At 42.1% G+C, this 144179-nt stretch overlaps 1 protein-coding gene and 1 pseudogene across 5 annotated transcripts; both read left to right on the top strand.

Moving 5' to 3' along the window:
- The first annotated feature begins 40772 nt into the window (after positions 1-40772).
- On the top strand, positions 40773-142055 carry ENPP6 (ectonucleotide pyrophosphatase/phosphodiesterase 6). 4 transcript variants are annotated; one of them, XR_013993226.1, is made up of 10 exons: positions 40777-41081; positions 86569-86748; positions 108380-108491; positions 115751-115892; positions 116584-116763; positions 120053-120190; positions 133394-133517; positions 133837-133884; positions 135289-135440; positions 138194-138555. XR_013993226.1 is itself a non-coding variant. In XM_081046485.1 (9 exons), the coding sequence occupies exons 1-8, from the start codon at positions 40841-40843 to the stop codon at positions 133842-133844; spliced, it is 1125 nt and encodes a 374-aa protein (XP_080902611.1). In that variant the 5' UTR covers positions 40777-40840; the 3' UTR covers positions 133845-133884; positions 138194-141725. The 4 variants fall into 4 exon arrangements, 3 of the variants coding, with proteins under 3 accessions (XP_080902609.1, XP_080902611.1, XP_080902610.1); XM_081046485.1 differs by lacking the exon at positions 135289-135440 and having other exon boundaries at positions 138194-141725; XM_081046483.1 differs by lacking the exons at positions 133837-133884; positions 135289-135440 and having other exon boundaries at positions 40773-41081; positions 138194-142055.
- On the top strand, positions 87668-88573 carry LOC308496580 (large ribosomal subunit protein uL6-like; annotated as a pseudogene). The gene is made up of 2 exons: positions 87668-87815; positions 87911-88573. The product of its transcript is annotated as a large ribosomal subunit protein uL6-like (transcript).
- Positions 142056-144179: the final 2124 nt, after the last annotated feature.

Genomic DNA, 144179 nt, shown 5'->3' with positions numbered 1-144179 from the left:
GAAAAAAGACCAGGGAGGTTTCCACATTCACAAAAGACAAGGCTGTTATTTTAAACTGCCTGCCTCTAGCAGCACTGGAACTTAAGTGAATCTGAGCCCTTTCACTTGGTGGAGGGTAGGAAGAGGAACAAGATGAGGGGGCAGGATGAAGAGCCCAATTTGAAAACCCAGGTGGAAAACAATCGGGGTCCTAAGCACTTTGCAACTGCAATTATAACAATTAAAATAAGCGACCAAACAAACAAATCCAAATCTATACTTGAGTTTGGGGATTGAAAAGAGGGAAAATAAAAGGGGGAGAGACAAGGAAGACACATTTCTGATGTGGTAGGTGAGTGTCTGGAGGCTGGATGGACTCCAGGAAAAGTGAACCTGGGAGTTCAATTCTTTTCTTTCATTGTTCATTTTTCTTCTACTGTGTTTAACCCCAGATCCCCACCCCCGCTCCTGCTTTTATACCCAAATAAAGTAGTTACTCTTAGGGGACCAAACAATTCAAAGTCTCTTGTTTGTTTAATAAAAAGTAGTCCCTTTTTGGAAAGGAAGCTCCTAGCGTGGCAGATACGGTTCGAAAGTAGCCGTTTCCCCACTTTCTTAACAGAACTGCAGGCTTGCCCAGGTCTGGTCCATGCCAGCTTCAGAGGTCTGAATAACAATTTGCTTTGTTTGTGCTGTCAAGCTTGCAAACATACTTAAAAGCTCTTCTAGGTGATTTGTCAATGGATTTACTTAAACTATTTTCATCCTGATTCTGAGAATAGGTTTGCGATTTTGAGCAATACTGACACCCAGTGTTTGCATTTTTAGGACTAAAAGGAAACTAAGAACTGCAGGGAGGAGAAAGACATCCTAAATATAGCAGCTCTCATTTATCGAGGACGTAATTATAGCACCAGTTGGGGTCCAGAAAGGTGAAGTGATGATGAATCAGTCGGTCTTCTTGCTCTACAACAGGTTTGCTCAACTCAAAAGTGAATGTGGGTGTCAGTGTGAATTTGAGGGGAATCCATTTTTTTTTAGAAATGATTGTGTGTTACATACCTTTGAGTTGGCTCTGACTCTTGGCAACCCTATAAATGAGTGATGTCCTGTCCTCAGCAGCCCAGCTCAGCTCGTATAGATGCATGCTAAGGGCTTCTTTTATGGAGTCAGTCCATCTCACATTTGGTCTTCCTTTTTCCCTGCTGCCTTCTATTTTTCCCAGCAATTGTGTTCTCCAAAGAACCCTGCCCTCTCATGATGTTCCTCTCATGATGACAGCTTCAGTTTTGCCATTTTTGTCTCTAGTTATGTTTCAGGCTTAATTTGCTCTAGGACCCACTTGTTCATCTTTCTGGTGAACCAGGGTATCTGTCGAGCTCTCCACCAACACCATATTTCCCATCAGCCTCTTCACTGCCTAACTTTCACATCTGTATGTAGTAATTGGAAACATGAGGGTATGGGTGATGCTAGCCTTGATCTCTAATGACAGATCTTTGATCATGGGGATCTTTCCTAGTCTTCCATTGCTGCCCTCCAAGTTTCAGCTTTCTCCCGATTTCTTGGCTACAGTCTCCATTCCAATTGATGACTGAACCAATTTTATTCAGGGACTATTTGGTTTTAAAACTTAATATTCAACTAACTGAAGTTACATAATTTTAAAAACAAGCTAGTTCTTCCTTAAATTTTTAAGTTCAACTTCCAAATTTTTAAGTTCAACTTCCAAATCTATAAGGATTCCCCCCAAATTCACACCAACATCCACATTCACTTTTGAGTTGAGCAAGAAATAAAGTATATTCTTAACAACCATATTTACTATTTGGGAAAGTCTGTCAAACAGCAAGGAAATATTACAAAGAAATCTGAATATATAAAAAAGAAAAATGCACGTAAAATATATTTAAAGGGGCTAATTAAATTTATCACGGGATCCACTCAAACATAGTCATTTCATTTATAAATTTGTTATATTTAGATATCTTTTAGAGCATGTCTAATGAAAAAGCCTCCCCAAATACTTTAGATAACTTTTTAAAATCAGATAAGTGTACAAATAAGGCAGTTTAAATTGCTAGTGACTCAATATTGTTTTCAAACTTAAAAAAAAATCTCATTCCTTTCCATTTAAAATTATAAGTGTAAATAACTCAAAACACAGTTTAAATTAGAATCACTAGGTTCATTATTTAGATCGTTCAATAGGGCAAATTATCTTTATTACTACAAGTACATTAAATTCCAAGTTAACAGATTATCCTGAAATACAATACAATCGTATTACTAATGGCTTTGATGCACATATTAATCGAAAACTTTCTGATGTTAAAAACAAAAACAAAAGCAAAAAACACTTATCCTGTAAAGAAACCTAATGTCAGCCCAGCCTAAGTCCATCCTGGTTCCTATATTGGTGCTCCAAGGTTAGTTGTCAGCCCGCTGGGGCCATAGTACCAATCCTTGCCAATGACATTGTCGGGACACAGGAGACTAATTTACAGCCACCATTCCAATAAGTCCACGCTCTCCAAATGGTCTGGTCTTATGGTCCACACCTCTGGGTTTGAGATATTTGGGTTTTTTTCCTCCTCAATTCTTATTAAGATGGTAGCTGACTTCCTTTTCTGCTTCAGTTGCATTTCCTTGACTCCCCTGTTGCAGGACTGCCAACTAAATGATAATCCTATGATTACTTATCACTTAGGATTTTTATTTTAAATCTACTGAAAGTTCTCTTTTGCACTTAATTATATTTTTAATATTACTCACCTTTTGCAGAACCTAAAACACAAAGTAAATGTAAAATAAACTGGTGAAGGCATTTCTAAAACTTCTTCACAGCCTGAGTGTAACTCTTCTTAATCACGTTTCCACATAGCTGTTGATGGGTAAGCTTCTCAAAAAGTTATAAAAACAAGACTCTCATGCACATATAGAATGAGCAATGTCAAAACTTGACACAGGAACCAGTGGGATGGTAAACCTGCTTCAGAAAAGGGAATAAGAGTGGAATGAGCCTTGAAAAAATATGTAGGAATAAGAGTGTATGTTAGAAACAAAACTGGTTTATAACTGGTTTCTATCCTATAGAGCAATAAAACATACCTTTGTAGTTATATTTTCTGTTAGACAGAGATCATTTGCATCTCTGCCAGATAAAAACCTATAAGCTAACATGTAACTTCACAAAATGTGAACGTTCACCCAGAAGTAGAGAGCACATCAAACAAAAGTACATTCCATTACACCATTACATGACCTACACCGCGTTGAAAGGATATGCTACTCTCCCTTTGTCTTATTTTAGAGCTTCAGATAATGGTTTTTAATATTACTATAAAAAACATTGGTGATGCAGCATTTCTGAAAATAATCCCCTGAAGAACCAAAACCTTGGTCTGGCTCTTAAGCTGGCTTTACCATTGTGTGGCATCAGCTGACTTTTATCTGCTCCAGGAAGGTCACTGAATACATCTGCTTCACTTCTACCCCCACCTGCTCCTCACAATCATTTCATTCCTATGGTGAAAAGTGTGTTATACTTTCATTTGTAGGACTTTCCTTCAAGTGTCTCTAAATTTTGCGGCTGACACTTTTATGTTCTAGTGTTTTTAGGCAATGATAACTGCATCATGACAGCTATTTGGCAAACGATGATTGTAAAAGGCTGTTGATTTTAAGGTGTTCTCAATTTCAGAGATGTCAAAGTATGGGGGAAAAAACATGTGCCTTAGAATTGACGATGTATGCAAATCACAGGGTAGCCAAAAGATTAAATTGAGAGACTAGTATAGTGTGTAGCACATATAGAGCATACTGTATATTTCTGGTTCTCCATAACTCCATAAATGTTAGTTTTCCTTTCCTTCTCTAGTACTAAAATCTAAGTGACTTATCAGAAATACTTAGAAATACTTTCTCCTCCTGCAATGAGGAATGCAGAGCACCCAAGAAGAATTGGTTCTTGTAGGGGTTTGCCAATTGCCAACTTCTACAGACTCTGACTCTCCCTTTGTTATTAGCTTTGATGGCAGGAGGTATGTTCTGAAGTCTACCTGCTGCCATGAAATCATGAAAATGTCCCTGAGAGTCTATAGGTAGGGCGACTTTTATCACAATGTTCTTAGATTCTGGGGCAAGGATGCTTCTATTGCCAACTTAACATTTCACAAGGTCTCATTCTCTGTGACACAGTGCTCGGGAGTGCTCCCCAATCTTTGTCGTGTCATGGCACATGTAGCAAATGCTAATGGGTCAATGGCAAGGCTCCTCCAGACCAGGAGTGACAGCCCCGGGGGTTGCAGCTGCCCAGCTCTGCCTGACCTCCCAAGGCCGAGGAGACTGTGGCCATACCCTGTGACCTATGTGCAGCACTGTGACGTGCTGCTGCCACTCTCTCAGTTAGAATCTGGCACTGGTGATAGGCCTGAGTGTGGACCAAGAGAGGAGCCCTAAGATGAGAAATAAAGTAGGTCACGTTCTCACAAAAGTATAATTTCTGTCTATTAGAAGAAATAAGTAAACAATCTTTCAAAATGAACAGTCAGAATTCAGCTTTAGCGTGGTCACAAAACTACTCACCTTACACTCAGATAGGCAGAGAAAATGTGCACTCCTTCTGGCTCATCTGATTTTCCTCATGAGTCCATACCCACTGGGTAATAGGAAAAACAAACTAAACTATGTTTAGAATGATCTGGGGAACTCAGTCTGTTTGCAATAATATAAACTGTCCCCGTTTAAGAAAAATGCTCAGTCCTTTTAGCAGAAATGCTCAGGCTCTCAGTTTCTATCGCTTTGTTCTGGAGAGAGTGACCAATATAATTCATCTTCCAAATGGGACATTTTTTTTTCATTTTTAAAAACATGCCTTGTACAACAAGCCATGCATATAAATATAGCACAACACTTTCCACGTCTGCACCCAGTCCTCAGGTAATCGCTGTCAGCAGGGTCCTTCCAAACATGTTTCGGCAGATGTGCAAACACAAAGAAACCTCAGACATATAGGTGATCTTTTCTAATTAATAAATGAAATCACAACATGCACCTTATTCTATCATGTTTATTTTATAACCACTCCTGTCAGATCAACTCGGGACATGTTTGAGAGAGAAAGGGAGCACTAATAGTAGTTCTGCCAGGACAACAGGCACGTGTTCACCTGGTTATGGAGGAGAGTTGTGGCTCGTGCAACCTCCTGGCAGAGGAGACAATTAGCTCCATTTTGTGTCCACTATTTATACATCAGTCTGTGCAACAAAGTGGCTGGGTTGGGCTACTTCCTGCTCTGGTCCCTCTCAGGGTCTGCTGGCTTCATTTGGCCTTTTGGGGTTATGTGCTGCAGCTTCCGCTGGAATTTGAGAACCTGGCAATTTTTCTCTGATCGTCATGTCTGGATTCAGCAAGGCTCTTCTGAAGCCATCCAAGATCCCTGCTGGCTGATGGTATTCTCAGCATGGCTGTGTTCCCTTGTGGCACCTGGGACGGCTGGGACTCCAGTATGCCACATACTGGCCCAGGGCATCGAGAAGCTTTGCTTTAGGTTTATCTGTCACCCATTGCCATTACCTTGTGCCATTTTAGATGTGATGCTAAGTGGAAGGCTGGCATTCTCTGAGGACCTACAACTTCCCCTTCCTTTACATAGAGAAGTGACAACCAATCCTGTGGTTCCAGGCTCTCTTCACTGATCTGTTTCTAAAGTTTCTCTCTTCCTACCCAAGGGTTGGTCCTGAGAGAGGGGTAATCCAAAGCCCCAGAGTTTTTCCTCCTTAATCCATCTCTTTCCCAAATTCCTGTTACTCCTCCCTTCCAGAAGAGACAGGCCCTAGGCTTTCCATTTCCTTCATGTCACAACATCCTTCTGTCTAAGGATGACAGCCTAACCAACTTAGCTGTTATTGAAGGAGGGGTGTGTGTGTGGGGAGTGCGTGTGAGTTTTGAGGGGGGAGTGGGAGGTGGATCTTCTCAATCTAAGTGGAAAAATGATCTGGGTCTATAATCTGGGTGATCTCCTTTTCTTTTTTACCTACTAAAAAAATTGAGAAAAATATCTATCCCAGTAGAAATCTGCTTTCAAGTTGACTACCTTACTGCAAACCCAAACAAAACCCCAATTTGATGGTCAGTATTAAGCAAGGATTTAATTATGGTAGATATCTGTCTTTCCCCTGGGGCACGCAACCCATGTTATGAAAGGGCAGGAAGCCTTCTGTGTAGTAACTAACTACACAGAAATGGTAGCATGGCCCAGGTATTTCCCAGACCTGTCACACTCTTGGGTTGTGGGTGACTTATTACCCGTGGAGTCAGTACAGGAAAGAAGGAAAGAAAAGTGAGAAAGGGGGCTCCCACCACCCACATAACCACTATCGTTCCAGCTCATCAAAACAAGAGTCTAAAACAGTTGCTGGAAAGTACCTTGAATGATCCCCTCATAGAAACACGAGCAGAGAGGAATAACAATACGATGACTCTCCCACTGATGGTCGTGCTTTGTTCTCCCTATAGCTTGTTTCTCCCACTAGCCAAGCTTTAGGCCCACTTCCCTTGGATTCTCTTCCTTCTCCCAGTATTTAAAAAAAATCAAGTCCTGTTCCCAGATCCTCTGGACAATGCTCCTGGCACACTCAGGGAGGGAACAGCAGGGTGATGGACAAGGCAGAGGGTGGGAAAACAGAAGATTTAAGAGAAGGCAGACCAAGGTCTGAATCCCAGCTCAGCAGATGTATGATCTATGGCACTTTACTCAATCTGAGACTCCGTTTCCCCATCTGTAAATGGGAATAATATCTACTTACTGGGTTGTTGTGGGAATGAAATGTGCTCATGGAACTCATGTAACCAGTTCTCTGTTGGAGAGACATGCTGTGTGAATAATCTAAGTATGCCTCAAACTGTGCAGCTGCCCACAAGTGCCACAGCTGGGCTCTGGGGGACATGGCAATGACCCTTTTTGCTGATATTTTCCTAGTCATGATATAGTTTTAAAAGCAGCGTTTAAATTAATTCCTGGGGACCATTTTTTTAACATGTAATTTCATGTATTGGAGTTAATGAATGTGAGAAACAACATGTTCAACGGCAAAGAGCTCAGGATCATGAGTTCAACAGCCAGCTAAAAGTTTCAAACTAATATTAAGACCTTGAGAAAGTCACCCAACTTTCTGGATGTTAGTTGCTTTATCTGCGAATGGAGGGTTAGGACCAGATGATCTCAAGTGCGTTCAGTTATGACATGCTTTGATTTCTAATATCATTTAAGAAGGCTGCTGGCCAGTGGTTCTCTCTTTCTAATGTTCTCTGGCCAACTCCAATCACCGACTCTTGGGTCTTGTTCTTTAGGGAACGTCAGACTCCTAGTCCCCAGCCCTCAGCCCTCAGGTCCCATAGTGTTTTCCATAGGCCAGATCTTCCCGCTTCCCTTTTCAATTTGCAGCTACAAGAGAAGATATGCTAAGGCGAGCTGGGCAGATTCTGAGGGAAGATTAGCCCAGTGGCTCCTTATCACTTCAGGACTCTTGCCTTTTCTACGGAAAAAAGTCATTCACACTGCCCCTGCCTCCTGCTACAACGACATTTGAGAACTTTCCTAAATAGAGGCTCCTTGACTCTTCCCATAAACCCATTCAAGATGTTCTTTTCAGTAGGTGAATCCTTGATTCATTAAAGCCCCATATGGAAATGTCCCAACTACTATCTCCCTGTCAACATGTCTCCCCACGTGGCGCTGTCTCCAATAGACTATCCATTGGCCAGAGAACCCCAACTCTGGCTTCAAAGATGAGAGGAGGTGAAATTACAGGCCAACCAGATCCTTTGGTTTGCCTGATTGTCAAATGAGAAATGCAACAATGAAAATAATTTTAATAACTGCACTGCAGCATTTCTAGGGGCATTACCGAAAAAAATGAGGTACTCTAAATCCTGCCACTCAAAGTGAGGCCTAAAGATCAGCAGTGAGGATCAAAGTGAGGTCTAAGTCTTGGCCATCATCTGGGAACTTATTAAAAATGCAGAATCCCAGGCCCTCCCCAGAACTACGGAGTCAGAATCTGCATTTTTAAATGGAATTACAGAAGATTTCCAATGCACACTAATGTTTGAAAAGCACTGATCTAAAATGCCTTGAGAAATTAGAGGAACTCTGTGTTAGAAGGTCAAGGATTTATATTGTTAGCTCTTTAAGTTAAATAGTATCTCCTGGGACGATATCGTTAGGTGTGTGTTTAGATTCATACATGACAGAAACAAGAATAGGAAGAAAGACCTTCTCCTCTTCCTCTTCCCTTTTACCGTGTTTCCCCCAAGATAAGACCTAACCAGAAAATAAGCCCTAATGTGATTTTTCAGCATGACATCCCCTGAACAAAAGCCCTAATGTACCTTTTGAAGCAAAAATTAATATAAGACCCGGTCTTATTTTCAGGGAAACATGGTAGTGACAATGTGTAGAGCTGAAGAAATGACAAGCTAAGTAAGGGCAAAGAGATGGACAGAGAGTCAAAGGCTCACAAACTTGGAAGCGGGGAAGGGAGAGAGAAAGATGAGAAATTTCGATAAAGCACCTTCTGGGATTAGTGGAATTTAATGAAGTTTTGCTGAGATGGGTGATGACTTTGCTCTCACTGCTTTTGGAGTAGAACTTATATTTCTTTTGGATGTGGTACTGCATGGAGATAGGTCATAAAGTCGGAGGAAGAGTCCCAGAATGCTCCAGGACTCATATGCAATCTCCCCATAATTCAACTTCTTAAGCTACCACTGATAGCCCAGCGTAGTGCTAGGAAAAGATAAAAATGTGAAATGTTCAAATATTATTTTCGAGTTTAAGGATACTTCAGATGTCACAACTCAAATAATCTCACAGAAGAACATCCTTTAGTCTAAGACCAAAAGTGCTTGCCCAGATTCACAAGAAAGAGCCTGGCTCAGATCCTGGGCTATGCCCTCAATACTTCTCACATACTAATGCTGTCACAACACTTCAGATACCCGACTCTTTTTCTGAACACTTGAAAGCAGTAGATGTATCAGGACTTGTACACAGGTCAGGAGGAAACATTGAGCTATCTGGAAATTACCCAACTCCTATGGAAACTCCCAGTTGACACCCCATCTGTAGATACATGAAGTGGTTTTGAAGAACAGGCAGTTAAGACTGAAGCCTACCCTGAAGAATTTCTCCCCCACAAGGAGGCCAAGAGCCCAGGAGCCCTCCCCAGTGGAGGACCTGGGGGTGGGGCAATGGGGGCAGCAGCAAGGATGGGGGCAGTGGAGTATTAAGAGTGACAGTAACTGGTGGGGGCAGCTCCATCTGCCCCAGCTGACTGGTGTCAAAGATACTGCTGGACACTAGTTAAAGTGGTAAGGATGATTTTAATCAGTTAACAACTACTGGACTTGGTAAAAGAGTCCAGCGTGAACTGAACTCAGCTTTGAATTGTACAGAAGTAACTGAGTGTTTTAAAAGGAGAATGAGAGACTAGGGAGAGGGGTGAGTGGGGGCTCAGTAGAGTCAGAGAAGTGAAAAATTACAAAAAGTGAGAAGGCGTGGGAGTGGGGGTGGGTCCACGTAAAACCCATCTGAGTTTTTTAACTAGCACTTATCAAAGTTAGACTCCAGCCCTCTCACAGAGGCTGAAGCACAGGGACCCTATCTTCAAGCGTTGACTGGAATTAAACAGCCAATTCTTTTGGCAGCCTTGAGTTTTCTCAGGCAGGCACTTTAAGGGAGGTTTACCGTTATCCTAGGGATGTGGTCTTGAGCTGTTAGAAATTATGTTAATATCTCATTCAAGTCTTTTAGGCCAAGGTGGAGGCTTAGCTGAGAAGAGGGTTCAGAGGAGCCTGGCTAGAGTTCAGTTAAGTTGAGAATCTTCGTCACGGGCCGGAGCCAATCCTGTTCATGTTGAGTATTGTCAACAGTGGTTTTTCCAGCAGCATTCCCTTTGATCGTGTGGGCAGCCTCACTAAACACCTAACAGCTGATACTCAGGGTTGTGCTGTGCTGGGCCCCCTGGCCACATGATTGCTCCTCTCTTGGGGAGCGTTTGGGAGGGGGATGGCCCACTTTCAGCCCTGCTCCAGGACGCTCAGTGTGGGGACATGGCCAGCTATCTCAGAGGAGCCAATCAGGCTTTGGTGCTGGAATGTGGTCCAAGTCCCCATTCTGCCACTCATTGTGCCTAAGTTTCCATTTCCTCACCTATGAAATGAGGGAACGGATTCTCCTCCTGGGCTAGTGGATTAGATATAATCATTCTACAATGTGGGTAGCATATAATGAACATTCAGAAAGTGTTCATTTCTTTCCTCCTCTTTCAGAAGAAAAGTTCTGAAAGTGCCTGATTTAATAAACAGGTTAAAGACCAAAGCTCCCCTTGTTTTCAGATGGTTGTTTGTAACTTAGAAACTAAATATATTTTGTCACGCAGGGTGGCCTGCGGGGCCTCTGCTACTACTCCCCACATAAGAACGCAGGACATGGTGAGGCCAAAAAGGAACACCCACGGAGCCAAAAGTAGGGGAGTCATACCACCACAGTCTCACTGGAGGCTGGATTCACACAATGTGTGACCTGCTGTCTGCTTTTCTGCCAACTGACAGACGACTCTCCTCGACCCCTCAACACCCCTTGACTCGACTCCCCAGCGCAGCCACGGCAGTTATATTAGTGGCCAATGGCTCAAGGGTTATAGCTGACGGCCAACTACTACCCAAGCCAGCAGCCTTCCATGTGAGGCCGAGAGCCTGGAAACTGCTCTCTGGGGCTCTGTCCCCACACTCTACCCCTACAGGGTCTCGCTTCACAATCTACGTGACAAGTGTCTTCCATGAGGGTCCCTGTGCCATATTAGCCTATCGGCACCTGACCAAACAACACCCAAAAACTTGACAGATAAGCCAGGGCCTTGGATCTTTTCCTTGTTCACCGCCCAGCCGTGTGACTTCAGGTGGCGGAGAAGAGAGGGAGCTGCTTGCTCTAAATCAGAAAGAGAACCCGATATTAATAAAATATCATCGACATAATGAAACAAGGGCATGAGGATGGACGATCCCACTGTGCCAAATCCTGGGCCACGAGCCCGTGGCAGATAGTGGGGCTGTGCAAGTATCCTTGCGGAAGGACTTGAAAAGTGCACTGCCGCCCGTCCCAAGTAAAAGCAAACTGCTCTTGACACTTGTGCAATGTCAATGGAGACAAAAGCATTGGCCAAGTCCACTACATAGTGATATGTCCCCAGGTGGACAGTCAGAAGATCCATCAAATCGTGAATTGAAGGCACTGCAGTGTGCAAAGGTGGCGTCACCTTATTTAACTCCCTATAGTCCACAGTCATTCTCCAGGTCCCATCTGGCTTCTTGACAGACCATACTGGGGAGTTAAAGGGACTGTGTGTCGGCCTCACAATATGTGGCTTCTCCAATTCCAATATTGTACGACCAATCTTCTCCTGCCCTCCTGGCAGGCGGTGCTGTCACACTGTAACCATGCACCAGAGCTGTGGCAACACTTGAGGAGGGTGGTGAGCATGCCCACGTGTCACCACTTTCACCACCCGGATCCGGAGACGGAACTCTCCTACCGACGTCTGTAAGCTGAGGCCATGTAGCACGTCCACCCCTAGAATATACTCCGGAACGGGGAAGACATAAACTTTGTAAGTACGAGGGGGAAGCCTTCCTATACCCAGTGGTAAGGAAACGGCTTTCACAATCACAGTCTTTCCCCCGTAGACATCAATGCAGATTGCTGGTCTGGGGAACAGTTCTGGGTTCCCATAAAGGAGACTGCAGTCTGCGCCAGTGTCAACTAGGGCCAAAACCCTCTGCACATTAGAAGGGGACCAATGTATGGACAGTTCCACGTGGGGCCTCCGGTCCCTGCTCGTCCCCTCTGACCGGGTACCTTAGCCCCACCCCTAATCAAGCTGAAAGAAGTTGGCCTCAAGGGGCTGCATGAAGTCCTGGAGGGACACGGGTCGTGCTTTCCCAGACTTCTCCTTTAGGCTTCTCTGGAATTGCTGTTCCGGACGCAACTGTTTCCAAAGTTCCAGCAGGAGTGCATTGGGTTGTCGGTCTATTTTCTCCCAATCGACCCCTGCTGCTACGAGATCACACCACATCTGTGCGCGTGTTACTCTCTGAGGCCCACGACCTCACCCCTTTACCTTTGGTTTGGACTTCCAGGTCTCAACTGTGCGGACCTCCTCTCTTAACTTCCTTCACCTCTGGCTTTCAACATCCCCTAGGGTGGCTATGGCAGTTGTAACTTCATGGATCCATCACCCCACATAGGGTGTAAGAATGGCAACCAAGGATTCAAAAGCACTCGCAGGTGCAGTATCCAAAACCAGATCTCTCATGCTGGCTGTAAAAAGCTTGTCATCAGCCCCTGCATATTAGGGTTGAAAACAGCATGTCTCATACCCATTTCACGGATGATTTGAGTAAGTTCCGTATATGACTGCCATTTACTCACAGTGTCTGGCAGCTCGCCAGCCTGTCCCCATACTGTGCGTACCGCAGCAGTGAGCCACTCCATTAGAGAATGGTTGCTCTGGTCATGGGCCAACCTATGGCAGTTCTGTAACCTTTGTTGCAGGGACGGATGCTCTGTCACGAAGGCTAGCTTTTCCATCTCGCCTGGGGAGCAGAGAATGTTGTCTGCTCCCTCATCCCATAAATGTAATAGCCAAGCCGAGACTGGCTCTCCAGGGCTCTGTCTGTACCGCCTCCCCAGCTCCTGCAACTCAGTGGGAGTGTAAGGGGTGTAGATTGTGAACTCAGTCACAGCTGGGTTGCTGGCAGCAATGCCCCCGGGTCCCAAAGGTTGCTCACATTTTACTCTTTGCTTCAAGATTGGCAGGGCTTTGAAGTTGGGAGCTACATTGTCTCCACTAGCTTCCTCTGCCTCTGCCTCAGAGTCTCCACTGTGGGGCCCCTCTTCTAACAGGCGGACCTGGCCTTCCAGCGCTTCCAACCTGGACACCTGGTCCAGCACCTGGGCCATTTCATTAAGTGTATTTTCTGTGTTGAGACTCAAGGCCGTGAGGAACATCCAGCCCACGTGGCCGGCTGTAGTCTTCTCCTCCTCCAGCAACCGCTCAGCCAGAGCCTGCAGGGCCCTCTCCACGCTGGCCGGAGAGCTGTCCATGTCCTCCCACCCCTCCTTGGTGGTCCAACTCCTGAGAACAATGGCCACCGGACACCACACACTGTGTGGGGGGGTCACACGTCCTCCTGCCCAGAGTCAGACTCCATTCCTATCTGGTTGGAATCTTGCTCGCCGTGCCAGGTGTCTGAGTGGGTGGAGGCCTCCGTGTAAAATATCCACAACCCTTGGAGCCTAAGGCCACAGCAGATAACCAAAATGGCAACGCTGTCCATGGCCAGGAGGGTGGTGTGCCAGCTGGAGGCTTCAGTCTCCCAAGCAGACCGCGCCTCCCGTTCCCGGTGTCGCTCCTCATGGGCCTTCCGAAGCTGGGCTCTCACACGCACAAACTGCTCCACCATACTTCAGTAGGTTTTGGCCAGCATCATACCCTGCTTACGAAACTGAGCTTTTATACGTATAAACTGCTCCAGTACATTAGAGAGTTTCGGCCGACATCACAACCTGCTCGCTGCGCCATTTGTCACGCGGGCGGCCTGCAGGGTCTCTGTTTCCACTCCCCACATAAGAACGCACGATGTGGCTAGGCCAAAAAGGAACACCCACGGAGCCATAAGTAGGGGAGTCATACCACCACAGTCTCACTGGAGGCTGAGTTCACACGAGGTGCGACCTGCTGTCCGCTTTTCTGCCAACTGACCGACGACTCTCCTCGACTCCCCTCAACTCCCCTTGACTCGACTCCCCAGTGCAGCCACGGCAGTTATATTAGTGGCCAATGGCTCAAGGGTTACAGCTGATGGCCATCTACTACCTGAGCCAGCACCCTTCCACATGAGGCCGAGAGACTGGAAACTGCTCTCTGGGGCTCTGTCCCCACAATTTACAGTCCCAAGACTACTTACAGACACTCATTTATGCTAAATATAGATGGTTCCTACATGCTTATAACAGAAGCAGAAAACATTTCTTTTCCAGCACTTTCAATGTGCAAGATGTTTACAGGCCTCTGTTCTCTGAAGGGCACCAACTGTGAAGACTTTCTGATAGGGTAAAGCCCAAGCACCTGTGCTTAGCTCTCATCACCCTTACTGGAATTTTCTGTCAAAGTTAAGAGAACACACTTCAATGCCAGGCATGAATTCACGACCTGACTACTCTACTTTGTAATTCTGTGGTGTGGGGCAACTCATTTAACCTATGTAAGCCTCAGTTCCCTCATCTGTGAAATGGGCTAATAAGAGTCTCAGAGGGTTCTTATAAGGATCCAAAGAGAACAACGCATGGAATGTGCTTGTCATGCAGGGACTTATGCGGGGTCTCTGGTCCCGCTCCCCACATAAGAACGCAGGACACGGTGAGGCCAAAAGAGAACACCCACGGAGCCATAGGTAGGGGAGTCATACCACTATAGTCTCATTGGCAGCTGTGTTGGAGACACAGGAAGCAGGAGCCACACTATCTGCAACCTGCGTCCACTTCTCTCTGCCAACCAACACCACTTGCTAGCTGCACTCCGCCGTGCTAACTGCAATCTGCGCTTGCTAGCTCAGTCACCATCTTCTTGCTAACCCCCATTTGCTACTAGCGTAGCCATAGCAGTTATATTAGTGTTCAATGGCTCACTGGTTACAGCTGACGGCCAACTAGCCACAGCTGATGGTCATCCAATCATAACTGATGGCCATTGACTACCTGAGCCAGCACCTTTCTATGTGAGGCCGAGAGCCTGCAAACTGCACTCCTCGCTCTGTCCCCACAGTGCTTGATGGAGCATGTGGCCAGGTACTGTTACTAGCCCAAGAGCTTCCCCCTCAGGATGTTCATCTTGTGCTGCAGGAGCTTGTACACAGCCACCATGAAGGAAATGTTTGGAGAACTGATCTAAAGTTTGAGGGACAGAAGAGGGAATCACCTGCTTTTAAAACAGCGCTTTACGACAGCCACACTTTACGACGATAGCCACAGATAGGTGCAGAACGTGGGATCTCTGCTGAGCTTTTTACAGCCTGGATTCATGTGGACCTAAAGGATGCAGAAATATAGGAAACATACTGGTCCTCCTAGACACATGTGCAGATTCTCATTGGAAATCCATGCAGGAAACTGTATGACCTCGAGATCTAAGCTCTGAAGTGTCCCAAGAGCCAACGCTCTGGTCTTGGCTAGCAGCCACTGAGAAGTGGATGGAACCTGATAATACAGATTTACCAGGACATTTTTATTTGATATCAATGAATACTTATTGTTGGAAGAGGGCTAAGATTATCTAGAAAACTATTACCCGTTGTTAAAGCCGTGAGGCATCAACAAAGCAGTAGGCTTGGGCCTGTAACCCTGGTGGGCATTAGAAATGTGATGGTGACAGGTCACCAGGCTGTTAGCTTTCTCATTCATTCATTCATTCACCAAACAGTACTTGCACTGTGTGCTTGGTACCATTCTAGGTACTGCAGGCAGAGCAGGGAGCAAAGCAGAGAAACCCCTACCTGTTTGGCATGCACCTGTCTTCCAGAAATAATTCCGGACTATGAGGGGCAGGAAAGAATTCAGAAAAAGGAGGGGAAAGGAATAGAAACACAGGAGGGGAAGAGCAAGAGATGAAGAAGCCCATGTCAGAGCCAGGAGGAATCCACTGCACTTCTTCAGGGTGCCTCTGCTGTTGCCATGGTTACTGGTCCCTGATGGCCACCCCTGAGGTTGAAAGTGCATTTCTGTTATTTTTGTGACATTCATATGTGATAGTCACAAAGCCGTTGTGTGGGTTGACTAAAACCCACTAGTGAACATCTAATACTGAGGAAATGACCCAGAAATTCTCAGCATTTGATTTTCTCCTCAAGACTAGGCCTAACTACAAAAAATGCAAATATCTTACACACAGGGGAGTAGGGACTTCATCTGACCCTGAAGCGATTTTATCAGGATATGCTTGCAAATCAGGAAAGCAGGCCTGCATACATAGAAAATAGGGAACCCAAGGTGGAGGGAGGGCTGTGGGTCAAGGAAAATCTGAAACACGTGCATTGCTAGGGCAGGACTAAGTGGGGTGCCACGATAAGTTGTCGTTGGGTCTGTGAATGTTGGATGCCCAAAGTTTCTGGGCAGGGCATGGCTACAGGTGACAATGGTTAGCTTGCCTACTTTGCTGTTTTCCCAGGGGCCAGCTCTACACACCTGACTTCCCTCCCAGAGGGCTCTCGTGCCATGTGGAGGGCACCAGTGGACTCCTACCTCATCTTTCCTAACATGTAAACTGACTCCAGGAATTCTGGTGGGGGATGGAAAGACGCTCTCCTTTCTAGCATGGGAGAGCAGTGCCAGTGGGAAGGAACTCAGCCCAAGCTGCTGCCCTTCCCTTCTCCCTCCCATATCCCTTTTACCTTTGCACCCCACTCCCCACCTGGGTGTGCCCCATGTTCTCCTAGTTCCGCAGTCAGCAGGCTTGGTCTCATTGAGTGCTTGCATCATCTGAACTATCCCAACACAAATGTTGGAAGAGTATCCTTTTCCACTGATTTCAGCCAAGACAATCAAGATTTTTAAAATAAAGATTGTTTGATAGAACAAGAAGGAAAAGGACAACAAAATTCAAAGCTTAGAAGTGAGTGAGCATAAGCCTCTTTGACAAGCATCTAAAAGTGCTCTTCTCAGGCTGACTTGGGCTCAGGGCACGTGCCCCAGGCTATTGGAAACTAGACAAACTCTTTGCCTTTTCAAATAAATTTAGCTGGCACCAGTTGGACATCTTGTCTTTTCAGAACCTGCTGGAAAAGTTGGAAGAATGGTGGTGGGGAGGTCTTGGGTTACACTATAGTTTTGATTTACCTCTGCCCTGGTTCTGCCCATGACTTTACCTGACCAGCTTTTCCTCCTCAGAGCGGGGTCTTCTGCCATGTCTCCCCTGACAACCCTCCCCCGAATGGCTGATGATAGATAGATAGATAGATAGATAGATAGATAGATAAACAGGAGAAATAGCAGCTGTTTGAATACTCGCAGTAATGATTCAGTAGAGACCCCGGAGACAGGGGGAATTGCTTGGAATGCTGTCCTTAAGTAGGTAAGAGGTCATGGGATCCAGCACACCAGTGAGGCTTTAGCCTGAGGTAGGAGCCCGGACAGGGATGGAGGGAAGGCCAAGAAAGGTCGGCATGTGCTGGCAGAACTTTTAGCAGCTTCTAATTTTACAGTGAATGGTAAACCTGTCATGGGCTTGTGATGGTGGTGGAGGCGGTGCTGGTGGTTTATGGAGAGAGAAGGTGTGACATCAGAGTGGGAGAGTTACTGGATTAGGGAAATAGCACAGAAAGTACTCGCTTGAGATTTATGGTCATGAATTAAAATGGGGCCAGCCAGCATGGCTTTGAGATTTTCTCCCGGCCCATTCAGCTACACAGTATGTGGAGAGTTGGATTTAACTAGGGTGGCAGTTTTGCCAAGTGAGTGACAAAGCAAAAGAAAGGCAAGGGAATAAAAAGTTTATGCAAAGGAGGGATTTTGATGATTTCCCGTGGGATTAAGGGCCGTGGAGGGAGGACAGAAGGACATCAGATGGGTGGACGGTGTAGAGATGGCATGCTCAGTGGCAGAACTGAGCCAGAATTCAGTGGGTTGAAGGACCTGATGGGGTCAAAGGATTACGTGAGTTGGGGTTCTAGAGGGAGTAAATGGGAAAGATAAAAATAGTGGTCCGTGAGTGGGGCAGATGAATGAGGTTATGGAGGGGTGGCAGGTATTAGTAACGGTGTGATCATGGCTCAGGATGTGATATGGAAAGTGGCTTAGGTAGGGCAGGACGTGTGATCATTAGAGAAATAAGTTCCACGGACTGAGAGGACTGGTTTGGAAGAATCATCTAAATCAGTGGTTGGCCAACTATGGCCCGTGGGCAAAGTCAACCTGCTACCTAATTTTAAAATAAAGTTTTATCGGAACACAGACATACCCATTTATTTGTCTATGGCTGCTATTGTGTTTCAGTGGTAACATTCAAAGCCAAAAATATTTACTATCTGTCCCTTTACAGAAAAAGTTTGCCAACCCTTGATCTAAGTGAATATTGAACTCATCATTGTTTACAATTTTAAGTAAACAAGCAATGTTCTACACAAAAAGTTTTAAACCAATGTAGTTTCTTATAGTAAATATTCATGGTGTAATAGTTATAAGCCAATTGTTCTTGAAACTAGGAAAACAATCTTCTCAACATTACAGAAAATCTCTTAGCCCTTCTTTATAAACACACATTCTGTACAGCTTTATGATGATAAGATACAGAATGAGTACCGATTTAACTTGAATGATATGCTAAAATTTTGTAAATACCAGCTAAATGTCACCCTGTTTCAATTATAAGATGAAAGATAAACTGCTGCTCTATCTTCTTAAACTTTCTATATATCAGCTAAGGTTGAATTAAGGAACAAAGTGCTTTTAATTTCCATTTCTGTATTGGTTATGGTTCCAGTTATGTCATATCGAATTGGGTCAATTCTGGACCTCATTACATAAAATGGGATCAACATATAAATATTCTGTCCTTTCAGAGCACCTCCACTCCATCTCAGATAGAGTCAGGAAACCGTAGTTCTTTAGAGAGATCTTCCCCGGTAATTTCATTTAAGTGGGTCCCCCTGCTATTCTCTAAACCATCTTGCTATTCATCTTCCTATTTCAAGTATAATGTACATTTCATTTGCTTTCTACTTTGAAAGTATTTTTAACACAACTTTTTAGACTTAGTCTATGATTAAATTTAAAATATTCCTACTCACTCTTGTATCAAACATTACATAGTGTATTGTCTTAGCTCTTGTAGATGTAATATCTTTTTGTTATTTTCTCACATGAGTAACGATATTGGCTTGCGGCAGAATCTTGAGTCATACTTGTTATGTGTCAAACCTCTAGATATAGTTCCATTGCCTTCTGGTAATTACTGTAATGGAGCAAAAGTCTAAGGCCACATCGATTTTGCATTTTTCTCTACAGATGACTTTTTTTTTAAATTAAAGTTTATTGGGGTGACAATAGTTAGTAAAATTACATAGGCTTCAGGTGTACAATTCTGTAATTCATCATCTATATAGCACATTGTGTGTTCAGCACCCAGAGTCAGTTCTCCTTCCATCACCATATATTTGATTCTTTTTACCCTCATTTACCACACCCCAACCCCCTTACCCTCTGGTAACCGCTATTGTCTAAGTCTATGAGTTTTTGTTTCTTTGTTTGTCTTGTTCCTTTGTTGCTTTCAGTTTTTATGTCCCACATATCAGTGAAATCGTATGGTTCTCGACTTTTTCTGTCTGACTTATTTCACTTAGCATAATAATCTCAGGATCTATCCATGTCGTTGCAAATGGTACTCTTTCATCTTTTCTTATGACAGAATAGTATTTCATTGTGTGCATAAACCACATCTTTTTCTATCCAGTCATCTATTGAAGAACACTTTGGTTGTTTCCATGTCTTGACCACCATAAATAAAGTTGTAATAAACACTGTAGCACATATATCTTTGTGACAAATGTTTTCAGATTTTGGGGGAAGATACCCAGGAGAGGGATTGCTGGGTCTTATGGTAATTCTTTTCTTAATTTTTTGAGGAACCTCCACACTGCCTTCCATTTATTTTGTAAATGCATTTCTCAAGGAAATATTCAGATGTTGGACTCTAATTTTCCTTGATAAAGGATTAGTTTTTACATTTCTAGATTTAGGTATTGTTTGTTTCAGAAAACTGTTCTTTTATCTCTGACTATTGCTTTTTTAAAAAAAATTTTTATTGGGGAATGTTGGGGAACAGTGTGTTTTTCCAGGGCCCATGTACTCCAAGTCAAGTCGCTGAACTTCAATCTAGCTGTGGAGGGTGCGGCTTAGTTTTAAGTCCAGTCGCCGTTTTCAATCTTTAGTTGCAGGGCGCGCATCCCACCATCCCATGCGGGAATCGAACCGGCAACCTTGTTGTTAAGAGATCGTGCTCTAACCAACTGAGCCATCTGGCCACCCTGGCTATTGCTTTTAATTCAATTGCTCTGGTTTCTGTTTTAGAAATATCAATTCTCCCAAAAATAGTTGTGTATTCTCTGTCATCTTTCCATTTCTTTAATCTCCGCTCCCTTTTCATCTGTATACTGAGAGAGTCTTTCGAGTTTTCCCTCCACATTGTACCTTCTATTTTCTGCCACTCCTGTTTTCTGTGCTTCACTGTGTGGTTTTGGTACTGCTACTGTGTTTTCAGTCTTACTGCCCTTTTGTATCCATCTACCATGTTGTCAAGCCAGAAGCCTGAATCATGCTTAAAACCTTGCTGTCCCTTATGTCTTCCACTAGTCTATCAACAGTTACAGTTTCTACCTCCAAAATATTTCTTTAAGCTGTCAAATTATATTCATCTGTACTGCCATTCTTCAGTTCTAGCCACCATCATCCTATCCTTGAACTAATAGTACCTGTCTTTTTCTTCCTTTATTGTTTCTTCTGGTCCATTCTCTAGACAGTAGTAATTGATGCATGTGCATATATTTAAATATATGTATATATGTGTGTATGTGTATAAGTATATATGTATACAAATAGATACATGTACATACATACACAGACATGTATGTTCACAACTCAGTAACTTCCTTTTGTACTTACAATCCAAAGTGCTTTTCCTGGCTGTAAAGGTCCTACATGGGCTGACATGCCTGTATTTCCAAATTCGTCTGTACCATTCACCAGGCACACTGGTCTTTTTCCAGTACCTCAAGCTGCGGAACCTCTTTTTTCACCCCAAGACATGCACTGCTTTCTCTACCAATGATGCTCTTTACTTGCTCCTTTCAGCGCTGGCTCAGATGAGATACCCCCCTTTACAGAAGCTTTCCTGACGACTTTATTTAATAGGCACCATCCCCACCCCCACCGTTAGTCCCTAAGTCAGCATCCTCTTCATTTTCTTAATAGCAACGATCACATTTTAAGTATGTTGTTAATATTTTTATTGTCCATGAGCCAACCAAAGTATAAGCTATATCAAAAGTGGCATTATATCTTTTTCTCTCACCTCTGTGTTCTCTACTATAGTGCTTGGTTCATAATGGGTTTTGAACAAGTATTTGTTGAAAGCGTTAGTTTATCTCATATTACTGAATTTTCATTTCCACTTATTCCTTCTTTACTTTTTTTTGCTTTCACTTAATAGAGGCTATATATTTTTATATCCTATTAGGGTGTTATAAGGTGATTGTTTGTTGAAACTTCTGGTTCTACTACAGATTATTTTTAGAGATATGATTCTTCTGAATTGTCAAGATGAAATCCCTTTCCTATTTTCTGTAGCATTTTATAATTATTTCCCTCCAACCCCCACAAAGGGCTTTCCCACCTTATTAACTCACCCTTAAAGGAAGTGACATCTATATAGAGCTAGTATTTGTTAAGAGCTAGGGCGAGCTGATTGTCTGTGATCATGTCCACTTATTCTCAGAACAATAGGGAGGGAAGGTGGACAATACAAATTCCTGTTCCTAATTTCTGGCAGAAATTCACCTACAGAAGCTCTATTTTACCAAACTGCCAAGTTCTCCTACTGTATCTAATTGGTTCTCGATATTGTGTTCTGAGTCCAAGAAGTACATGAAAAACTTAGATTTGTAATATGCTGCTAAACAAATTTCTTTCCTATTCTTGACTTACTTAGAGAACTTTTTTGCGAGCACTGTTTTTCCTAAAATATCATAACCTATTCCCAGTTCCTTCTACTTTCTCTACAGGTATTTTTGTTTTTGTTTTTGTCTTTTAAAGTTCCTGTTTCTGAATGAATACAGATTAAAAAGGGGAATGGGATGGGGAGTAGATGTCCCAAAGAAAAGAGAAACTGGATATCACAAAGAGGAACTCCTGTGTGATTTTCTGGAGTTCAGATTTTCAGAGTTCAGATCCTGGGTTCTGGAATGACGGGTAGACTTCAGGAATGTATGAAATATCCTCCAAGCTTTTGTAGTTGGTCTCAGTTTCCTGAAATGAAGACTGGATATGCTTGAGAAGGAGCATGTTGGTGGTAGCTTTCCTTCCACCTAGTTCTATCTGCTATGTCATTAAATGGAGTATGTGTGTGTTTTCTATCAGGTTATCCGTTAAGCCTAGTTTTGGCGATGGTGTGAATTTTTATTTATATTTTTGTTTTTCTCTGGGAGGTTGAGAAAGGGTTTTAGGGTTGCTGATCAGATCCCATGAAAAACCAAAAAATTATTATTTTTTCTGTCAGACACTGATACAATTTTCCCCAAAGCAGCATAAATATTAACTATTCAGTATGTGTTTTTTTTCTCAATCAGCTGTATGTTAATAACTAGTACTAAAGGAAATTAGAAGAGGACTTCTATATTTTCATATTTGATTGAGACTATTTAAAGCCTTTTAAAAATCTTAGCTATAACAGACTCTCTTAATTTCTTCTGTGCTTTCTGTCATAATTAAGTGAGAAACCACAGCAAATGCCTATTTCTCTTTAAATTTAATTCCTCCTCCATTTGTTTTCTATTTTCTACTATATGTAAACAGATATGGGCTAGAGAAACATAGAATTAAATACCTGGAATAGGTTAATAAAGAGCCTATTCTATTTTTTTCAGGGTTTTTGGTGATTGTTATGGGGAAAGCAAGAAGAGTTAGAAAGCATGTGTTTATTACTCAGCAAGAGAGAGAATTTTAAACATATATTTAAAAATATTTTATGTTATATATAATATATATTTAATATATTACATATAAATATACCATAGAACACATAAAATAGGCATTTTATATATAATTGGAGTTACAAAGCATGTATTTTCACTCAGCAGCAGAAATAATTATAAATATATAATATATACAATATACATAAAATACAATAAATGTATATTTTATGTTAAAATATATTTAAAAATATTTAAGTATATACTATATACAATTATACATAAGTATATATTAAGTATATTTTACATTTTATAATATGCACTAAATATATATTTTAAATATGTATATGTTTTAAACTCTGTAACTTTGTAAGTTTTGTAACTTCTCCGGCTTTGTTTTCAATACACACACACATTTACACGAATGCACACACACGTTGTGTTTACTTTTAACGTAATAATCCAGGGACCAAAATGGAAAGGTTTAGCTCATGGGGGAACTACAGACTGTAGACTGTAGATTGGCATAAAATCTGGATGGGAGCCAGTGGATTTGCTGAGCAGATCCTTGCAATAAATCTTTGATATTTTCAAGACAAGGCCATTTGAGCTGAAAACCAGTTCAGAGCTAAAGGAGTAAGATTTTATTTTAAAATATTGCTCCGCCTAGTGGTCATTTATATGCTGACTTCTAAGGTTGGGTTAGAAGAACTCGCCAGTTTCCGAGGAGGATGTCTCCCAATTTGGTTTCTTTCTGCTTTTATTTTCTACTCCTATACTTGAGCTGGATTTCAGCTTCCATGCGACCCCTGGGTCAGGACCCCTTGAGTGTTGTTCTAACGTCTGGGTGGTGATGACAGACCCTTCCTAGCCTGTGCTCAGACAGAAGGATGCAGGGTCAGGACGCACTCAGGCTGCTGTTGGATTATTTTCAGAAGCAGCTGGAGGCTGGCGGTGGGCAGCACTCTGGGCTAAGACTCTCAGGACTCCCAGGTCTGGGTCCTGGCTGTACCATTCACTGGCCCACTTGTTTCCTGCTCCCATGCCCCGTCCTGCCTCATGGGGTGCTGATTGTAGTGAGAGATAACTGGTGGTTACTCTGCTCATTTCCCGAGGGGACCTGATGGTGAGCGGTGGGCCTCAGCGAGTAGCTCTGGCTATTCAGCTCCCCAGGCCTGTCCCTTCCCTGGGCTGAGTGAGCCAAGTATGGGCACCATACTCAAGTTAGGCCAATCGGACCTCTTTAGCCTTGGTCCCGGTGGTCAGCCCTCAGAACCTCCTTCTGCAAGCGAGGGCCCTGAGAAGTGCTCCCCTGACTTGCCTGACTAGAATGACCGAAAGGAGTCAGCCCCTCTGGGAGCTGGAGGCTCAGGAGCAGACAGAGACAGGCTAGTTACCTAGAAGAGTCACCGGGAGAGTCTAAAGCCAATGAGAGAGCAAGTTAGACTAAGAGATGGTGGCAGAGTCCTGCTCAGTTGCACCCTGCCCCTCTTTTGAGGTACATTGACGTATCACCATACCTCTTGACGATAGTCTCATATTTCACCTAAACTAATTCAAGCCAGTTTTTCTTAACTTGCAGCAGCAACAACAAAATTCCTAATTAATACTCTTGGAATTTCCAGTTCTAGGAAGGGGAAGTTGGATTCTCTCCACGGAGAATAGGCCCTCATTGAAGGACAGAGCTAACTCTTACTGGTTTTTATCAGGTGCTCAAGACAGGCACATAGCTTGCCCCAGATAAAAGGAATGGGGCACCAGTGCCCATGCCCCAAGGAACCTGAGTATAGAGCCTGTTGTGCTCTAGGGGAATCAGAAGTGACTCTTGTGACCTTCATGTTTGACCCCTGGATCTGAGCTCCTAGAAGGCCATGTGAATAACAGACTAAATATGCTGCTTTGCTCTGAAGTGAACACACAGTGTTCAATTCGGGGAGAACGCATCGCTCTGTGGCCTCTGTCAAGTCTCACAGGCTTTGCCAATCAATCACAGCACTCCAATCAAGCTTGAGTGCAGTCTCAGAAGCCTTCTCTTTACAGGTGTACTCGACCTTCTTGGAGGATTCACCAAGTTTGTCTTCACTATTGAGTGGGCTTTTGTATTTGAAGACCACATCATATAAAATGGCCATTTTGGATTTGTGAACTCTTTGCATATGATATTCTGCATTCGACAAAGCTACTTCAGCCTCTAAAAGTCAAAGGTTAAGACCCAGGGCAGGTGAAAATCTACTTTAAAGTTGCTAGTGTTAGTTAGACTGGGCGGTAGGAATACAGAATCGGGCTTATGGAGCAGGCTGGGTTTCCATAGAAAAAAGATGCTGTCAGATCAAAGTCATGAATAAACTTTTCTGTACTGGTTTTAAGCCTGGAATGAAGTTAGAAAGGGGCATTTACAGACCATGAGGCAGAGTGAAAATTTAGACAGCAGAGCTCTCCAAAGATTCAGCCAAAGCCAATGGAGTGGCTCCCCACAAAAATCACGTTGGAACCCCAGATACGGCCTCATGTGCCACAAAGATGGCATGGATGCAAAGCAGTCCAGCTTGGGAATAAAAGTTCTTATAACTCATTCTGGAAATATACCACCTTAAGAAACCCTTAATTAGCTCAGTGGTAGTGATTTGGGGGTTTAACGAAATAACAGAACCATACTTAGCAGGCCTAAAGCCTCCAATTTATTGGAGACTTACTTAAGAAAGCCAAAGATGTGATACTGCTCCAGTGGGAAGGTTCAGTTTGCAGCCTTCCGTGAGCGGAACCCACGCAGCTGCAGCCCCTGAATCAGAGCCTTTGTTCTCCAGCGGCCTGTCAGTGGGGCAGGACACTTCTGCTCCCACTTTCCCCCGGGCACACGTGTAAACTAGTGAACCTGTGGTGGCTGCCTTCCAGCTGGAGCAGAAGAAGCTGAAAGGTAGTGTGGCCTTGTAGGGGCGTTGGGGGTAGTTTGGAAGAAGACTCATTGTATTTTCACTTTTTCCTCGTCGTGGCAGTAAGAGCTGGACTCTTATCCAGCTAAATGGCTGGAAACAGCTAAATGGCTTCTGCCAGAAGCCCTGGGTCTTGCTTTGATGGAACCTATCATGAAACAGATAGATCTGCAGAAGCAAAAGTATCATTGTTACTTTATCAACTGCTTGAATCGCCAAGAACTCATAGATTTATAGAAATTGTAGAGCTGGAGGGGACTAATGAGGTTTTTATTCAGCCCTTTCATTCTGTAAGAGAAGAAAGATATTTGGCACTCTAATGTGCTTATTGCCTGGCCAGGCCTAGGGAGAATGGCATGACCATTCCCTCTCAATGTGGGAAGGAGCATTGAATAACTACCTCGTGGGGACCCGTGGTCTTAAATCTGAATCTCGGTCAGATTTGAGTCTTCTGAGCCCGTGGTATGAGGCTTACTGGCGGGTTATTTCTGGTAGTAAGTAAATTCAAGGTCTGGCAGTATTTCACAGTTCCTCCAGGTCAGCAATTAGGGTGTGTATTAGTTTCCTATTGCTGTAACAAATTACTACCAAGTTAGGGCCTTAAACCAATGCAAATTTATTATCTTACAGTTCCGGATGTCAGAAATCTGAAATGGGTCTTGTGGGGCTGGAACCAAGGTGCTGGCAGGGCTGTGTTTATTTCTGGAGATGTTCTGGAAGAATCTGTTTGCTTGACCTTTCCAGTTTCTAAAGATTGCCCACATTCCTTGGCTCTTGGCACTCGTCTTCCCTCTTCAAAGCCAGTAGTATTTGTTAAAGTTCTTCTAGTTCTCACAACACATCACTCTGACTTCCTCTTCTACTTCCTTCTTCTCCATTTAAGGACTCTTGTGACTTCAATGGATGTACCCCCACAATCCAGGATAATCTCCCTAGCAACTTTAATTCCATCTGCTGCGTTTATTTCCCTTTGCCATGTAACTTACCTTATACACAGGGTCTAGGAAATAGGATGAAGGCATCTTTGGGGGTTCCCTTATTTTGCTTACCACAGGGCACCCCAGAGACAGTCCCGACAGCATACTTTTGACATCCACGGTCTTGACCTTTGAAGATTTGAAGGTTCTTGGTTTCAACTATTTGAGAGTGATAATCCATGACATACAATTGTTTGCCATTTTACTTCTATGCTACTGTGCCAAAGCTAGTACCTTCCCAGTGAGTGAGCCTAGCCTGCCTCCCAGCTGCAACATCACAACACTCCTTCATTGATCTCATTTAATGATGCTTAGATGAGGTCTCACAAAAACCCTTTGAAATTGATATTATCATTCCCAGATTGATGGTGAGGAAATTATATCAAATTATATGTCATAATGATACTTCTGAATTCAAGAGTTATTTTCATATTCCCCACAAAAATGTACAGGTTTCATTTTCTTAGTGGACCCATACTCTCGTGTGCTTGAGTCTTTAAGAAATCCTTGGCCACTAGAGGGAGACAACTCTTTGAAGAACTGAGGCCACTTCTCATGTCTGTGGGTATAGAGAGATTAAAAAAATGCTGTTAAAAATGATGTTTAAAAATGGTATCCAGGGCTGACCTAACAAGTGGACAAGGCAGACCTCAATGAACAACTTTCACCATCACCCCACGGCTCCCTCTTGCCTAGTCACCCATGCCATTCAAAGCAAAAGTCCGTTTAACCTAACCATTGGCAGCTTAACATTACAAAACAAAAACAAAACAAAACAAAAACCTTCTCTGTCTTTTATCTTTCAAGGGAAACTTTGTGGAAAGAAAGCCCAATAAATTGTCAGAACTGTTACTATATAAAAACATAGAATCCCAAAGATTTCAAGTCTGTAAGTCAGTGCTGTGGGTAGAGGGTAAAACAGCGGCCATTGCTTACCCAGAAAAGCCCTGCTGTGACCACGTGTAGCCTGATAATATTATTCTGAAACGGGAACCAGGGTGCATTTTTTCTGTTAGAGAGTTCTGGGTTCCGTGACACAGATTTGCTCCTGACATCTCATAGCTTAAAAAATACAACTTCAATTGTAAATAGGTTGCTTTTTGTTAGGTACAGTGTCTAATATGGTAATCATGTACAGCCCATGGAAGCAGTATGGAGAAATCTCAGCCACAAGAGCCAAATAGCCAAGTCAGGAAGACAGTGAGTGCAGACAGGGCCCAGTAGGAGTGACTCAGAGTGACAGATATTAGCCTAATGCTTTCTGTGACATATATCAGACAGGGAGGGGTTTATTACATAGTAATACGCGCCCTCTTCTCCTCCCTCCCTTACATTTAGGCAGAGATTCTGGTTCATCTCTGGAAGCATCACCGCAAAACCCACTGTAACTGATGGGGATGTGCTTGCTGTATTGCTTATGTGTTCTAAGGAGGTAAAGGGTACAGTCTAACTATGACAGTAAATTTATATCATACTTTGGAGAAACTCGTCCTATTATTTTAAAACCATGTTGTAGAAATAGAAAACAGAATAGATAAATGTAAAGCTATGTGGAGATCAAAGCCATCACAAATAAAATATATATTATTTAAAAATATAAATGGATATATGGAAACAGTACCTAAGGACTAGGCACATCTCCTTGCCATAATAAAGGGACCCCAAAATAGAGTGGCCTTCATGAAATGAAAACTTTATTTTTCTTTTTCTCGTGTGAAGTTTCTAAAAGAAAGGGGGTGGTTTGGGGATGGTAGGCTGGCCTGCTCCACAAGATCATTCAGGAGCCCAGGCTGGTAGGACTCTGCTCTAGAGCTCCTATCTCTGAACCCAATGTGGCTGTCCCTGTCACCCCCTTTTCTCATTCCATGGGAAGGGGGAAGAAGTGCAGAGTGAATGGTTTTGACTTTAAGTAGATGTAATTTCCCTTCATATCCCAAATCTAGTCACATGGCCTTTTTTGCCTACAAGGAGACAGGGAAGTGGGATCTCTAGCTAGGATGCACTATGCCCAGCTAAAACTCAGAAGAAGAGGAAACTAGAGGCGAGGGAACAGTTTAGAATTCCTGTCACAGTCAACATTTTGGGCCACAAACTTACTCAGGCACACACCCTTCTTTACATGGAGAATAAATACACCTGTCCCCAAAGGAAACAAGCCAGAGTCCTATCTGGTTCATAGTCCAGGAACTCTGGGCAATGGAGAGTCCTTTAAACAGTTCCAACTAGGGCTCCTTGTGGTCCCACAACCCATAAACCAAAAGACGAGTTGTCCCCCTCCACCTCCTTCCATTACACCGAGGTGGAGTAGGAACAAGATCACTACCATACAAATTCCCATTCACCCAGCAGCCACAGTCTGTGGCAGTCCTCAGGCCCTGCAGAGAGGGCTTCAACAGAGTAATGTCCCTGCGTGGTGTGCAGTGCGTTCTGTGAGCAGCCCACCTGGCATCTCCAGCTATTCTCTGGCAAGAACTCCCTTGTCCATCATCCTCTCTGGCCCCTGATTCTACCTCTGGAAAGTTGTTTCTTGTCCAGTTTCCTCTTTGACCACATTGGAAGTGGTGTGATGTCTGCCGTTTGTCAGGCTACGTGGTGCTCACCACCACTTCCTACCCAGGCAGTTTCAAGAGCCTGGGAAATGATTTATGTATTTGAACTGTTAACAGGCTTTTGCAGGCCAAATTTGCAGTTTCTTTGGCAATATGATTCTCTTAAAAACATAAAACAACGTCAATCTATTTTATTCTGTCAATTTCATGAGCAAGTAACTACAGCCAAGGATCTGGACTGATATGTAATTATTTTACCTGCAGATTCTGGTCTTCTAATTATTGACCTCAGAGCTCAACCCATTTATCCCTCTGGCTACCAAATGGCACTTACCTTGAAACCAAAACTAATGAGCTTGAGTGGGGAGACAACCCCCTTCACTGTCTCTCTCACAGCAAACTCATTGCTACTAAGATGACATTGCTTCTAAACCTTTTTGGTGAACAAAGGTGTCAGTTTAAAAAATAATAATATATAAGGATTTTGTTGACATTTTCTTTTCTATTTTTATGTAGCATGAATTTTTACTTAGCATCATTGCTATTATAGTGTCACTTTTCTATCTGACCTCTATTATTTATTTTCTAGTACTACGAGTATTAGAACTTAATGTTCTTGAGCTAATATTCTTTAGTAGGTTATGGATTTCTAGAAATTTGACAATTGTCTGTTTTCCTCTATTGACATTAACTTATTCAGGATATCTTAGTTAATTTTTGATCACTACAAGATCTGTACTTATGTCTCCTTTTTCATTTAGATTATTGTTTGTGTACACACTGTCTTTCCTTCTCTCTTTCATTTTGAAATTGCCAACCTTTGGTTTTTGTCGATTGTTTATGTTTTATGTGCATTTTCTATTTCTTTAATTTTGGTTCTTATTTTTATTGATTTACTTTTCTTTTTATTGAGTTTATTCTGTTGTTCTAGGACTGATTTCTCTAGTTGGATACTTAGCTCATTAATGTTCAGCTTTCTTGTTTTATAATGTATATATTTAAAATTACATATTTCCCTCTAAATACAATTTTAGCTGCATCCCATAGGTTTTATCATATAGTATTACTATTACCAGTTTTACTCTAAATGTTTTCTAGTTCTCATTATGATTTCTTTTTTGTCCATAAATTATTCAGTGTTTTCTTAATTGCCAAATATGATCCAGAAAATTATTATTGAAAAAATATAAAAAGTTATCTTTTTACTGTTGTTTTGAAATTTAAATAGATTGTGACCAGAGAATGTGGGCTGTATGGTAGCAAATATTGAAATTTGTTTAGTGCTTTATGATCTTTTTTACACAGATATTTCATGTGTGCTTGTACTACCTGAGAGTGTAAACCGATGCACAAACTCACCTGAGGGTGGTCTTTTTTTTTTTTTTAAGTGATAATCTTTCATCAATTATTAAGGGTTCTATCTTTATGATTATATTAGACTCCTCACTCCTCATTTCTATCTGGCCTAGGATTTGTCTTATTCCCTGCTGGGAGTGAAACTTTAAAAAGCAAACTTTGAGATCACCAGTTTGGTAAATGTGCTCATGGTGAGAACTGACTTTAGTGCTATGATCAATTTGGCTTCTTCTCCTTTCAGGCTCCAGTCATTCTTTTCTTCTTGACAAATTATTAATGCATTTTACAAATATTTTAAGGACATCACTTAGCATTTTACTTGTTTACAGCAAGCAGGTAAGTCTTGGTAATTTAGTTCATCGTATTCGTAAAAATGACATCTCCATCAGGCTCCTTAAAGGTTTTGTTTATTACACTTCTATAACTAAATTTAAAATAAAACCTCAGTTGCAAACAGCCTACGCTGACTGGAATACATATTCTCTTTGATATGTATATGTAGCTCTTTTATAACATAAGATCAGAAAGTGCCGCATAAATTTTGCATAATGACATCATTGGATGTTCAAAAATAGTTACTGTTAATAAAAGAATCACCGCTCCCCCCCCAAAAGTCACTGTTTTCAATAAGCTAAACTATCCCTGTGATTCATATTTTCAAATTGCTTCAATCCATGGATCTCTGCATAGAATGAGCTCCCAATAACTGGATGTTTGGGTCAGCACCTTGCATTTAGGGGAGAGCTTGGGTCAAACCAAGACCGAAGTCTGCTGACTGGATAAACTAGGTCTAGAGACTGTATTTGTAGGTGATCTGGAACACTCGGTCTCCCCCTGAACCAGTGCCAGCAGACACATAATTAACATTCTTTACAATTTCTCAAGGAAGGAAATTGGAGATTGCTTTCTGACAACCTGTAGTGAGACCCTGGGCAGGAAAGTGGTACGTGGTGTGCCTTAGTGGTGTTGGTGCAAAGGTCAGAGCCTCACTCAGACCCCCATATGAAAAAGGGCGTTCATCAAAAGGATACTGCGATTTAGAAATGGAGCTGGCCAGAATCCAAGGCAGAAGTAGGACTGGCTACGCCCTCTTTATCACTTCTATGGACACAAAATCTCCCCCCACATGTATCTCTGCTTCTCTCTACCCATTTGTTCCTCTCTACCACCTTGATTCCTCTGCTTACTTATGGGTTCTGTTTCACTATGGCTTCAGCGTATGTATGTCTCTCACACTAATGCAAGTGCCATTTCTCAGAAGAGGGAAGCTGATGGTCTTGCTCATGGTGTCCTATGAAGCCTGTCACAGGCTGTTGTTTCAGCTGCCCCTTGGGTCCACCAGCTGTGGGTAGGCCATACAACAGAATCAACTGATGCAAGAATGGCTAACATAAAGGCTGCTGTTCAGCAGGGGCGCGGGCAAGGCTACATAGAAGTGTATTAGAAGGGCATGGCCTGTCCCAGGAGCAGACAAATGCCTATTGCTGAGATTTAAACTACTATATCCTGCAGAACAAAGGTAGTTACTTAGTAATTATATCCTAATTGATAATCATGTACATTTTCATTGTTTTCCAAATGAACAGTTCATTCCTCTCTCATGCTTGTGTCTAGGCACGCTTACCTTCTACAGCTTCCCATTGCGTTGGGCATTTCATTAGGATGTAGGGACGGCCTGTCCTTTCTAACTTTCTAACAATGCTCTACACAGACAAGGCCTCATCAAGCCCTCTGGAGTAAGAGTGAGGTATACATCTTTAATACACTTAGAGTTTTCTCCCAAACGTAAAATTTATGCCCCATCCACAATTCTGGAATTCAAAAAGCTCTGAAAACTTCAAGATTTTGATAAATTACTTGGGGAAAATCCTGGTTCTACCTGAGTGGCATACACTCACCTTGATCTAATGTGAGGCTACTTACGGTCTTTATTTATCCCGCTTCCTGTGAAGGTTTATTCAATTTTCTCTAGAAATAGTAACAGTCTTATTGGGTCACGCCTATCGCAAGTGTTTAAGTAATAAACTCTATACATACCATGTTACCATTTCAAATGAAAAAAAAACACCTCAATTCTAAGACACAGCTGGCCCCAAGAGTTTCAAATAAGAGACTGTGTACCTGAATCATTAAAAGCAAGTAATAAATATATTACAGGCAAATAAACAATAAAAATGGGTGGAGTGGGAGGAGATGCAGAATAAATAAAGTTGAAATCTAAAAAAGCATCAATGTGGAAGATGATACCTACTCTAGAACCTGGCGTCACCTTACCTTTGTGTTCTCTCAGGCAAATTCCTGTCCTTATTTGACACTCAGCTTTCTCTTCTCCAAAATAAAGAGATTATGATTGCGTTCTTTCTACAATCTCTTCCATGTTTACAACTCTATAATTCTGTGATTCTAGTTTCTTTTTTCAAAGCAGTTCTTCCCATCTGGCAGCAACCAAGGTGTGACAGTTCTTTGTCAAAGCATTTTCGGTTTACGTGCTACTGCATTTCCCCTTCATATTTCACATGGTTAATGTAGCTCAAACATATTCCTTTGACTAACCACTTTTCAGTTTTCTTTAAAAAATGGGGTAGTTTCTCTTGGTTTTAAGTGAGTTTCTACATTCAACTTTTGTATAATTATTAAATAATCCATTTTATTATGTTGGTGCAAAAGTAATTGCGGTTTAAAATGTTAGGAATAATTGCAAAAACAGCAATTTCTTTTGCACCAATGTAACACTTCCCTCTACATACATGATGATTTTTAGTTATTCAGCAAAGACATAAAGAGAGAACATTAGGTCATTTGTACAAGCATACTTGAGCCAGGACTCAGAATTGCTCATTCTTGACAGATGTGCTGAGATCACTTCCCCAGTTCTATTTTGAAGATAAAGTTCCTTTGTTACCTTGGATCATGGTTTGAATTAGGTTAACTTCCCTCTTTTTTTTTTTTTCTGATTTATATGATGAGGTGATTGCTTAAAGATGGCAATTGTCCTACAGTAAGGATCTTGACAAATGGTACTACTCTGTCATCTAAGGCAGAACCTTGGGAGTCATGCAAGACCCTTCCCTCTCCCTTACCACCCACACGTTCGATTAATCACCAAGGCCTGCTGAGTTTTTAAAAGTTATAATATGTTTTTGATCTATGGAAAATCTGAGCGCATAATATAAACAACACCCATGTAGCAACCCTCAGGTTTGTGAAATCGTAGCATTTTGTCATATATATACACTTCGGGTTTTTGTTTTGTTTCTTTAAAAAATAAAACATTACAGACAAAGTTAAAAGCCCCAGCTGCCTCTTTCTGATTCCATGCTTCTCTTTCCTCCCCAGAGGAAACCTCAATCCTGATTTTGGTGTTTATAATTCCCATGGTATTTGTACTATTATTATATAGAGTATTGTGCGGCACGCTTTTATGTTAATATTTTATACTGCATGTATCCACCTGTAACTTGTTTTTCTCACGCAATGTGGTGCTTAAGATCTATTCAAGAAGTAGACATTTAAGCTTAGTTTATTGTTTTGAACAGCTGTACAGTGTACCTGTAAATGAATATTGGTGTCACTTACTCATACTCTTGTTGATGGACATTTAGATTGTTTCTAATTTTTTTTTCATCATTACAAACATTGCTGCAATAAATCTCTGTATACCTATCTCCTTGTACAAGCAAATATATGAGAGCTTATGGAGGGAACCGTGGACTGTACATTAGTGTCCACCCACTAATGTAGCATAATTTTGTCCTTTAAATGGGTACAAGTGTTTCAAGATTTTCATCTCCTGTACTGGTGGAGCAGGGCGATGGGAGCTGAGCCATCAGGGCTCTGAGCTTCAGGGGCCCTCCTTCACTTAGCCAATGAGCAGCATCTATGATTTGTACAGTATCTGCTAGATGTCAGGCACCCTACATGAAGGGGCTTGCTGTACGCAAATTTAATCATTCAATATCCATGATAACCCTGTGGTTTCGTGAGCATTTCCCTACTTTCTGGTTCTCCCATTAATTTTCGCATTCATCAGTGGATGCTGCCTGCAACAGTTATTTCTATAGAGTTCTAATGGTGATTTCCTCTTTCCCCCTCTCAGTTCAATCAAGACAGACGAAAGATATTTAGGGTTTATAATATTTTATTTTGCACAGGCTTTCTTTCCCCTAATTTCAAAATGGAATGAATTCTCCCAGAAGACAAGTCTATAAAAGAGACCTGGGCTTGAATTTCAATTTGACACTTCAGGCTATTTGATGTCAAGCCTCTCTGCAACTTGATTTCCTTTGTATCACAGGTGTATAAATACCTACCTTACAAAATTATTGGAAGCTCTAAATGAATGATTGCATGTGACGTTCTTAATGCTACATCAGTGAAGATGCAGATAATCACTGTTGCTTCCACTGGCACTGTTATTGCCCCCACACACCTCCCACAGCCTGCTCTCTAAAATGCAAATCTGGTGATGACGTGACCTTGCTCGGGCTTGTCCGTTGCTGCCTGTCATTGTCAGCAGTGGTTCTCAAGCCTGGCTTTTGATCAGAATTATATGAGGAACCTGAAAAGAAAAGTAGTAACCCAGCCTCACAGATTGGAATTTTGGTGGTGGGTTCAGCCCTTATCTGTACTCTAGAGAGGCGAGACCAGGGGTCCACCACAGGAGACGTGAGTCTGGGACTCCCTCTGAAGGCTGATAGTGGGTTCTCACTCAGTGATTGCTGACAGTAATGAAGAGAGGATACCTGCTCCCCACCAGGAAACAGCAAGCTGGTGCCGAAGCAGGAGATTTGGAATCAGACTAACCGTTTCTAGATATCCCACTTAGTATCTGTGTGATTCTGGTTAGTCAGCTGCCTTTTATATAGGGAGTATGTTCTTGGAGACCTTTTTAATTTAAAATGTGCACAGATAATAACTACTTTCCTAGTAGGAGCAAATAGAATGATGTATGCATTTTCTTTAATATGGACTTTTCATCTTTAATTCTGATACTTTGTAGAGTGCTCTCTCTTTTTTTGGTTTGATATATTATATATATATTATGTATATATTATGATATATATATGTATATATAGTGAAATGATTACTACAGTAAGATTAGTTAACACCTCCAATACCTCAAATAATTACCATTTTTTTTGTGTGTGTGGTGATAATACTAAGGTCTACTCTTGGATATTCCAGTCAAGATGGTGGAGTAGGTAAATGTGCTTTCATCCTCTCACGACCACATCAAAATTACAACTAAACTACAGAACAACCATTATTGAGAATTGCCTGATCTAGCTGAACAGAAGCTCTGTAACTAAGGACACCCAGAAGAAGCCACCACAAAACTGGTAGGAGGGGCAGAGGTTCAGAACTGGCTGTGGTGGTCAAAAATCGGGAGGGATATCTCAGCTGCCTTTTCATTTTGTTTATTGTTTCTTTTGCTATACAGAAGCTTTTGAGTTTGATGCAGGCCACATTTTTATTTTTGTTTTTGTTGTTGGGGCTTTTGTTGTTATATATATATATATATATATATATATATATATTTATATATATATATTTATATATATTATATATATATATATATTATATATATATATATATATATATATATATATAAAACAATCATCACCAAGACCAATGTCAAGGAATTTTTCTCTATGTTTTCTTCTTGGAGTTTCACGGTTTTAGGTTTTAAATTTTAAGTCTTTGATTCATTTCTACTCAGTTTTTGTGAGTGGTGTAGGATAGTGGTGAGTTTCATTCTTTTGCCTATAAAGATACAGTTTTCCCATCACCATTAATTGACGACTATCCTTTCTCCATTGACTATTTTTGACTCCCTTGTCAAATATTAGTTAATCGTATATGCGTGAGTTTATTTCTGGGCTCCTATTTTGTTCCATTTGTCTATGTGTCTGTACCAATACCACACTGTTTATAGATTACTATAGCTTTGAAACAAAGATTCAAATCAGGAAGTGTGATGCCTCCAGGTTTGTTCTTTCTCAGGATTGTTTTGGCTATTCAGTCTTTTATAGCTTTATATGAATTTTAAGTTTTATAAATTTCTGTGAAAAATGTCATTGGAATGTTGATATGGATTGCACTGAATCTATAGATGACTTTGGGTAGTATGGACATTTTAACAATATTAATTCTTCCAATCCACGAAGATGGAATATCTTTCCATTTATTTGTATCTTCTTCAATTTCTTTCATCAATGTCTTATAATTTTCAGTCTGCAGATCTTTTGCCTCCTTAGTTAAATTTATTCCTAAATATTTTATTATTTTTGATGGTATTATTAAATAGGATTTTTAAAATTTCTTTTCCAGGTAATTTATTGTTAGTGTATATAAATGCACCTAGTTTTTGCAAGTTAATTTTTTATTGTGCAACTTTACTAAATTCATTTATTAATTCTAATATCTTTTTAAGCTTTCTTTTTTGGAGTCTTTAGCATTTTATATATATATATATAGGATCATATCATTTGTATACAGAGAAAATTTTACTTTCCCTTTCTGATTTGGATGCTTTTTTTTTTCTTGCCTTATTGCTCTGAGTAGGAATTTCAGTACTATGTTGAATAGGAGTGGTCACCCTTGTCTTGATCTTAATGGGAAAGCTTTTAACTTTTCTTTTCTTTTCTTTTGTTAGCTTTTAACTTTTCATCATTATAATTCTAGCTGTGGCTTTTATCATGTTGATATAGTTTACTTTTCTATTGGCTTTTTAGCTATGCCTCTTTGTGTTACTTTTTAGTGATTGCTCTTGGCCTTACAACATGTATCCTTATTACAATCTACTTAGAATTAACATTTCATCACTTTACATTTTATTCTTTATATCTGACTTTTCCCACTTCATAAATAAAAAAATGTCACAACAGTTTAATTCCATGTAAACATCTTACCCCTGTATTTTAAGTTACTGGTTTTATATCTTTTAATTCTCCATAAGTTATAAATTATAAATCCTGTCATAATATTATTTTTTTTTAATTTAAGCTGTTGGTGTTTTAAGGACATTAAGAAAAATATGTAATCTTCTACATTTACCCACATACTTACCATTTCTGATACTGTTTAACCTCTTCCTGTAGATCTTAATTTTCATCTTGTATTATTTCCCTTCAACTTGAAGGACATTCTTTAGTATTTCTTGTAGTACAAGTATATTGGTGACTAATTCACTTAGCTTTCATTTATGCGAAAATGTCTTTACTTCATCTTAATTTTAGAAGAATGTTTTCCCAGATTTAGAATATATTCTGTAGAGTTCCAATCCTTTGAAATGCATTAAAATTCAAATTCCAAGGCCTGACCAGAGAGAAGGCAGATGGAACACTTGCCATGGGCAGGAATTGGGGCAAGAACATTGAGGAGCTAAGACTACTGATTTCTAGAAAAGGTAATGGTTGACATCGGCCAACAAGGGCCAACATGGGCTGACCAAACTGGGATGGATTAACAAGATCATCAAGGGTTGATGTTGACCAATATGGGCTGACTTGTGTCACAACTTTTGAGTTTCATTGATTCTATAGCTGGAAAGGACCTTAAAGCTTCCATCACTTTTCAGAGGAGAAAACTGAAGCATGGAAGGTCAATTTTCTCAGAATCACACAATTGTATCATACCCGAATCCAGGCTCTGGAATTGTGTCTTCTTTCTCCCAGGACTCTTTCCTTCCATCTCACATGCCTCTCCATGGAGGCGAAGCACCAGAGTAAAGACAGATCTGGGCAGCACATTCTTGAGAACTCACGCGTATCCTGAGCAAGACCTGAAGCAGCTTTCAGGGCAAAGGTGGTTCCAAGTTCTAAAGGGAATTTTTTATTTTTCTGTGTTATCTAGGTTAAATTCCTGTGGGCAATGACCTTATAGCATTGCCAATCTTTGAAAAATAAGTGACAAGAAGCACTCTTACGTATTAGGTGCTGATAACCACCCCCAACTGAGGACGTCCAGATAACAGACAGACAAGGTCTTGGACCACAAGACTTTGGACACTTAATATTAACCACATTTTCTGATCTAGTGTCTTGCCTTGTTGCCTTTTAGCTTTTATGTCCAACCTTTTCTAGATCACAAGATACAAGACCAGGAGTCTGACTATAAGCAATGCTGAGATTTCCTTGGTTTGAATTCCATCCCATATGTTTCTTTCATATGTTAGTATGTATATTAAAGATGCTTATTTACAATAATTTTGACCCAAAACTTTAGAGAAACTGCCTAAACATTATCACAAAATGATATGATTTTCATAAAATAATATAAGACACATCAGCAGTGCGCCGACCCAGACATATCACAGTACTACTTGTGGAGCCTTGGGAACCTCTGGGGACCTGTGGACACTCTAATTTAGAGGGAGTTAGTTAAGGGCTGCCTTCCTCAGCAGATGGATAGGGCACTCAGGGAACCAGCAGCAGAGGAAAGTAGATGCCCCTTGTATATTTATCTTTGAAATCTGGAGTGCTTAGCGTCTCCCCAAGTGAGCTCAGGGGCCACCCTCAAGGCAAATCATGTGAACTTGCACTGTTATGCCAGCTTCCTGGTCCAAAAGTCTTGGAACCTCTCAGGAACTGACAGCACATCTACCTTTATCTGCTGCCTCCTTAGACCCTCACTCACTGCAGAAGGAAATTCTTCTTTCAGTGTGTGTGATCACTGCTAGGGTAGCCTGTAAGCTCCTCAGCATGTTTCACCTTTCTTCCCACCTCTTCCCTCCCTCCCTCCTTCTTTCCCTCCTTTCTTCCTTCCCTCTTCCATCTTCTCTTTAGAATAAAAGTAACATCCCACAACTCGAAGAAATATGAATAACATTGTGTGTTCAAACTAACAAATGTTAAGAATAACCTTCCCTCTTTTTCTTAATTTTTTTAATAGTGAAAAGCATTGCCTTTATTGGAAAAATAGTCTCATCCCTGTCTAAGTCAGCTGAGATGGGAATGGTAACTTGGCCATTTGGCTGATACGTTTTCTCTGTGTAGCACAACTTAGAAAGTGACTGGTGGTCTCATGTAAGGGTTTGACTGTAAATACAATAGAAGAAAAGAAGAAGAGAAGGCACAGGCAGAGGGCAGAGGTGGGAGAAATAGTTTAGAACTGATCAAGATCAGAATGTTTGGTGTCCAACTGCCTTCAGTCCGGGTAAAGCTTTGTCCTGAGCCGTGCATGTTTCACCAGGATCCAAGCGACATTATAATGTTAATAATAGCTAGCATTGTTAAGCACTTGCCATGGGTCATGCACATTTTATAAGCCTTTATATTTAACTTGCTGCCACATGAAAAACCCACTCTTAGTGCTCAGTCTTGTCACCCACCTGCGCCTGCTGTACTTCCATGACTTCCTGATCAGGCTCCGATTTCCTCCTCTGTGTAGTTCTTCTTGTCATGAAGCCTGCATGGTTATTTCCAGGTCTGCTTTCTCCATCGCAAACTATACAGATCTCTATCTCATTGCCCTTCTGGGGCAATGCTGCCTCAGACCAATCTGTCAGCAATGACCTCTGCTGTACATCTCTGGGACTTGCTCTCGGGCTGTACAGCTCTGCTCAGAACTACCTCCTCTACAGATGAGTTTGGACACCAGCAACATGAAAAGGAAAACAATAAACACTGTATACAGATGCATATGAACAACGAAGTGGCTGAGACACACAAAGTATTTGTTTGTAAATTCTATGGTGATAGAGATACTGTTGAAAAGTTCACAAGTATGCCCACTAAATTTCACTGTCTCTTGTCAGCATACTGAGTTAAGAGGCTTGCGTTCCTAAATTGTCAGTGAAAAAGTCAGTGAAAGAGTTTAAATCGAGCAAAGACGTGGGATAACGGCAAATTAAAAGATTGCCCTTTCCTTGGCTCCTCCCTTTGGTGAGCCCAACTGCAACGTTAGTGTTGACTTCTGTCATCTTCTAAAATGCCACCTCTCTGTGGGTGATTGTATTTCTGGAACATTCACCCAAAATAATAAGGTTGCACTCTCTCCCCTGGTGTTAATTCTGGGTTGTTTAGAAAACCAGCTTCTCCAAAGGAGTCAGTCCCTTGACTTTCTAGTAAAGGGTGAGCATAGATGTTTTTAAAAGGGGGTGCTGTACCTTTAAATTCTGAAAGTGAACTTGGCTCAGGAAGGCCAGCAGTCAAGGTCCAGCCCCTAGAAGAGAGAATAGCTACAGATTCTCCATCCTCAGTCTTTGCAAGGGGACGGCTGTGCCAGCCAGGCCAGGCAGGCTCCTGGCAGCATGGCAGTGAAGCTCGGCGCCCTCCTGCTGGTCCTTGCACTCAGCCTGGCGCAGCCAGCCTCGGCCCGCCGGAAGCTCCTGGTGTTTCTGCTGGATGGTTTTCGCTCAGACTACATCAGTGATGAGGCCCTGGAGTCCTTGCCTGGTTTCAAAGAAATCGTGAGCAGGGGAGTAAAAGTGGATTACTTGACCCCAGACTTCCCCAGTCTCTCTTATCCCAATTACTACACCCTAATGACTGGTGAGTACCTTGTCCTCTTCTGGGTGGGGAAGGTGGGCTGGAGTCCAACAGGGGACAGTTAGCACCTGGCATTGAAGTCGTATTTAAATATTCAGGTTTCCCTAGTCCTTTGGGACACCAAAGACAGACAAGACGTCTGTGTTTTTGGCCGAGATTTGTTTTTTCATGGTTGTGTTGTTTTCCAAAAGTTATCCCAAGGACCTGCTTTGGATTCTTAGTGTGGAGAACAGAGAGCTACACGAATAGATGATTTCCAGAGGAGTTACTTCTTTTAGAAATAAAATTTCTAGCTAATTCTGTATTTTCTAAGTTCAAGTTTAAAAAGTCAACAGGTCTTCATGTGTCTTTACTAAATTCCTTCTGTCTCTTTCCTCTGCAGTTATCTGTCATACTGCAGCTATTTTGGCTTGTTTATCAATGTGCTATGCAAAAGTTACACGAGGGATTTCCGGATTACGTGGAGGGAGTTTTTCGGTCGTATCCTGAAGTATTACTTAGCAATGCTACTTGCCCCTTCTTTTGCCTTTTGGGGTCAGGTTAAATAATTATAACATGGAGGAGAAAAATAAATTGTTATGTAGTTCAGATTCCCATTTTTAACTTCTAGCATCTTTTAACACAAAACAAAATATTAAAGCCAGCTAACCCAGACTATACTAGGTTTGGGAAAGCTGGATTTTGCCTAAAGGTAGCCCTCATCTGGGATTGCCGGAATGCCAATGTGATTCCATGAACTTGCTCCTCTATTTGTAATAGAACGGACTCACTTTCTGCTCACACAGTCAGATTCCCGGCTTCCAGTTGGTTTTTCAGCTAACCTTTGTCAGGGCCAGCAAGGCACTCTCAGAAAGAATTTAGCAAGCTGTCCAGGGAAGCTGTTAAGAATGCACTGTTATTGCTGCTTATGTTGGGCTTAGCCATGTGCTCTGAGCACAGGGAAAACTGTATAAATTATGTTAACAGGAAGGGGATGAGAACTCTTGTATCTCATTATGGATCTCTACAGAATGGCAAAGCCATAGGAGTCTGGAAAGATAATTGATATCTCTGACTTCATGCATGTGTACATAAAAATGCCGTAAAACTAAAGGGGAAAGATACTTTGGAGAATTAGAAATGAAGGCATATAGAGAACACAAAATCCAGACTGAGCACAATCCAAGAATGTATTTGCTTTTTTTTTTTTATTTCCCCCAACAGACAAACAAGCAGCGTCTCTAAGATAAAGAGGATGAACAAAAGTCCTCTGGTTCTCACTTGGCACGCTTCTCCCTTTGCAGGGAAGCAGTTTGCAGGCTGCTGGGTCACACATAGATGTTATTGTGTGTCACAGCCTGACTTCAGTTCTGTCCAGGGAGTTTCACACACACAGACCACCCCCACTCCAGTTGTCTTCCAGAGCCTTGCTGGGAGACCCAATTCATAAACTGCCACGTGCAGTTTTCCCGATCTCAGTGGAAAATGAACAAAATCCATTTTAGAAAGTCAGACTCCAGTGAGTAAAAAAGGACCATTACAATCTCCACAGAGAAACCAAGCCAGTGACAAGGTCTTTTGTTGGTCAGACCCACATTCCTGATATTGGCACAAGGAATAACATTCACCAAGCCTCAGTCGTGCAAAGACATGCCTTCTGTTCAGAAATGGGTGTTTTCATTTGTCCTTTCCATGGTGGGACAGTATACTCCCATGAGTGTTGTCAAAACTCTCACCTTTACTTTCAAACTGAGTATATCCTGAGGAAGCCGTGAGAGCACCATGAGGAAGCCATAGACATGTTATGCCTATATTTTATTTATTTATTAGATTTTTATTAAAAATATATCATACAACATTATATCAGTTTCAGGTGTTCACCGTAGTTGTTCAACGTTTATATACCCAAAGAAGTGATCACATGACTCTAGCACACCATCTGACACTGTATTGTGCTTTCATAATATTATTGAATATATTCCCTTTCTGTGCATCACATCCCCGTGACTTACTTGTTTTATACCTGGAAATTTGGGCTTCTTATTCCCCCTTCAACTTTTCCCTCCTTTTAAAAATTTTAAATTACAGTTAACATTCAATATTACTTTGTATTAATTTCAGGTGTACAGCATAGTGGTTAGACATTTGTATAATTTAAGAAGCGCAACCCCTGTCTAGCCTAGTACTCACCTGACACCATGCATCGTTATTACCATATTATTGACTACATTCCCTGTGCTTTACTTTACATCCCCATGACTACCAATTTGTACTTCTTAATCCCTTTACCTTTTTCACCCTGCCCCCAACCCCCCTCCCATCTAACACCCCAATAAATCTAGTACCCATCTGACACCATGCATAGTTACTACAATATTATTGACTATATTCCTTGTGCTATACCCTACATCCCCGTGACTACTGTGTAAAAACCTATTTGTACTTCTTAATCCCGTCCCCTTTTTATCCACCTCCTCAGACCTCCTCCCATCTGGCAAACATCAAAATGTTCTTTGTATTTATGAGTGTGTTTCTGTTTTGTTTGTTTGTTTATTTTGTTCTTTAGATTCCACATATAAGTGAAATCACATTGCATCTGTCTTTCTCTGTCTGACATACTCCACTCAGCACAATACCTTCCAGGTCCATCCATACCACGCAGATGGTGAGAACCTATTCCCTTTTATGGCCAAACAATATTCCTTTGTATATATGTACCACCTCTTCTTTATCCATTCATCCGTTGATGGACACCCAGGCTGCCTCCACATCTTGACCATTGTAAACAATGTTGCAATGGACATATGGATGCACTCGTCCCCTCAAAGTAGTGTTTGGGTTTCTTCAGATAAATACCCAGAAGTGGGATTACTGGGTCCTTCATTGTCTTTTGTTATAGCCTTTGTTTTAAAGTCTATTTTGTCTTGTATAGTATTGCTATCCCAGCCTTTTCTATTTTTTTCCATCTCCATTTTCATGAAATATCTTTTTCCATTCCTTTACTTTCAGTCTGTGTGTCTTTCCATCTGAAGTGAGTCTCTTGTAGGCAGCATATGAAGGGTATTCATTCTTTTCTTATTCATTCAGCCACCTTTGTTTTTAATCCGAGCATTTAATTCATTTACATTGAAAGTAATTGTTGATAGATATGTATTTACTGCCATTTTATTATTCATGGTTTTGAACTTTTTTTTCATCTTAAAGTAATTCTTCTAACATTCCTTGTCATACTGATTTGGTGGTGATGAACTCCTTTAGCTTTTTCTTGTCTGCTCTTTATTTGTCCTTTGATTTTAAATGATAACCTTGCTGGGTAGAGCAGTTGGGTTGTAGGCCCTTGGTTTTCATCACTTTGAATATTTCCTGCTAATCCCTTCTGACCTGCAAAGTTTCTGTTGAGAAATCAGCTGACATTCTTACGGGAGTTCCCTTATACTCTAGTTGCCTTTCTCTTGCTGCTTTCAGGGTTCTCTCTTTGTCTTTAAATTTTGCCAGTTTAATTATAGTGTGTCTTGGTGTGGGCCTGTTTGGGTTCATCTTGTTTGGGACTCTCTGAATTTTCTGAATTTCCTGGGCTTGTATGTATATTTCCTTCACCAGGTGAGGAAAGTTTTCAGCCATTATTTCTTTCAATAGGCTCTCAATCCCTTGCTTTCTCCCTTCTCCTTCTGGTACCCTTATAATGCGAATGTTGTTATACTTGATTTTGTCCCAGAAGTTTTTAAAATTACCCTCACTTTTTTTGTTTTTTTAAGGAGAGCACAGCTCACTCTGACCCATGTGGGGATGGAACCAGCAACCTTGGTGTTATTAGCACCATGCTCTAACCAACTGAGCCAACAGGTCACCCCTCTTACCCTCACTTTTTGATTCCTTTTTCCTTTGGCTGTTCCAATTGGGTGTTTTCTGCTAATTTGCCTTCCAAATTGATGATTTGATCCTCTGCTTCATCTAGTCTTCTGGGGATTCATTCTAGTGCATTTTTCATTTCAGTTATTGTATTCTTCACTTCTGATTGGTTCTTTTTTATGGTTTCTTCATCATTTTTTTATGCTTGCTATCTCATTGTTGAAATTTTCACCAAGTTCCTTGAGCATCCTTGTAACCATTGTTTTGAACTCTGTATCTGGTGGTTTGCCTGCCTCCATGTCGTTTAGTTATTTTTCTAGATTTTTCTCCTGTTCTTCATTTGGGATGTATTTATTTGTTTCCTCATTTTGGCTGTCTTCTGTGTTTGTTTCTATGTAATAGGTAGAACTGCTACATCTCCCAGTTTTGCCAGGTGGCCTCATGTAGTAGGTGTCTTGTGGAGCCCAATAGCATAGTCTCCCTGGTGACCTGCACTGGGTGCTCAAGGAATGTCCCTTATGTGGGTTGTGTGTGTCCCCCTGTTATTTTTGAGCCTTGATTGTCAGTGGGTGGGACTGATCCTCAAGCTGACTGGCTGTAGGGTTTGGCCACATCCACAGCTTATGGGCTGCTGTGCCTGAGACTTAGCCCACTGAGTGGGATTCACCCCAATGGGCTCTGGTGCCCGTTGAGACCACCCTTTGAGTGTACCACTTGTGGGGCTAATTGGGTGGTGCTCTGATGTGGTCTGAAGCCAACCTCCAAGTATGTTGGTTCTGGGGCCTCTTGGGAGAGACTCTGCTGCAAACCCAGATAAGCTACTTCCTATGACCAGGTGGGGGCTACCTGGTAGAAGCTACAAAGTAATCAATGGTTGGTCACTGCCTGTGCTGGACATGGAGGTATGTGGAAGAGACCACACTGTGAACCAAGAACAGCTGTCACCTGTACCAGTTCTGGGGTAGCTCCGCCAAAAACCATGATACTCTGAGATCTGCTGCCATCTGTTGGCTCCCATAAGGTTCAGCCACTGATAAAGCCTCCTGCAGTATGGAGTTGGGTGTGGTGGGGTCTCAGTGAGTCACCAGGGTACCCTGTTTCCCCGAAAATAAGATCTAGCCAGACAATCAGCTCTAATGTGTATTTTGGAGCAAAAATTAACATAAGACCTGGTATTATATTATATTATACCTAGTGTTTATTGTATTATATCATATTGCATTATATTATATTATATTATATTATATTATATTATATTATATTATATTACCCAGTCTTATATTATAGTAAAATAAGACTAGTTTCTTATATTAATTTTTGCTCCAAACAATGCATTAGAGTTGATTGTCCAGCTAAGTCTTATTTTCGGGGAAACACGGTAGATTGAGTGGAGCTCACCAGACCAATTCAGATTCAGATTTGACTTGTGGGGGAAAGGCTCAACACAGGAAAGATGGTGCCTGCCTGCTGGCTGCACAGAAGGAGGACCCCACACAGGGAAAATGAAGCCACACACCTCAGTCTGCCCCCCATATGTCACCAACACCTTCCGAGACACTGTCCCTCTGCTGGAGCCCAGGGTGTATGCCAAAGAGTGTGAGAGTCTGTGCAGGGGGCCCTTTAAGAGGACATCTGGGTTTCCTGCAGACTGCTTTATATCCTTAGTTATTAAACTTCTGTTCAGCTAGACCTCAGGTGGTTATTGAGGTTGAGTGTTCTATAATTTAGTTGTAATTTTGATGTGTTCACAGGATGAGGCAAGCACAACGTTTATCTACTCCAACTTGGATCCTCCCCATGCCTGTATATTTTTAGAGGGTAAAATGTATAATCCAACTTGAATGTCTTAAGTTGACTTTTCCCCTTTTACAGAAGCAATATTGTGCACAATATTACGCACAATATTGCAATATGTCAAGCAAGGCTCATGTTTATGTGCACGTGTCTTTGGGTATGATTTGTCTTGTACCTACTGAGTGAATGTGAAAGCTTGGAGCAAGATTGCAGGCTGGGAGACGCCAGGCCATGAAGCTGGTATCACCTTCACTGTTTTGAAACTTATTCAGGGCTAAGTTGAGACTATTTCTCCCAATATCCATGTTAATTTTTCTACCTGATCTTGAAAAATTCCTCTTTTTTTAAAAAAAGGAAGAATATAACCATTGAAAATTGTACTTAAACATATGGTTTGAACATCTGAGCATTTTACAAGCCAACAAAAGAATAATACTAGATCCTTTTGGTACTAAAAAAATACGATGTTTTAGGGTTTCTCAGAAGTCATAAGTGAGACTATGATCTCACTTCATTACATGAATATTTGCCCAAAAGACATAAAGCCTGAGGTTTTCTTCTCTTTAAGTAAGGAGGAAGGATAAGTTATTGGAAAGAACCCTAGCTGTGGAGCTGGAAGACCTTGGTTGAGTCCTTGCAGGGTCAGGATGACACTGGAAGACTTAGGGCAAGTTTTTGCACTGCCCTATACTCCAGTTTTCTTAGGTTCTGGGTCCTAGGAAACCAGGATCTCATGTGCTGCCAGATGCAGACCATGAAAATAAACAATGCACAGTTAATTAGAAAGAGTTAGGACCTGAGCCACGTAAGACGCCTACATATAAGAAATTAAGAAAATGACAAACTCCTAGGGAGGAGAATTTATATATAAGAAATTAAGAAAATGACAAACTCCTAGGGAGGAAAGCCACATGGATGGTGATAGAAAATGAACAATCACAGGATTTGTAAGGAACCTTGAAAATCATCTAGCTCAGACCCTGACATGAAGCCACAGTGGCTGGTTTTATTTTTTCCTTCGAAATATATTTGCATCAGGACAAATGTGAACAAAAGTTCCAATCATCAAGAAGATCCATCAAACTATCGATTGCTGAGGACAATAGAATCTTAAAACAGGGTCTTTCACCCAGGAAGACTACATTCAAGTTAAGGATGACACATCAGATACCTACTAATACTCTATAATGAATGACAAGGGCTGAATTTTGTCCCTACAAAAATCTGTGTGTTGAAGTCCCAACCCCAAGTACCTCAAAAATTAACCTTATTTAAAGACATGGCCTTTAAAGAGGTAATTAAGTTGAAATGAGGTGGTTAGAAAGGGGCCCTCATCCAATATGACTGATGTTCTTTTAAGAAAAGGAGGAGACACCAGGAATGAGCATGCACAGAGAAAAGGCCATAGGAGGACACAGTGAGAAGGACACTGAAGGACACTGCCATCTACAAGCCAAGGAGAGGTGTCACCAGATACCAAACCTGCCAACACTTTGATCTTAGACTTCTGGCTTCAAGAACTGTGAAAGATAAATTTCTGTTGTTTGCCATGCAGTCTGGGGGACTTTTTTATGGCAGCCCTAGCAAACTAATACACAAAGGACCAATGGGTAATTTCCTAATATGCTACAGAAGGTCAGAGAATAGGAGAATGTTTTTCCAGTTTGAGTAGTATGTGAAAACATTTTGAAGGGGTGGGCTCTGATTTGGGATAAAAAGCCACAAGAGTGGCATATATGCTAACATCTTACTTTATGCATAAATTGTCTTTCTGAGGACCTGCATATAGATCAACTTATTTTGATTAAAACACAACCACAGTGTAACTGCTACTGGGATGCTTTCTGTTTTAGTCTCTTACTGTAGATCTTTTTGTAAGGTTTTTTTTGTCTTTGAGTTAAACCCATATTTGATTTAAGTAAAGTTTAACATAAAATCCATGGAAGAAAGGCAGTGATTTTTGTCCAGCTCATAGGTAACAGAAAACACTGGGTAAGTTTTGAAGCAACATCTCAGTATCATTTTGCCAAGGCCAATGACAATTTTTGTTTATAATTCTTGGACACTTCTTTATTACAAAAGTATAGTTGACATACAATATTATATTAGTTTCAGATGTACAATATAGTGATTCCACATTTGTATACCTTATTATGTGATCACCATAATAAGTTTATTAACCGTCTATCACCATGCAAAGTTATTGTGATATAATTGACGGTATTCCCTGTGCTGTACACTATACCCCGTGACTTATTTATGTTTTAACTAGAAGTTTGTGCCTCTTATTTCCCTTCACCTTTCTCACCCATCTCTCCACTCCCACCCCCCAGAACCATTAGCTTGTTCTCTGTATCTATGAGTCTCTCTCTGTTGTTTTGTTTGTTCATTTGTTGTTGTTTTTTTATATTCCACATATAAGTGAAATCATATGATATTTGTCTTTTTCTGTCTGACTTACATAATTTAGCATAATACCCTTTAAGTCCACCCATGTTGTCACAAATGGTAAGATTTCATCCTTTTTTATAGCTATATGAGTAATATTCCATTGTGTATATCTACATCTTCTTTAGCCATTCATCTACTGATGGACAGTCTGATTAAGCATTTGGGGAAAGTGGCCCAGAAATGTCCTGAGTACAGGGAAACCAGTCTAATCTTCACTGAACATAATCCACCAACAAACACCTGGTGACCTATGCAGTGTGTTGTCATCATTTCAACATCTAGAAACTAGTAAGTACAGTGCAGGGAGGTTGGATGCTTTGCTCCAGATACTGAAGAATGTCAGTAGCAGGCCTGAGGTTGGAGCGTAGGCATCAAAGGCGCAGTTCTCACACAGCAGGGCCCTGGCCCAAGTTCTGGAGTGCCCAGGAAGTTGTGCACGTGGCCTCAGACCTAGGGACAGAGACAGTCCCCAAGACAGTCCAGGAGGCAGCGAGAACCTGAATAAAGGTGCTTTATTAATCCTCTACTGGAATCGAAGAAAAACCAAGAATACTAACTGATTAGGACTAATATTTATGCCAACATATTTCCTATTGCAGTCCTAGAAATTACATGTGAAACAAATTCTTCCTAGATATCAAGGACCCAACATTCTGGAGTAAGAGATTACAGGGTAAGGTATGCTTTCCCCTACTTTTTAGAAAATAGCTGATTTAAATTAAAACCAGCTGTCACTTGAACCAAAGGAAATCAATGCAAAAAGTACTGAGAAATTATGTTTTGAAAAAAGTCCACATCCTCAGCCTTCAGGAGAATTCAGGTTTCACTTGGGGGGATGCCTGTGGACCTCTACACACCCACAGTACAAGCAGCATAGACATGGCCTCCAGGGCTCCCTCTCCTCTCCTTGCCCCAACGTCAGCCTTTGCACAGGTATGTTTGCCCCCGCATGTTAGCTTCCTGACATTTAGATACTTCCTTTGGTACATTATAACCTTTTGTACGTTATATCTGGTGTGCCCTCTATGTCTCCTCCCATTCTCTCTTGTGCAAAATCCAATCATGCTTTTGTTTTCACCAGTGACCTCCTAGTGGTCAAGGGTCAGTCCTCAGGTTTTGATTTCCGTGCCCAGGAATCGCATTTGGCACAGCCCATGATACTCCTTCCTGACAGCTTACTTGGGTTTCAGGACGGTCCTTTCTTGGTTTCATCTTATTTCACTGACTACTCCTTGGTCCCTTCTATTGGTTTCTCCGCATCTTTCTTACCTTTATTTCTTTGAATTGGCTGTACTTTCAGGATGGATCTTGAAGCTTCTACTTCTCCTACCTTCACCCCCAGCACGCTGACCGGAGCCAGCACCCACTATTGCCCAGAGTTTCCTAACAACTCCTGCTCCCCTCCCTGCCTTACAGTTTATTTCCATATACGAGGTCTGACAATTATGTTTGAGAACTCACCCTAGAAAAAGTGCTACATACCTCACTGCTGAATATCACTATAGTCACCTTTGAAGCACTCCCCTTGGGAAGCTCTGCACTGATGCCAGTGCCTAGTCCACCCTTCAAAGCAATTTTGGAACTCTTTCTGGAATGACCATCAGAGCTGTCATTGTTGCATTACCCTTGATGTCCTGAATGTCATCAAAACGTCTTCCTTTCAATAGTTCCTTTATCTTCAGGTAAAGAAAGAAGTCATTGGGGGCCAGATCAGGTGGGTAGGGAGGGTGTTCCAATACAGTGATTTGTTTACTGGCTAAAAACTCCCTCACAAACAGTGCCGTGTGAGCTGGTGCATTGTCGTGATACAAGAGCTCCTTCAGGACCATTTATGCACACACCTTTATCATGCCAAGATTTTCAGTTAAGATTTTCCTAACTGTTTCTCTATCGATGTGTACTTGGTCTGCTACGCTTCTCACAGTGACGTTGACACACAATTTGATGAATTTTTGCCATGTTTTTGTCAGTGTGAGCACATGGTGGCAAGTTTGTGAACTTACTTGTCACACCACATATGAAGCAGAGTAGTCCTTTAAAACACGTCTGATCACGTTGTTCCTCTGTTCAAACTCTCCAGCAGATTGTGCTTTGACTCTAGGTAAAATCTAAAGTCCTCACAGAACTTCTCCTACATGGTCACCTTTCTCCTTCTGACCTCATTCCCGATCACTATTCCCCCTGTTTCCTTTCCTGTTCCAGGCATATGGCTGCCTCAGGATATTTGAACTTACTTTTCCTTCTGGCTGGGATGCTTTTCCCTAGAAAGACCCGAGGTTTGCTCCCCTGTTTGTCTCAGATCTCTTTCCCATTGTCACTGTAGTGGATATGCCTTACCTGGCTACCCTAGAAGCCCACCCCACTCTATCATTCTCTGTTCTCTCACTCTCCTTATTTTTCATCATAGAATTGATTTCATTATTCTGTCTTCTTTAAACAAAATGTATTATAAAGAGGAAGCATTATAATAATGATTAAAACCTTCAGAGTTTCAAGGAACTTGATTATTATTTTGATTTTAGATACTCCTAAACTAAAAAGGAGGAGAAAAAGCTGAAATTATGCTTTGTTTTATTTAAGCAAGTAACAGCCATGTAGATGAACGGGTCACCTTTTATGTCTAGTAATCTTCTATATCTCAAAACGTGTCTATCAATTTTGTTTTCAGTTTTGACTATAAAATTGGAGGAAGCAAGAGGGTTGAAAGGAGAGTCCCCGATGAGGAGGGGCTGTGCCAAGTAAGGGATCAAAGGCCTAGAGTGTTGGAAGTGTAAGTAGGACACTAGTTGTCAGCATAGCCTGAGAGAAAGCTTAATTCTAGCCAAGATTGCTGAAGCCAAGAAAGCTGAGTGGACAGCAAAGCACGAACAAGGCAAATGGTTCTCACAAACAACTGTGAGAGGACAGTGAAGGCCAACTTTTGTGTGGTCCTGACTGTCGGACCCAGGGATGGGTCTGGCAACCTGAAGGGCTGGCAGGGGTATACTGTGTTTTTAGCCTCCATCCCAGATTGCTTAAGTGGCCAGGCTGGCAACACAGGCAGCCTTAGATATTTGAAAACATGGCATGGTCTTATGAGCTGAATTGTGCTCCCCTCCTCCAAATCTATAAGTTGAAGTTCTAACCCCCATTCTCTAAGAATGAGACTATATTTAGAGATAGGGGTCTTTTAAAATGTAATTAAATTGAAATGAGGTCATTTGGGTGGGCCTGGGCCCTAATTCAATATGACTGATGTCCTTATAAGAAGGAAGGTGAGATTAGGACATAAATGGGCACAGAGGGAAGACTATGTGAAGACAGAGGGAGAAGACAGCAATCTACAAGCCAAAGAGAGAGGCTTTAGAAAAGACCAACCCTGTTAGCACTTTGATTTCAAACTTCTAGCCTCCAAAATGGTGAAAAATTTCTGTTGTTTTAACTACCTGGTCTGTGGTACTTGGTTATGACAGCTTTTGGAAACTAATACAGAAAGGATGGTGACATTAGGCTGCCAGTCAAAGAATGAAGGTTTTTTTTTGTTTGTTTGTTTGTTTGTTTTTGTTTTTTAGAGTTCACTTCCACTCCCAAAACTAATTGCTGAGGATTTCTGGTGGTTTCTGCCGTGTAATGGAGGTGGTCATGGTGTATTGGTGGCCTAAGGCTGCTGTAAAAAATTGCCACAAACTGAAAGGCTTAACACAATAGAAATTATTCCTTTGCAGTTCTGGAAGCTAGTAATCTGAATCGAGGTGTGGAAAGGGCCATGCTCTCTAGAAGAGAGCCTGTGTCATGCCTTTCTCCTAGCTTTTTTGGTATCTTAGTCTTTGGTCTACAGATATCTGGTTGTATCACTCCAGTCTATGCCTCTTTTGTCACATGGCATTCTTCCTGTGTGTCTCTTCTCTTGTTATAAGGACACTAGTCCTATTAGATTAGAGCCCATCCTAATGACCTCATCTTAATTTGATTACATCTGCGAAGACCTTGTTTCCAAATAGGATCACACTCACAGATACCGAGGGGTAGAACTTTAAGCTATCTTTTTGGGGAACACAATTCAATCCATAATATGTGGTACAGTGGAGAGAGCTATGGATTTGCTATGGAAGACCTAATTTCATCTATTCTGTTACTTTTTAACTTGCAGAATTGGAACAAGTTCTTTTCAGTTTTAATATTATTTATCAGTAGAATGGAGAAAATAAAGTTACCCAATAGGTTTGTTGTGAGGCCAGACTTTGTGTAAACTTTGTGTAAAGCCAACATTATAAAAACTGTACATGTTACACATTTTATTAGTAAGAGTAAGCTAAATTATGTTGCAGTAACAAGCTATATCAGAGGCTCACAACAACTAAGATTTCTTTCTCACTCATACATATGGACTTTAAAGATTAACTCTGCCCATTTCCTCTTCATTCTGAGACGCAGGCTGAAAATCAACTTGTAAATGAGACATGTTCCTCATGTGGCAAAGGGAAAATAGTAGAACAATGTGATAATGCTTAAAACTTCTGCTCAGAGGAGTCACAAGTCACATCTACTTACATTTCATTGGCCAAAGCAAATCCTATTGCCAAGCTTGATGCCAATTAATCCAGGATGTATAATCCTCCCAAAACTGGGTGCAGAAATTATCTTTAACATTAATGCAATGTGTCACAGACACTCAATGAGTACCAGTTGCATTTTATAAGAACATTTTGGGTCTTAATGACAATGAATGGCTTAGAGACAAGTGTCTACAACTCAGGGGAGGGATCTATTATTGGGAGTTACAGTGGTCTTGAACATTTCCATGAGAAGATGGATCTGGAACTGAACATTGAAAGATGAGTAGGACGTCATGAAAATGGCGGCATGAGGTGAGCCTTTTGAAATCTCTCCTGGAATTTACAACAAATTGAACAACTATAACTCCACAAAGGACTCCCTGCACAGCAGACAGACAAGACTAAGAGGCCCACTACTGAAATCACCTAAAGGTAGGCAAATTGTGCGAGCATAGGGAGGAGGGAAGGGAGAAGTGCAGAGATGGGGCCGGGCAGGCACAGGCCACAGACCTAGCTTGGTGATCCGAGCTCCCTGCATCCCGGAACTACCGCAGCTGTGGGAGAGGGAAGAACTTGGATTTCTAGGGCTCCATTTATGGCCCACAGGGCTGAGGGGACAGCATATAACACAGCTGAACCCAACGCTCATGGAAGAGACATCAGAGCAAAGACTGAGGGAAGAAGGCTGAAAATGGTGGTTTAAGCCCTCACTGCCAAGCAGAGAACGGAAGCCTTAGGCACTGAGACTAGCCGCCACCTGCTGACTCTCCCAGAGCTTGCTTTACCCCCACCTGTCCAGTGCTAGAAGAGGAACAGTAGCAGTGTCAGATCAAAAGAACAGAATATTTGCAATTCTGAGAACTGTGGTCCACAGACACGGACCTGCAGCCCAAATAGTTCCAGTAAATGGAGCCGGACTTTCTGTGGTGGTGGTCGCCGCCATTGCTCTGGGTCACCTCTCATAATCCATTCTGCCCTGTCCCCACCTATCTGGGTGGATCCCTGCAGGAGTAAACAGAGCTGCTAAAACACACAGGCTCTGAATCTGGAGCAGGAAGAGCTTTGGAACTTCAGAAGCTCTCCACATCCCCCCACAGAGGAAGTGTCGTATAACCCAGGTGGATTGTTCACAGATGAGAAGCCTCCCACCTTCCAGGGAATCCCCCCATTGTATAAGAAACCGGAATAGTGCAGAGAACATATAACACAGTATGAGAGAGAATAAAAGGCTGCAGTTGGAGAGAAAATAAAACATTCTACCAATACCTACTGGAAAACAAAAGAAAAACCTCTTTCTATCAACCTGTTGCAGAACCCATTCCTATAGATGTCTAGGAAAAGAAATAATAAATCATTAATAGCCATGAATAACCAAGGTAACAAGACAGCTCAGAAAGAAAATGAAAAGTCTCCAGAAAATGAACTTAAAGACATGGAAAAATATGTGACTTAAATGACAGAGAATTCAAGATTGCAGTTCTTAAAAAACTCAATGAGATGCAAGAAAACACAGACAGGTGGTTTAATGAACTCAGAAACACAATCAAAGAACAAAATGGACATTTTACCAAGGAGATTGAAATTTTAAAAAAGAACCAAATAAAATTTCTGGAGATTAAGAACTCAATAAAAGAAATGAAGAATGAAATAGCCAGCTTAGGTAGTAGAGTTGACCAGATGGAGGAAAGAATCAGTGACATTGAAGACAGAAATCTGGAAATGACATGGATGGAAGAAGAGACTTGAGACTTAAAAGAAATGAAAGAACTCTATAAGAACTTTCTGACTCCATCAGAAAAAGCAATATAAGAATAATAGGCATACCAGAAGGAGAAGAGAGAACGAAACAGAGAGTATATTCAAACAAATAGTTGATGAGAACTTCCCAAACATGTGAAAAGAACTGGATCCTCGAATCCAAGGAGCAAATAAAACACCTAATTACTTCAACCCCCCAACAGGCCTTCTCCAAAGCACATTGTATTAAAGCTGTCAAAAATTACAATAAAGAAAGAATCCTCAAGGCAGCCAGGGAAAAGAAGAAGGTAATTTACAAAGGAAAGTACATTAGATTATCATCAGATTTTTCAGCAGAAACTCTACAAGCCAGGAGGGAGTGGAATCAACTATTCAAACCATTGAAAGAGAAATTATGAGCTAAGAATAATAATATATCCAGCAAAGACATCCTTTAGATATGAGGAAGAATAAAGATCTTTCCAGACATACAGAATCAGGGAATTTTCTAACAAGCAACCTGCACTTCAAGAAATACTGAAGGAGGCTATTTGACCAGCATAAATAGGGATGATTTGTGACAACCAAAACATAAAAGCAGGGGAGAGTAAAGGCCTGAACCGGAATATGGGAATAGAGAAATTAAGCTTGCTGCAGAAAATGGAATACTCTAAATATGAAACTTTCTTTTACATAAACTTAACGGTAACCACTCAAAAAAAAATCCAGAACTGAAATATATAACATAATAAAAGAAGAAACAGAGGGAAAAATCATAGAATACCAAAACACAGAAATAATAGACAACAACAAAAAGGCAAAGAAACAATGGAGACACAGTTTTACCAGAAAACCAAAGAGAGAATGATAGGAAATCCTCACATATCTATAATCACCCTAAATGTAAATGGACTCAACTCACCAATGAAACAGCACAGAGTAGCAGATTGGATAAAAAATCTAAACCCAACCATATGCTGCCTCCAACAGACATCTCTCAGCTACAGGGACAAACATAGACTCAAAGTGAAAGGGTGGAAATCGACACTCCAAGTAAATGATATCCAGAGAAAATCAGGTGTAGCCATACTGATATCAGATGAAGCAGACTTCAGGATAAAATAGATAACAAAAGACAAAGATGGACATTTCATAATGGTAAAGGGGACTATACAACAAGAAGACATAACAGTCATCAATATTTATGCCCCCAATCAGGGAGCACCGAATATACCAAGCAACTACTAACAGAACTAAAGGGAGAAATTGACCAAAACACAATTATACTAAGGAACTTAAATACATCATTGACAGCTATGGATAGATCATCCAAACAGAAAATAAATAATGAAATAGCAGCACTAAATGACACATTAGATGAAATGGAAATAATTGACATTTATAGAGCACTTCATCCTAGAACATCAGACTATACATTTTTTTCTAATGTACATGGAACATTCTAAAGGATAGACCATATATTGGGACATAAAACTAGCCTCAGCAAATTTAAGAGGATTGAAATCATACTAAGCATATTCTCTGATCACAAAGCTTTGAAATTGGATATCAGCTGCAAAAAGAAAGCAGGAAAAACACCAATATGTGGAGATTAAACAACATACTTTTAAAGAACAACTGGGTCAAAGAAGAAATAAGAGGAGAGATCAAAAGATACATAGAAACAAATGAGAATGAAAATACATCCTACCAAAACTTTTGGGATGCCGCGAAAGCAGTTTTAAGAGGGAAATTTATATCATTACAGGCCTATCGCAAGAAACAAGAAAAATCCCAGACATAACCTCATGTTACACCTTAAAGAACTAGAAAAAGAAGAGCAAAGGAAACCCAAGGTCAGCAGAAAAGGAAATAATAAAAATCAGAGCAGAACTAAATGAAATAGAGAACAAAAAGACAATAGAAAAAAATTAATGTGACAAAGAGCTGGTTCTTTGAGAAGATTAATAAAATTGACAAACCCTTGACTAGACTCACTAACATAAAAAGAGAAAAGACACTAATAAAATCAGAAGTGAAAGAGAGGAAGTTATCACAGATGCCACAGAAATACAAAGGATCATCCAAGAATACTAGGAAGGACTATATGCCACCAAATTCAATAACCTAGAAGAAATGGACAAGTTCTTAGAAACATATAGCCTTCCTAGGCTGAATCAGGAAGAATTGGAAAATCTAAATAGATCACCAGTAAGGAAACTGAGTTAGTCATCCGAAACCTTCTCATAAGCAAAAGTCCGGGACCAGATGGCTTCACTAGTGAATTTTACCAAACCTTCAAAGAGGATCTAATACCTATCCATCTCAAACTCTTCCAAAAAATTGAAAAAGAAACAATACTCCCTAACTCATTTTATGAGGCCAACATTACCCTGATACCAAAACCTGGAAAGGATAACATAAAAAGAGAAAACTACACACCAATATCTCTGATGAATACAGATACAAAAATCATAAACAAAATTCTAACAAATCAAATGCAACAATGCATTAAAAAGATTATTCATCACGACCAAGTGGGGTTCATCCCAGAGGCACAACATATGCAAATCCATCAATGTGATACATCACAAACAAAATAAAGGACAAAAATCATATGATTGTATCAATTGATGCAGGAAAAGTGTTTGACAACATACAACATGCATTTGTGATTAAAACACTTAATAAAATAGGTATAGAAGGAAAATACCTTAACCTAATAAAGGCCATATATGACAAACCCTCAGCTAATATCATAATTAATGGTGAAAAACTGAAGCCCTTTGCTCTACATTCAGGAGCACGACAGGGCTGTCCCCTGTCACCTTTGCTTTTCAATATAGTGTTGGAAGTCCTCGCCAGAGCCATCAGGCAAGAGAAAGAAATAAAAGGCATCCAAATTAGGAATGAAGTTAAATTGTCAGTCTTTGCAGATGACATGATGCTATATATAGAAAACCCTAACGACTCCACCAAAAAGCTATTAGAAACAATAAACGAGTACAGTAAAGTTGCCGGCTACAAAATCAATGTACAAAAGTCCATTGCATTCCTATATACTAACAATGAAATCTCAGAAAAAGAAATTAAAACAACAACAATTCCTTTAGCAATTGCAACAAAAAGAATAAAATACCTAGGACTAAACTTAACCAAGGATGTGAAAGACCTATATGCTGAAATCTATAAGACATTTTAAAAAAAAATTGAAGAAGACACAAAGAAATGGAAAGACGTTCCGTGTTCATGCATTGGAATAATCAACATAGTTAAAATTGCCATGTTACCCAAAGCAATATACAGATTTAATGCAATCCCCATCAAAATCCCAATGGCATTTTTTATAGAGATAGAACAAAAAATCATCAGATTAGTGTGGAACTACAAAAGACCCCAAATAGCCAAAGCAATCCTAAGACAAAAGAACAATGCTGGAAGTATCACACTCCCTGACTATAGCTTGTACTACAGGGCAACAATAATCAAAACAGCATGGTATTGGCAGAAAAACAGACACACAGACCAATGGAATAGAATTGAGAATCCAGAAATAAACCCACATAAATATGGACAGATAATTTTTGACAAAGAAGCCAAAAACATACAATGGAGGAAAGACAGCCTCTTCAATAAATGGTGCTGGGAGAATTGGATAGCCACGTGCAAAAGAATGCAACTGGACTGCTATCTGTCACCATGTACCAAAATTAATTCAAAGTGGATCAAAGACCTAAGCATAAGACCTGAAACAATAAAGTGCTTAGAAAACATAAGTACTAAACCTATGGACCTTGGGTTCAAAGAGCATTTTATGAATTTGGCTCCAAAGGCAATGGAAGTAAAAGCTAAAATAAATGAATGGGACTATATCAAACTTAAAGGGTTCTGTACAGCAAAAGAAAGTATCAAGATAAAGAGGCAACCAACTGAATGGGAGAAGATTATTGCAAACAGCGCCTCTGATAAAGGGCTAATATCCAAAATATACAAGGAACTCATACAACTGAACAACAAAAAACCAAATAATCCAATTGAAAAATGGACAGGGGACCTGGAGATATATTTCTCCAAAGAGGACATATAAATGGCAAATAAACATACGAAAAAATGCTCAACATCATTAATCATCAGAGAAATGCAAATAAAAACCACAGTGAGATATCACCTCACCCCAGTCAGAATGGCTATCATCAACAAGACAAATAGGAACAAGTATTGGAGAGGCTGTGGAGAAAAAGGAACCCTCATACACTGTTGGTGGGAAGGCAGACTGGTGCAGCCGCTATGGAAGGCAGTGTGGAGGTTCCTCAAAAAATTACAAATAGAATTACCATATGACCCAGCAATCCTTCTCCTGGGTATCTACCCAAAAAATCTGAAAACATTTATCCATAAAGACATCTGTGCTCCAATGTTCATTGCAGCTTTATTTACAGTGGCCAAGACATGGAAACAACTAAAATGTCCTTCGATAGATGAATGGATAAAGAAGTTGTGGTATATATACACAATGGAATACTATTTGGTGGTAAGAAAAGATGGAATAGGACCATTTGTGACAAATGGATGGATCTTGAGATTATAACGCTAAGCGAAATAAGTCAGACAGAAAATGTAGAGAATCATATGAAACTGAAAACAACAAAAGAACAAGACAAACAAATGAAGAAACAAAAACTCATAGACATAGACAATAGTTTAGAGGTTACCAGAGGGTCAGGGGGTAAGGGGAGCTCTAGAAGAGGGTAAATGGGGTCTAATATACGGTGATGGAAAGAGAACTGACTCTGGATGGTGAACACACATGAGATATAGATAATGCATTACAGAATTGTACACCTGATATCTATGTAACTTTACTAATAATTGTCACCCCAATAAACTTTAATTTTTTTTTTAAAAGAAAGATGACTGGAAAGATTTTTAGTAAGAGATGAATTTTGATCCAGTTCTTAAGAAAAAAACCTCTATAAAGACTGGTGATAGCACAAGCAAAGTCAGAGAAGCATTCACAAGAAAGGGGAAGGTGCACTAAACCCCTTGGGTGTGGGTTGGAGAGTTAGAGAGTTGTATTTGGGTTTTTTTTTTTTTAAAGACATTCAGTTGATAGAAGGTTTGAAAGCTAAATGAAGATAATCCAACAAGCTCCTCCTTTCCTCTTTTCCACAAACATTTGAGCATCTACGCTTTATGACTGGCTGTAAATGAGGAGTTGAATTGGAAGAGCAGCACCCTTGAGGCAGAATTTACTGATTGGGTAATGAGTGAATATGGAAAAACTGAAAGGAAGGGAGCCTAAATCAAAGCTACAAGACATTCAGAAGTCTGGGTCTCCAGTGAGAACACATGGGAAAGTTTGGAGGGCTGTTTATTTCGGGAAGCAAATTTTCACCAAAATAGATTTCAAGTTGGAGTAGGTTATATACCTGGTTGGCCCTTTTGGGGATCAAAAACAATAGCTTAAAGGAGTGTTCTAGAAATTTTTAGACGAGCAATGGGGGTAAAAGAGAGAATGGATACATGAACCAACGGACCCAGTACATGAACCTTGTTTCACGGATCCACTGCCGTCTTATCTCTTTGCTTGTCACACAACGGGTAGAGCATATTTCTCACAGATGCACAATTCAGTCTGTCTTCTCATCTGCATGAACTTCTGTGTAAATTTTGTCACTTACTTCCCAGGGACACCTAACAACATCTTTCCATTGTTTCCAGTTAAAACGAAGGTCGGTGTAATGAGTCCTGATTAAGTTGCCTAAAGAAGCAGGCTGGGTAGGTGACGTGTCGGGCAACAGAAGTCGGGAAGGGCACTAACCGGCTCATGCCCTGAGAAAAAGTTGTGTTCCAAGAATTTGCAAAAATAATCTCTCCTGGCACATCATTATTTAAGCTCCCATCAACAAACCTCTCTACACTGAAGTGCCACTTTTTCAAAAGCATGTTTCTCTTTGCTTCCATGGTGATGAGAGGGAGTTCTTGTTATATGGCATTCAGCTGCTGGAATCCCATTCCCTGAAGAAGGGAATGGTTAGGGTAGTGGGTAATGCTTAAAAATGTGGTGAAAGCTTTTGATTATAACAACAGCAAGCCCTTTTTAAAGAAGGTTCACCCACACAGAGCCACTGCAGTCTCCAAACCATGGCTGATTTCTCCTGCCTCACTCCCCTCCTTCCCCACACCGGGCCCCATCGTTGATTGATAGGACCATATGCCTCCTGCCAAGGCTTCTGGGAGTTGGTTGAACCATTCTGCTCTCAGTACCTGCTTTATCATGAATCCTATGCCAAAAATGGGTTAAAGGACATTTAAAATTAATTCAGAGGGAGCCTGAGTCAGCATGTTAACATTTATTTCAGAGAGACTTTAAACAACACCTACTCATGTTTCACAGTCCCCTTCCGTGAATAGGGCCATTGTGTCTGGGTCTGCCAGGCAGGGACCTGCGGCAGGTTTGGGGCTCCTCTGGGTCCTGTGTGCAGCATTTGGCTCTTGTTGGATATTGTGCTTGATCATAACCTACTCCTATCTTCATCCCTTTTCACAGCAAGGAGAAAGTCTACGACAGAGAGGTTACCAAACCATACGTGGGCAGACACATTTGGACAAAGGGATGCCAGGCTGAAATCATAAGCAGACTTTGTTTGGTCAGGGATACTGCAGATTCTTTACCCCTTTATGAAGTAATTCCTCCTTGGGTGCCTGTCTATGAGAGTGAGGACTTCTGTGGTTGCCAGTTCCAGGCAGGAAAGGTGGGGTCACCGTGAGAATGCACATAAACTTCTGCAGCAGAGCATGCCAACTTGTGTGCTGTGAGCCACGAGTGGGTTACAGATGGGCCAGGAGGCCAGGTCCCCTGCTCAGTCACCTGAGGTATGAGTAGCCTTGTCTGTTCACCCCAAGTTGCCCAACCAAAATGTCTGATGTGCAGTAGGTTGGAAAGCACTGGTGGACCTGATCGAGCATGGGGAAGGAGTCAGGGGGCCGGGTTTTCTTCTCTGACGCCAAGATCCTCTGGGAGTTTGGATAAGTCACATCATCGTCCTGCTTCTGAGTACTCACTGCTTTAAAATGAGAGGCCTGGGCAGATGGAGCCCTGCGGTCAGCTGTGCACTTAGTGACCGCAGGATGTGTGTTAGGAATGTTCTAGGTGCTCTGTTCTAGGGGCTGGGAATGCAGTACTGATGTTCCAAGGAGAGTCTTAGGGGCAGAAAAAAGGGGTGACTGGAACAGGCTCTCGATGGCAACCTGCATCCCTTCCCTTGTTATGGTCACAACTCCATTTTGGCCTCTTTTATACATTTGAAGAAAGTGGTCTGTAGTTAATGCCACTGGATTCTGATGGCCCCTGACAAAGACTCTGGCCTGAAGGTAGGGTAGGAGGCAGCCGGCCGAGGTCCCCATGTATGCGGATATAGTGGGCGAGACACCCACAGAGTTTACCTAAGGGGACCACGGGCCTTGGGCTCGTCTTCCAGATTCTTTACACAAATCAAATAAATTAGCTCATCAGCTGTATTGCATGTTTACTTTCCCCTAAAAGTTATCTGTATGTACTAGGGTTTGGCTTTTTCAGGTGGACTTGAGAAACATTCTGCTTTAAAGGCTAAAGGCAAATACCTTCAACAAACATAGATGTTTGGGAGAAAACCTCAAATATTGGGCTTCCAGTCACTCACTAGTAGAACATGCTTTCCACCCCTTATACCCCCTACCCTGCAGCCCAGACTAATGAAACCCGATGGAAGGGTCACGGCATCATATCCGTCCCTCACCAGCCGCGTAAATTCCCTTTCTGGGCTTCAGTGTTCTCATTTGTAAAGAAGGTGGACCCTCTCTAGAATACACCCCTGGCCTACAAGGAATCACACCAAGAGTCCACCAAAGAGGAAAGACGTGAGGCAAGGCCATGTCAGGACATGAGAACATCTCAGAAAAGTTACCAGAGTCTTCTCTGTGGCTCCAGCAGCCCCTGTAAAATGCTGCCAAGTCACTTAGGCTGAAGTCAGGCTATGTACGTGAGTAAGTGGTCAGTATTTTATAATTTTTTTCACACATGTTCCCCCAGTTTCTGGTCATAAATGCTCTGTGGTGTGGAGATAGCCTCTCTCCCACTCTTTGTCCAGCCATGCTCCACAGGAAGGCAGGAGACAGAGAACAGCCTGGAGACACCACCATTCAGGGTCATCAGGGCCCAGCCAAGGATTTTTGCCAAAAAAATGGAGGGAAAACATATCTTTAGAGATACATGAGAAACGATGAACTGTGGTTTCCCATTGGAGTAGCACCTGGACAGATGAGAGACAAAAATGTGAGAGAGCTGCCTTGTTGTCTCTCTTTTCAAATAATATGATTTATCTATTCAAAATATTAAGTTAAAAGATGCATCCATATCCAGTGGAATAAGCAGACACTTTAACATTGATTAAGCCCTCCGTTTTTAGTGCAGGCTGCTACAACAAAATACCATAGATTGGGCTGCTTTTAAACAACAGAAATTTATTTCTGACAGTTCTGGAGTGATCAAGGCGCCAGCATAGTCGAGTTCTGGTGAAGGCTGTCTTCCAATTTGCAGAGACCATCTTCTCATTCGGTCTTCACATGGCAGAAAGAGGGTGAGACCTCGCTGGGGTCCTTGTTACAAGGGCACTAATCCCATTCATGAGGGCTCCATCTTCATGACTTAATCACCTCCCCAAGCCCTGGCCTTAGCCTAACACAATCACATTAAGGATTAGGTTTCAATATATGAATTTTGGGAGGACACAAACCTTAGATCCGTTGCACTCACCTTGTGATTTAGGGAAATATAATCACACAAAAAAGCATTTTTTAAAAGATGCTTCACAGTTTAGTGAGCCTAAAGCAATGTTTTGTGATTTAGTTTGCTCAGTCTGTATTGCAGACTTGCAAACAACAACCAGCCAGGGCTCAGGCGCCCCATGGTTAAGACTGCTATCGCCATCCTACTTTGAACACCATCACCGCGTGGGAGCTGCCACTGCCCATGTGAGGAGCAGAACTAAAGATAATCTACCGGTCCCACGTGGTGTCCAGTTTCTGAAGGGTTTCCACCCCCCAGGTGGGTCCCTCAGTCCACACAGCAGTCTACCCTGCTTTTGGTCTACACACGCTCAGGGGCATCGGAATGGGGTCAGTCTCTGCATCTGGGCCCAGTGCTTGCTCGGAACAGACACGTGATGATATATGTTTGTTGGACTGACCTGGTGTAGTGCCAGTAACTGGACTTCTGTCTGACCCCATCATGGAAGGTTTACATTACCTATCTTTCTTCTAGGCTCGAGAGTTTTGTCGTTGAACCTCATCTGCCGAAGTTTCACAATTTTCTAACACACAACTGGTGCACTCTTATACCTGTTTTGATCTCACTAGATTCTGGATTCCTTCTGACCATACCCCATAGGCCTCTAAGTTCCCTCCTCCCTCTTCACACTGGATGTGCTTCTCTTCCCCAGGGCCCAATGCAACACTATCGCCACATTTATTCTGTCATCATGGACTTCCCGGCACTCAGGGCTGTCCCGGTTTTGCTAGAGTCAGTGGGTGGATCTAATTTCAGTTTCCAATTACTCTCAGTCTGGCCCGTTTCCCTAGAGCTTAACCAGCTGGCCTCATTCCAAACCATGGCACACCATCCTGTCCATTTCTGCGTGTGATTTTCACAGTCCGTTTTAGCATGCATTTATCGGCATAAAATAGAACATGAAAACCATGTGAAGGAACTTGGGAATATGTAACAAAACCCACAATATCCCAATCCAAAATTTCCCCTAAAGGCATTCAGAGCGACAAAATGTAAAAAGCAGAAGATGCCTTAGAAATTCTAATGCGTTTATTTGTCTCCTGAGGCAGAATAGGAGACGGAGGCTTAAGGTTCAGACCCAGCAGCTAGATAAGGTCAGAAGCACAGGTCTCCAGGCACAGGCGGGGGTCTGGCCTCCTTTAGATGACCAGGGATGGAAGCCTAGGCGTCTTGTCCAACCCCTCCTGCCTGTGTGTCTAGGTTGACCACCTTGCCTGAGCTCTCAGTTTTGCTCTGAGCACTCCACTCTCCCATGGCTGGGCTTTCCTGCTGGGGTTGCTTTTCGTTCTTTTCTCACTCTCATTAACATCTCCAAGATGTATGAGCTGACATGAGATTCAAGGAAAATCTTTTTTGTAGATTTCATCAAGGATTTGGTCGGGGAGGAGGTGCAACCACTGAGAAGACTAGGGCTGGTGTTTGGACTCAGCTCAGCCATCCTCCCTACTTCCTTGTGCCATGGATGATAATGAAAGACTGGTTGCTATGCTAAGCTTCCTAAAGGATCTCACCAAGTCATGATGAAACAGATAAGAAAATCATGTTCCAAAGAATTCACTCTCAGGCTGTATCAACATGCATTTCAACATCTAGCTAAAAGCTAAAATAATCAAGTGAAAATAAAAATGACTTTATTTACCCAATAAAGTGGGTGTCTTGAAAATTCACCTCAGGAGGTTCCCTCAGTGGACATCAGACTAATTCCTAACCTTCAAACAACATGGGATCATCAGGGTTCTTATGGTCAGTTGTGAAACCCCTGTTGGAATAGAATTTTGAAAAATGACCTCTCTACTTCTCCTTTGTCACTTCTGTTTTTGTTGGAGTCCCCTCTGGAACTCTCAGTCCTTTCCTTCACTTCACTCCAGCCCAGGCCCCAGCTTCCCTCCACCCATGTGTCTCTTCCAAGGCAAAATGAGATGCCTCTCTAAAAAGTCTTGACCCTCAGATAGTAATACTTCAGAGCTGGATGGAGCTTTGAGATTTTATTTTTATCTATTCATGAACTCCTTCACCACTTACTGTCTGAACCACAGAATTTGGTAATTACAACATATAATGTTCAGATATATTTATATAGTACTTTGATATATGAACATTCTCCACGCAAGATGTACTGAGCGTTTACTGTGTGAGAGGTGCTGTTCGAAAGATGGCGCGAACATGGCTTCTGTCTTGAATGAACATAAGCTCAAGCAACGAAACACATGTCAAAATAAATATAATTATAGGGAAGAATAAAATAGGCACAGGGGATGCAGAGACAATTTCTGAGAGTGTGCGGGGAAGAAGGAAGGTTCACTGAGGTGATGGTAGTTGAGTAAAGCCTGAAGGATTTGGATAGGTTGAAATCTGGAGGGAGGGCCTTGAGGGTTGATGGCATCGCCTAAGTCAAGGGGCATGGTGGGAATAACGAGGAGCATTTGGAGATCAGATCTGGCCTTTGAGACAATTACTCTGACATTTCTGTACAGCGTGAGTTTGAGGGAGGCCGTTCAAGTCTAAGGTGAGAATGAAGAAACTTGGGAGTCAAGTCCTCAGTGCCAGAATAAACCTGGGGTCAAAGATTTGATCAGCTCTGTAGAGAGGGAAATGGCAAGACGGATTGCATGTGGAAGATCAGAGAGAAAAGAATGTCAGCATCAGACAAGAATTCAAGCAAGTCTTAGGGTAACATTAATGAATTAATCTCTGTGTAAAGTGTATCCAAGTTCAGAAACTTGGGTGTATAAGAAAGAGTACATTTCTTTACTTTCTTTTAAAAAATCTAAATCAATAGGTGAGCCTTGAAAATATTCTAAGTCCAAAATGTCAGACAAAAAAAAAAGACAAAAATTGTATGATTACACTTAGATGAGGTACCTAGAATAGTCAAATTCACAGAGACAAATAGAAAGGTGGTTACTAAGAGCTGGGGAAACAAGGAGTTAGTATTTAATGGGACAGAGTTTCAGTTTGGGATAAAAAGTTCTGGAGGAGATGGTTGCACAACAATGTGAAAGAACTTAATGCCACTGAACTGTACAATTAAAAATGGTTAAAATGGTAAAATTTATACTTGTACAAAGGTCTGACAACTAAGTTTGTGAACTTGTTGCAACGATGTTGCTAACCCTTTTTGATATCAGAGGGATTATTATTCATTATGAATTTGTACCAATTGGACAAACAATTAACCAAGTTTACTATTTGGAAGTGCTGAAAAAGCTGCATGAAAAAGTTAGACAACCTGAAATTTTCACCAACAATTCATGGCTCTTGCATCACGACAATGCACCAGCTCCCACGGCACTGTCTGTGAGGGAGTTTTTTGCCAGTAAACAAATAACTGTATTGGAACACCCTCCCTACTCACCTGATCTGGCCCCCAGTGACTTCTTTCTTCACCCAAAGATAAAGGAATATTGAAAGGAAGACATTTTGACGACATTCAGGACATCAAGTGTAATGCAATGATGACAGCTCTTATGGCCATTCCAGAAAAAGAATTCCAAAATTGCTTTGAAGGGTGGACTAGGTGCTGGCATCAGTGCATAGCTTCCCAAGGGGAGTACTTCAAAGGTGACCATGGTGATATTCAGCAATGAGGTGTGTAGTACCATTTCTAGGATGAGTTTGTGAACTTAATTGTCAGACCTTGTATGTTTTACCACAATAAAGAAATAAACCTAAATCTGCCTCTGATGCCCCATCCGATGACGTTCAGTGGAAATTCAGTCTCAGTCACTACTGGGTAGGTAGTGGGGTGAGTTCTCTTTCTCCTCTAGGGTTATAAAAAGGTCCTGGGTCATATATAGTCCCAAAGCATTGAGGCAAACCGCCCTGGTCATTGGTTCCCCTCATGTGCCCGTATGTTGGTCCATGTGTCTCCAGAAACCAGGCTCTGAGGCTTTGAGCTGGAAAACCTTGTGCCTTGCCTCCAGCTTCCCCTGTTGTATCTCTCAGATCTCGCTGCTCCCCATGGAGTTCTGCCACCAAACAATGCACCATTTCCTACTCTCACCAGCCCAGCTGATTCCTTATCGCTCCCTGGTTTAGAGTAAAACTTTCCACCAGGACCAGCTTCATGGGCGTATGAACCATGCAGTCATACCAGGCCCCATGCTTACTTTCCTGCTCTGCTCTCCTCATTTTGGAATTATTAATACTTTATGGACAAGGATTCTGCATTTTCATTTTGCACTAGGTCCTGCAAATTATGTCTCCTGCCACTGCCTTCCTCTCTTCCTTGCTTCTCTCAAAGGCATGTGTGTTTTTGTTGCTCCCCTTCCCTTCAGAGACGTGTTAACAATGAGTTTCAATGGGGTCAGTTTGAGATGTTAAAAATTCCCAAAGTAAGGAGTGCATCCAGTAGGAAATATGAGCTGTTGTTCCAGAAACACAGACTTCTCCACAGAAAAAAAGGGGCCTGGGTACCTGTTTGAAACATGATGGAAGGGAATATATAGGAAGATAACAGCCTAATTAATATTTCAATAAAATATCTCAATATGGTATCTAAATCAGTTGTTCATATCCTCATACTTGGAAGACATCCAGGTTATTTCTTAACTAGCCTTGATGACCTGGAGGTATTGATTTCAGTGTTGTCTTCACAGAGGTAGGAAATATATGAGTAGATGAGGGCCCTTTGGGAGGATGATGGCAAGAGAAGAGAAAGAGAAAGATGAAAGGTTGGGGGACCTTTCTTACATTTAGGATCCACAATGTTGGAGAAGAGACACCAAAGAAGACAAGGAAAAAGTAAGACCTATTACAGACTATTCTAGCAAAGGCTTTAAGTGAAAACGAAAAGTCAAACAGGGTCAAAGTAATCAAGGAAAGACCAAGTTTCCAATAGGAGATGGTTTGTATTATCAGAAAAATTAAAGAAAATAAGAAACAAAACAGTCATCAGGCTAGGCAATTTGTACAGAGCAGTAGGGTTTAGAGACCCAGTAGGGAAATGAAAAGGAGGGACAATGCTTTGTAGGTAAATCCAGTATTTCTAGGATTTGGAGGATGGCATTTTCCTGTGTAGCTGGGAATCTGGAGGACTAACTTAGTCTCAATATGCTAATTAGGTCCTATATACAGATCTAGATATTGTGATCTCAATTGGTCTTTAAAAATTATTATAAACAGCTTTATTGAGGTGCAATTTACACACCACAAAATCCATCCATTTTATGTGTAAGTGTACAATTCAATGACTTTTAGTAAATTTGCAGAGGTGTGCACCTATCACCACAATATAATTTTAGAATATTTCCATCATCCCAAAAAAATCTTGTGCCCTGTAGTTGCTCCCCATTCCCACCTCCAGCCCTAGGTCAATCTCTAAAGATTTGCCTTTTCTGGACATTTCATGTACATGAAACCATAGACTATGTGTTCTTTTGTGTCTGCCTTCTTTCACTAAGCATAATGCTTTTAAGGTTCATCCATGTTGTATCAGTACGTCATTCCTTCTCATTGGCAACAAGTATTGCATTGTATGAATGGACCACATTTTGCTGATTCATTGACCAGCTGATGAACATTTGGGTTGTTTCCACTTTTTGGCTACTATGAATAATGCCACTGTGAATATTTGTGTGCACGTCTCTGTATGGATACGTGTTGTCCTTTCTCCTGGGTACATACCTAGAATGGAATTGCTGGATCATATGGTAATTCTGTATTTAACATTTGGAGAAATTGCTGAACTTTTTCAAAATGGCCTCACCATTTTATATTCCCACCAGCAATGTATGAGGGTTCCCATTTCTCTACATCCTTGATAATACTTGTGATTGTCTTTTTTATTAGAACTGTTCTAGGGGGTGTAAAGTGTTATTTCACTGTGGTTTCCATTTGCATTTCCCTAATGACTGATGATGCTTACCATAATGTGTTTATTGGCTATTTGATAACTGGAGAAATGCCTATTCCGATTCTATTATCAATTTTTAAAATTGGGTTGTCTTTTTTATTATTAGTTGTAGAAGTTGTTTATATATTTGGGATATAGGTTAGGGAATATATAATTTGCAAATATTTGTCTCCAGAGAGTGGTTGTCCTTTCACTTTCTTGCTGGAATGTCTTGAAGTGAAAAAGCATTTAATGTTGATGAACTCCTATTTATCGATCTTTTCCCTTTTAACACTTGTGCTATTGGTGCCATATCTAAAACATAATTGCCTAACCCGACACCATGAAGATTTACTCTTGTGTTCTCTACTGAGAGTTTCATACTTTTAGCTCCTATATTTAGGTTTGTGATCCATTTTGAGTTAATTTTTGCATATAGTGTGAGGTATGTTTCCCAGCTCCATTTGTTGAAAAGACTATTCCTTTCCCATAGAATTTTCTTGACACTCTTGTTGACTAAAAATATTAGTTTCTTCCTGGGCTCTCAGTTGTATTCCATTTGGCATCCTTATGCCGGGCCTATACTGCTCAGGACTATTTAGGTTTGTAGTAAGTTTGAAATTGGGATGTATAATTCTTCCCACTTTGTACTTCTTTTTGCAGATTGTTTTGGCTATTTTGTGTCACTTGTATTTGCGAATGAGTTTTAGGATGTGCTTGTCAACTTATGAAACAAAACAAAACAAAGCCAGCTAGGATTTTGACAGGAACTGGTTGAATCTATAGACTAATTTAGGAACTATTGTTATCTTACCAGTATTAAGTCTTCTGATTCATAAACGTGGGAGGTCTCCATTTATTCACGTTCCACATTCTTTCAGCAATGCTTCGGAGTTTTCCGTGCACAAATCTTGCACTTCTTTTGTTAAATATTTCTAAGCATTTATTCTTTTTGATGTTATTGTGAGTGGAATTATTTTCTTTATTTCATTTTTGCAGCATATGAAAACACAATTGATTTTGGGGGTGTTGATCTTGTATCTGGTTGCCTTGCTCAATTTGTTTATTAGTTCTAATAGTATTTTGTGGATTCCTTAGGATTCTTTGCATACAAGAAAATGCAAGATCTTGTTTACTGCAAATAAAGACAGCTACTTCTACCTTTCTAATCCTGACACCTTCGATTGATCTTTATAATTACCTTGGGAATTAGAGAAGGGCAATTTTGCAAATGAGAGAACTTAAGTCTAGAGAGGGTATCAGCTTGTCTGAAGTCACCTCGCCAAGGAGTAAATCAGGACCAGAACAGAGGACGGCTGTCCCCATCCATCACTCAGCATTTTCACAACACTGCCTCTGGCTGGTAGAGTCGGAATCTGAGAAGACAGTGGATGGCCTATATGTCTGCAGCACTCCTATTGTTTTCCCTTGTTAGAAGCAGCCAGATTCAGTCAAGCTGGGGGCAGAATGACATTTCCCAAAAGTCGACAGTGTTTATATATCCATAGCATTCAGTGCTAGGTGCTTTCAAATATTATTTCAACCCATCCTTTTAAAACCCTGTAAGGCAGGCATAGTTATCCCCATTTAACAAATGAGAAAACCAAGGTTAGGAGATATGAAATTACTTGTTCAAGATCACAGAGCCCATAAATGGCAGAGCCACAAGTACAAAATCCGGCGCTCGTCCCATGACATCACACTGCCTCTCCTTTCCTGCTTTCCAGGAAGTGGCTGTCAGGGCAGCACCGTCCTGTGTAGCCACCTACGTGTCTCTGCCTCAGACCGTGGTCTTGTAGTTGCATTGTGCACATGGCATATGCCCACACACAGACCCCCATAGTGCATGCATCTCTGCCTTTCCAGGCTTCCTCCAGACCGAGCGACCTCATGGGCAACTATGTTTTTAATCCCTCCTTTGTGTGTCTCAATGGACAATGCGAACAATAAGCATTTCTGGGGTTGAGCATAAAAGAGAGGATTCAACCTCAGACACTTAGCTGCTTATCTCAAATGGCCAAGGCTGAACAGTTGTGAGGAATGGTTTAAACAGGCCTCTTTTTGATAAGCCACATCTGGGGTACTGACCGAGGCCACCGTGATGCAGCTTTGGACTAGTTGTTTCTAATTATACTTGTTTCTGGGGGACTGGCAGGGCACGAAAAAGGCAGGGTCTGAGTCACCCTACCTCCCATTCAAGTATCTCAGGCTCATTGACACTTAGTAGGGACTCAATAAATGCCTCTTTGTATTTGTTTTAAAGTTACTCAGAAACTGCTTTGTCCTAAATACTCAACCAGTGTCTTTTGAATCTCTTCTTTTCCCATCTCCCACCCCCACTCCTACCAGAACGGGAGTTCCTGCTGCCAGTCTACCCAGGGGGACATTTTCAGGCTTCCAGCAGATGAAAAACCCAAATGGAAGTGGCAACGACCATCTCAGACATAGCTCTACGATGCTCTTCATTCTCTTCTCCCCAGAGCCAATCCACACACAACCCAGTATTTAGGAATACAAAGCAGAAATGGGTATCATTAAGTATTTTGCAAACTCGGTCAAATATTTTAAGAGGCAAATAGACACCCAACATAAAATCTCATGGCTTGCTTTTTCACTAAATTCCAAATTGGTGAGTAATCCAGTGCTCTGGTGGTTTAAAACAACTTCTTTCATGTTCCCAAGAGATTTTAGGTTTGAGAGTTTAAACCGTTTGTATGACTGAGAGTCTGGAAAAATTCTCAGAAACGAGTTCCCTCAGGCGGCATGATGTGCTGTAGGTCTCCTGTTTTAGCCCAGCTTCCACTCCCAGGTGTTTTCATGGTCGGCAGGAGAATATGAATTTCTTAATAATCTGAAATAAAAAAAGCAATGCTTCTGCCAAACAACACTACCTTGTATTTTTTATTTTATATTTAATATTTATATAACATACAAATATAGCCATATTTTATATCTTTTCAGTTCATTGCCAAATCCAACCACTTCTCCCCTCACATGTGTCCCCTTCCTCTCAAGAGTCACATGTCAATCCTGGGCTTTGGCCTGCTACATCTCTGTGTGAGGAGAGCGATGGGCTAGAAGCAAGAGACACGGGTTCTAGTCGAGGTACCTAAACTTTATGGCCTCAAAGCCTTTCTGGGTTCAAGTTTCTTTTCTGATAAAAGGAGGGAGGAGGGTAAGGGCTCCAAGGAGTGAATTCAGATGCTACGGCAAAGACCTCTTTTGTATCTCTTGTCGTGATCACCGCTGATCTGCTTCCCCCTATACTGTCTGACCTCGGTTCATGTCAAAGGAAAGTCAAAGTGGGTATTTGACCCCGGGCTCCTTCTTCACGGCCATCACTGCTGAGCCGAACTGGAAGTGCAGCGCTGGTTAGCACTGGAAGCCATATGTCCATACGTTCACTTTCAAAGCATGCATTTAGTTTTTACGCACGCTATTCACCCTGTTAAGACTCAGCATTATGATTTTAAAAAGCAGGAAAATGGCCTGGCTCGAGGTAGGATTTTGAGGATTAGAAACGTAGGCCAGAAATTTCTATTTAAAATCACATCCTTCACTACCAATTTCCCTGAAGAACAAAGTTTAAGTCTTTTTAGGAAATATCTAATGGGCTCCAACCCCCTCCGGTTTCACTGGAATAACCCTCACAGAGAGTCATGAAAGGAGGGAAGAAATCCCTGGCATAACCATGAGGAACTATTTATTATATCAATTCCAATCCACTTTTCTAGCCAGGCCTCCCGGCCCGCTCAGCACACAAAGCTGCTGAGTTCCAAGCCTCAGCCTCTTGAAACAGCCTGACAGGCCAAGTGGCCACCCTGATGGGTCACAAATGGAAAATCCAGGAAATTAAGTTTTGGAAGAATGGCAAAAACATTTGCTTGCTTAATCACCTTATCTGTCATTTTGATTCCTATCAGTCTTTTGAGACCTACTTGGTTTCAAGTCCAAGTGTTAATAACAGCAGAGGGTCCCTAGTAATCAGTAACTCTTCTATCACAGAAGGGAACCCATGCAGTGGCAAAAGGGCCTTATCAGTGGGCCCTGGGGATTAACAATGAATCTCATGTTTGTGGTTTGATGCCTTCATTTTGAAATGTCTCCACCATTTAATTGGTAATACATTTTCCTGATCTTTTCTCATCAGAATTGCGTCTCCTTAAAGGTAAATTCATCCTACATTTTCAGACCTCTGGTGCTAATACTTGGCATCAGTTTTCACATGTGGTTTTTTCTGCACTCTTTTCATGCCTTACATGAGATGCCTGTCTGTTATCTCATGGTGGGGATTCCCAGAGACCACCAGCAAACATACAGTGGCCAAGATTCAGCTTCAGGATGGAAGCTTCTCGTCATGTGCTTACTGGTGACACAGAAAGAGCATGGGTTCCCAGATCTTTAGATGATACTGGGAGGAATGAAAATGGCAGTTGGTGAAGAAATGACTTTCTTGAACAAAAACCTCAGACAATGTTTGATATTTTTAAATAGAATTGGGGTGGTATTTTAAGAAAATGTTTGCTTTTGAGTCTCAGAATTTACCCCACAGAAGCCAAGCTCAGATAACGTTTTTGTAAGGAGACACCACTGGGAAAGGCTTCAGGCACAGTGTAAACCAACGCTTGACTGCTAGAATTGAAACATAAACACGAGAATAAAAACAAACGCCACTGGTCTTGTTAAACCCATGGCCTGTGCTACATTCTTTCCTGGGATAGTCTCCTATACGAGCATGCTCCTTTAAAGTTAACTTAAGTGACCTTATGACAAGATACCTCTGCTTCCATAAATGATCTGTGAGACTCTAGCACCCAATAATCAATCTTTTGTTTTTATTAAAGAATGTATGCTGCATGACAGTGGGAATTTGTCTTCTTCAGTGTTGTATGCCCAGCTCCTGGAACAGTGCTTGATTCATTCGTTCATTAAATAAGCACTTTCAGAGTACTTGCTTTATGGCCATAAGAGGTGTTCACCACTCACTTATCATTTATTCAGAAAGTATCCAGGATCATCCATGAGTCTGGAGATGTACTCATCTAGGCACTGCAGAAACACATGGACAAAACAGGGCAACGTTTCTACCCTTATTGAACTTTTATATTCCTGGTGAAGTGCCACAGACAAATAAATAAATAGCTATAAATAATTTCAGGTAGTAATACATTCTGTGGAAATGTTAAAGTTAAGCGCACCGAGAATGATGACAGTACCATTTTACATAGAGTGGTCTAGAAATGCTTTTCTGATCAGATGGAATTTGAGCGGGAACTTAAAGAAAGTAAGAGGGCTGGCTATGCAGCTATCTGAGAGTCAAGCATTCCAAGTAGAAGGAACAGCAAAGAGCTAGAGTAACCAGAGCGAAAATGAGTGATGGGAAGAGTGGCAGGTGAGAGCTAAGAAGCACCAAGTGGTATGAAAGTGCACCACTCAGAAATCCTGCTGCTAGGAGCATAGTTAATGCATGGCTCCAGCTGCTGCCACCACTGGTTGGTGCCGAAGCCCCACTTCTCCCAGGCTGAGCCTAACCAATGACTGAACAAGGTAGGGGTCCTAGTACAAGCCCATTCCTCTAATGGGTGACTTTGGCCCAAGGACTCCCATCAATCTGGCCACAATTTCTTAGAATTGCCAAGGTCCTTTCTACCCAATCCCTTCCTTCTCTATCACTTTTCACAAATATCAGACCTTCACAAATAAAGGATTTTCCTATGGTCCTGTTTCTTCCCCTTCATCTATAACAGGTGCTTCCCCCAATACATTTCATGTATGTCTAATTTCATCTCAGTGTCTCCTTCTCAAAGGACCTGAACTAACACAAGGCCATATCAGGTTCTTGTAGGTCATGGTGTAGACTTTGGATCTTAGTCTTAGTGTGGAAAATGCCTTTGGAGGGTTTTGAGTAGAGAAGCCATGTGATATAACTTTCATTTTAGAAAGATCATTCTGGCTACAGCAGCGTGGGGAATGCAGACCAACAAGGCTAAGGAGGCAGCAGGGGGGCTTTTAGGAAGCTTCAGCTCAGACCAGGGCAAATGTAGGAATTGCAATTTGACTCTTGATGTCATCCTTCTACCATAACTGCTATACCTAAGCTCACCCAAGACCTTCTAATAGCCAGATCCAATGACCTCTTTCAACATCTCTCTGTGGTATTCTACGTGTTGACCACTCTTCCTTTCTAGAAACTATCTCTTTATTGGGGTTCCAGTTTCCTTCCTCCTCTCAACCTCACCTTTTGGTAACGTCCATTGACTTCTCTTTTGCTAGCGTCTTCCATTGGAGCTCCTCAGAGTTTGGTCTCTGTTCTTTCCTTGTTCTCTCTTTTCACCTTGGTGGTCTAATCCTTGCCTGATCCTTCAGGCACATTCATTGGTAATTCACATTTGTCACCACCTCTGCCCCAGACAACCACTAATCTATGTGTTTTTACCTTTGTCTTTATGGATATTTCACATAAATGAGGTCATCATGTGGTCTCTTGGGCCTTGCTTCATTTACTGAGTACAATATTTTTGAGGTTCATTCACTTGGTATTATGTGTCCATAGTTTGTTGCTTTTCTATTGCTGAATAGCATTCCATCATATGGATATAAATCAAGTTTTTATAATAAAAAATCTCAAAGCTACAGAAAATTGAAATAGTATTATCTGTGTGCCCTTCATTTGATTCTTTAATCACTAACATTTGGAACATCCACTTTATTTTCACTTGAGAATTGCAGGTTACTGTTTTGTTTTTGTTTTTGCCGAACCAGTTGAAAGTGAATTACTCACATCACCCTTAAATAATTCAGCATGTATAGAATATGCTCCTATATAACCATGTTATTTTCAGATTTTCTCCTTTGCCAAAAAATTATCCTTTATAACTTCTTTGAAATAAACGAATCTAATCAAGGTCCAAGCAATGCATTTGGCTGCCATATTTCTTTTCTCTCCACTAAGAGTAATCCTTGCCTTTTTGTTTTGTTTGGACTTCCATGATGTTGACATTTTTGAAAAGCCCAGCCAGCTATCTTGTAAACTGGCTGAATTTTGGATTTGTCTGATTTTCCTTCCTGGTTAGATTCAAGTTAGACCTTTTTTTGGCAACCACTATTTAAAAAAAAAATCCAAATTAGGACATGTGAGTTGGAAGAGGGTGATGAGTGTAAAAGGGTCTCAATGTGCTGCTCTCCCTCTGCTGCCCCACACAGAGGCTGAGATCATGTTTTATATCATTGGTTGGGTTGTCCCACAGGCTTTTACCACGACGTTCATAGGGATACTTTTCATTTAGTTTTGCTGTAGAGGTTGTCCTTGAGATGTTGTTTTGCTATGTTTGTCTTTATGTCTTTGCTGTGTTTGACATTTAAAATCTGTGCAAATCAAGACACTTTTGAGAACGAAGAATTACAACTGGCCAAAATCCAAGCCTGGTACTCTAGGCAGAGAGAAGGCTCTGGTGGCTCCTGCTCTTGCCCAGAGGTGCAGGTGGAGTTGGGACTCACCTTCCACCTCCATCACTGCTGCTCCTTCCTATGGCGCACAGTCACCCCGCTGCAGCCTGAGTTTCTCCCCCCGCCCCCCATGGAGCATGTCTTAACACGAGGGGCATTTCTTCCCAGCTTGGCCACCAAAAGGAATGGGTTCTCCCAGCATGGGGAATGAGGGGGCAAGGTTCTGACCTAGCCTGGATCCTGGAACATCTGTCACTGTATATGTGTGTTGGGGGTGGGGGTGGCACAGCTTGTGACATATTCCCACCCTGTTCCCACTCACTATAGTTAGAGAGGTCAGAGGCGTCAGTCAGATAAGCTCCTGAATGGACCACGCTGGGGTAAGGGAGGAGGAATTTTCCAAGAGGCAGGGGTAGATGCTCCTAGAAGGACAAAGGGGTACTGGGTAAGTTAAGTGTCCACTGAAGTGACCGTTACAAACTGGGATAAAAAGAAATCACTGACCTTAGAAAGATAAAAGAAGAGAAGGAGGATGATACAGGGCTGAGGTTAGGATAATAAAATACCAAATAGAAGCAAATTCTGAAAACAAACCAAAGAAGGATTAGGAACGGGGTGGATGAAGACATGGAAACACAATATGAGACTTAGCAAAGTCCACGAACGGCAGTCGCTCCGGGTTTGGCAGGTTGCGGGGCTCTCATATTTGCTGCAGCGACTCAAGGGACAGCCCTGGGTGCGCGGCCACCGGGCCCCGCTGGCCTCGCTCTCTACCTCGGTCTGGATACTTGGCAGGTTCGGCATCTTCACAAACAGCTCTAAGAATCATGGGGTGCCTTCCAATCGTGAGATGTGAAAACAAAATAGGAGGCTGGCACGGGCGCATGGCTCTCAGCACCACCTTGGGTGAGGCTGCGGGTGGTGGTGATAACAGTGACCGCCAGCAGAGGGCAGTGTCGGGCCAGGCATTTCCCCGGCGTAGGGGAGGAGCTTTCTCAGCCATCATAATCTCTGTGGTTAGTTTCTGAATTTGGGATTCACCCCTGGCAAACTTTCGTGAGCAAAATGTGGTGATGCTTCTTTTCTTTTCCTTCAAGGATTTGAGAGTCTGCCTCAGACGATGATATGTAAATAGGAAGTAAGAAATAGGTTGCCCAACCTCATCCCTCTTTAAAGACCACTGACGAGTGCATACTATTTGATAGGATTGCCCTATCAAATCCCAAAAGGGCTCTAGGTGTGGTTGTGCGTTTACCAAGTGCCAACTGTGGGCCAGACATCATGCTAAAGTTTTACCCACCCAAAATTATTTATCTCTGCAAGAAACTATGATTCTCTTTATCAGACGCGGAAACTGAGGCTCACTAAAGCTAAGTGACTTGTGTCAGGTCCCACAGTTGGGGATGGGATTCACACTTTGATCTGTTGGGCTTCAAAACTCCGTTTGCTAGGCCACAAGCTTTTTATAGGCCCTCAGTTCCTGCCAGTTCTCATCTTGCCTGATGCTTCTACTTTTAACTCACAACAGTCTTCTATTCCCAGGGTGTCTACTGCTTAGACAGAGAAACTATCAGTACATCAAAAGGATACTGCTTACACCTAGCTAAGTGATGAATTGCTCATTTGAGTTACTCTTTTATCCCAAAAGGCAAATTATATTTCAACACATTTTCTATATGCTAAGAGCACCCAAAGAATTTTATGTACACAAATCATTAAGTGAGGTACTATATCAACTCTAAACATTGTGCTAGTCACTTGTGCTCATGGATCAGAGCAGATGATTTGTGGTTACAGCGATGATCTAAACTCTCTTCCTCCCAGGATTTGGGAGGTTGGTCTCACTTCTCTATGGCCACACCTGGTCCAAGGCAGTGAACGTGGACACGCCAGCATCATACCTCACACATTCTAACAATGGCAAACGCAGCTGACCATGCTGACAAAAATGAATTTTCGGTTGGTTTACACTAGATTAAGTCATTGATATTGCAGGTGACCTCTCACTCCTGAACAGCTGAATTTGATAACTTCTTTATCAATTCCTGGCCTTACTGGTTGTGGGGACAGAGTCCCAGAGAGCGGTTTCCAGGCTCTTGGCCTCATGTGGAAAGGTGTTGGCTCAGGAAGTAGAGGGCCGTCAGCTGTAACCAGTTAGCCATTGGCAACTAATATAGCTGCTGTGGCTACCTTGGGTTTGGAAGGTGGCAGAAAAGCAAACTGGGGGTTACAGCTAGCAAGTGGGGTTGGTTGGCAGAGAAGCGGACGGCAGATGCCAGCAAAACTATAGTGGTATGAACTCCCCATCCATGGCTCCGTGGGTGTTCCTTTTTGGCCTCACCATGTCCTGCGTTCTTGTGCAGGGAGTGGGACCGGAGACTCCGCATGACTCTGGTTGATCCAGTGATATTTTGATATCTGGTCAGTGTTGCTGAAGATCAACCCTTGGCCATTGCAGGTCTACACCAGTTGAAAAGCTGGATTGGAGAACGTGGCTTGGATCCAAGACCTAAATATGCCTTTTTAATTTTTGTACTGAATTGAACGCCCCATCCTTATCCCCCACGCCTGCCGCCGTCACAGGTGGGGCAGCTGGAAAACTAAAGCTACGCCCTGCTTTGATCAAAATTAGTCTTCAGAACATAAAAAGTATTTAAATCAGAACTCCAAAACTTACATTTTTGTCCTTAGCAGGAAAACAATTTTTGTTTCTTCTCCTGTATTCTAATTGTTATAATTTCACCAAGCTAGTGCGCTCCAGAAAAATAAAACAGTGCGTTCTTTTGAGTCCAGTGACCTCAAAACTCTGAGCATGAGTGTCTCTCATCAAAAATCTCTCCCCTTTTAACATTTCGGGTTATTTTTGTAGCAGCCTCTACACCTCATGCTATAATCAAAGCCTGTTAGCTCAGTCTTGCGATACTTGTGATTCAGACACTAATCATGACGGTGTCTCGCACATACATCACTAGTTGCATTTAAAGATGTGCAAATTGTGAACTCCACTTTCAACTCAATCCTTGCATATTTCGTTTGAAATCGCTTCTTTAACATACCAAATGTTAACTTTGAATGAGTTAAGGAAAGAAATGTATTTCCCAACAGAGGTGATCCATACAGCAAATTTCTATTTGTGAGTCAGGTGCTTTGAGCAAGGCATTGTTAATTATTTCAAGTCTCTTGGGTATCAAGTAGTTATTTGAAAATTTACTAAACTAAACAAGGTCAAAGCTAATCTTTAGACCCTCCAGATGTTCAAGCAACGGCGCTGAGAGGAGTCTAGCCATGGGAAGTCTGACTTGTAGAACATTCTCAGGCTGTCCAGCTCTGAATCAGGTATATTGTTACTTTTTGGAGCCATGTCAATGTGAGGTGATGTATATATGTTCGGTCTCTAAAATGAACTCATTAACTTGACCCCCAGATTTCAGCTCTTTGGAAGCCTCCCTTTCCACACTCTTTCCAGAGAGAGAGGGAACATGAGAATCTTGTTTGCTTTGGTAGCATTCGTTGTCTGGTTAGTATTCCCTCCTTCAGAGAGGCTCACTGTAATGTTGGTGGATGACAGTTGATTGCAAGAAATAGGAGTGTGTCTGGCTTTCCGGAGCTCTGGGCAACTCCACGTGGTGACTTTAGTGACAGTCTCAGAAGCAGACCTGGATTTTGAGGCTATTCTGTTCAAACGGCCAAGGCCTGGTGGGCTGATCTGAACCTACCCAGTGACTGGCATGGAGCAGGTGCCAGGAGGGTGTGGGCACTGAATCTACGAGACCTGGCTTTGAACTGTGGCTCTGCCCTCTTACCAGCTGCGTGGCCCATGCCTCATGACTCGGCCACTTTGAGCCTTAGTTCTCCCACCTGCAACATGAGGATAGTATTATCTCTCTCTTAGAGTTATGGTGAAGATGAAATAAGACGGGAGCTTAGAATACCTGGTTCCAGATAGATGGGAGGTGCCCAGAACTGGCAACTATTCTTATTACTAAGTGGACCAGCCAACACCTGTCAAATTGGTTCAGGCCTTTGGTCTTCAGGTTGTGACCGCTCCTGAGTCTCACTCAGCCTCTAGCGCCTCCATGCTTTGCCCCCAGATGAAGTGCTACTTGAGTAGGCTGATCCCTGGAACCTTACACCTGGACTGACCTGGTCCACCGAAGTCATCCTGTCGTTGAGGGCGGAAGCTTACAGATTGCATAATAGCCAGCACACCAGCATCAGCAGCAGCAGCCCCCTTTCTGGTGGGTTTATTAAGTGCTGGGAGTTGTATTGTGGGCTAGTTCATACACTGGTGAATCAGTGCTAGTAGCTCATAGTGATTAGGAGCAAGGGCTCTGGATCCAGGCTGCCTGAGTTGAAGCCTGGCTCCCCTACACCTCCTAGTACAAGACTTTGGCAACTTAACTCTCTGCACCTTAGTTACTTTGCCTGTCAAGGGGAGCTAACGATGGTCTGTCTGACCACATGCCTGTCATCTCTCCACTGTGCCCATCACCTCCTAGAGGTGGATAGATTGCCCACAGCAATCTATCAGTGTGCCTTTTCACACATAGTTGGAACCCAGCCTTCCAGCGGGTGGCCCAGAGGCCGCCTGCAACTCTGAACTCAATTCACCTGCATGCTGTCTCTGGGTGAAATGGTGGATGTTCCAAACGAATCATTTCCAAGCTCCTTTATTAATATTTTGCAACCTGCATTTATATTGCCATGTTTGGATTAAATTGATGTGCCTAAAATATAACTTCATTTTTCACTTTTCAACCAGTTGTTTTGCTATCTAAGTAGACACAGCTATGGTCATCTAATGGCAACACACATGGACCTCAGAAGGACACAAAGAATGGCTTTAGAAATTAATGATTGATATGACTTTGTCAGGTGATTAAGAAAGCTTTTGTATAATAAAGAAATTCCTCATTGGCTGTGGAATCTGAGTGTTTACAAACTCTTGGGTCTTAGGGGTAAGGGGGAAAAATGGGAGAAAAACCTTTAACTGCATTTGGAAATTTTCATACCAGGGTTCCCCTCATTTTCACACTGAGAACTGTGTCTCCTGGGACAAATTTCAAAGCCCTACGGAGTTGTCATTTGGAGGAGGAGCAGAAGTAGACCTTCTTTACACCATACCTGAACACTGCTTGATATCTGTGGTTTATGAAAGCAGCAGGAAAGTTTCTACCGAAGCTTTGAGCAAAGGGTACAAATAATCAAACTACAGCAAAGCTCTGTTTGGAAAGCTGAAAACAGAGAAATATCAAGAAGTGTTGCAGATGTGTACAAATAGATGTGGGTCAGGCAAAAATATGGAGATGAAAGCTTGTGGGCTGCAGAAGCCAGTATATTGTGTTTTGTTCTGTTCTTTCAGCCACCACTTTTACCCAGGCAATAAAAATGCAAGAGCAAGAGAGAGACAGGGTAGGTGAGGAAACCAGCTTGAGTAAGAGCAAACTTAGACTGTTACAAACACAGACACCAGCCTTCATCTATTCCTGGGAAGGAAAGTCAGCTCAGCTGGGAGAGAAGATTTGGAGCTGACAAGGAGGTGGGAAGCACACATTTCTCTGCTGGCTTCTGTAAAAGGCAATGCTTCCCAGAACAAATGATGCCACTGGTATGGTATAGCATCTGTGAATAAACCTTTGAAGAACATACCCTCCCATTACAACTCAGTGCCCAATCCACCAAAAGAATGAAACCTACTTTCTAATTAGGAGTTTGAAATGGCCTTCTTCTTGAAGGAGCTTCACTCTATATTTGGAAACCCTTTAACTCATATAAGGAAAACTTGTTCCAGGATCTTCAGGTACCATTCACTCACAGGAACTGAGCAGGAATCTCTCCATTCCAGTGCTTCACTCCCAGCCTTTGGGGAAGTGGTGAGTCTCAGGCAAGTGGAATGGATCATTTATCTCCATAGGTCTGAGTTTCCCTTAGAACGAATGAGCTGCTCTGGGCCAACCTAGACCAACCAGTGTGCTAGATGGAGCAGGAACCAAAGCCATCTTTGGAGTTCTTTGGAGCGCCCCTAAAAAGGGCCATACTTAAAATCTTTGAAGCTCACCTGAGTCAATGGGTACCACCAATTCTATTGGTATGTAAAGGGGTTACTAAGGCTAATGCTAGATCCCAATAATTCGTAGGAGAGAAGATTCATTATGAAAAACACTAAGGGACTCAGATAACCACAGGAAACAAGATTTTGTCATTTGAAAATTTAAAATATGCGATAACTATGTTTAACTGCACACATAAATCCTATCTCTCCTCAGTCCTATGGGTGTTTCCAAAAACAAAAAAAATTGTAAGAGGTGGAGAACTTAGTTTATCAGACACACAATCCAGTTAGACAACAGTTCTACAATTCATAGGAGGCTTCTCATAATTTTTCACCCAGCGCTGAAACGAGGATGAGAAAGTTTGCAACCATTGGAGACTAGAATGTTGAATATGAGTACTGAAAATATTAAAGACATTTTATGGAATGATATTGTGGGGTTTTTGAGGTAAAAGTTTTGTAAAAGCTATATACGCTCTAAAAATTTTCGGTGTTTCGTGCTTTTTCGAATGCAGCACCTTGTGAAAACTGAATCTCAGGAGGCCCCTGCTTCTATTTGGGTTTCAGACATCACTTCTACAATAGTTGAAACAGTTCAAATTAAAAGCAGATTCCTACACCGCTCCCACAAGGTATCACTCCCTAATGTTCCCATATCTGATGCCCTCAGCCCTTCCAGACCTTTTCTGTAATTCATGTAGAAGTTCTTGTTGGTTCACCGACTTCAGTAACGCTTTCCACTCCCCTTTCAGTTTGCACACTTCCTCAGCATCTGTGCACACGGGGTCTGGGTAAGACACTCTCCCTGTACGTGGGAGGGTGTTAGAGAACATCTAGAGAAAGACTGTAAAAGAGACCTTTCCCAACAAATACCATCATGAATGTCATGCCTTGTGAAAAGGGTGAATGAGCATCATTAGGATGATAAAAATGTTTTAGATATGGGATGCAGCATTTTGAATAAAGGACATACATAAGAACTTTTACTTAAGAGAGGGGTTCTCTTAATATTATTAAACTTTGATATGCTAAAAGGGGTAACAGTTGAACCAAGAAGAAGTGTGCCCCTACTTTCAATGAGTTAAAACATACTAGGAATTATCCTCAGCAACAGAGTGGGTGAACTTCCTCATGATTCTCAAGTTAGCGCTGCAGCCTGGTCCCTTCTCAGCCCCAGCCTGAGGAGCCTGTCTCTTTTAGGCAGAGGACCCTCTGTTGAGTATTACAAGGCACTTTAGGATGGGGCCCCATTTATTCAGATTTGAATCTCTACACCTATCACTGTGTATAGCCCACGGGAGCATTTAGTTAATGTTAGCTGCGGAAATAAATACGTAGAGCGAATAAGTTCCTTAAGCATTGGAAGATTGACTCAAAGTTTTCATTTTTATTTTTAAAAATTTTATCAGTTCATGTATAAAAGTTTTGGTTAGGGTCAAAAACCTAACTCTAAACCTCTGGGTAAAAAGCACTCTTTTGATCTCTGGGCTTTACATTCAAAGCATGATTTGTGCAATGCCTGGGTGCCTGTGATGAAATCAGAGGTTTTTCCCGTATGGTATATGGCATCTCCAAATGTTCAAAATTGTATTTTATGGTTTCTCCTTCTTTCTGTTTAAAAATTAAATGTGTGGTAATGGAATACTATTCGGCGTTAAGGAAAGATGATATAGGAGCATTTGTGACAACATGGATGGATCTCGAGAGAATAATGCTAAGTGAAATAAGTCAGACAGAAAAAGCAGAGAACCCTATGATTTCACTGATATGTGGTATATAAACCCAAAAGAACAAGACAAACAAATGAGAAACAAAAACTCATAGACACAGACAATAATTTAGTGGTTACCAGAGGGTAAGGGGGTGGGGGGTGGGTGTGAGGGTAAAGGGGATCAAATATATGGTGATGGAAGGAGAACTGACTCTGGGTGGTGAACACACAATGGGATTTATAGACGATGTAATACAGAATTGTACACCTGAAATCTATGTAAATTTACTAACAATTGTCACCCCAATAAAATTAATTAAAAAAAAAATTAAATGTGTGGTGTGGTGTGGTGTGTTTGTGTGTGTGTGTGTGAGTGTGTGTGTGTGTGTGTGTATCCTGGGAGGGGGGTCAAGAAGAAACAACAACAGCAAACAGACAAACAAAAATGCCACTTTGATGAGGCAGTCAGCTCAGTGAAGTATGTTTCATCCTGGTGCCAAATGATACTCACAAAAATTGCAGCAATTTTTGATGTCCTTGCCAATGTTTGTGGTATTTTTACTTTAAAGATGTTAACAGATTGCTCCAAAATAAATAATTTAAGCCTAATATTTCAAAAGAGTCCAAGCATCTTTCACTTTTGGCTTCTCTTCTGGGAGTAAGCTGTGCCCAACAGAAGCAGCCCTCATGTCTATATAACACTCCATTTGGAGGGCTGTTTTCTTACTTTGCTTTTCAAAACTGAATCTATTTTTCACCATTCTGTTCCAATGTCATAAGTTCTATCACTGTTCAGCACTGAAGCGAGAACTCCCCTCATACAGGAACAAAAGGAATGAGCCTCATAGCTTGTGATCTTGTGGGAGGAGAGTTTGGAATTGGTGCCGAGAGAACTCTGGGCTGGGAACTTAACCCAAGTTCCACAGGAATCTATCATTCCAGTGCTGATTCATATGTAGACTTCAAACCATGGACAATGGGTCAAATTTTGTACACAGTGTGCTCAGCTTAACTTAAAATAGCTTCAGACTTGGCAAATTAACTTCACACAAAATGACCCCATCCTCAGTTATTGGACTTCTCTCTCAATTGTTTGCCTTTATGGTACAATCTAAGAGAGAAGAAACATCTATGTTAAAAAAGAAATCAAAAGCAACTCTGTATGCTGTTCTGCACTTGCTAAATGTGCATGAATGGCTTTTATAAATGGAAAACAGAGAGAAAATATAAAAAGAGCTGAGCAATAAACTGACAGTGTTGTGTTCTATTAATGCAGGCAGACATTGTGAGGTCCATCAGATGATCGGGAACTACATGTGGGACCCCAACACCAACAAGTCATTTGACATAGGTGTCAACAAAGACAGCCTGATGCCTCTCTGGTGGAACGGATCAGAACCTCTGTGGATCACGCTGACTAAGGCCAAAAGGAAGGTCTATATGTACTACTGGCCAGGTGAGTACATCCAGGCCCCTCCAACTTTCCAAATCTCTAAACACCATGGAGTCTCTGAGGACAAAAGACGTAGATGTCATGTTTGATGACCATGCCAGGGTTTGGAAAATGGGATCTTTATTCAAGAAATATCTTTTATGGTGATAGTTTTTAAAAAGCTTTGCTTTGATCTCTCTAACATCAGGCCAGGCACAATACCATTTCCTGATTCCCTGGGATCAACAATGTTGCTGTAGTATGTCATACTTTTTCATGTTTAGGTATACAGAAGAAAGAAGTTATAGGACGCTTATTTGCCTTATAAAAGAATTTGGCATACCACTTCTATAGATTTTGAGTTCCCCTACACAATATTGAAAAGAGGATTAAAACCCTTACAACCTTTTGGTAGTGCACTACGTGAAATCCCCTTGTAGTAATATTCCTCCTGTACATTGTAGATCAATGAGAAAGTAAATTACTTGACTTACTGAAATGATGTAAGCAATCATGCAAACTTCCCTGGCTGCTGTGGGAAGTCTTTAGGATAATCTCATCTTGGCAGTCGGAAATCTTTCATTAAGGATGAGAAGATAACAAAATCATCAACTTACATTTTCTTCCCATTGGTGAGATTCATTCTTAGGTTAGTGAGCAATTTGACTTTTTCATGAACATGGCTGTAGATACTTTTTCCTAATTCTTAGTGGTGTGATAATGATGACTGTCATTTTGGAAGATGACATCAGAGGAGGTCTAGGAGAAATGAAAGGATAAATAGTGAGAAGCAGCTGAGGGAATCTCATTGGCCTGGGCTGGAGAGCAGCAGCAGCCTGATAGAATTGTGAGAGCATGTTGGGAACGGTGGCAGGAGGGAACAGTGGCAGGTGGGGACTGTGAGCGTGGAGAGAAGGATGAGTAAGCCAAGGTTGAATCACAGATGGCCCATACTGAGGGCGTGGGCCTTCAGCAGGAGTTTGGAAGAGGCTGTGGTCACATGGAGAGCTGCTCAGGGCACTCAAGGCTACACCAGATCTCAGAGGAGCATAAGACACAGACAGATGGAGACCATGGAACGTCATGTGGTGGTAAGTGCCCTGAAAGGTGCCGTAGAGCAGAGACTGACATCTATAGGAGAGACTTGGAAGGCCAGAGCAGGCTGCATTAATTTAAAACTGGGCAGGAGATGACACATTCTCTCTTTGCTGCATCTACTGCGAGGATGAAGAGATTGTTCTCAGCAATCAGACGGTGGACATTCCAGAAAATGTGGACACACTCTGAAGGGACCACAGTTACTGTGAAGGGCCTCAGAGGCACCCTGCAGAGGGACTTCAATCACATCCATGTAGAACTCAGTCTCTTTGGAAAGAAAAGGAGGCTCCGGGTTGACAAATGGTGGGGAAATCAGAAGGAACTGGCTCCTATTCACACTCTCTGTAGTCACGCACAGAACATGATCAAGGGTGTTACCCTGGACGTCAGTTACAAGCTGAGGTCTGTGTGTGCTCACTTCCCCATCAGCGTTGTTATTCAGGAAAATGGTTCTCTTGTTGAAATCCGAAATTTCTTGGGTGAAAAATACACCTGCAGGGTTCGGATAAGGTCAGGTGTTGCTTGTTCAGTATCTCAAGCCCAGAAAGATGAGTTAATTCTTGAAGGAAATTATATTGAACCTGTATCAAATTCAGCTGCTTTGATTCAACAAGCCACAACAGATAAAAATAAGGATATCAGAAACTTTTTGGATGGTATCTATGTTTCTGACAAAGGAACAACAGTTCAGCAGGCTGATGAATATAAGATCTGTGTCGTCCAGCTACAGAAACACCAAGATGTCGAGTGATTCCTCAGACTTATTTGTGCTATTTTAGAGATGCAATAAAAGTCATGTATTGAAAAAAAATTAATAAAAACTGAAAAATAAAACTCAGCAGAAGAGCAGACAGACACAGATACAGTTTCAGGGGAAGTGGTAGAGTTTCTTCAGAAGACACATGGGATTCTTTCCATAGCAGCTACCTCGGCTGACATGATAAGAAGCTTTCGAGGAAAGGAGGTGTTTCAGAAATCTCCATTATCTTAAATGGAGACTCAGTATTTCACAGACTTGGGCGTGAGATCAAGGAAACAAGACGGTACATCAGCCAAGATGATCAGACTTGCTAGAGAAGCCAAGCTCAGAGTTCAGCTCAATGAGATGAGATCTGAAGCCAAAAGTGCTGCTGCACTTCGAGGTCATTCTCAGAAATCATTATCAACAGATCCAAGGGCCCACATGCATAGGCATAGGAGAGGCGACATATTGGGCCCAGTGCCTCAGGGACCATCTTGTTCTTTTGTTGTTTTTGGTTTATATACCACATATCAGTGAAATCATAGGGTTCTCTGCTTTTTCTGTCTGACTTATTTCGCTTATCATTATACTCTCAAGATCCATCCATGTTGTCACAAATGTTCCTATATCATCTTTTCTTACCGCCGAATAGTATTCCATTGTGTATATATACCACAACTTCTTTATCCATTCATCTATCAAAGGACACTTTGGTTGTTTCCATGTCTTGGCCACCGTAACAAAGCTGCAATGAACATTGAAGCACATATATCTTTATATATAAATGTTTTCAATTTTTTTGTGTAGATACCCAGGAGAGGGATTGCTGGGTCATATGGTAATTCTATTCGTAATTTTTTTGAGGAACCTCTACACTGCTTTCATAATGGCTGCACCAGTCTGCATACAGGGACCATCTTAAAGCAAATCTAAGGACCACAAATGAATATTGCCCCAATGCTATAGGGCCATCTTTCATAGCATCTGGTTAACTTAACTTTCTGCGTCTTGGAACTTGAGCATTTTGTGCTCTAAAGAGCTCCTCTCCCACAATCTCTCCCCAGCGCCCCACATGGCTCCTTCGCTTATGATCTGCTGCCGATGGCCTGTTGGATAGCCATGGATGTTAATGCTCACGGAAAGATGGGAGGAGATCCTAAAGGGAGTCAGTTGTCATATTTCAGACTCTTCTCTGCAGAGCAATTACAGAGCATTATTCTTTATCTCATCCTGGAGAATCTGGCTCCTTAATTATAATAAACAACTTGAATTTTTACACCACTGAGTGTCTAAAAAATCTCGAAGCTTATTTGCATGTAAAATACCTTGTTGCTCCTCCAAAACAGCTCCTTAAGGACCAGAAAGGGCCAATCACTTCCTTTGATTCACAGTTCAACAGCTAATGTGATGTGATGCTTTAAGTTCACTTTATAGTGTTAACTATGAGGAGGAAAGAAGCTAAAAAGATAGCCTTCTAGAATTTCTTCAGTGACCTAAATTAAAATTGGTTAAAGATCTGGCCATGTTGAAGTCTTGTTAGAAATTGGATGAAAAGTCTCCTGTTTCTTAGACACTGTCCAGTGCTTCTAAACTGGATATACAAATAAGGCTCTCTGAGAGCTAGTGATCTCTGGAGGCTCTGTTGCCCAGCCCAACCAGGAGTGCCCCAGCACCTTCCACTCTTATTTGTTGACAGCTGAGGAATTAAGGGTCACTGCTTTCCTTTCTCCCTTCACCTTGGTCCCCTCCAGCCACCGCTAATAGCCCAATGAGTGTTCATTTGTCTCAGGAAGATTAAGTGAAATGCAGTGGCATTTCTTCTAAACATGCCTTGATTTTATTTTTCTTCTCAAACCCTCCTCTTCCTCCTCCACTCCCCACAGGACATTGTGCAGACCTCTCCATGAGGCCTGGAAAACCTTCATTGCTCCAGGGATCTGTGTTATGACACTTTGAGTCTCGCCATTAAGTCAATATTTAGAAGTGCAATTTAGAAATGGCAGTAGTTCAAGTCTTCCTGTCAGGTAGATAAAGAAGCAGACTGAAAAATTGATCAGTGGTGAAGCGTCCAAAATACCACACCTCAAGTCTTGAGAATTTAATATTGTAAACAGACCCTTTATTACCCCACCCAATGCTGCCATTGAGTTGTTCAGGGAGAAATGTGCCTCAGGAAATTATCCCAGGCCCTAAATTGAATATTTTGGGGGGAAGGCCCAAAGATATCAATCAGGAACTACATAACTTAGAACCTAGTAGTGTTCTGCCGAGGATAAGAGCTGACTGTGTGTCCTTCACCGATTTTATACCCCTACTCCATCCCTCTGATTTGAGGTCAAAAGAATTTTATTGAAGGGGGAAACGGAAGAGGCTCCAGTGCTCACTTCATATTGAGAGTAACCCAAGGCAGAGAAGGATGCCTTTTTCAGACAATCAGTGCTACCTTACACAGTGGTAGCGATTTTTAAATTTTATTCTTATGGCTATTGTCAAATACAAAAAAGCAACAAAAAATAACAGCCTTTTAGGAGTCTGTTTAAAACTCTTTGGAGTAAGTGTTTGAAGAGTCTTATGTTCTACATCTTTCATCATGCATTTCGCAGTGTTAACTTCTAATCTCAAGCAGTCAGCAGGACTTGGGGGCAACTATTCATATGGCCCTAGGATGGTGCTGGGTGTGGTTCTGGGCTCTTCTAGTGGCCTCTTCTTGTACTGTGCAGGTGTTCAGGTGAATAAAACACCTTCTATGTGGGGAGAGACACACTTTCACCTGGCTTTCCCTCCCATGCTTCCCAGAGGTGGGCAGGGTGAGGTGTTAACGGTAGGTATTTGACTCAGCTCCTAAAAAGTTTTGGTTTTTATAATCTAGGTGATTTCATCAGGATATGTAAGGAGACAGGATTGGCTATTGAAGAATTGTGGGTTGTTCATAGCATCTTCCCCTTTCCAACTGTGGTGGGTCCCTGACAACCTTCAGCAGCACTGAACTTAGATGCATACACTTAGGCACAGGGAGAATTAGGAGCCCAGCATCAATTATGAAAATGTATGAGTTAACGCTATGGCTAAGTTCTTTGACTCTATGTATGTAACTTCAAACATCTGGATAAAAACCAGAACTTTTTTTTCAGGCAAATATTTGATGTTGCAAATACAAGGGATCCAGATTTTCACCAAAATTTCCAATAACATCTCCAATTTAGCATTAATGTTTAAGATGTATGTAATTTTAGAACCGGAAGAGGTCTTAATCAATATGTAGTTTGCTGAATCCTACAGTTGTAAATCAAGACCTCTTTAGGAAACTGATCAAAACCATGGATTCCCTTTCCAGAAAAATATACACTCATACATACTACACTCACAATGTTGTGCCCATGTAATACAAGAGACTACAATAATGAGGATTGCCAAATGGTCTTTGACATGGCAACACATATATATCTATAATATCTAATTGATATGATTTTTTTTAAGGTGATGGAAACATGGATTAAAAACTCACCAAAGTATCACACGAAGCCCAAGCTCCTATAATTAACATCTGGCAAGAATAGGCTTGGGTCAAAATTCTCTAAGACTCTGAGTTGAATTCCCCTTGAGGCATTTCCTTTATTTGTGGGTAACTTCGGTAAAATCGGCCATCACTGTCGTCTGTCTGTGTCAGCAAGAAGCAAGTTACAAATTTGCATCTCAAGTTTAAGGTTGTCTCAAAAAAGTGATCTTCAAACACATTCTGCAGGATTTCTAGGCAGCAACCATTTCTGCTACAGAGACATTGAGTAGGCGTTTGATCTCTGGACTGCTGCCTGCAGAAGCAATTCCTTCCGCATTCGAAAGTTTTCATAGCTGTCTAGCCACATCCAATCTCTTTTTGTAGGATGGTAGCTTGGCCACAAGAGCTCAGCATCCATTGTTTCAGCATCCGCTGTGGTAATCAGAAAGCCTTAAAGAGAAATCCAGGGATGAACTTCCATTCTTCACAAATCGTGGCAAACCTGTTTCTTCATAAAACTTCACAAAAGGGTGTGACTCAAAGCCCAGGAATAGGTTCTCAGGAAACAACTATGAGCAAAACCAGATACAGGCTCTTCTCACCCCATCACCCTCTCCCCTGAGAATTTACCATCTAGTGTAGGAGACAGATGGTAATCTGACACCAGCCTAAATAAGTGTAAAAGTATACCTGCTAAAAGTATAATAATGAAAAGCATATTGAATTGTGATATCATCTAATAAGGGATCTGGTTTCATCTGAGAGTGTGACATGAGTTAGCACCTGAGAGGTGGGTAAAGTGGGGGAGTAAAAGTGGGGAAGTTGGTGGAACAGAGCATCCAGACTGAGAGAATAGCAGGTGTTAAGGTCCTAGAAGGGATGGGAGAAGCATAGAAAGTTCAAGAAACTGAGAGGTGAGGATGGATGTGGTGTGGAAGAGGTAGAGAGAAGCTGAGGCCAGGCCAGGCTCTATGGTTCAAGCGGAAGAATTTATTCTTATCCTGAGAGGAATAAGAAGTCATTGGAAGATTTTAAGGAGGAAGGTAAGAGTATCATACTTGCATTTTGTCAAGACTACTCTGGCTTCAACATGGAGAATGGAACATAGGCATCCACAGTGGATGGACAAGGGGTGACCAACCAGTCAGGGAGTTATTGCACAAACCTAGGAATGAGGTGAGGGTAGCTTGGACTAATGGAGGTGGTTAGAAATGGATGGATTGTGGACATATTTAGGAATTAAAATTGCCAGAACCTGGTGATGGATTGGATTTGGGATTAAGCGATTGAGCCAAGGCTGGGGAGAATCTTATGCTGCTATTATAGTGCCGTCCTTCCCAGGTTTGCCAGGAACTCCCCAGAGCTTAGTGGAGGAGGGGGACCGAGAGGGAAGGGTCCTGACTAAGGGAAGAAAGGGGCCCAAAGTTGATGCTTCCTGTATTAAATCAGTGCCCAGTAGAAAATGAGAGAATGCTGGAATCTTCGCTTTTGTTGGCTGAGAGCAGTCCTGCCCTCATTCCTCCTAGGCCTGTGCCACATTCTTGGTTGGTGCCAAACACCTCTTGGTGGGTCAGAGGGCAGGTGGGCTCAGATGCCTCTACTCTGCCTTTCCTACCTGGACTGGTGGACCACCGACTGTCTGATCCAGCAGAAATCAGAAAGATTTCTGCTGTGTTGGGACACAGAGGTGGCACTTTCATCCCACCAGAGCCCTTTGTGTGCAGAAAGCCCTGTCCTCCTGTTCTCCCTGCTGTGTTTCCAGAACTTCACTGAAGCACTTGGGGAACCTGAGAGAAATTTAAAGCAAAGAGCCAAAACATGGCTTCTAGACCAATTCAGTCACTTCCTTGCTGGGCACAGTCACTTAATTTCTCCAGCTGCATCATTTGTCCAACAGGGATGACCACAAGTACCTCTCAGGCTTGCTGGGCATGTGAAAATGAGATAAAATATGGAGAGTATTTGACCAGAGTATATGTTCAATTCACCCGCAGCCCCCAGATTCTAAAATGGGAACTTCAGCCTGTGCCCATTTTCATGAGTCACACAGAGGGAGTGCTCTGACCCCCAAAATAGAAATTCTTGAATTCACATCAAAAATTCAAATGTACCCTTGCAAAGATCACAAAGTGAAACATCAGCCCTATTTTAAGTCACCAAGAGAATTCTGGGACAATTCCATCAGGGACAGAAAGAGACAGGAGGGGAGTGCTCGCAGGAAAGCAGTGGACAGAGGGAGCTATCTATTGGGTCATTGGAGAAAGAAAGGAGGACAGCGGCTGGCTTTGTGATGCCTCACGGATGGGGCAGAAACCATGGACAGGGTGAGTCAGACACATGACCACATGTAAAGGTGGAGCTTAAAGCCAGGCAGTGTGGCTACTGGATGGCCCCTGGCTGTTGGCCCAAGGATTGCAGAGAAGTGGCTTTGCGGGGCCCACATGCCCAGTACTCACTCCTGCTCCCAGCTGTTCCTGGGAATGTCTCAGAACCAGCTCAGAGGTTGGGAAGACCAAGGTCCCCTGGACACATGGGGGAAAGGACGGTTTGTAAGATTTGGAGATCACAGGCTTGGATCTGAGGGGCTGGGGAATGGGGAGTCACTGGATAGGTTGAGCAAATGATTGCAGGGCTGAACTCTTCAGTAAGGGGTTTATTGATTGGCTTCTTGTGTCTCAAGATGAGCCAGTCTGTTGTGATCCAAGTACCAGGAAACCACCTACTCAGAGAAGGAGGCTTTTGTGGGGAATACCATGTGGTACAGAGGTCAAAATGGCTTCCCGTGGGGGGAACATGTTGTCACTCTAATAATGTAATCATTTTGCAAGATTTAGATGACCTTGAAGCCTGAGTTGCAGCCCAATAGGGTATATGAGGGGGCCCTCGGGGCATCATTCCAGTAGCAGTCATTCATTCCTCACCTGCTCCCACTTGGAAGGAGGGCAAGCCCTGACTCTGGGCCAGATATTTTTCCCCATCTAAAGCTAACGAGCAGATGCAGACTAAAACCCCACCTTTGGCCTCATTATGCCTAGCTGTAGTAACACCACCGCCTTCCGAAAGCAGAGACTCAGCTGGGGTCAGCCATATATTCCTTCTCACCCTGGTTTCCTGTTAGTCACTCGGAGGCCCAGTGAGTCATTTTCAATTGAGTTTTTGTAATCCCATCTAATGGAGGAGTTTCTTCTCATCTCGTTTGTCTCCTGGGCGTGCTCTCTGCCCCTGCACACAAGGCCAGTCTTCAGTGGAGTCCTGCGTTCAGGCCAGCCCACAGCCCTCTTTCTACATCAGAGGAGAGATGTCGCCAGAGGTCTCCCAGCCCTGTGGGCCAGGCCAAGCCTGGGGAAGGGTCTCTGAGATCAAAGAGCCTGCTCTCCCCTAGGACTTGTTCCCACAAGCTCCTGTGCCTCAGATGCATTTTCCTGGAAAAGGTTCCATGTTTCTAAGTGAGTTAATTGGCTTAGCTGTTTTAACAAGCTCTCTTGAGACATGTATTCAACAGTTGTACACCTGCCTCATATCACATAAAATGCAGCTCATAGGGGTTATTGTTACAAGATGTGTCAAAGTTGGCAAGCGGAGCTGCACTTGGAAGGAGAGACCTGTGCTCTAGGAAGTTGGAGAAATGTGAATTTTATGGGCTCAACTTGGTGGTCCTTGGAGAGAGTTGCCAGGAAGCAAGGATCATGCAGGAAAGCAGTGTGCATAGGAGGAAAGTACCGGAGCTCGGAGAGCTGACTACTAGCCAATAGGGAAACCTTGGGACATTCACTTCTCCCATCTGAGGCCTTTGTTTTCTCAGCTGTAAAACAAAGGCATTTGATGTAAGGCTGCCATGAAGGGCTGTGAAAGTTGTGAGTTGAGCAAGGATATCACATCCATGAGGCAGCGCACATATTGTAGACATCCTAGATTTGCATCTTTGTTTCAGCAATATTTTGGCCCATGGCAGTCAAGTGTTGTGACAAAATATATATATTAAAATAATTTTCTGATGATGGAAATTAAGTGTTTTGAAGAAGAAATGCCTCATTTTCTTCCCCCAAAGGTGCTTGGACTTAGTGGTGGCCCTCTTATATTTTCTATTCTAACGCTATATGTTCTATTCTAGATACATTTATTAGGTTGTAGAAGAGGATACTCACTCAGCCTGAGGTGGGAATATCTAGCAGGAAGGTGGACTCTAGACAGAGATAAAATGAGGTCCTGAAAAATGAACCCTAATTAAAGGCAATTCCCTTCAAAGTTCCCTGGGAACAATGAGGAAACAAGATGGAGTAAAGCCAAAACATGCCCTTGAAGTGGTTGTGAAACCAGAAGTGGTTATGCAACCAGGAACCAAAGTTCCTGTTTGATCTTTGAAAATTCAAAATCCAGGCCATTGCCTTAGTTTCCCCACAGATCCCTGTGCTTTCCTCAGGCACGTTGCAGTGACCTCAGCTTATCAGATTCTGTGCTCCCTATGACGCCATGAACTGGCCTGGAGGCAGCAGCCCAGAGGTTGAGCAGCGCACTCATTTTCACAGATGGCGTCTGTGGTAGATCCAGAAAGGGACCCACAGACCTCTGATTAGAGAGCTGTCTCAGGGGCTCTACAAAACATCCCCCTCCAATCTGTTGATTTCCATCAGAAAAAGACTAAAAAAAAAGCAAAACAAAGCACCCACACGAATTCCCCAGGAAAATTAGCTTTGCTGTCTCTAACACCAGCGGTTTTACTAATTCCATGTTCCATCCATTATGCCTGTTATTTCTTACTAGCTATTTTCCTTGTCAGTCATTTATTCATTCTGGGTTATAAGATTAGAGGTAAGGTGAATGTGTTTGCCTTTGAAACGTCATCGAGGCGAGACCATTCAGGACAGAAAAAGCAGAATGATTGCACTGGTCCCAGTTTATGTGCACTTCGGTACTAGTCTAATCCTTCCTCAGGGTCACATGGGGGTATATAGTTACTATCCAAAGAAACCGTGTCTGCAGGATTTGCATTGCAATATACAATTGGATTAAACAATTTTCTGAAGGGACAGAACGCGTCACTGATGAAGAGAGGTCAGGGCAGCCAGTAATGAGCAGAACTGATGAAAACATTGCAAAAATTTGTCAAATTGTGTGTCAAAATCGTCAGCTGACTGTGCAAAGCATAGCAGACCAAGTAAACATCGATAGAGAAACAGTTAGGAAAATCTTAACTGAAAATCTTGGCATGAGAATGGTGTGTGCAAACATGGTCCTGAAGGAACTTACTGATGAACAAAAAGCAAAGAAGAGTTGAAGTTTGCCAAGACCTTTTGGAGAGGCAAGATGATGTTTTGGGCAGTGTTATCCCTGGTGATGAAGCAAGGGTTACCAATATGGCCCTGAAACAAAGTATCAAAGTGCACCATGGAAGTCAGCCAATTCTCCACGACTAAAAAAGATTCATCAGTCCAAATCAAGAGTCAAAACTATGTTGTAAACTTTTTTGATATCAGAGAGATTATTCATTATGAATTTGTACTAATTGGACAACCAGTTAACCAAGTTTATTATTTGGCTGAAAAGGCTGCATGAAAAAGTTAGATGACCTGAACTTTTTGCCAATAATTCATGGCTCTTGCATCAAGGCAATGCCCCAGATCACACAGCACTGTCTGTGAGGGAGTTTTTAGCCAGTAAAAAAATAAATGTATTGGAACACCCTCCCTACTCACCTGATCTGGCCCCCAATTACTTCTTTCTTTACCCAAAGATAAAGGAAATATTAACAGGAAGACAATTTGATGACATTCAGGACATCAAGTGTAATACGAGGACAGCTCTGATGGCCATTCCAGAAAAAGAGTTCCAAAATTGCTTTGAAAGGTGGACTAGGCACTGGCGTCAGTGCATAGCTTCCCAAGGGGAGTACTTCGAAGGTGACCACAGTGATATTCAGCAACGAGGTATGTAGCGCTTTTTCTAAGATGAGTTCACAAGCTTTGTCAGACCTCTGATAATCAATAATAAAAAGAAAATTTTAAATTGTTGTATGTTTAGAAAATAACCAGAGACTTCTAAATAACTCACGGTTCAAAGGAGAAGTAACTATGGAATTTAGAAAATATCTTAAACTGAGGGATACATTAGTATGTATGTTGTAGTAGGATAAGTGGGATGAACGTAAAGTCATGCCTAAAAGGAAATTAATATTTAGACATGCAAATATTAGGTAAGAACAATAACTGAAAATCAATGATCTGAGTCTCCATCTCAAAGCAAATTAAATTCCACCCAAATAAATAAAAGGAAATAATAAAGATAATAGCAGAGCTGAATGAAATAGAAACCAAATATACTCATACACTAGAGAGAACTGATAAAGCCACATTTGTTTTTAGGAAAACTAGTAAAATGGATGAAACCTTGACGAGACTTATCTAGAAATAGAGACAACACAAATAATCAATAATAAAATAGAAAAGGGGGCATCAGCCTAGAACGTACAGACATTAAAAAGACAGTAAAATAATATGAAATACATTATGCCAATGTATTTGAAAATGTAGATAAAATAGACAAATTTCTGGGGGGAAATTACCAGAGCTTACAAAAAGAAATAAAAAATTGGAATACTTCAATATCTGTTTTTAAATTAAATCTTTAAAAACTTTCCCTAATAGAATGCCACAATATTAGATGCCTCCACTAGCAAACTTTTCAAACATTTTAGGAAGAAGGAACATCGATGCTGTCCACATTCTTTCAGAGAAGGTATAAAGACAAATCGCTTTTGTAATGAAGTGAACATAAGCTCGATACTAAAATATGACAAAGGTATCAAAAGAAAGTCAAACTACTTAAGTCAAATTACATCTATGAACATAGATGTAAATATTGTATAGCGTTAGGTGGTTGTTTGAACTACGTACATGTATGTATTTCCAATTTACCTATCATACTTTTTGGAAAAGATCACTTTTCATTACTGCTCTAAAGTGACTCCCTTGTCATAAGTCAAGTATTGACTATAGATTTGTGGGTCAGTTTCAAGAATCTCTAATCTTTTCCTTTAGTCTATGTGTTTATGCTTGCAAAAATACCATTTTGTGTTCATTTTTGTAGCTTTACAATAAGTCTTTATGTCTACCCAATGGGGTAAATCTTCCTGTTTTGTTCATCTGGCTCAAGATTGCCTTTGCTATTCTTAACTCTTCATTTCCATGTAAATTTTAGAATCAACCTGTCAGTTCACACACACACACACACACACACACACACACACACACACACACACATCACATCACACACACACACACATATGCACATACACTTTGGAATTTTGATTGGAATTACAATTGATATACTTATCGTATTAAGTCTTTCAATTCATAAACGTAATATATTTCTCCACTTTTCAATGTCATTTTACATTTCTCTAAATAATTTTGTGTGTAAAAATTCTTAAGTCATTTTTATTAGATTTATTCCTATATTTTTTATGCTTTCATTCTGTCCTGAATAGTATTGGTTTTTAAATTTTGTTTTCTAATTTTTGTTCCCAGTACACATAAATACAATAACAATTTTCTTTTTAATTGTTGTCCTTTTATCCCTGTACTTTCTGCCATATCTCCCAAGTAGATAGGGCCTTTGCTACAATATTGAATAGAAGTCATGGCAGGAGACCTCCTTATCTCATTCCTGAACACATTTTACCATCAACTGTGATGTATGCTGTAGGTTTTTTTGGTAACTATTTTGGATCAGATTATGAATGTAGTTTTCTAGTTACCCAAGTTTATTCTAATAAATCCTAGCTTAGTTGAAGAGTTTTTTCATAAATGGTTTTTTTTTGTTGTTGTTGTTTGAGAGCCCACTGGCCCATGTGGGAATCGAACCGGCAGCCTTCGGAGTTAGGAGCATGGAGCTCTAACCGCCTGAGCCACCGGGCCGGCCCCTATAAATGGTTTTTGAATTTTATCAAATACTTTTTGTGTGTCTACTGAGATGATCAAATTATTTTTTTACCTTTATCCTGTTGCTGTTGTGAATTATACTGATAGAATTTAAAATATTGAAAATATATTTTATTTCTATCATAAACCAAATTCAGTTTGCATATATGATTCTATTTATGTATTGATTTTTGAAAACTGGACATTCACATAATAGAATTTTTATGACCTAATCTGTATATTAGAAGGAAGTTGGAAGTTAACCACTAAAAAATACATTTTTTTGTTTCTTCTTACAAAAACAAGTTCCTTTACTATTTATTTTAGTAAAGTTAGTTCAATTGAATAAGCAATTATAAGAATATAAAAATCAACCACGATCCCTTCTGAATCAGCTAGGAATTGTCTGCTACAAGTAATAGAAAATCTTACCTAATATCAAACAGTGGATAAAACAGGCAGAGTCTCCCAAGGTCTCAGTACCTCAAAGATGCCTTGCACCCACCTGGTCATTTCACAGGGTGAATAGATATAGTGGGATTGCGTGTCCTGAATGAATCTCTCCTGCAAAGAATCAGAAAAATGGAGATTACATGTAAATCTCTTAAGACATGAAAAGTGCTTAAAAGGGCAAATGATTTACTTGTATTACATAACAAGAAGTACTTTGTGTGGTTTACCTGCTTAACAATGTCTTAAACAATTCCTAAAACATAGGTTCTTTATACCCTTTTATTCCATTTTTGCATATTAACCTTTTATCTTCATGCTTATTGACTCATGGTTTAAAGATGGCCATTGCAGGTAGAGATCATGTCCTTACAACCTGCGTTCCAAAGTGGAAAAGAGGGAAAGAGGCAATGCTAGTAATGAAGGCAAAGCTTCTCACTTTAAAAGCCTCAGCAGATCAAAATGCTAGTTCTGGGTCACATGACCATTTCTGGCCACAAGGGACCCTGGGGAGGTGAGAAAGCTTTCCTCTTTCTATAGTGAGAGATGGAAAGGGAAAAGAAAGTTTAGAATGATTTTGGTTTAGCCAAAAAAAGTCTACCAAACCATCAGTTTTTTCTCTGTATTTATGAGTTCAAACTGATGTTTGCCAGATGGGAAGGGGGCTGGGGAACAGGATGAAAAAGGTGAAGGGATCAAGAAGAACAAATTGGTAGTTACAAAATAGTCATGGGGATGTAAAGTACAGCATACAGAATATAGTCAATAATGTTGCAACAACTGTGTATAGGGCCAGGTGGGTACTAGACTAATCAGGGGGATCATTGCATAAATTATATAAGTGTGTAACCATTATGCTGTACACTTGAAACTAATATAAAATAATATTGTATGTCAACTGTAACTGAAAAAAAATAATTTTTTTAAAAGTCTACCAAACCAGCCACCCAGATTTTACCCTTTCTTATATTTTGTTACATTCTCTTCTACTCTTTTTGTGACATAAATATGCTTTAAATATTTATCAAAATGAGATCATCCTTTACATACTATTTAGTGGTCTTTTTTTAAACTTGAAATATTATGCCAATAAATACAAATGACATAATGATTTTAATGACTGCATGGTATTTCATTATTTGGATATACCATAATTTAACCATAGCTCTATTACCAAACATTTAAATTGCTTCTTAATTTTATGTTATAAGTGACATTGCAATAAAGATACTTGTATTACAACTTCATTTTCTTAGAATATCCTTCTAGAAGTGATTTTCTTCAAAGCATCCTTATGATAAAATTGTATGAATATTGCCTAACAACCTTATTCTCAATGGACGAGAATGATTTAGAAATCCATACCTAGGTTTATACATTTTATTGTTTTTTTCAAACACAGGTGTTAATCCATAGTGGACAGTGAAATCAATTTATGGGTCAATAATCACTATTTTTTTAAAAATGCATAAAAAGAATGGAATAGAACAGGAGAATATTATCATGCATTGCTTATAGTTTGGTGCAACTTTTGTTTCCTCTGTGAGTGTGTGTGTTTCTATACTTGTCGTGAAGCAATATGAGTATTTTGCCAAGTTTTAAAAACATTCCCATAGAGGAACGCTCATTCATGCCTCTTGATTTCTAGCATTGATTTCTTACTTCTATTTTTGTTAATTGCCTTGTTAAGACGTTCTCTAACAGTAATAAACACAGTGGTGATGGTGACATTCCTAATTTGCTTCTGACCTAACTGAAAATACATCCCAGGAAGTTGTGAAATGCAGAATTTTCACTATTGTTAATAACTAGCCTGTCAGTGAAGTTTTCATTTCCTCTTTACATCATGTTATGTAAAGGTTTTCTTTTTTATTTATAAGGACTTGGATATATTTTTAGCTATTTTTATGATTCCTAATTTTATTACTGTAGTCAGATAACATGCCTTGTGGCCTATGTAATTTCTGCTTTTTGGAAGTCATTGAGATTTCTTTTTTTGTGGGCCAGAATATTATCAGTTTTTCCAACTGTTATGCTTGACAATAATGCACATTCTATAATAATAAGATACAATTTTAAACGTCTATTGACTCCAACTAATTGATATAATATTCAAATCCTCCATATCTTTATATAGCTGTATCTTATATATTTTATATAGATATATCTTATATGTCTGTTATTCTTTATATTTTTCTACTTACAAAAAAACGTTTGCTGTGAGACAGTATGCCCTATTACACTGGCAGCAGCCTCATACATCTCGTGTTTGCTGTATCTTTGGATTGCATCATTTTCTCTTGTATGTGATTTAATCTTGTGTTGCTTTGTGCATCATGACCCCTAAGTGTACAAAACCTACTGCTAATGTTGCCAATAAGAGGCCACGCTGAGTGATTGACTTGGAAACAAAATTAAAAGGTTTTAAGGCCATGGAGGTGGAAAATCTGTGATGATTGTTGTTCACCAGTCAGGCATGTCCCATTCCACGATAGCTATGATCTTGAAACACAAGAACAAAGTGATGAATGCTGTTAAAGGATCTACTTCATTGAAGTCAACGAGACTATCAAAAATTTGAGAAGGGCCTACATCAAACATGGAGAAACTTCTAATGACCAGAATTGAAGACCAGACACAGAAGCACATCCCTCTCAGCAACAGGATGATCACGGCCAAAGCAAAACATTTGTTTGCAGTGTTGAAAGAAAAGACTGGATCCGAATATGATGTTGAATTTACTGCTAGCTCTGGGTGGTTTAAATGATTCAAGCATCATTATTCATTACATAATGTGAACGTGAGTGGTAGTCTGTGAGTACTGATGTGAAGGCAGCTGAAGAATTTTTGGAAACTCTACATCAGCTTATTGTGAAGGAAAATTACTTTCCAGGGAAAATATTCAATGTGGGTGAAACCTACTTATTCTGGAAACAGATGCCTGAAAAGACTTTCATCCATAGGAAGGCCAAGTCAATGCCAGGTTTCAAGGCTTTTAAGGACAGAGTAACAGTCTTGCTTGGGTGCAATGTTGCATGCTACATATTGAAACCCTTGTGTGACCTGGCACAGTGAGAGCCCCAGAGCCTGCAAACATATCAATAAGTACACACTGCAGGTATACTACAGGAGCAATAAGAAGTCATGGATGACCCAGCTCCTCTTCCAAGATGCCGTCCTGAAATGCTATGCCAGTGAAATGGAGAAGTACTGTTTGGAGAAATAGCATACCTCTCAAGATTTTACTTATTGTTGATAATGCTCCTGGACATCCTCCTTTTATTGGTGCTCGTCATCTTACTATCAAAGTAAATTTTCTCCTTCCAAACACCACCTCTTTTGTCCAACCAATGGATCAAGGAGTTATCTCAGCTTTTAAGGCCTGCTGCCTGAAGGGGAACTTTTTTGCTCAGTCTACCATGCAACTGAGGCAGACATAGAAGACACTGTTGCAATTCTGAAAGGATTACATCTATGACTGCATCAACAACCTTGCTTGGGCTTGGGGTAATGTCCCCAAAGAGTGTATAAATGGCATCTGGAAGAAGACAAACTCAAGAAGTTTGTCCATGACTTCAAAGGATTTGCCAAGGATGAGGGGGGTGCAAAAAATCAACGTGGTTGTGGTTGAGATGGCAAACAAACTTAACCTGGGTGTGGATGAGAATGACATGGGGGAGCGCCTACGGGTGGTTCCTGAAGAACCGACTAATGAGGAATTGTTGGAACTGGAACAGGAATGCAGAGCTGAAGAAGAGGCAAGAGAAGAGGAAACTGCAGCAGAAGGAAAAGAACTCCCAAGAAAATTCACAGCAGAAACATTTGCAGACCTCAACAAGCTCCTCAAAAAGTTTGAAAACATGGACCCCAGGACCGAAAGGTTTTCATCAATAGGAATGTTTATGGTGCATTCTCTACTTGTGAGCAAATCTATGACAGAGAGAGAGAAGAGAGAGAGAGAGAGAGAGAGAGAGAGAGAGAGAGAGAGAGAGAGAGAGAGAGAGACAGAGAGAGAGAGAAATAATAAGAAGAAGGAGAAGGAGAAGAAGAAGAAAAGGAAGGAAGGGAGGGAGGGAGGGAGGGAGGGAGGGAGGGAGGGAGGGAGGAAGGAAAGGGAAGAAGACAGAAAGAAAAGAAAGAAAGAAGTTAAGCAAATCACCATGGACATATTCCTGGAAAGAGTAAAACCTCCTCAAGAAGAGACTCAGGCATGTCCTTCAAAGGTTTTTCCAGAAAAAGGCATTGTTATCATGGAAGATGACAGCTCCATTCATTATTGCCCTGAAGACCTTCCAGTGGGACAAGATGTGGAGGTGGAGACAGTACTACTGATGATCTTCACCCTGAGTAGGCCTAGGCTAATGGGTGTGTTTGTGTCTTCTTTTTTTAACAAAAAAAGTTTAAAAAGTAAAAAATAAATTAAAAAAAATTTCATTTGAGAAAAGCTTATAGAATACAGATATAAAGAAACTATTTTTATAAAGCTGCACATGTGTTTGTGTTTTGTGTTATTATAAAGGAGTCAAAAAGTTTAAAAAATTGAAAGTTTATAAAGTAAACAAGTTACAATAAAGGTCAATTTATCATAAAAAAAAGAATTTAAAAAATCAATTTAGTATAGCTTAAGTGTTTGTAAAGTCTACAGTAACGTACAGTAATGTCCTTCACCTTCACTCATCATTCCCTCACTCACTCACCCAGAGACACTTCCAGCCTGAAAGCTCCATTCATGGTAAGTGCCCTATACTGCTGTACAATTTTGTATCTCTTATATCATATTTTTACTGTACCTTTTCTATGTACATACAAATACTTACCACTGTGTTACAGTTACCTCCAGTATTCAGTACAGTCACATGCTGTACAGGTTTGTAGCCCAGGAGCAACAGGCTATGCCATATAGCCTAGGTGTGGAGTAGTAAGTGCGTTCTATGATGTCACACAATAACGAAATCACCTACTGACGCATTTCTCAGAACATAACCCCATTGGTAAGCAAAGCATGACTATATTAGCTCTTCCTCACATTTGCCCTGTGACAATGGGGAGATCTCTTCACCTTTCTAACTCAGTTCATCATGTGTAAAAGAAAGGCCTTATCAACTGCCTTACAGGATTCGTAAGGATTATACCAAGTAGAGTGTATTAGCACTGGTACATAGTAGGAAGTCAAAAACAGACTGTTGTTGTTATTATTATTATTAATTTTTGTACACTAACATCTTTGTGCTAAACACTGTGGGAAAAATAACAGTAGAAAGTATAGCAAATGATATGTTGCCCTAGAAAAGTTCATGCCCCTTCCTAGGTCAGGCTTCTGGGTGGAGGTGAAGTCAATCTAATCTGTAGCTGAGCTGGGGCTTTTTTGAAGCTTTAGTTAGATTCATTTTGCCACTAGCTTCATATGTCATAAGGGAAGATAAGGAGTATCCCTTTAACAGGTCTTGGAATCTATCCAATGGATAACTTTTTATTCTTTACATGAAGAATTTATGCTGCCAACCTTTTGGAGCACTGAGGAGTTCTTTTTCTCTCCAGCATGGTTGCCAACTTTATGCAACTTAGAAAAGCTTTCTCTACCCTGATGTTCTTCTCTAGCCTTTGACAAGCTGTTGTCTTGCACTCAGTGAATGGTTTGTGTACTTTGGGGGGATTTCTCTCCATTCTCCTTTCCCATCCTTAGCTTTTGGTAGAATGCTGCCATGGCTCTTGATTAAGTTAAATTTCATTGTAATTTTTAAAAGATAAAAAATTCCCTAACAGTGTTACAACAGATCTACTTTCCCACATATTGTCTTCAACTTTGCTATAGAATTCTATATGTAATTAGTCAATAAAAAAATTGTTTATTAGGGTGGTGCAAAAGTTAGTGCGGTTTTTGCCATTATTTTTAACCTTTTAAACCGCAATTACTTTTGCACCAACCTAACAAAGCCTGCTTCAATCTGAGGCAAGTGTAAATTTCTCAGGTGAACTACATTTGTATGCCAGCGTGAAGTCCAGATTCATTTTAATCCAATAAAACATTAGGAGAATGTATGCTTGATAATATTAGCAAACATAATTATTATACAAAACACATATGGTTTGATATTAATGTACAAACACACACAAAAATGTGCAGTTTCTTTTATCTGCAAAACCATGGTCAAAATTCCATTACTTGCAAACTCACATAACTATGTATCAGATGTGCCAGAAGCAGATAGCTGGCCACATTGTAGGAGGCTGTTAATCTTTTGGAGGGGAGGTAGTGTCTTATTTGCATTTGGATTGCTGTCACTGAGCACAGAGCAGACACAAAGTATGGCTCTCATACGTTGTTGAATAAACAGCTTTGAGAGACATAATAAACATTCATAAATAACCTTCAACAGATAAAACACAGGCATCGTAAGTGCTATAACTGATCTAGATTCCACTGGCATTTCTTATGATAATGAACATTTTCCAAGAACCCATGAGCAGGATTTACTCTTGGGTCATCGAATCCGTTCTTCCCATTCAACAATCAAATCTTGAAAGGGAACTGCTTGCTTTCTATGTCTCTCTTAATTGTCTTAGATAGCTTTACTCTCCATGAACCCAAGATATCAGGCAGAAAGAGCTGGAGTCTCCATGGAGCACTCCGAGCTGGCTATGGTATGCTAGATTAAGGAATTCTTCTTGGAGGCCGCCCCACCTTCTAATAAATCAGCTGTAACCAACTGTAGACCAGATGGTTACCAGCTGTAACCAGATGTACCCAGGAGTGGGGTTAATGTGTTTCTTGACAGAGACACTTCTTTCTCCCCACACTCCCAACTTGTCCCACTTTTACTCACTTCCACCTTGGAAATCATTTTCCCTGAGCTCACCATCTGGTCCCCTGACACCTCTTGTCTGGAACTTTATTGTGCTGACAGTTCTCTGCACACACCTTATTGTTTCTCACTTTGAACTTTTGCTTCTGCTGCTCTCTTTGCACTCCCCACTCCCCTGACACATTGGCTAGATGCAGTCTGTAAGATTGAGTCCAACGTGGGGATTTAAGGAAGGCTTCCAGGAGGAAATGCCCTTTATCTGAGCTCCTACACCATGCAGTAACTGCACACCTCCTTTAGACTTCACATAGGATACTGTTTTCCTGTATGTCTGCTCCCTCTGGACTCCTCTCTGGGGTGCTCCAGGATGGAGACCCTGGCTGATACATTTCTTTTTCCACGATGTCTGGGCATAGTATCTAGTTCATAGTAGGTGCCCAATGAATATACCCAATTAACTTAAACTGAAACTGGCTCATCCCTCTCCTGTCTTCTATTCTGATAATAAGGTTGGGTCTTTTCCTCATGACAACCACTTCTAGTTTTCAGAGTCTGGGGCCATAGAAACCCCAAACATCTGAATATTTTATTCTTTTTACTTCATTTTGGGAGAGGCAAGGTCACACAGCTCAAAGTCCTTGCTTTTACTCAGCGAATTTGTAGATTTACTATCTAGTGCCATACCCTCTAAGACTTAGACTAGTGAAATACTTATTTTATTATTCCTGGACTAGTCAGATACTACCTAATACTTGACTCTAGAACAAGAAATGATACAGTAAAAGACTTAGTAGTTATGAAAAATCTATAGAAAAAGAAATGTTTTAATTGAGACGTTTCTGTGTACTAATTAAAATTTTTTTGTTTCCACCTTGGGAATGTGGGAATTGGGAAAGATAATCATTAACCAATTTTTTGCTTGTCCCTGGTCAGAGGACACCGTGTTGCATAGGAACGACATTTGAGAACCTGTGCTCCATTTAAACAAAGTTACCGTTAAATATACCACTTATCAGCAATAAGTTCTTATATTTCATGAAAACGGACAAAAATTTTATTTTGACTAATGGTGCTTGCTTCCCAGAATAGGCTCATAACCCTACCTCGATTATTAAAGAAAGTAACCATTTACCATCTTTTTCCTTCTTAGGCTGTGAGGTTGAGATTCTTGGTGTCAGACCCACTTACTGCCTAGAATATAAAAATGTCCCAACGGATATCAATTTTGCCAATGCAATCAGTGACGCTCTGGATTCCTTCAAGTAAGTGTTCTAGATTCTTAGCCATACCATTGTCCTTCCTTGTCTGCAGGACCAATAATGAATGCTAAAGTGAATTAATAAGGTATAGGGGAGGTAACGTCTCAGAGAGGTGCTGAGCCTCTTATGTGGTGATCGTTAACCATTAGCAGAGGGTAACTGTGAGTGAGTCATTTCAGGTAGGGGTGCCCTTTGGAAAGGTTGACTGTAGAGTAAGAAAGTCCCCAGGGGTCTGGAGCTTTCGTCTTTGTGTTGATGGATAAGGGAGAAGCAATATGAACATCAGTATTTCCCTAATCCTAATTTAGTGAATGCCTGTATCTCAGAAGATATTAATAAGTATTTGGCAAAACGGGAGCATCTATGGTGAAATAAGTTTAGAGAATGGCTTACTCTCCCCTCTTCTTGGAAATGTACAGAGCACATTAGCATATCAGAACACAGAACTTTAATTTTTCTCCCACATTTGGAACCATGGCACGCAGTTTGAAACATGCAGAAATTAGTAATGCTGTCCTGAATAGCATGCGAGAGTCTGTCGGGGAAGTGAAATCACAGAAAGTGGGAAGTCAAGACAGGAGACCAGATTGGGGGGCAGGGCTACATGAGAAATCAGCAACCAAGAGGCTGAGGATTTTGGAGACCCTCATGTTTCCGGGGCTGGACATGGAGTCCCCTTGGCTGCTGAATGGGTCTCCTGGGTACAGTCAAGGCAGAAGACTCATAATAACCACAGTGTGGAGACCAAGGAAGGACTATCACCATCCCAAGAGAAAGAGCCTGGCTTCAGGCTGGGCAGACCCTGAGAGCCAGCATACCATAGGCACAGTGGACAGACTGCCAGCACTAGCCACATGAATTGACCTGTGACTAAGTCTGCTCAGAAAGAGCTGGCCGGTTAGGAGTCCCATTCTTACCACCACTAGCCCAGTCATCATGGGGAGCAACAATCACCCCCACGGAACTTTGAAAGGAGAAAACAACACCTTTGTCTTCATTGCATCTTAGAATGATTCCAACTCCATGAAAACCTACCAAGAAGGTCCTTTGGGGCACATGAACCAGGCTGTAATTGACAAGTTGGAGAGAAAATAGGTCTAAAATACTTAAAAACTGAGAAGGAACAAATGAAAAGTTTAGGGAATTGGGGGAAGGCAGCATCTGGAGGAAGTAACCTTTCAATAAATATTCTTCACTCTACAGTTTGTAACTTAGGTTTGTTATGTGATTCTGCCTCCTACCTATGCTGCTTTCTTTCTCTTGCCCACAAGTGCTGGAAAACCACACATATGACGAGCAGGAATGCTACATTGCAGCCTAGCTTGTGCAAGCAGAGCAGAAGGGCATGGCACGCAGAGCAGACGAGCAGAACTGGAACTTTGGGATGGTTCTATGTCTACACAAGGCTGCTTGCAACATACCCAAAATGTTAGCCATCCCTACAGCCATTGCCAGGCCAAATATGAAAATTTGGAACATAGCTGTCACACAAACACCTCCAAATAATGCAACACTCGTTCGGCAGTGTAGTCTTTTTTGCATTCATCTTTTCTTGACAGCTGAATGGTCTTTTACTGTGTACCACCCAGTGAGTCAGAGGCAGAGAAGCACGGAGCACACAGCCATGAGAATCCCAGATCAGCACGGGCCTGCGAGCTGGCCAGTCCAGGCAGGCTTCCCTGTCCTGAGCACACCAGAATGCCAGAGGAACAAGTGCTGGGCTCTGTTTCCTAGACAAGTTTCTGTTTCTGCTTCTTTGTTTCTAAGGAAGTTTTTCTTTTTTTTCCTTTACAAGCAACAAGGCATAGCTATGGGACACTGGGGAATCACAGCTTTGTCTTGGAGCACAGCATTTAGAAATGGGTTGGATGATGGTGGTGGTGGTGGTGGTGGTGGTGGTGGTGTGTGTGTATGCATGTGTGTATTTGGAAAGGTACTGGGCTTCCCTGCAGAGAAAAAGATACAACAAACTGGAGGCCCAGGAGAGTGACCCCAAGCTAAACCTCCGCATGGTGTGTTCTGGCGCTACCCATTGCCCAACTCTGTAGTCATCTGTGTAAACAGTTTTGAGCTCCAGGTGATGACATTCACATAGTCCACCATGTGAATGACACCCCTGGAGCTGGGCAGTGAAGGCCCAGGCTAGATGGCATCAGGCCAGTGCAATTATTGTGTGAGGTCTTCATACTGCAAAAGTTAACAGGGCCTCCAGAAACAGCTCCTTTGAATAGTGGGTGGAGAGATGGAGACGCACCATCTCTACAACTAGTCAAGGCTTGAAGTGAGAGAGAGGAAAAAGAAAAATAATTGGCCAGATGATACTTACTGCCTGTGGAAGACAATAAGATGATTTAGGCTGTCCCCCAAACAAAAAGGAGGCACCTCCTTCAACCAATCTATATGTTATTAGAGCATATCTCATTTCCTTATTACGAAGTAGAATAAAGGATCGATAATTGTGAGTCAACATTTGCCCAGTCTAGAACAGTCTAGAACAATTAAGACCACTTTGCAAGTAACAGCTTGTTCATGCAACAATGTGACTCAAAAGAATCATTAATTCTCTTGGTGTATGTATTTGGCACAGATGTGTAATTATTTATCTTTCCATCAGCCCCAAATGGAGCATATTTAGAACTCCATACTCACCTCTTGGATTCTTTTCAGCTCTGTCTCAAATTCCTAGCTATAATTTGAAGAGCACTTTGAGTTGCCACACACAAGTATGCAAACACACATACACACATACACACACACACACACACACTTCTCCTGGTAAGTACTGCTTATAGAGTGTCTTTGTCCACTCTGCTATTGGTTTGAGGAGCAGACAGAATGGACCCAGGATAGACAGGCTTTGACAGAAGGCGAGAGAGACACTTAAGATCTTGAACATGGAGACCTGCCCAGGGACAGTATTTCAGCAAAGCGTCCAGGCCAGCCAAGAAGCTGCACATGTCTGTGTAAGAAGAGCAAATCAGCTTCCACGTGTACGTGGGCATTGCCTCTATGCTCACAAAGCTTTACTGACCCAAGCATAGCCTTGTCAGAAGTTCCCTTTGCACTTGAACAACTTCAGCATAGAGGAAAGGAGAAGGGGAAAGGAACTGATGTGTTTGACACTTATCCTCGAGCACTGTGTCAAAGGCTCTGTTGCCCGTGACCCATTTTGCTCTATGTCAGCTGTGCTACATAGGTGTTCTCCCCGCTTCAAAGAGGCCACTGACTCTGACAGTTAAATACCTTGCCTCAGGTCTCACACAGCTGGTAGGAGGCTGAGCCAGAGCCCCATTCTTCCCGGGGGGATTAGGACCAGTCTCCTGGGGCCTGTCCTGAGTGTGAAGTAACTGAAAACGACTCAGGGTCAGATCCTCAGTCTTCCCCCATCTACACCCACACCTCCAAGACACCCTGAAATGGAATCAGCAGGGAGAGGAGGTGGGGAGTGGCTTCTTTGCAGTTCTCTTCAGGGTCATGCTGGGCCTGGGGCTTATGCAGGACAGGACGGAGGTGGAATGGCGGCCTTGGCGGTCTGTGCGGTGTTTTCTGTGTTCTGGCAGCACGGAGCCCCAGTCACAGGTGCTTGCTGTGTCTTGCCAGCACGCGAGGGGACACCCAGGCAGCACTCCTGCCCGCATTGCCACCTCACCTGTCAAAAAAAGAAAGCAGACTCTGATCCGCATCACTTAATCCATCCTCCTGAAAGTTCTGTTTGCAGGAAGCTCAGGCTTCGGCGGGCAGAAATAGGTGCATGGTGTTGGAGCCAAATAAGCCTGAGGCGCTCCCCTGGGGGGCGTGGGGGCAGATGCCCGCCTGGCCTGGAGGGCCAGCTGGATGCTGCTTCCAGGCTGCTTCAGGTGGACTGACTGATGCAGCCTCAAAACAGTCGGTCAGGTAAGAGTTGAGCCATGGGAGCAGTGGATGCAGCAGCTGTGCTGGGTCAAGCACCAGGCTAGGTAGACAGCTCCAAAGGAATTAATTCCGCCAGGATCCCAGAACCTCCATGGCTGCTGGTGCTACTAAAGGAGTGGATGGATGATGAGACAGTTCTTTCACAGGCCAGGGGGCAGTCAGCTCCAATGTCCTGGCCTTTTCTCTCCTCCCTGTAGCCTCTGAGGAAGAGGGGCTGAGAATACAGGCTCGGCTGTGACTGGTTGCTCCCCTCTGCTTGCCACACACGGAAAAGACATCTAGAAGCATGTCTGTGTAGAAAAGAGAAACAGGAGGTGTTTCCCTTTGCCTCCCTTTTACTGTGTGTCAAGCACTTTACAAACCCCAGCTCATTTAAAACCCAGTATAGTCCTTTGAGGAGGTTTTTCAGATGGGAAATTGAGGCTTAGAGATACTTAGAGACCTCCAGGTTAGTAAGAAGAGAAGACGGAGTTTGAACACAGATGTGTCTAGTTCCAAGGCTCTGTCGAAGGATAATTTTCAGAATTAAAGCTTTGTCATGTGCTTAGTACATAAATATATGAGAATAAGACCAAAGTTCAAATTAACTTATTACTGAGGGAATCAGGAGATGACAAAGCTGGTTAAAAAGAGAATTTGAAAAACACACACGAAGAAAAAGAATGATTGAGAATGATGGGATACGATTATTGTTAGATGCAGAAAGGCTTAATAACTTAGAGGATAATCAAACTATAGTATTTGGAACTGCTGTCTCTCTCAGACAAAAGCAATTTCATCTTGTCAGTTTCCTACAGGTTAACAGCTAAGTTTAGAGTCTGGGGTCTAATCAGTGGTTAAGTCCGATGACCCATAAGCTTATTAGACACTGCTCTTCTACAACACTGAAAAGACAGGCAGGTTTTTTGGGGGGCCTTATTTCTAAGTTTTGGATCATTTTTCTTAACAGTAACTTCAACCATTCCTTTAAATTGCCTCCATTTCTCTGTCCCTAATTCTTCTCTCTTTCCAACTCACTTCTGTAAGGAAAATGGATGTGACATTATGAACTTTTTACATTGAAAAGAAATCTGGACAAAATCTTAAGGTGATGGGAGACTTGAGTGTCCCTGAAACCCCAGGGCTAGGGGCCCCTTTCGGCTCTCAGGTAACTGGGCTGATGGCCACATGTCCTTCTGGCATGGTTCCTGGACCTTAAAGCTATAAATAGCCAATAGCAGATCTGCAGACATTTCCACCCATCGCTCCTCACCCAACCGCTCCGTTACAAATGAGCTGACCTGTGATGGAGACCAGATCCATGTGGAAAACAGCTGGCGACCAAGAATTTGTCAGCTAAACTCTAAACAGGCAAGAGCTCTCAGCCCCTGAAGACTCAGGTCCCTAATGAATCAGTGAGACTCCAACATCGAAGCCTTTCACAAAAGGCACGTGTATAAATCCGTGATTTGCAAGCATCTCAAATCCAGTGTTCCTGGCATCTGGAGTTGACAGCTTCCTGACACCAAGCCATCAGATACATCTGTGAGAATTTCTGGCTTTCTGATCACATGGAGGTTTGTGAGTATGGCAAATAGCCTAAAAGAAACCAGCCCAGTGGCTGCTGGAGTAAAGTGAGGTGTCTAAGATGAAATGACCTAAAAGCATTTCACTGAACTTTACTACAACAGTAACCTTGTTTGTGACATGTTCCTCACATACAAGCCCCACTCTGGAAGTATACGTACCTAAACATAGGCTATACTGTGTGAGTCCCATATCTGGGCTGCTACAGATGCAAGTACATAATGCGCCCACATGCTGAGGCTTGTCCAAGGGAATGATTTCTGGAAGGTTCCACCATGTTCAAACATAGTGGTCGAGGAAGCGCCATCTATCCATCAGTGTAATGAACTTGGGCCTCAAAAAAGTTTTGGGTAATTTCAGACAGGATGAAAAATCATAACTCAGAGATGGACCTCGAGTGCTCTGGGAGCACCTGGCAGGGCCACCCCCCTGAGCCTGGGCATCAGAGCCAGCTTCCTGGAAGAGGCAACATCACCCCTGGACCTGGAGGACGAGCAGGAGCTGTTTAACTCTGGTCATGTAAACCACAATTGTCTGAACCACTGTGGGGCTATTTGGCCTCCCCGTGGATTGCTAGACCCAAGGCTCAGCAGGCTCTGAGGAGACGGGCTCTTTCATTCCTTGTGTTCCAAGTGTGGGGAGGCCATAGCAGGAAAGACCATTCTACCCTGTGTGTGTGTGCATGTGTGTGTTTGTGTGTGCATGTGTGTGTACGTTTAAAATATAGCTTCTCAAGAGCAATTAGGCCATCTGCTCCCAGTATTAATTATTAACCCATGTAAAGTCTAAGCAAAGGAATTGGCTTTAATTTCTTTTCCACTGCTTCTGTTTTATCAGTTACTATTACCACTACCATCATGACCTTCAACATCATGACCACAGTTCTGTTCTGGTGCTTTGTGGGGAGCTTGTGGGCAAATCCAGTGCTGGGGAGGGGGGTCATAGTGGAAAGCACTGCACGAAGGAGGAAGAGCATTTTAATATTATATGGCATTTTTCTCCCCTTCCTGACTCCATAAGCCTCCTACTCCAATTTATATCACTAGTTCCTCGTTATTCTTATCCCAGCATCAAGGGTTAAATAGCTTGGATTTTTACCTTAGTGCTATGGCCAAGAGGAGGTGTTTTTCCAGAACCGGGGTCTTCCTGGAAACCTTAGAAGTCTGATCACTATTAGAATTCACTCTTGATATATCCACATTGGAGCTGACCCTTCATGTGTCCCCATGGAACAAGTGTCCTGGGTATGCCTGCTGAGGTCAGGCCCTGAAGACTAACCCGTCTGCCTCCCACAAGGTTGCCATGGTAAAGTTTGTTCTCATTATTCCTGTCAGTGAAAACCATAGTCCAATGTTTCATTTAGAGCCTTCCTTCAAGTCCAGCAATAACAGTCGTTATTTAAATGATTGCTTCTAGTTTTTCTGACCTTCCGATGACAGCAGGTGGTGAGAGTGGAGCTATCGGAACATGCCTGGCCTGTCACCACATCTTCCAACTCTTGGGACATCATGAGCAATGCCACCTGAGCCAAGAGAGAAGGTGACCTACAAACATGCCCTCTGATTTTGTCACAAAGGTGCTCAGGATGGGCACATCTTGATGCAGTGTTCCTGTTTCTCCCTTCCAGATCCCATCTTGTTCGTTTTAAGGTGTCGGCTTTGTCTGGCCCACAGGACAGGGTTTGGGGATGCCGACGCCTTCATCAAGGACTGCTGGGGGTAAAAGGGAGAAAGCCGGTGGGGGGGTCTCTCTCAACTGTGCCTCTCGTGCCCTGCTCCCTCCAGGAATGGCCGGGCTGACCTGGCAGCCATATATCATGAGCGCATTGATGTAGAAGGCCACCACTATGGCCCCTCGTCACCTCAGAGGAAGGACGCCCTGAAGGCTGTGGACACCGTCCTGAAGTACATGACCAAGTGGATCCAGGTGACCGAAAACAAGGACCATTGAGCTAACCTTCTCTCCTGTCACTTTCTGTCTTCTTGACTGTCACACACCTCACCACGTTCCTTCTTGCTTATGACAGCCGAGCGGACCACCACAATGCTGTGACGTACCGAGAGACCCCTTGTTTTACAGCCAGGCCAGTGGGAACGAAATGACTCAGATCTCTGGTATTAGCTGGCTTAATGGATGTGATGGCCCAGTTTAAAGAACCTAATAAGTCTGATAACAAGCTTGGCATGGGCATGGGAGCCAGACCTGGGTTCTGTCCCTGATTCTGCCACATCCCCATTGAATGACTTTCAGCAAGATTTTTTTTTTAACTTTCCTGGGCTTTATTTTTCACATCTGTGAAATGGGTGAATGACAATCCTCATATTATCACATAAGTTTGTTGAAAGAGCCAAAGATGAGAACAGAGAGGTCACCTTATAAGGCTAACGACCCAAAATGTGTTATCTTTAGCACTATTGGAATGGAGAATGGGCCATCCCAGTCCCCTGCCCAAAGTGCTTCTACTGCCATTTTGAACTGTGTCATCAGGGCAGAAGAGTAGACGATTAAATTCAGAATTGGTTAAGTAACCTTTTTCTTATAACATGTCGTTTCAAACACTTCTTTATGACAGCATCTCTCTCGTGGCACTGTCGTGACTGCCTTTGTCCACCCACAGGAGCGGGAGCTGCAGGACGACCTCAATGTCGTCATCTTCTCGGATCATGGGATGACTGACATTTTCTGGATGGACAAAGTGATTGAGCTGAATAAGTACATCAGCCTGAATGACCTGCAGCAAGTGAAGGACCGAGGTCCTGTTGTGAGCCTTTGGCCAGCTCCTGGGAAACACTCTGAGGCAAGATCACCAAGAAGGGGAGAGGAGGGCAGGCAGATGGGTGAGGGGAAGAGAGCAGAACACGCCCTCATGCCACCACTTTGTGCTTGATCTTTGTCCTGTAGCTGTAATGTAGAAATGCAGAGCAACGTCAGGAGCTGGGACTCTGGAAGCACCTGACCTGCTTTGCCATTTTCTCACTGTGTGACCATTATCAAGTTGTTCATCCTTCAAGATCTCTGTTTTCTCTTCTCTAAAATGGGCGTGCTGGTATCTACCGCATTGGATTTTAGTGGAAACTAAATGAGATCAAGGGCGTGCAGTGCTTTGCATGTTAAGAGCTTAGCCCTCATAGGGCTATTTTATTATTGGCTGAAATGCAGCACTTCTCAGGCAAATCTGGGGACTATCAGATGCATACACAGAATGTTCTTCCTCTGGAAGAAAGCCACCAGTCTGATCTGTTTTCATCAGCGAACCCGAGAGAAGAAGGTGATGAATAAACGGGGGCTGGGGCGATGTATGCCGTGGGTCCACTCCTTGTCTCAGAAGCCACACTGCTTGGGTTCAGATCCCAGCTCTGTAATCATCTGGTAACCGGGCAGCTCCTTAACTGGGCCCCTCTGCTTCTCGTCTGCCCATCCACATGGCGATGTCATAGCAGCTTCCCTCCTGGGCTGCTTAAATCACACAGAAGCATGCTGGGCCCACCGCAAGGATGACATATGCGTCACTTATTATGATTATCACTACTGAAGGGGGACATTCCCAAGTGGGTGTGGTTGAGTTCCCACAATGTACAGATGGGGGACAAAGCCCATTCCCCCAAGTCACTGCCCTCTAGGAACTCAGCACCCTGAGATCACTAGGCCTCTACGTGCCCTTCTCTCCAAACAATAATTGTACCTGGCAGAACTCGGTGAGTCACCCTGAGAAAATGAGAAGGAACAAGTAGCAAGTTGGGTTGACTGCTTTGCCCCATGTTGCCTAGTCATCTCGTAGAGCAGGCCCTGGGGCTTCTGTGGACTCCCAGCGAAAACTGCTCTGGACAGGAGAGGAATTGAGCCTCTCCCTTGGGGGAGGCCCAGACTGCTGTCTGTGGATGTCCCCACCGCGGGGGTGCAGGATTCGGCCTTGGGCGGACCTGGTGCTTCCATCCATCCTCACAGCTGTGATCCCAGCTGGTGATGGAAGGTTGTTGGTGTTGATAGAGCTCTGGGGCGGGGTAGGGTCTCTTTTCTTTGGCCCACAGACAAAGACTCTGCTCTGATATAAGAGTCTAAGATCTGTCTGCTTTAGGCTTGAGGAACACAATGGTCAACAGTGCCACTCCTCCCCAGCGTTGTCCCATTCCCCAGGTGGACACCCCTTTTATCTCCATGGTCAGGAGGAAGAGGTGCTGAGTGTGTTACACAATGTCTCCCATGAACTCCCGAAATACAAAATTGGGAAGAGTATTTTACACATTGGTGAGTTCCATAGTAAATGGCTTCTTTCAAAGAAGTTCTGTTTTCCTGGCAAGGAAGACCATTTGTATCTCCAGTGTGGCACTTAAGAGTGTGCCGACTCCAGAGTGCTTAAGCGTCAACAGTTTATAAGCTGGGAAGAGCTTCTTCCGACATGGTGTTTAAGTCAGGCAGTTGCAAGCCACCTAAAGCAGTTGGTAGATTATTCAAAAGTAGGGGCTGTGTTGGGGTGACAGTTTGTCATGTGATGGACACAACAGTTTATGATACCTGTTATGGTGCCATCAGATTTTTCACTTGCCCAAAAGCTTTCTGCAAAGGCACCCTACTTCCCTTAAGAACTATGGATTTTCTTAAGTAGGAAATCATAACACTTGAGGCCATCAGAGACCCTCTACTAAACAGTCTAAAGACTATTTTCAGAGTTGAGTGAATACTCTCAATTTCATATTTAGTTCTACCCAGGAAGAATTGCTGGCTATTGGCCAGCAAGTCAACGTCAGCCGGTTGATTTTAATTTTAGCCATGAACATTTAAGCTGCTGCTAAGTATTGGAAATACATACAGAGTTCACACCATCATGAAACAAGCAGTGTAATTGGTGGCAAACAATTACTAGCATTTTAAAGATTCAAGTGTAGGTGGGACATGCTCTAGGCCAAGTCAAAGAACAAATCAGCTTTCTTTGATCTCGGTGGTATTTAACATCAGGCAGACCGATTTCTCATTTGCCCTTTCATTTTATTATAGAATTTTTGACATAAGTAAGTTTTTGTAATTTGTTCATTAATCACTGAGTAGATACTAAAAAATTTATTATGAAATAGTTGTGATGTGTAAAGGATGATGTTATAATGGCACCTGATATTCAATAAACATTTAAGAAACTGGACATTCCCATTACCTGTGGGAGCTCCTATGTGCCCTTCTCAGACCCCATCACCTCTGCAGCAGCCCCCTTAGAGGAAACCACTGTTTCCTTAGAGGAAACCATATATGGTCTTTCCTTTTGTAGTTATTTAAACTTTATACAATAGGAAAAATCCTGTCTGTATTCTTCTGCAACTTGCTTCTTTTGGTCTCAAGCTGAAATCCCCAAGATTCTTTCAGTGTTCTGTGTAGCTGTAATTCATTCCTCTTCATTGCTGTATAATATTCCACTGCCCAACCATACCATGATTCATTTATCCTTTCCATTGTTGCTGGGCATTTGGGCTGTTCCAGTGTGCAGTATATCTCTCTCTATATGTCTACAGATGCACATGTATGAGGGGTTCTCCCTGTATCCCTAGGGGTTAACTTGTTACTGTGTTTCCCCGAAAATAAGACCGAGCCAGACAATCAGCTCTAATGCATCATTTGAAGCAAAAATTAATATAAGACCGGTCTTATTTTACTATAATATTTATAATATAATGTAATATAATATAATATAATATAATATAATATAATATAATACCGGGTCTTATTTTACTTATTGTAAGTACTATAGTAAAATAAGACCTGGTATTATATAATATAATATTATTTAAGACCAGGTCTTATATTAATTAATTAATTTTTGCTCCAAAAGACACATTAGAGCTGATGGTCCAGCTAGGCCTTATTTTCGGGGGAACAGGGTAGGTCATGGGGCGTATGGATCTTTAGCCTTATTATATAAAGTCACCTTGTTTTCTGAGACACACTAAAATTTCTCATTTTTGTGTAGTCAAATCTATCAGGTGTTTTGGTCATTTCATTCCTTGGTCTTATAAAATCCTCCTTCTCCTCCAGGTCCAAAAATGTTCACATACATTTAAGAAAGAGAATGCAAAGCCAGTCATTCTTGGTTTTCTTTGCAGATCTATAACAAATTGAGAACAGTGGAACACATGACTGTCTACAAGAAGGAAGACATACCAAGCAGGTTCTATTACAAGAAAGGGAAATTCGTCTCTCCTTTGACCTTAGTGGCTGATGAAGGATGGTTCATAACTGAGGTAATTATAAAATAAATATATGACAATTTATCCATTAGACAAATTCTATCAAACGGCCAAAGATAAATAATTAGTCAGCTTTTATACTTAAAAGATTTTGTTTTCACTTATGTGTCATTCATTGCATTATTTCTTTCTTTAGAGAATCAAAAGGCTTGGTCAGCTCGGTGACTTTTAGACACAAACTGTAGATTTGGGCACAGAGTCACAGTTTAGACTGCATGGCTCCAGACTCGCTGTATTTTAACAAACAGGCCTTAACCCAGTTACCCAGGCTTACAATGTAACATGTTCAGTTTAAAGTGGAACAATTCCTATGGACCAAAGCAGTTGCTTTAGGGAAATGAAAAGTAAGGAGATGCTCAGCTTTGCTTTCACCTTGAAGAGAAATGTCCGGCAAACAAAACTCCCCAGGCCCAGGTTTGCTCTTTGCCAACTTGATTTTACAGAGGAGATTATCTTGCATGTTGGGTCCAAACCCTACTTGCCTGGTACCCAAATGACATCACCAACCTCCTCTTTTCCTGTCTGCACTCTAAGCTCACTAGTCTCTGAGATCAGTTTCTGACACTGGGCCAGCACAGGAAGGCCCTGCCCTTCAGAGCAATCCTGGTCACATGCTGTCTAGAAGAGAGCATGGGTTAATGTAGGCATGAATTGGAAGGTGGATTGCCAATAGATCAAGCTACAGTAAAAGAGAGTAGCAGATGTTGGCACATGACAGTCATTGGTTGAAGGCCCCGAGGTTGAAGGTCTAAGTTTAATATTTAATCTGCCAGAGAGAGGCCAGGTTTTGATCAGCAGAAGTACTGATCAGGTACATGAGAGGAAGTCTAGGAACTGAGGTGTGGAAAAGTGGGGGCTCCCTGACATAAATCCACTCACTCAGGAGGATTGGGTCGTTCCTGTGTGCTATCAACACAGAGAAGCCCCTGGTCACTGGGGAAACAAAGCAGACCTGGTCAAATGTCACTGCACATTCTTAGGCCAACCTGGACCCTTCTACAGACTTGCGCTTCCTAGGCCACGTGATTTAAAAAGTCTCCAAGAGGCCCCTGTGCCCCTAACCTTCTCTCCTCTCAGAACCAAAATGCTTCCCTTCACTTTATCACACTGTTTGAAGTTCACCTGGAGTGAGATTACTGCAGGCTCTCAGCACTTACATCTATAGTGGTTCTCTCAGGACTTGGCAACGAACATACATGCAGTGAAGTGGGTCACCTGGGTAGGTGCCTACCCAACTTCATGCCATAAAGCCAGCTTTCCACGTCATACAAAAGGGCTTACACTTGAAACTTTTTCAATTTAGAAAATTCTCAAATTACTTTTGAGTTGTTAAAAGTCAATAGACAATGAGGGTTAATTCACAGTTTGCTGTCATTCATTTCTTAGCATGACTATGTGTATCCATCATTTACTTTCTTGTATGTAGCTGAAGTCAACTGCGCTGAGAAGCTGGTTCATGGTAGTAGGGAGGGAGATTGTAAGAATGCAGAGGTCATTTGGAGTAATTTATGGGAAAACAGACTTAGGTAGGCAGAGTGGTAAAGCCAGAGGGCATCATGAAGAACTGGACGACTAATGGAATGTTAATGGGAGAGGCCCTGAAACCCTCCAGGAGGGTGGGACAGGCACCCGTGAGGCTTCAGGTGTAAGTGCTGTCAGAGAAGGTTCCGTCTGGAAGGTAAACACAGTATCCTGGCAATAGCCCATCCAGCTAGAAGATGCACATTTGTCCAATGAGTGATTAACATACAGTGATGGGGGACCCAAGGGTATCTGTCAAGATGCTCTTGGTTATAAGTCATTAGGCCACTTGACTGAATGTGGTTTACATAATAAAGATTTATTATCTCACATAACTAGAAGTCTGGAATTTGGCTGTTCCAAGTTTGCTTCATTCCGCAACTCAATGATATGAAGCCCCTGAGACAGCTCTTGTCATTCTTTTGTCTTTCCCTTCAGGGTCACAAGATGGCTGTGACAACTCCAAGCATAACATCCCTTCAGTCATCCTAAAGCAGGAAAGAAGGGATGTGGCTTATTCTTATATACTTCTGACCTTTATCAGGGAGCAAAGTCTATGTCCCAGAGTCAGAGGTGGATGCCAGTTTTGTCAGACTCTGACTGACAATTATACAATTTGGGGGAGGGGATCTCTTTCTAAGAAAATGGTACATAATTTTGAACATAAAATTAGGTGCAGGGACTTAGAAGAAATCCATTCAAATGAGAAGCCCTGATGCTTGAGCTTCTTTAATTGCAGTAGAAATCCATTTCTGCCAAGAGTCCACCAGCAAACCTCTCCTTAGGTCTCATCAATCAGTGACCAGTGTGGCTAGAAAATTCCTCCCTGAGGTCTGCTTTGGTGGTAAGACCTGGTACTGTGCTGAAATGTGTGTAGGCCAGCCGGCCACACTCACATGACAAGAGTGATACAGAGGGTGAAAATTAGGCAGAGAAGGTTCTTGAAACTTAGAACAGCAAAGAAAGGAGGTGGGAGGAGAGCAAGGACAAAGTGCACCATCTCCAACATGCTCATAGTGATGGCGCCTTCAGAAAGCCTGGTGACAACTCTGGTCATGCCTCCTCCTGCCCCACACTCTGCTTTCATCACACCCTCCACTCTATCCCCATACCCATGTCCCACTCTGCTGAGGGTCTGAGTACCTGCTCCCCTGCAGGAAAGTGGCAAATTTCAGTGTCTTCTGAGAGTGAAGCTATGTGGCAACTGCACACTATATGTTATATGATATCATATTACGTTACATTACATTGCTTTTGTATAAATACACAGACACACCCATACATATGCATGTATTTGTTTGTGTACATCAGTACTAGGACTACCCATTATTTTACTGCATGGATTCTGAAGGGAGGAGAAGCTGCAAGAACAGGAAGAAAGAAGGCCTAACTGTTGACAATTACTTGAACAGCTTTTTAAAAATATATAATTATTTCAAAAAGGAGATGAGGTAATTTTTAAAATACTTGAAGCAGAAAGGGTTTTTTTTGGTTTTTTTTAAGGAAAAAATCAGAAGAAAGATATATAGGATGTGAAAAACATAAGATTAGTTCTGAAAGATTAATGTTGACCCACTAAATACAGACACTATCAATGTTATTTCACATAGTTTTAATTGTTATCATCTTAATTTATCATGCCTGGCTCATTAGAAACTTGAGAATGACTCCTTCTGCATTGTTTCAATGACATGAATACAGTTATTTTTCCCTTTGCAGATAATAAACCTACCAAGAAAAATTTCTTCTTAAAATTTTGGCAACAACAACGATGAAATAATAATAGCTATCTTGAATTAAGTTCCTCCTGGTTACTATTTCTAATTCTCAGTGACTCTGCTTTGTGGGTATTATTAGTCCTGAAAATAACATACCGCAACATAAAATGGAACACAAACATGGTTCTGAGCTTCCTAGCAGCCAACTCAAAGAGGAAAGGACCATCAATTATATTAATATCACTTACGGTGTCTGTAACATAAAACAAAACAAAACAAATGTTTCTCTGGGAAATCATGGTTGTCCCTGAGTCCTGAGAGACATTTAGTCACTCTTTTTTGTACCTTAGTTTCCTAGACTGAATACCTTAATCATTTTACTCCTCTCCTTAAAATTATGGATTTAAATTTTTAAGACTCACACGTAAAAATTATAATTTCTGATGCTACTTTGATATAACATTCAGATTATATTTCTTTGTCTTCTGAAAAATCCTGAAAACAAACACCCATTCTTACCTTAGACATCTTTTACCTCTTTCTGTTGTTTGTGATACTTGACCACAGAGGATGGAAAACTCCATTCTGCACGCTTGTTCCTGCTCTGTGCCAGGGCCATTAATCTCCCACACTCCTATTGGCAGAATCTCTCCCCACATGGTAGAAGAACGCGGCTTTACTCTACATGCTACCTCCCAATGCAGTGATGCCCAATGCAGTGTGCGTGACGCCTGTCTGTTCAGGACTGCACTTCGCGTCAGCAGCGGCACAAAATTCTCTGACTTGCAAGTGTTCTCTCTGGGTCTGGGTTTGGTAGCAGAGGGGTCTTTTTTCTGAAGCCATGATTAGGAAAACAGCTGAGTCAGGACAAATTGATGCTGGTTGGGGGCCAATAAAATAGAATCCCATCTCTCCTTAGCTTTTCCCCATAGCTGCCATCCCATAAACATGCACGATTTTGTTTCCTTGGCTAAACTGCCGCTCCCATATAAGCACCAACTTTTTCTCACCAATTTAAGTTTTGCAGACTCTAAGGCAGCCAGCTGCTCTAACAGGAAGTCTTAACTGAGTTAGGTTTTGTTTTTTTTGGAGGGTGGTTGCTTAGAGAGCTGTCACTGAAAAAAGATAAAGATAGGGAAACAGATTTTATTTGTCACCTGGCACTGCACAATTATCCAGTGTGACAGCTGACGTTGCCCTGAAAAAGCAAGCTCTTTGCACAGTGGCTCCCTGCAGTTTGCTTCTGCTCCACACTCTTTAATATACAGACTGGATTTCCAGTCACTGCCAATCCTTTCTCTGGCCTCCTCTCCTGCAAGGGCAGAAATCTAAAGGTGTTCATGTTCTCAAAGGACTAAACATGAAGAGGTTAAAAAACCAGGCCACCTGCACAGGTCAAGCCCCAGCCTACCATACTTGCCAAGCAAGGAAATAGGCCTTCCTAACTAGTGCTTCCCAACAACCTCTGTCTCCCTGAGACCTGGCCACTGGCCTTTCCATTGTTTATCCTTGCCAGGGTCAAGGGTCACACTCTTCACTGGAACATCTGAGACTCTAACCACTCTCCCAGCCCAGGGGTTTTCTGCAGTCGCAGGGAGTCACACGTGCTCCACACCTATCGCTCCCAAAGGGGTTCTGGGGCAGACTGCTTGTCACGTCTGGGTGATCCAAGGGCCCTCAGGAGCCAGGTCCAGTGGTGCTAAATGTCCTTGGCATATGGGATAGTCAGGAACAAACAGCAAAATGAGGAGTGGAGAAATACAGTGGGTAGATTCCACCTAACTCAAGTACACGCTGCCATCCTCCACTGTAAAATCCATTACTATTTAAACACATCAACTGCTAAAATCAACAAATATTTGATGAGTGCCTACTCCATATAGCCCAACAAAGTTCTAATTCAAATTAGTGTTTGGAACCACTGGCAGCTCCTGCCCTCATGGAGCTTGAAGCCTAGGGAAGGAGTCAAATATTAAATAAAGATTCATGTCAAACAAACAAATAAATGTGCAGTTACAAATTGTGTTAAATGCGATGATGGAAAAAGAGTATTATGAAAGAGATTGTCTGGGAGAAGAGGGAACCCACTTTAGATGAGGGGGCAGAAGGTCTCTCTGAGAGAGTGACTTCAAGGCTCAAAGCCGAAGAATGAGTGGTCATGGTTCAGGCAGGGAGAGGGGTCACTTTCCAGGCAAGGGAAGATGCCTGGAAAGATCCCCTTCAAGTGGGATACTTGAAGACTCTGAAGCAAGAAAGAAAGAGCTTTGAGAATGAGAGGAACTGACAGAATGGACCACATGGCCAATTGTGGGGAGTGAGGAGAAAGAACGAGGCATGGATGAGGCTGCCCCAGTGAGCAGGGGCTATGATCAGGCTAGGCCGTGGGAACGATGCTATTTTATCTTAAGTGCAATGGAAAATCATGGAGAAGTTTCATGGGGGAGCATCATGAACCATGACCCTCAGGATGACAGAACTCATAACTTATAAGTAAAACAGAGTTGAGGAACTAAATTTGTGAACTCTTCCTCCAAAATTCTTATATTTCTCAAATACCATCGCTTCCATAAAAGACCCAACTCTTCCCTAATGTCCTCCATCTGAGAATTCTCATAAAACTCTGAATCACTCCCCCGGGTGCTATATATGTTTGTCTGCCTTTGTACTCTTCCTTCCTGGGGTGGAAGCTCCTTGAGGTCAGGTCTTGACCTTCATTTTCCTCCATGGAAACTAGTACATGGCCTAGGCTCAGCATAAGTGAGTGGGATCTAAGTTAAGAAATATTAAGACACTTGATTCGATAGGTTCAATAGATTGTTCATTTTGTAGGTTTGTAAATCAGTAACCAAGTAAACAGAGAGGAAAAGCTAAGTCAGGACTTTAAATTTGGATAATTATTAGTAGCCCTAGAAGAGATTTCAATGGGGAACAGGTGTTGAAACCACTAGTTGAAATTCTCCTAGCTTCCATTAGCCCATAGCTGGAACCCAAGGGCAGGTCATATCAGCAAACCCCAGTCCTTTCCACCTTCAAGGGCTAATTCCTGTGGCCTCTCTTGGACTGTGTCCACCTCAAGCCACTGTGCTCAGAAAGGTGGCCAGATATGACCAGAACCTGGTGAAAGATTGTGAAACATGATGTTTCATTGTTGATCTTCTGGACTCTCATTTGAGTAGAAAGAAGTGCAGCAAATTCAGGCCCAAGCTTCTAAAGGAGGCCAATACTTAGCTCTGCAAGGAAGATTTATTTTGAAAACTGGCAAAGGATATGAAAGCCAGGCTCAATTCTATGTGGATGAATGGCAGTTAGGCCTGGACCCAAAAATATTTGGAAAAATCAAGATGATCTGGGAAATGTGGCTTCTGAGTTTTAGTGGCAGCTAGAGTGGTATTGTCCAGGTCTGACTAATTGAGCTTCAGGAAGCTGGGTGTCGAGTGCTGGAGGCTGCTTGCTCTTTGGTGGTGATTAGGGTTGTCTGTGAAAGCCATATGAGAGCACATGCATACCGTCCTCACCCCTGGTTCCCTTCAATAAAAAAAATCCTGGGGACAAAAAATAGAAAAAGAAACACCATCCACTCAATGCTCTCCTCCGACACCTCTCTCTCCTCCAAGGAACTCTGTTTCTTTTGATCCCTGCTGGTTTTGCTGTCTGGCATTTTTCATTTCAAGGATTAGGCTGTGTGTGGCAATGGGCTTTCCAGGGTCAGACCAGGGCCTGAAGTCTGTGCAATTAAATTCTGTTTTGGAAAGAGGCAGCCTCCTGAGACAGAGAAAGAGAACCTGCCAGATGGACATCTCTTTGCAGTGGTATGTGGCAAGCACACATAGTAAGGTTCATAACCACCTGTCCCACAGGCGCTCCAAGGAGTCATGCCACCAAGAAGCCTCTCAGAAGGAGCATTTAAAATAGCAATGCCACAAAATCTGAGCAACAGTAGCTTTTCATAGAAACCAAAGCTCAACCTTAACCCCAGCAGCAAAACCACCAGTGCCAGCCCAACTGTGGCTGAAGAGTTGAAGCCACCCCTGACTTGTACATTATTGCATGCCTCTTTCAGCTTGAGGTGGTGTCAGAAGTTTACTGTATTTTGGGGGGCCTGGGAGGTTTCTGTTATACCCATGTCCTGGGAGAATAAAGTAGATTTGATTTTTATTAGGCCCCTCACACACCTAGATAGGTGCTCACATTTTATTTGTTTTAATCTGACCAGATTTCAGTTGAGTTCCCCGGTGCCCTAGAGATCTGGTGAGATGCCTCATCAAGGGAATGATGGAGAAACTTGGGTCCCTGAGTCCACTTCCCTGGAAGAATTGTACTCTTAGTGGTTCAAAGGAGGGGTGATAGTCAAAGTGTTTAACAACCAGGACCCCACGGCACCAGCCAATGAGACTGGCTGCAAAAGCCGGTGGGGCACACTGGCTCCTGCTTTGGAAAGCAGCCTATATGGGCCGAAAGCACAGACTCAGCATGGTAACACAGTATAAACACGAAGTGTCCTCAGAAAAGGATGAAGCATTGCTTAACATGGCACATGAAAGATGCCAGGTGAACGACTTCCAGGGTCTCCCAGGCCTGACGATGCACCCCAGTCACCTGTGGGGGAGATTATTTAAAAAGAGATATTCCCACCTTACCCTGACTTACCGAGCGCAAATACCCCAAATTGGGACCCAGGATAAGGTCAGGGCAGTCTCTGCACAGCCCGGTTAGGATCCAACAGTGTAGACAGTGAGTGCTATGGGTTTTGTGGTGGGAGTGCCTGCTGTGGCATCATGGGGGTACCTGGAAAGGAAATCATCCAGACAGAGTGGGAGGAACTAGACAAAGCCCTCAGCATCTCCTCTGGTCAGAGAGGGAAGCCACGAAGGACGGCCGGATTTCCACATCCTTGGCCGCCCTGAGAGAAGTCATTTCGTGGTATAGGGCAAGAGCTGGAGTCCAGATGTTGTCCCAGCAGCTGGCAGCCCTCCTGGGTTCTCAGGAGTAATTTTTTTCTGTGGCTTAGCAACCATTTTCTGATCTACGCTGAGGGGCGATCAGAAGGAATGGGCGAGAGAAATAGACATGCTAATGTATTTCAAAAATACAACAATTTAAAAAAGAATAAGCGCCCTGAGAGATTGCCAAACCAAGTAACTTGACCATGTGCAAACAGACAATAATGAACACAACCGTTCAGGCCACTTCCTTCTCCTTTCTGTCCTTCCATCTCTCCTTCTGTCTGCAACCTCATTACCAACCCTGCCTCATCTCTGACTCTGTCCCCAGACATCTCAATTCACCACCATGAAGAAATCCTAAAATGGTGAATGCATAGAGATGTGTCCAGGCAAGTGTTGAACAAACTTTATTAACTGGTTTGCTGATTTTGGGGTAAACAGTGAATGTTACTTTTTTTTAATGCTCAGTATGATTAAGGCAAAGACCTAGTCTAGAAACTATAACTCTTATCTCATAGGTGTTCCCTTGGCGTACCAAATTCAAGCAAGCTGATGATAAGCTTTTTCATGGTCAACTGAAAGTGGAGCGTGAGAAACAAAATACAACAAAGGCACTGAAATTTTAAATAAGCACACAAATACCTAGAAACATAATAACTCAACTATTTCTCACAGTGTTTCTTGTGGAGCTAGTTGGGGCTCCTTCCCGTTAGAAACGATTAACTAGTTTAGTGGCTCATCGAGGTGGGTCCTGGCCCGGCTCTCTACCCACATGGAGAGGAGGGTCCTGAAGGCACTAGAATATGCTGAGGATTAAGCTTGCTGAGGATTTTATTTAAATTTCCAAGGGAGTGCTCATTGTAGAGTCACCTCCTTGTCCCAGTTTGCCTAGGGCTGTCCTGGTTTTAAAACTGAAAGTCTTGCTTCTCTGGAACCCCTCAGCCCCAGGCAAACCGGGACAGTTGGTCACCCTGTTGGATTGGCAGGTAGGCACTTGGGAGCAGGAAACTCACAGTTCCTCTCACTCCAACAGTCTGACTGACTGTCTGCTTCCTTCTGATGCGTTTCCCATGTGAGGTGACACAAGGTCTCCTTGCCTCTCAGGGTCTTCTGTGTGTCAGACCTTCCCCACTAACAGAATTCCCAAGGATCCTGTTACTGGGGGACCACCCTTTTGTTAGAGCTTCCTATGTGGCCTCCTTGGTTCTATGGCTGCACACACTTGTATACACACACACACACACACACACACACATACACACACACAGCCCCATGCCCACTGACAGTGATTCTCACCGCAGGGCTCCTGCTTCTTCTCAGGCCCATGGCCTCCTCACTGCTGGAACCTGCCTCACTGCTTCGGGCTCAGGGTGCGCCCTCCTGGTCCTTGCTTGCTCAGGAAACACTGCACAGAAGCTGTAACCCCTTGTCTTTCCTCACGAAAGATGAGCTCTTTTAGGTGAAGGAATTGCCTCCTTTAAATGTGCCCCCCACCCCGAAAGCGTAGCAGAGTGGCTGGCAGATTCAGAACCCCGTGCATGTCTGTTGAATTGAATAAATAGGCTCTTAAATCAATGCCTTCTCCCACATCCTGGCAGGGATGCCCCCACCCTTGCGTGGTACTCCTCTCACCAATGACACCCCATTCCTTCACGGCTTTCTTGGAGTAGACCCCTTCCTTTTAATTAGTGGGGAACCACCCCTGGCAGGCAGGTCCCTTACCGGGCCTTCCACCCCATGCTGCAGAAAGACCGGGGGCTTCCTGCCACTTCTGGAAACTGGCAGCCCATCCTACAATGGGCCTGGCTTTTTTTAGAGACCCCAATCTTAGGGGTACTCCCCTCCTCCCTACACACACACACACACACACACACACACACACACACACACCCCGCTCCCCTACTGGGCTCAGATCAGGAGGGTCTGGACATGTCCCTAGGCTGTCACTAGGTGGCACTGTGTGGCAGTCCTGGACCTGGTAAGGTCAGGATGGGTCAGGCGCTTCAAGCGGGAGCTTGAGGGCCCACTGCCTGGGGATTGCTGCTCTGGAGGCTGAGGTCTGTGCCCCACACTTCACCAGCACCACCTCGTACGCAAACATTTTGGAGGATAATGTGGGGACAGTATGAAGACGGTGAAAGCTACTAGGTAGGAAAGAAAAAGGAAGAAAATCGTTCAATGCACTGTTTTGAAATGAAGGCTTCATACATAACGTATTCCATTCAGTCACTTCTACAAAATGGTTAGTTTCCATACAGGCAGACAGTTTATTATTACTTTTTAAAATAAAAAAGAACAATTGTTTCACTGGAAGAGTTTGCCCTTTTAATAAAAATTAGTGGATTTACCTATGATCAGACAGATCCCCAGTTACCTGCAGAGCTGAGATTTTCATTGCTCTATGTGGTATTTGTGGAATTTTAAAGCCAGGTCATCAGTCTTTTTCTCCCTTATACCTGTCCCTTTGTCATGGGGTACATATGTCCTATGGGGTTCATGATTAGCGAAGTCATTAGGAACAAAATGTCCGCTCCTGACGCAGGAGTCACTGAGTCAGTGGGCTGTGAGAGAGAAAGCAACACTGCAAGTGAGCCGACGAAGCTAAATCGGGCTGTGTGGTGATCACCACAGACAGAGAAGGAACAAAAACCATCTAACGAGTGAGAAATGCAGTAAGTTAATAAAAACATTCCCATGGAAAAATACGAGCTACAGCTGGAGAAGGAGGGACCAGGAATGATGGAAATTCAGGAAACAGAGAGTCAATGAAATAGTGCGATTTGGAAAGCAGTAATGCCAGGGAGCAATTTATGGGGTGAGACTGGATGGGTGTGCAATGTGATATGACAGCTAAATAAGCAAAGGAGAGTTCAGCCCTCACAACCATCTCTGTCCTGCTGCACAGGACCAGCGTGCCTCACCCCATAGCCACTACATTGGGTGACCATCCGCAGCCACCTCGTGGCCACCTATTGTGCCTCAGGCCCTTAGCACACAGTCACGTCATGTCCTCCAAACACTGTGTGAGGCAGGTATTGCCACCTCAGCAAGGAAACAGGCTCAGAGAAACTAAGGACCTGCCCAGGATCACAGAGCTAGAAAGTGGCAAACTGGACTTTAACCCCGTGCCAGTCCAATTCCCAAATCTCTTCTCTATACTTGATAACTGGCCACCACTCAGGAGTGCAGAGGCAAGGGACGGGGTGACCCCTCACTGTCCAGAGCTGGCCGGAGCACTGCAGTGACCTTTGGCTGTGAAGAGCGAAAGGTGTACAGGGTCCAGGAGACCGAGAATCTGGGTGTCAGTCCCAGCCCTGCCTCTCAACAGTTGTGTGACTTTAACCTCTCTGTGCCTTGGTTCTTCCAACTACAAAGTGGGGGAAATCACGTCATCCACACTGGGATGTTGTGACGACGAAGCGGCAGTCAGTGTCGGCTCTCGGTGAGCTGTGTGGCCCACTAACTACCCGGGACTCTGACAAGTCTTGTGAGCCAACCTGTGAGTTGCTGGTACTTGAGCTGTTTGGATTCCAGTCATTCACCATGACCAGTCATTTCTACCTCCTGCATTTGGAATATTTGCAATATTAAACCCCGCATAGCAAGAAGGTTATTGGAATATCAGGAAGGAATGAAGGGCTCTGCAAGGAAGCGTTTGGGGATGTCCCACTGGGTAAAGCCTCCTCGGGAGTCAAAAGACCTTTAAGCCTTTTGTCTCATAAGTAAGCCCTGCTTGCAGTGTAAGAAAAGCTAGTTCTGAAGGAAAGAAGGGTGAGAGGGAAGTGATGGTTTTGGAACCCATCCCAAATGGAGAATGGTTGAAGGAAATAAAGATACACAAGGCCTGGTAAGGGGAGCATGAGCACCATCTTCAAATGTTTGACTAAATGGAGAGGAGGGGACTAATTTATTTGGAGCTGCACCCAAGGGTGGAACTTGAAGGCAGGATGTATGACAGAAAGAACATTGGGATGGTCATGAATGGACTGCCTCTGAGCTTCAAGTGTTTTGCTAGAAAGATGAGGTGATTAGTTAGACACTGTGTTTTCTAACAATTCTCTGACAGCAATCGGCTTTCCTACAATTCAATTCAATTCTGACACTGACTACCTGGGGTTAGGAACAGCCCCAACATTAAGGGGCTCAGTCTCCCAAGACTGCCCCACTTCAGATGCCAGCCTACCCATCCTTGAGTTTGACTTGGCTACAAGTTTGAGGGTTCTCACAAACCCCTTCAGGTTCGATAATTCACTGGAATGAATCACAGAACTCAGAAAGATGCTAGAATTATGACAGCCAAAGGGAAGAGATGCACAGGGGGTGAGGGGCACAGAGCACCCATGCTCGCTTTGGGCACACCCTCCCTGCACATCAATGGGTTCACTAACCCAGAAGCTCCCTGGTCATGTTGTTCCAAGGTTTTATACAGGATTTCACTGTGTGGGCATGCGTGACTAAATCATTGGTCAAAGGATGGGGCAGAAAGTTCTAACCATCTAATCAGGCAGTTATTGCCTCCTGTCACCAGTCCCCCGTCCTGAAGCCATCTAGTCTCCTTGCCCCATGCCCGAAAGTCATCTTATTGGCATAAACTCAGCTATGAAGAAAGGGGCTCTTTATAAAATAACAAAAGGCACTCCTATCACTCAGGAAATTCCAAGGCTTTTAGGAGCTCTGTGCCAGGAACCTGGGACAAAGGCCAAATATATTTTTTATTATACCACAGAAACACTTTATCATCCTTTCTGTTGCTAACATGCTATATTGAGTGCTTCTAAAGCTGATTACGAGGTACAGTTCGGCTCCATGTAAGAAAATACCTTCATGACTAGAACTCTTTGGCAATTTAATGGGCTGCCTTCAAAAGTCTTAGCTACCTGGAATAGAACGTGATCCAGATAAAGCTGGATGACTCCAATGCCGAGAAGGGAGTCCCCAATTGGGTGGTGGTGTGGACCAGCTGCTCATGGATTTGTTGGGATACAGTGGGATGTAATTGCTTTGCTTGATTTCAGAATCGGGAGATGCTGCCGTTTTGGATGAACAGCACTGGCAAGAGGGAGGGCTGGCAGCACGGATGGCATGGCTACGACAATGAGCTCATGGACATGAGGGGCATCTTCCTGGCCTTTGGCCCTGGTACGTGGGGAAATGACCAAATTTTCTTAGTCAGCCATTCCCAAGGACGTCTCTCCATGGGGCTTATGGTGCTAGTGAAGGCTGGCATGATTTTTTTTTTTTTTTTTTAATGAACCCTCTTTATGAGGAAAGCTGAGCAAACCCAGCCGGTCTCCATGAAACATCTTTTGTTGGCTTGCTTTCAAATGCTTCTTGGGTTTGGCAAATGTGGCCAAATAGTTTCCCTTGTAAATTTTAAATCTTGAGTGCAGCGAAGAAAATGTATTCCACATGTTTGTGATTCATTTTTTACTTAATTTATCAAAATGTTATTTCACAGCTATCTGATGTCCAGGAAAGCTTTTCAGACACCAGGTTGCTGACAGCTGTGAGTTTCCAAACTGACGGGATTGCTTCACGGGTCTGACTTCCACAGTTCTTCCCTGCATAGAGCACCCAACCCTAAGGGAGTCATCTAGTTTCAGGCCCAACCAGAAGCTGGGATGTGCTTAAGGGCGGCTAGGAAGTGACCTGGAGACTAACTTTGAGAACGAGCCAGAATGACAAGGGATGTCTTGGATGAAGGCACATTGACTGTGCTTTCCTTGACCAGATAAATTCCTAGGGCTGGCAGAGAGGTGGGGTGAAGAGGGCCTAGTTGGTCATTGGCTTTAATTGGTAGAGCACTGTAAATTCACATTTTGGAAAAGTTTATCAAACACTCTGAAGATCATACTACTACCGAAACACTATTCCCCTTCTTTCAAAATAAATTAGGATAAAAAGTATTCAACAGCCATCATTCATCTGTTGACGGGCTCATGAGCTATTCTTCTTTCTTACTACTGCCCACCCTCCTGATTAAATATAAAAAGCTTCCCCTGATATCCACTTTCCACATGCATTTTTCTGGATGTTGATCAAAATGCTTCAGCCCATGAAAGTCCACGCTTTCCTTTCCAATTATAAGTTAGAGATTATGGCTAGAAACCCTGTTTTCTTCTTGATGTCGCAATACAAAGACATATGTCAACCCACCTGTTTTGGGTCACTCTACTTAACACAAACTAGCTGCTGAGAACTATGAGATGTCTGTTTTGTCACCCTCCACGAGGACCTCAGGGAGCCTTAGTTTAGGGGACACTTTGGTCCAAATCCTTTCCCACTTGTGATTCAAGTTCTCAGTCCCGAAGGAAGCACCAGAACCAGTAGCAGCAAACATTTATAGAGCCCTGACTGGGTCGCAGACACTGGCCTAAGGGAAAGTGTAGAGGCTGTCCAACAGGCTGCCATCAGCCAATAATAGTTATCAGGTGCTCCCTGTCAGCCACACCCTGGGCAGATCTGTGGAGCTCAAAGCTAAATGAATTAGTGATGGAGCCCCGAGGACTTCGTTGAGGTTAACTGCTAGATTAGGTTGGAGACATTCCAAGGTCACGGCTTTTACACGGGAGAGTATCCGACAGCCGGGCTTTCATTCAAAAGCATCACCTCCTCCTTCCCCAGAGAGGAAAAAGATCATGAATGCAAAACAGTTGTCAGTTGAAGGAGTGTTTATGAGCAAGAGTCTCAGGCATATTTTAAAGCGGAAGCAAATCTAGCCTTAAACCAAAAAATTTAAACAAAGTACCCAAAGCGGCATTAGCTTAGAGTCAAATTCAGTGGGGAGATTTTGTCCATTAACAAAGGCCTCCATCATGTTCTCCTTTAAACCTAAAAGCCTAAGTCTTTTATAGACAGAAAGACAATCCCTGATGAAAATGGCCTGGGCTAATTGCTAAAATGTTTCCAGGCAGATACAGCCTTGAGAGCCTCCCGCAAACCATCACGCTTCTGGCTCCAATTCTCATGAAAGATTGAACAGCTTTACACACTGGCTGTTTACTCAGAAGAAAATTTAAGAGTGAGGCCATAACAGCTATCTAGCTGCACTTTGAGATAAAGGTATGTCCCTCCTGATTAATTGTATGTGCTTCTTGCTTAGGGAGAAAAGCTGGGCATTGTTGTGGCTGCCCACATACAGTTTTAGAAGCCGGGAAGACTGGTCCAGCTAAGAGAACGGGGAATCATTCTGGAAGACAGCCTCTCTCTGGTTAATCCCTGTTTCTAATTTGAACAGCCTAATCTTGCCCCAGACAACTCCACACTCCTGATGAGACAGCAGGAGCGTGATTCAGTGAGCTGCCTCCAAGACAGCAAGCCTCACTGGGAGAGCAGCCCAAGGTGGCCAGACACTGCGTGAGCCTGCAGAACTTTCTCGCTTTCAGAGAAACAGTATTAATATCCACACAATTTAAACCCACGGGAATCACATGAATCCCCAGTCCAGGTTCAAAATGCCGTCTCAAGGTAGCAGAGCTTGGGTGGGTCTTTCCAAATTGGATCAGGTATTGTTTTGCTGTTCAGGAATTTGCTAGAAGCTCTCGTTCCAGCCTGGATCATGTCTGCATTGGGCCCAACATCCCAGCCTTGCAGAATAGGAAGCCATGAACCAGATGGAATGGGAAAGAAAACCCAATTCTCCTTCCTGCTTATGGGCACAGGATTTGATTTTGTACCTTCAATGTAAAAAAAAAAAAAAAAGAAAAAAGTCTTCTCCAACACTTTTGTCTGTAGAGTTTATCTCAGTATTTTTGCCAAGTGTTAAAGAAGTAGGTGTTTGAAAGGCTGGGGAAGGATACCCTGGATTTACTATTGTCCACCCCACACATACCCCCATCCACACATGTGACAAGGTCATGGCCACCACGGGATAGGGCCATGTGATCATCCCACCCAGGTCCGTGGCAAGGCAGAAGGAGGGAGAGGACTTGCTTCCCTGTCACTGGGGCAACCCTTCCATTAATTTCTCAGGCTGCAGTTGATTTTTCTCTGGGGAAGTACAACCACCATCTTTGTCTAACTGTACACATTTCCTTGATATTAAGAAGGGGTGGCGTCCTGGAGCAGTCCCTACATTCTCCTCTCCAGAGAGGTTCTGGGTGTTTTTAAAATTACTTGTACCCTGAGGTGATGCTGACCCTTATCTTCCCTCACCCCAAAAGAAAAGGGAACTCACCAGAGAATTTATGGAGTATTTTCAATCCATAGTTTGCCCTTGCTGGGCATTTCTTCTACATGTTGCTTACTATTATTCACTACCATTTACTGAGCATATACAGCGTGCCTGGAGCTGTGACTTAGGTACCATGTCCCTGCCCATTTCCTGACAGTACCCAGCTTGTACGTGGCTGCAGGCTGGTTGGACAGCCCGTAACCCTCTTTATAGTGAATTCTGCTTTAATACTCCAGAGTGAGCAAGACCCATCACTTGCCCTGGATCTAACATGCTCTGTGACGGAGTTTCTGTATATAACTTTCTTCCATATTTTGTAATTTCAGGGTTGACACAGAGCAGAATTTAGTGTTGGCACTTCTGGACTATGTTGCTATTGGTGTCTGTTTGCTTTTTAAATAAAATATATGTGACCCTTTTAGCAAAGCAATTATAAAGATTATTTTCTAAGATAGAGAACGTGGCTTTACAGCCCCCCAACTACCCATTTCCTTGAAAAATCTTAGATGGACTAAAAAGCACATTCATAGGCCTTTATCGATAGGTAAAATCTCCCTCCTGAATTCAACCTCAGTGTAGCTTTGGATATTTTGTCGGAAACTCTGGTTTGGAGCCTAAAAGTGAATCACCTGATGTACGTTACTAAACTCTTACATTTACTCTTAAACAGGCTAACAGTCTGCAGTCACATCTTACTTGCCTCCTGTGGAGAAGGAGTAGGTGCGCTCTTGATTGAAATCCTTCCCTTAGTGCCCTGGCTTACGAGGCTGGGAATGGCCAGCTCTGCCCTTCACACTGCTGTGTCACTGCTCGAGTTTGGTGCGCAGCACCTGGGAAGAAACACAACACTCTTCTCCATGAGATCTCTCTGCTCTTTCCTTGAGCCCTAACTCCAACACAGTTCGCCAATTTTCCACATGGCTAAGTTATTTTATCTGCCAGTGAAAGGCTCCCGAGGAATGTCCAGTTGATCTTCCAAACGTTATTTAGGAAACCCTGAGATGTGCCATTGAGCCTGGGTTGACATGTTTTTCATTGAATCATGGAAGTTTGCTGTTGCGCTGAGTTAGCCAGTGCTGGGGAAGCTGCACGATTAGTTCCCTAGTCCGTCCAGCCCGGGGACCCTTATGTGGCAGGAAAATGGAGAAACATTCTTGAGTTGCTATGAGGCCTCTGCAGTGGAAATTGGCACTCTGACTAACCAGTCCCTGCCAGATAGGTGATAAGTATGCCATTTAATTGGGTTTAGGGGAGCCCAGCAAGACAGTCAAATTTCTGTGACCACACCTGCTCTCCAGTGCTCGGCAGAAATGAGCAGTTTCAGGTGGCCTTTCTGCTTCTCCAGGAAAGCTCTGCTGTCACAAGCGAGTACAGTTATGCAGAGGACAGTGTATTTTCTGGTTTGTCTTTTAAAGACACTCATTTCCATGAACCCGAGAAAGTGACTCCCTTTCCTAAGCTATAGCCTTCCAGATACCCTTCTGAGTTCACAATAGCATCGCCATTTCCCCTGACAGAGCTGATTTTCCAAGCCCAACGCTGCCCGAAGCCTGAAGCCTGAGCACAATTCCTCCACCTTGTGACTCCGCCCCTCTGCTGGTGAGCAACTGTGACAACTTGTTTGCTTGCCTTTCCCTTTCAGATTTCAAATCCAACTTCAGAGCTGCTCCAATCCGCTCAGTGGATGTCTACAACGTCATGTGCAACGTGGCAGGCATCGCCCCTCTGCCCAACAACGGGTCCTGGTCCAGGGTGATGTGCATGCTGAAGGGCCAGGCCAGCTCGGCTCCGTCTTTCCTACCCAGCGGCTATGCACTGGCCTTGCTTCTCCTCTCGCTGTTTCAATAGCTGCTCCTTTGTTGTCCCAAACACTCAGCCAAGTGGACCTCCGTGCTGGAAAGGTTTTCATTTTCTGTTTGAATAATAGCTTCATTACCAATCAAGGCCACAGAAATTGTGACTATATTATTCTTGGATGATTCTATACATAAAAGTCCCTACTTTAAAAAAAAAAACCACAAAAAAAACCCCAAACTTTATTTTTTCTGGAGGTAAGGAGAGCCTTACTCTTCATTTGTTTGACTCTGTCATTTTCCCCTTTCTTTTCATGTAGTAACTTGGATGAACTGTCTAAGTAGGGGTCTGCCCTGTAGCAAACAGCCTTTGAGTGGATGCTGCATGGAAGTCCTGGGCCCTGCTCTGTCCCGCCTTGCACGGGGCAGGCCCTGGTTTGTGCCCTGTCCACACCCAGGAGCCAATCTCGGGATCTATGGCCGCCATCCTATACTGCTACTTCCATCCTAGAAAAAGGAGGTTCCACATGACAGCAGTAGCTGCCATCTGTTTCTGATTCAGCTCATGGAGTTTTTCCATTTTATACAAAGTCCCAGAAAGGATATATCTTAGCTTGGGTCACCAATCAATCAAAATCCCTAAGGACTGGAGAGCTCAGAATAAGGTGACAGGCCTGGGTTCCCTCCCAAAGTCTAAATGCATAAAAATGTCTCCCGGGCCTTGAGGAGCAGAGAAACTTACAATAGATCTGGGCTTCTGTGCAACTTCTCACAGTGTACTACAGCCTGAAACCTTGCACATTGTTGATGGATTGACGCTTGTCTGCCTGTCCATGTGAAGGTTTACTCAGAGACCACCACTCTGGATCCCAACACAGCACGGAGACTGTAGAAGCTAACATGCTATTACAGTGGGGAAAGGCATGTCTTACTGAGAGTGTGGACATACCTGCAGAAACCTCAGCTCCTCGCCTGGAATGGTGATGCATTAAGCATACGTTTTATGCACCGGTGTCCTGGAGCCGTGCTTGTTTAACAACGACAGCAAAGGGGATCCTTGAGTGACCCAGAATTCCAAGGAACATGGAGGGGGAAAGGGGGGAAATGAACATGATGGAGTCAAATCCCCATCACTAACCAACGAGCCACTTGATTAGGAAACAGCGTGGTTGAAGGGCCACCTCAGACTAAGTTCTTCAGAAACCTTGAGATGAGCCATTGAGCCTGGGTTGAAATGTTCTTCGTTTAATAATGTAAGTTTGTTGTAAAACAAGGGATAACTGCGTTTTCAAATGATGGGAGTCATGTACATATATCGTTGCATTTAAAATGACTTTGCACTAAATGAGGCACGTTTGCCAAGGAGACTTTTTGTCAGGAAAAGAACACCTCAGGTCTCAGGATGATGAAGCCCTTTCCAGGGTGTTTACCGTGGAAAATGGATATCAATGCTCACCCCGATTCAAGAAGGCGGGGAGCAGTCTCTGTGCCTTGAAGCATGACAGCAAACGATCGCTGCTGAAAAACATCGAATGTATCTTCACAAAAGATTTCTAAGGGTTTATGTAACATGTTTTTAAAATGGCAGAAAAGCATTGAATCAATTGGAAAGGAGGCAAATCAGCCATTGTTATCTGGCTGAAAGGAAATTAGTGCTCTCAGAACATTGGCAGTGGTTCCTGAAAGTAGCATCTATTGTTCAAAGTTTCTTTCCTCCTTAAAGGACGGTGTTCTAATGAATTCAGCGGAGCCCACCTTTTTAAAGGAAGGATCCTTAAAAGATAGCCCAGTGATTAAATTAAAAGTGGATCATCCAAATCAAAAGGGCTGTAAATATGGACAGAGTCGTGCATTTGTCTTTCCTGGTCTGGTCTACCATTTGCCACTCCTCCCATTCTTAAAATCTTGAAACTACATATTAAAATTTCAGATAGTTGTTGACAAAGTATAGTTGCTCAATAACTAATCTTGAATCAATGAATGAGAATAAGATACTTTTGGAATTATGACTATTGGTAAATAATTGAGAAAATTCAGCCACTGAATGGAGAAAATACTTTTTGCCTAAAATAACGCATACATTTTAGTGGCTTAATTTTTTGGCTAAAGATTTTTTCCTTTGATTTTTGTTTTAAAGTTACATTATTTTCCCTAGGAAAAGTCTATTTTCTCTAAATAGTTTTGTTTCACAGGAGTAAAATCTGTGAGGAATACATATAGACACCTTTTCTCCTGGATTATTTTACTACTTCATTGCTAATTCCAGGAGGAAGATAATTGGATTGACCTGCAAATACTGAAGGTAAATGAAAGGAATGATCCTTAAATTGATGAGACTTTCCCTGCCCATATGCAAAAGCTCCAGAACCCAATTCAATTAAGTTCTGAAGACTTAAGCATAAATTTGAGCAGGTTCAGGGAATTCTTTCTAGCCTCGAAGAATCCTGAATTATTAGGGAGGTGCAAAAGTAATTGCAGTTTTTGCAATTGTTTTTAACCTTTTAAACCACCATTACTTTTGCACCAACCTAATATAACGTTCCAACTCTCTTTGCTTTTAAAGGGACCTTGGAAATCCAGATCTGAGTTCAGTCACAGACAGCAATTTGTAAATGTGCTGAGACTGTAAGCATCATCTGACCCACCTTCAGAGATGCAGGTTCACAGGACCGGGGTGGGGCCTCAGGCAACACTCTTAAGTCACGCTGATCTAAGATTTGGATTTGCTCTAAAGAAAATGAGTTCTGATTTGACCCTGGTAGACCTGCGTCTCCTGACAGCAATTTCATAACCAACCAGTTTCTCCAGGGACCATTAGGCTGGCGTAAGCTGCTGGTCCCAGCTGGGTCAAGTTTCCAGCCCTCTTTAAACCAAAGCAGATCTGTACCCCCCAGTGATGGAGAGAGGACCCAGGCAGGCACACTGGCCTTCTCCACATCCTGCTCCTTGTGGGTCTAAGATTCCCAACGGTGCTATCAGACAGACTCATTGTTCAAGACACACAGCTATTTTATGTCCTAAGAAAGTGTTTTGCATTTCTGTAAATATCAAGAGATTTCCAAAATTGTGTTATTCCTTCTAAGCAATTTGTGATAGACCAAAGTCAGTGCTCAAAAAACTACTAGAAGGAAGGGAGGGTGTAGCCTTGGCCGACTGGTTCTAAACATGTGAAATTTGGTCTCAGGTACATGCGATGGAAATACACTTCTATATTGCTTTGAAATCATAAAATAGCACCGAGTGCAATGCCTCAAATGTTTAATAAATATCCCATAAATATGTGTTGAATGAAAAAATAAATAAATGTTATTAAGATTTGCTTATATCTCAGATATTCTCTCTCTGCCTGTAGTTCCTCAAATTAAATGAACTCTTCACTTTGGGTTTGCTATTTTTCTTATCACCCAACTGATAATATAATTGTATTTTATTCCATGGAGTAGACATATTCCATTTAAGCCTTATAAATTTGATGGAAAGAAGGAAGGAAGGAAAGAAAGAAGGAAGGAAGGAAGAAAAGAAGAAGAAAAATGAAATTAGGTTTTAAATATACTGAGCATATTCACCTTTTAAAAAATGTAACAGCTTTCTCAAGATTTAATTCATATACCATACAATTCATCCATTTAAAGTGTGCAATTCAGTGGCTTTAATATATTCAGAGTTGTATAACCATCACCATGATCAATTTTATAATATTTTTATCACCCCAAAAAGAAACTGCATATTCCTTAGAACATTAGCAGTCACTCCCCATTTTCTCCTGCCATCACCTCCGGGCTATCAGTAAACTATGTTCTGTCTCTACAGATTTACCTATTCGGGATATTTTATAAAAATAGAGTAACACAATATGTTGTCTTTTGTTGCTGGCTTCTTTCACTGAGCATAATGTTTTCAAGGTTTTAGCATGAGTCAGTACTTTTTATTCTCAAATATTCCATTGTATGGATGTACTACATTTATCTATTCTTTAGTTGATGGACATTTGTTTTTTCCCTCTCTTTGGATATTATAAATACTGCTGCTCTGAACATTTATGCCCAAGTTTTTGTGGACATATGTTTTCATTTCTCTTGGGAATATACCTGGCATGGAATTTCTGGGTCATGTGGTAACTCTGTTAAAGCTTTGAGGAACTGTCAGAATGTTTTTCAAATTGGCTGCACCGTTTTACATTCCCACGAGCAGTGTATGAGGGTTCCAGTAACTCTACATTCTCACCAATACAATGGCCATGATGTGATATCTCATTGTGGTTTTCACTTGCCTTTCCCTGATGATAAATGAAGTTGAGTATCTTTTCACATGCCTATTGGCTATTTGTCTATCTTTGTTGAAGAAATGTCTATTCAAGTCCTTTGCCCATTTTTAAATTGAATTTTTGTCTTTTTTATTATTGAGTTATAAGAATTCTTTACGTATTCTGGATACAAGTGCATTATCAGATATGTGATTGGCAGATACTTTTTTCCCCCATTACAAAGCCCTGCCCCTGTAAGAGCTCTGCAGTGACAGGGAAGGGAGGAAAACGGTTTGTGAAGCTGGAAGATACAAAGACTAATCCAGAGCAGTTGTGGAGTTAATTCCCTGAATGCCGAATACCGTTCAGGGCATTTCTTTTCTGTGTCACCCAGCATGCTCACTGGGCCAAGACAACCACATAAGGAGCCTCACCGTGGTTGTTCCAATGGTCAGCAAGGTGAGTCAGGACTCAGTACTACCCAGCCCTGCTGGCTGCCCTGGCCTCCCTGATGTGCTCAAGTTCAGGACACTCCAAACTAGGCTTCACATTTTTGCCAGAAGCCCTCATAGATAAGGCATAATTCTATGAAATAACATTGTCCTAATCATAGTCTTAGTTTAACTCTAAGTGAAAAAATGATTCATTTTCTTTCCTCTTAAAAACTTTTTAATCATGTATTTGCCAGCAGAGTTTGTTATACTCTTGGCAAGATTTGAAGAACAGTCAAACAAATTTTATTTAATCAGGTCAGAGCCCAGGTCTGGCTTATTCACCTCCATATATCCAGATGCTGGAACAGAGTTGGGTACATAATAGGCCCTCAAATATTTGAAGAATAGATTAGTCTAATGTTTTTCTTTCTTCCTTTTCTTTCTTTTTTATTAAAAAAAAAAAGAGCATGCTAACTATGTAATACAATTATTTGAAGTTGTGAAGCTGCTTTGGGGACAACCTGCCCATGTGGAACAAGCCCCTCCAGAGAAGGTTCAGACCGGTCGAGAGAGAAGAAAGAATAGCACACGCACACCACACCCTTTGTTACAGGTTGAATTGTCCCTTCCCAAAAAATTGGTCCAAGTTCTAATCCCTGGTACCTAGGAATGTGACCTTATTTGGAAATAGAGTTTTTGCAGATGTCATCAATTTAAGATGAGGTCATAATGGATTAGGCTGGGCCTTATCCCAATGACTGGTGTTCTTATTTAAAAAAAAAAAAAAAAAAAAAAAAAAGAGGGAAATTTAGACCTAGAGACCCAGGGAAGAAAGCCACATGGTGATAGAGGCAGAGATGGGAGTGGTGCATCTAAAAGCCAAGGAACACCACGGATTGCTGGTAACCACCAGTAGCTGGACAGGCAAGGAAGCATCCTCCCCTGGAGTCTTCAGAGGGACCATGGCTCTGCTAACACCTGGGTTTCAGAATTCAAGCTTCCAGAACTGTGAGAAAACATATTTCTGTTGTCATAGGTACCTGTCTTGTGGTAATTTGTTACAGCAGCCACAGGAAAGTAACATGACCTCCCAAATGCTTTTGAAGCCAATCTAGTTTATCAAAGAGTTCTCGAGTTCCTCCATACTAGCTACTATGT

This window comes from Rhinolophus hipposideros (assembly GCF_964194185.1).
Source record: "Rhinolophus hipposideros genome assembly, chromosome: 4".
Taxonomy (NCBI): domain Eukaryota; kingdom Metazoa; phylum Chordata; class Mammalia; order Chiroptera; family Rhinolophidae; genus Rhinolophus; species Rhinolophus hipposideros.
The sequence above is the reverse complement of the archived record's forward strand: the minus strand, read 5'-3'. Positions and strand labels throughout refer to the sequence as shown.

Bases quoted from the DNA above. Each gene is read 5' to 3' on its own strand.
- ENPP6 (XM_081046483.1), top strand. From the start codon at position 40,841: ATGGCAGTGAAGCTCGGCGCCCTCCTGCTGGTCCTTGCACTCAGCCTG. The intron at 120,191-133,393 runs GTAATTATAAAA...GCTTGATTTCAG, and splicing joins AAGGATGGTTCATAACTGAG to AATCGGGAGATGCTGCCGTT. The intron at 133,518-138,193 runs GTACGTGGGGAA...TTTCCCTTTCAG, and splicing joins CTTCCTGGCCTTTGGCCCTG to ATTTCAAATCCAACTTCAGA.